This window comes from Eulemur rufifrons, chromosome 19 (assembly GCF_041146395.1).
Source record: "Eulemur rufifrons isolate Redbay chromosome 19, OSU_ERuf_1, whole genome shotgun sequence".
Classification (NCBI taxonomy): domain Eukaryota; kingdom Metazoa; phylum Chordata; class Mammalia; order Primates; family Lemuridae; genus Eulemur; species Eulemur rufifrons.
In genome coordinates, this window is record NC_091001.1 from 30,060,214 (window position 1) to 30,182,109 (window position 121,896).

The 121,896-nt window shown below is 39.7% G+C and overlaps 1 protein-coding gene and 1 pseudogene across 2 annotated transcripts; one reads left to right on the forward strand and one right to left on the reverse strand.

Annotated features, from left to right (window-relative positions):
* Positions 1 to 915: 915 nt before the first annotated feature.
* LOC138399694 (histone-lysine N-methyltransferase SETMAR-like) lies at positions 916 to 1,939 on the reverse strand (annotated as a pseudogene).
* A 52,718-nt stretch (positions 1,940 to 54,657) lies between these two features.
* BOD1L1 (biorientation of chromosomes in cell division 1 like 1) lies at positions 54,658 to 108,164 on the forward strand. 2 transcript variants are annotated; one of them, XM_069493899.1, is made up of 27 exons: positions 54,658 to 54,894; positions 61,219 to 61,343; positions 65,404 to 65,594; positions 66,095 to 66,706; positions 67,246 to 67,395; positions 69,873 to 70,039; positions 71,584 to 71,695; positions 72,331 to 72,469; positions 73,767 to 73,839; positions 75,725 to 81,839; positions 83,774 to 83,838; positions 84,976 to 85,060; positions 88,860 to 88,903; positions 90,099 to 90,159; positions 91,764 to 91,834; positions 92,493 to 92,565; positions 93,825 to 93,904; positions 97,100 to 97,184; positions 97,530 to 97,603; positions 98,664 to 98,739; positions 98,819 to 98,856; positions 99,897 to 99,942; positions 101,807 to 101,856; positions 101,958 to 102,042; positions 102,451 to 102,604; positions 105,077 to 105,217; positions 107,906 to 108,164. In XM_069493899.1, the coding sequence occupies exons 1-27, from the start codon at positions 54,658 to 54,660 to the stop codon at positions 108,021 to 108,023; spliced, it is 9,267 nt and encodes a 3,088-aa protein (XP_069350000.1). In that variant the 3' UTR covers positions 108,024 to 108,164. The 2 variants fall into 2 exon arrangements, with proteins under 2 accessions (XP_069350000.1, XP_069350001.1); XM_069493900.1 differs by lacking the exon at positions 105,077 to 105,217.
* The last annotated feature ends 13,732 nt before the right edge of the window (positions 108,165 to 121,896 follow it).

Sequence of the window (121,896 nt, forward strand, 5' to 3'; positions counted from 1 at the left end):
TAGGGAGTTTTTTGAGTTACAAAAGACAGAAAACCAATGTAAACTAGCTTAACCCATAAAGGAAGTTCTTGTCCCAAGGAACTAACAGTCAGACCAAAGGCAAAGTTGACTTTAAGCATGGCCTAGATATAAAGGTTGAAATATTCCATGAGAAATCTCTCTTTCTAGTGTTCTTTTGTTCTGCTTTCCATCATGGAGGCTTCATCCTCAGGACACTCTTTCTACAAAGCATCAAAGACAGCCATGAGCAGCCCAGGCTCACCCTTGCTCACAGCTAGGAATCTCAGAAGAGGGTTGCTCTTTATCCACCAGTGACCACAGCAAACTTAAACAAAGACTGTGATTGGATACTCTAGTGTCACATGTCCACTCTGGACCAATCACAACAAGAAAGGCAGAGCCACATCATTGTCAACCCCACCAGAAATACATAGAGAGAGGGAGGAGAGTTCCCAGAAGGAAGGGACACAGAGTATACAAAAAGGAACAACTAGATGACATGCTATTAAAGCTTGATGTGAGGAAATAACTTTGAAAACTTGTTTTTAAAAAAAACTATTATGTTTATAGATCCTGCGTTCTTGAAGAGTATAAACCACTTCAAAAAATGGGTTTTTTGCCCCAGAATATTTTAATAGGAATCCAGACATTAACTCAAAAGAGAGGTGAGAAGATAGACGAGCTTCTTACCCATGACTGTAGAAAAGACCCAGGTACTGGGTGTGGTATTTTACAGACATCATCTCATTGAAGGCTTAGAAACACTATTAGGCAAGATGAGTAAACTGGAGCCCAAGAAGATAAAGCACTTGCCCAAGAACTCAGAACTGGCAAATATTTAGGTTGATGCAAAAGTAATTGTGGTTTCAGACCGTGAACTTTAAATCATTATAACTAAGCTCAAACACATCTTTATTAATCAAAATAGGAACCATAACAATCAACACATTTTTGCCAATGAGAAATGTTTGTTTATTCTTGTAGTGTCAAAATCCATGCTTTGGGATTCGACGAAGTCTTGGAAAGCATTTTCTGCATCCTGCTGGTTGTGGAAGCATTTTCCCTGCAAAAGGTTGTCGAGATGCTTGAAGAAGTGGTAGCCAGTTGGAGAAAGGTCAGGTGAATATGGAGGATGAGGCAAAACTTCATTGCCTAATTTGTTCAACTTTTGAAGTGTTGGTTGTGAGATATGTGGTCGGGCTTTGCCATGAAGAAGAATTGGGCCCTTTCTGTTGACCGATGCTGGCTGCAGGTATTGCAGTTTTCAGTGCATCTCATTGATTTGCTGAGCATACTTCTCAGCTGTAATGGTTTTGCCAGGATTCAGAAAGCTGTAGTAGATCAGACGAGCCACAGACCACCAAACAATGACCATGACATTTTTCTGGTGTAAGTTTGGCTTTGGGAAGTGCTTTGGAGCTTCTTCTCAATCCAACCACTGAGCTGGTCATCTGTTGTATAAGATCCACTTTTCATCACACGTCACAATACAATCAAGAAATGGTTCGTTGTTGTTGCATAAAGGAAAAGAAGACAACACTTCAAAATGATGATTTTTTTGATTTTCAATCAGCTCATGAGGCACCCACTTATTGAGCTTTTTCATCTTTCCAATTTGCTGCAAATGCTAAACTACTGTAGAATGGTCGACCTTGACTTCTTCGGCAACTTCTTGTGCAGTTGTAAGAGGATCAGCTTCAATGATTGCTCTCACTTGGTTGTTGTCAACTTCCAATGGCCAGCCACTGTGCTCCTCATCTTCAAGGCTCTATTCTCCTTTGCAAAACTTCTTGAACCACCATTGCACTGTGCGTTCATTAGCAGTTCCTGGGCCAAATGCGTTGTTGATGTTGCAAGTTGTCTCTGCAGCTTTATGACCCATTTTGAACTCAAATAAGAAAATGGCCTGAATTTTCTTTTTGTCTAATGTAATTTCCATAGTCTAAAATAAACATAAAATAAACAGCAAGTAACAAGTCATTAGCAAAAAAAATAAAGTAAGAAATACGCATTAAAATGATGTATGAAATAACCACATTTAAGAATGTATTCCAATATCAAATGGTAAATCTTAACAATGCTAAAACCTCAATTACTTTTGAACCAACCTAATAGCAGAACAGCTCTTGCACCCAAAGCCCATTCTCTCATGAAAACAAGATTATTTTTTTTATTTTGATAGATTTCAGGGTACAAATGGTTTTCAGTTACATGGATGAATTGAATAGTGGTGATGTCTGGGGTTTTAGTGAACCCATCACCAAAGAGTGTACATTGTATTCAATAAGTTCTTTTTCTTCCCTTACCCTCTTCTACCCTCCCCTAGATGTTTTCTTATTATGACCAGTTGGCTGTATATGCACAACATAATCAGATATGTTATCTCATTTCATCCTCACAGCAGCCAATGAGGAAAATAAGACAGGCATATTATAGCTATTTGATACTTCTTCAAGGTCAGTCCCTAGAGATATCATTATAGGCCCAGCCACCAAGAGAGAAAGACTTCAGAGCATCGAAAATTCCTGGCACCTCTGCACATTCAGGAGAGAGGGTAGTGACAGTCCTGGCTCCTCCCATTTTCTAATGGTGTCTCTTAGAGAGAAACAACATGTTCCCTACACAGCTTCCCTTACTCTCCACTCCTCCCATGGAATCTCCCTGGAGGACACTAGGAGACAAATCCCAACCAGGGCTGTTTGCATCCCTAAGCACACTAGCTCATCACAATTGAGAGTATTCAGGTTGCCTATAAAACCAAACTAATTAGATCTACTTTATGTAATGTCACTCAGTGCTTGCATTTTGCAACCAGCCATCAAGGAGGAAATAACTGGGCAACGGAAAAAAATTGATCTTTGGAATCAAATGCATGGTAATTTGAATTCTGTCTAGTACTTTTTCTAGCACATAGTAGGTATATATGTCAAGTTCTTTTCTTTCCCATTTGGAAAGTTCAATTCAAGTATAATGTAGTGAAAGGAAATTTGAACTAGAAGTCCAGAAAAGTTATATTCCATTTCTTCCTCTGCCACAAATTTACTCTGTGACCTTGTTAAGGTGATGTAGCCTCAATGTTCCTCGGCTTCCTCATTCTTCAAATGAGAATAATAATGCCAGTCTAGCTTACCTCCAGACTATCAGAGGGATTAAATAAATGAATGCTCATGAATTCCTTGTGAAAAGTATAAAAAGCTACACAAATATTTGGAATCACGTTGGGCCATACCCCTCATCAATAATCTCTGGGACAGCCTTCAGAGAACATGCATACTGGCAGAAAGAAATGCAAAGTGGTTATTTCACTTTGCAAGATCACTCCTGTGCTACAGATATTGACAAGCCTGAAGAACATGGAGGTCGAATATCAGGGAAATCCTTCATGCAACAGGAGATTTTGTCAGCAGAATTGAGCAGAATGCCAAGTCATAGATGATCTCCTAAAAGCATGGTTAACTCTCTGATCAACATTTCAAAGCAATTTAGAAAAGTCATGGCAAACCATAGACTCCTAGAAATTTAGACTTGGAAGAAAACCTCATAAATCCTAAGTCTAAATGCCTCATTTTCCAGTTGAGGAAATTGAGGCCCATATTCACTCAGCTAATTTCAAATCCACATTTTTCTACTACCCCAAGTATTTTTTTTGAAATATAAATGAAGAATGAAAAATTCTCAAAATCCAAAACATCTTGTTTAAGCACAGTTATTACTGCACAGTGCCCTTCAATCTGGACTGTAGAGGTGGCTGTACCTGCACGGAATTTGGAAAGAAAAGTGAACAGGATATAGGAGCCCCGTGGATAGTATAATTTATAAAATTAGTGTAGCATTTGAGGCTCTTCAGATGAAAGTCACCATAGAAATAAATGCTCATCTTTTCATGAAATAACTAAAAGGAATAGAGTGTTTCACATTATAGTACATCTTGAAATGTTTCCATTAAATTCCAAAGCTACCCTGTTTAGTTAAGAGCTCCGCCTTTTCTGAAATGACTAACTCCGGGATTTTAACTTTCCTGTGATACTTTTAATATGACCATGTATATTTTTTCCTCCAGGCTGGAAAAAGAATTTTGTCACAGAACAGGTACCTCAAGAATGAGGGGGCCCCTAGAATATGGGCTTGACTCACTAAGGAAATGGGAGTCTTTTTTTTCTTTATTTATTGGAATACTGTGATCTTATCAGTATACTCAAAGGGTTGTGTTCACCAAACAAACAAATGTAGCTCACAGAAGGCATTCTCATAAAACACATGTGTGCATCCAACTAGTGTCAGCTCGGAGCTGAGCCACCCTTTTCCTACCTACAAAGTAAGCACTTAACGCAGCTCTTAACCAGTCCCAGACCTGGTAAAAAATTAAGAATAATGCCCTAAGCTTTCATAAATGAGGTACATTTGGATATTGTTAGGCAGGGACCAAATCCGCAGGTGGCAGATACAGGCCAGGAGGCTGGTTCCTAGGGATAAAGAAGCCAGCAGGGTGGGCTTGGGGGGAGGATGCAAGAAAACATAGCTAACAACTGCAAAAAGCAGGAACTTGAAGTTTTGAGGTATACTCACCCGTGGAACTGCAACTTTGTTATAAGAACACCTGTCAACCATGTATATCAATCATCTGGTGACATCCCACACCTCCCATAAGCCCTCCCCCAGACCAGGCCAATAAAAAGAATCCACCTGGGAATCCTCACTGTCTTTCTGCACTCATGGTGACTGACCCGTTCCTCTCTGGAATGTACTCTCGCTTTGCATAGCTCCCTTCTTTTCTGAAATAAAAGTTGTTTGTGTGGAATTGTGTGGAATTGCTTCCTGCCTGTGGTCACTCTGTCACACCAGCATTGCTTGTGACTTTTCCAAGCAAAGAGCCAAAGAACCAGGACAACAATCCACCAAGATGCTAGACCTGACAGATATATTCTGTTATGATTTGAATTGTGTCCCCAAAAAAGACATGTAGAAATACTAACCCCCAGTGCCTTATAATGTGACCTTGCTTAGAAATAGGGTCATTGCAGGTATAATTAGTTAAGATGAGATCTTACTGGAGTAGAGTGATCCAACATGACTGATGTTCTTGTAAGAAGAGGAGAAGAGACACAGAGACAGACACACACAGGGAGAACAACAAGTCTCAACGCCCTGTGATGTCAGAGGCAGAGACTGGAACGAAGCCGCTGCAAGCCAAGGAAGGCATCCTGAGAAATGCTGGCAACACCGGGAGCTAAGAGAAAAGCATGGAACAGAATCTCCCCTAGAGCCTTCAGAGAGAGCACGACCCTGCCAACACCTTGATTTCAGGCTTCTAGCTTCCAGACTATAAAAGAAAGCATTTCCGTTGTTTTAAATCACCTCGCTTGTGGTACTTTGTTATGGCAGCCCTGGGAAAATAATACACCTTTCAACTCCAAGGACAAAAAACCAGAACCAGGACAAGGACACGCAAAGGGAGAGGGATGCAAGGCCACTCAGCCAGAGCGTCCAGTGCCTTCGTCGCCTGGCGGGCAGGGCACTCAAGCTCAGGCTTGAAAAATGGTCTCTTCTGTCACATGGCTCTGGACAAAGAGTGAAGCAAGAAGGCCACCTTTACTGCTGACCTGGCATCATAAAAATAATTAGCAAATCGCCGCAAGGTGCTTCCGGAAGGTGATTCAGACACTGCTGCCGTTCAGCCTGAAAGAACAGCACGAAGCAGCCAGCCAGGCTGCTAATGCGCTACTTTCTGAGGAAACGACTGTGTTTATGAGCAGATATTACGACAAATTGTTCTCCACAGCAAAGAACATCTATTCTGCACCAGGTACATCCATATTTGGCTCACAAAACACAGCCTCAGGTGTGGAATGAAGGTCACTGTGGTCTGAGTAAGTGGACATGAAAGCTCCAATCCAGTTCCAAAGCCCAAGGGCAGCCAGTCTGCCCACCTGGAACCAGGAAGCTTGATTTCGCAGCTTCCCAGAAACAGACCACGGTCCAGGAAGTTCAGTGTGTAGGATCCAGACTGTCAAAGCTGGTAACTGGAGAGCTTCCCAACCCTATAAGCATGGAGAAAGTGAAAGTAATACCTTACCCTAAATATGTCTATTAAGATGCTCTCAAACTCGATCTCTAGCTCCTCAGCAAGTCCTAATAATCAAAGGCTATCATTCCTTAATTTAAACCCCATATATATGTAAGGGATCATTCCATGGCTATCATTTTATTTTCATTTTGCCTTATTCATTGAAAAGATTAACACTGACCTTACATGTAGGAACAACAGGGCAAGACAAACAGGATAAATTATGGTACTTGCTACAGACACCATGCTAAACTCTTCAGATGTATGATGTCTTTCAATCCTTGCCCAAGCCTCTGAGTTAGGGCCTATTATAATTCCTGGATTACAGGCCAATATTGAGACTCAGATGATTTACATGAATTATCTATCCAAAGTCCCACCACAAGTCAAGGTAAAATTGAGATTCAAGCAGAAGTCTGTTTGCCATCAAAGTCTGCCCTCCTATCCACTGCACTACCTATACTGCCTCATCTTTAAAATGGAAGAAAAATGCAAAACTGGGTCCAATTTGTGATTCCAGCACTGTAAGTGAATCTCCATGGACCTCAGGGACATCTCTATCTACCTTTTCCAGGGCAGGTAAGGATTTATAAACTGTAAAGTGCCAAGCTCCAACAATGAACAAGTGTTTCTTTTGCCTTCTCTTGCTAGGTTTGGAATGTGCCCAGCAGGGACTTTTTCTGCTTCAAGAGGATGTTGATACAGCACAGTGACTACAGTTAGTAAGAATGTATTGTATGCGTGAAATTGCTAAGAGCATAGATGGTAAATGTTCTTAATACCAGAAAGAAATAATAACTATGTGAGAGGATGGATATGTTAATTAGCTTGATTGCAGTAAACATTTCACTCTATGTAATACATATGTCAAAACATCACATGTACACTGTAAATATGTACAATTTTCATTTGTCAATTATACCTCAATAAAGCTAGAGAGAGAGAGAGAGAGAGAAGAAAGGAAGAAAGGGAGTAGAGGAGGGGAAGAGAAAGTTATAATTAACAAAAACTGAAAAAAAAAGGAGAATTTTTGAGGAAAGCCAGCGGGGTGGGCAATCAGATCAACATCAGGCAGGCAGACAGGACGAGCAGCCATAGGTTTTCAAGATCAGAGTGGTCACAAGGGGAGGAGGCACAGAATGAAGTGGTTTCTGTACCCAGTGTGAGAACAGAAGAGCAAAGGAAGTCACGAGACAATGATGGTAATTAAGTCAACACAGAGTACAGAACCATCCTTTTTCTCTTTTGTGAGGGTCTGCAACCCACAGAGAGAAAAATCAATTGAGAGCTTTGAACAAAAAGCGACTCATTTAGGATTGTTGGAGATCTCTCTCCTCCCCTTTGGGACATACAAAATGTCTCACTCACCTGCTTTTAAATAAAAAATGGGGAACTTTATTCAGCAAGTGCCACAAATGGTTAAACAAATTACCGTACAGCCATAGATGGGAATAGTATGCCTCCCTTAAAAGTCATACTTGCAAGAATATTTAATGCCCTGAGACAATGCTAACAAGAGAAGATTAAGCATAAAACACAGGATTCAAATGTTCCCCTACAATACTATCCTATTTCTTTAAAATACATGTAATTTCTGTTCATTCAAATAGAAAAGAGATTAGAAGGAAATATATCCAAATTGTTAATAGTGGTTATCTCTAGATGAAGAGATAGTAGGCACTTTTTATTTTTTCCTTACAGTTGCTGTATTTGAAACAACTTTTACAAGGGCCATGTAATATTTTATAATATGAACAAATTATTCAATATTTCTAAATACTTTTGGCAAATACTGAATTAAAATACTGGGCTTTGAATCCCAAGAGCTAAGTTTTTGTTCCAGCTCCACTTCAAACCCGCTCCCCAGCCTATGCCTCAGTTTCCTCATCTGTAAAACCCAAGGGTTGCTCTTAATATCTAGAGTTTGGTGCTTCCACTGTACATTGTGGCCAATTATTGAATGTAAGTGAAAGGAAGAAACTGAGGGAGAAGAAGATAAGAAGAAGTCAGATAGAGAAGAAAAAAGAAAAAGAAAAGAAAGAGAGAGCTATGAAAAGAGGGATACAGACAAAGCAGGTGTGAACTCGGCAGATTTTTGAGATGAATGTTGGTTGTAAGCGACCGCCTGCTGTTCACCAGGGCCCAGCATTTAAAAGTAACAGACCTTTGAGCCTTCACAGATCTTCATCTGCTTTAATTATTAAACCTTTAAACATCATGTGGAATGGCTTCTTCTCCACACAAGTCCACCAATATAGAAGCTAATCTCTATGCTAAAGCAGCAGTGACTGTAGGAATTTGATGAAATCAAACTGAAATCTGGATCTGTGTGCCCCAGGCCAGAAATGACTCAGTGTTGAACTAAAGCAATTATTTATGTTATCTGCCTACTTCACCTTCAGCCTTTGGTTTATGTGGAAAACAAGTCAGTTAAAGATGGTACTGATTAACCCCATTCCACCAAAACACTCATAGGTCCTTTCTCTCCAGAACCCCCAGGCACTACATAGTGACTTGTGGACAAAACGTCTCCCCTCTAAGCTGCTCATTTCCAGTGCCTTAATATTCCCAGAGGCACAAATTGGGAAACAGTAATTTTCACTCTGCTAACAAAATTGCTATCTCCATTTTCTCTCTCTCTCTTACGTGCCTCACAGCATTCAGTCTTTTGAAACACAGAACACACTCAATAAATACCTTAAGTCTGGGATGATAATAATGTTTCAAGCTTAGAGAACCTCATGGAACATCAGAAAGCCATCAGAATCAGGGAACAAGGAGTGGCAGATCTTTAGATAAAGGCCATAGGATGACTGAACCATTGTACTATCAGAAAAACAGTTTCAATTCCTTACTTGTACAGACCACTTTAGAATTTACAATCCTATATAATGTTGGAGTAGACAGGATGGACTTGATTTTCCATATTTACAGGGGCCACACAGATTGCAATGGTATATTCAGGGAGTCTGAAGATTGAATGCCCTCCTAATGAGATTTTGCTTATGTCTGTGACAGGCAGTGAGTGAAGTGTTAAGAAATCAGCCTCTGAGGCCATATCACCCCAGTTAAAACTCTGGCCCTGGAGTATGCTAGTTACTCAACTTCTCTGTGTCTCAATTTTTCTCATCTGTTAAATGGGAGATGATGGTACTAGGGTCATGATGAAAATCAAATAATTAAGCCTTTTACCTAGGCCCTGAGACAGTCTCTGAAATTGTCTTAAGGAAATGGAATAATCACCACCTATTTGATTACAGACATGTGCTATGGTCTAAATGTTTGTGTCCCCCCTCCAAATTCATATGTTGAAATCCTAATTGCTCCGGTGATGGTATTAGGAGTTGAGGCCTTTGGGGAGATGATTAGGTCATGGTGCAAGAGCTGTCATGAATGGGATTAGTGCCCTTATAAAATAGGTCCAAGGGAGCTCATTCACCCCTTCCACCATGAGAGGACATAGCAAGAAGTTGGGAGTCTGCAAGCCAGAAGAGGCACCCTCCCCCCAGAATCTGACTATACTAACACATTGATCTTGACTTCCCAGCCTCCAAAACTGCAAGAAATAAATTTCTCTTTTTTCTAAGCTATTCATTTTTTACAGTATTTTGTTATAGCAGCCCAAACGGACTTAGACAATGTACTTATAATTTACCCCTCCTGGCTGGGTGTGGTGGCTCATGCCTGTAATCCTAGCACTCTGGGAGGCCGAGGTGGGTGGATTGTTTGAGCTCAGGAGTTCGAGACCAGCCTGAGCAAGAACGAGACCCCATCTCTACTAAAATAGAAAGAAATTAGCTGGACAACTAAAAATATATATATAGAAAAAAAAAATTAGCCGGGCATGGTGGTGCATGCCTGTAGTCCCAGCTACTTGGGAGGCTGAGGCAGGAGGATTATTTGAGCCCAAGAGTTTGAGGTTGCTGTGAGCTAGGCTGACGCCACGGCACTCTAGCCCTGGGCAACAGAGTAAGACTCTGTATCAAAATAATAATAATAATAATAATAATAATTTACCCCTCCTCCTAGGTCCAAAGAATTTGAGAAGACTTGCAATAAAGACAGGTGTATTTTGTATGCCAGTCATCATGTTTATTATTCACATCAGAAGGCAGATGATTGGTTGTCACACTTAGAGAAAAAAAATTTAAAAAGATTTTGAAAAATTTTAAAAGAAGGTAGCTGAGCCCAAATGTCTTTCAGTGGGACAATGGACAAATGGAAGCACATTCATATGATGGAATACTATTAAGCAATTTAAAAAACTACTACTACATGCAGCAATAGGGCTGAACTCACATAGATGTGGTGTTACATGACAGAAGCCAGTTGCGAAAGAGTACATAGTGTCTGAATCCATTAAATGAAGTTCAAACCCAGGCAAAATTAATCAATGATGACTACAGGGAGAATTGTGGGGACTAAGGTGACCAATTGTCCTGTTCTGCCCAGGACTCTGCCAGTTTTAGCACTGAAAGACCCATATTCCAGTAAACCCCTCAGTTACAGGTAACCCTTGTCTGAAGTAAATCATGACAATTGGTCACCCTAGTGATTACCCCAGAAGAGGAGGTTAGTGTCTGGGAAGGGTCACAGGGGAAATATCCTCGGGGGCTTGTAACCACCCCTTCCTGTGGGAGGTGGTTGCAGCTACATATGTATATGAATTTCATTGCTCATAAAGTGTTCATCAAAGACTAGAGCACTGTGTGTGCTTTACAGTGTGCCTAAAAGCTTCTGGAAAAAATGAAATCTGATCTCCAGATTCAGTACATCTGAACATTCCCAGAACCACCATAGTCACCGTTCCCACTACAAGAGAAATTTCCTGGTGGTCTTGAGAGCCCAACCTCCATCCTCCTTCTTCCTACAAAAAAATTGGACCGGGAGTGGCTAGTAAATATTTGGCATATATGCCTCCAATCCACCCTGCCACCCTCAGCAGACATCACCAATCAATGTTGACTCACCTCTTTGAGCATGGATGAAGTCTTTATCCTCATGTACTGAGTGCTCCCCGTTGATTCATGGATAAGAGAAGATAAAACCTATTTGTTGTCACCACACTGGGTTCCACAGAGGGATTTTCTTGGTTCTGTGCCTGGCCAGAGAAGCCAAAGGCATAGATGGTGCCTCTACTCTTGCCAGTCTATCTGCTACTCAAGGATGATCTGGACCAACCCCCCGCCCCCCCCCCCAGCTGCATTAAATGAATCTGGCCACTCTTCAAATAGGTCTAGTCCTGACAACTCCAGATCTGATCTGCCCCACTACCTAGTAGATGTTAATTTGCCATCGGAACAGTAAAAAATAGATAAATAATATTTTATCTTCTCCTTCTTTGTTATTTATATTATTTTTATTGAGGCACTGATGTCAGTAAAATGCACTGTTCTTAGGTGTTCATTTTGATAAGTTTTGACAATTATATCTACTCATATAACTACTACCCAAATCAAGACAGTAGTTTTACAGCCCCTCAGAAGTTCCTTTGCTGATGGAACATTTCTCATGGTAAAAAGCCAACAAAAACTTTTCCTGCCATTTCCTTTATGCGGATGGGTTCAGACTTCTAGCTGATTGTTAAATCGCATTCCTACAAGGGACTACTCCAACTCCAGCTATAAACTCAAATAGTGCCTTGTAATTTTCTATCTAAAACAAAGAAAACTCCATTCCATTTCTGTCCCTGAACTATTGAGTTTTATCTCCCTAGGCTTTGTTGACCTTCTAAAAGTTTTTATATGTTTTCTTATATCCTGGTTCCTCTGCTTATCTTATTTATTGAAGTACCAGTTTTTCAGAATAGACTGTGTAAGTCCTTTTATAGCATGGCACAGCAATCTTATATCTTACGTATCTGGTGAGAGGGCTGTAAACTCAAGAGATTGTGGTAGGTATAGTCTTGGCACTGCTGTAATATTTTTTGTGTCTCATACATTATTAGAGTCTGTGACTTAAAATCCATGGTTCTCTACCTATGGGATATTTGATATGCTCCACATAATCTTTCCATTCTACTTCAAATTTTTTGTCAAATTCATCAACCCAAAGAAAGAAGTCATGTTTGTTGGAAATATTTTAAAAATTAAGGTATAATCTACATATGACAAAGTGCATGGATTTTAAATGTATAGTTAAATGAACTTTAACAAATGTATATACCCATGTTACCACCATTCCAATCAAGGCATAGAACATTATTTCATCATTCCATAAAGTTCCATCTTTCACATTCCAGTCAGTTGCATCCCAAAGAGGCAACCACTGTTCTAATCTCTACTACCATAGTTCTGTTTAGTCCATTCTAGAACTACGGGTAAATGAAGTCATACAACATGTTTTCTTTTGTGTCTAGAATCTTTCTTTCAACATAATGTTTTTGAGATTCATCTATGTTGTTTTGTGCATTAGTATCTTGTTCCTTTATATTTCTGAGTAGCATCCCATTGTATTAATATACAGCAACAACTTGTTTATTCTTTTGTGGATAGATATTTAAGCTATTTTCAGGTTTTGGCTATTATTAATAAAGCTACTATAAATATTCTTGTAAAAATTCGCATTATAGTATTATTTGAAATAGCTAAAACCCAGAAACGACTTAAATATTTAGCAATACTGGATTGGTTAAAACAGTGCTTATATGATAATATAAAAGAAACTATGCAATTCAAAATTACATTTACTAAGAATATTTTGTCAAATGGAAAATATCTATAATAGAAAATTAAGGGGGAAAGTAGAATGCAAAATTATTTTTGCAGTATATTCTCAACTTTATTAAACATATGCATGTGCATATATAAATACACTAAAATATTCATGGGAAAAAAGAAATGTGGCAAAGAGTTATGAACTGACTCCCACTATTAATAAGACAGAGTCATTTTGCCAGATGATGAAGAATGTGCCAGGTTCTGTTTTTCTACATATTTGTCAATCTCTATGCCTAAGCAAGTTAAAAATGAATCATTTGCAGGTATTTCCACGTGCTAGCCAGGAGTGACCTCGACAGCATAAACGTGAAAGACATCCAACCTGATTCATCTGGAAGGGGACAGACATAGGCAAGACTATGACAGAAATAGCTGTGAACATTTGTGCATGCCACTTCTCCATCCTCGATACAGTGGCTTCTGTCAGAGCCTCATTAATTCTTGCCTAGATTATTCCAATAGCCTCTTACCTAGCCCCTGCCACCAGTCTTACCCCACCTCTAACCTACATACTGCTGACAATGAGATCTCTCTAAATATTCTCTGATCAAGGAACTTCCTATGTCATTCTGCAGCAGCTTCCCCATGCCTGCAGAATGATGCCCACACTCCAACAATGCTGTCCAAGGCTCTCTGTGGAGCAGCACCTACCTCTTGGCCACTCCTACTTCTATGCCCTGTTCCCTCCCATCAGTCTACAGGCCATGCCCAGGACAACTCATGTTTTCCAATAACCCTTCCATTTGTATCTGGTCTTTCATCCACCTGAAATTTGCTTCATTATCTCTCCTCCTAGTTAATTCCACACCAGGATGAATTAGCTTAAATGTCACCACTTCTGAAACCCTTCCCAATCACTTTGAATAGCTCAGGTCTTCTCCTCTGCACCCTGAAACTCTCTATGATAGCCTCTTCAGTGTTGCTTTGTCCCCCAATTCCAAGGGACACCATGATTTACATTGAACACAATAAGAGTGGAACTCCCTGGAGTTGTACCTCATGGTGGCATGGTGACACTGGGCCTGTGCAACTGAGTCATTTGTTTACCCGTCTGTCACCACACTTAAGTTCCCTAAGTTCACTTATGGCCATAACCACAACCGTTCTACAGGCCCCTCCTTTGCTTGTGTGTCCTCAGAGTCTCTTCTGGATCTGCCCTTTGAACCAATTTACTTCATCAAACTAACTCCTTTTGTAAAACCTATGCTTTGGGATTTAAAAGTTTTTGTTTTTCTAGTAGTTCTCAAGTTAAACTTTGTCTGGACCGGTATTATTGATTTCACTGAACTTACATTGACAAGAACAGTGAGCACCGTTCTTCTGGGCAGCCAGAGTCCCAGGACTCACCTTGCCCATGAGAAGAATTCAGCCATATAGTAGGCACTTAAAAAAATGTTTGAGATCCCTTGTCCTCAGCATTATCACCCCGCAGATAGGGCTCACTACTTCTATTTCTTCAAAACTTTTCTCTCTACCAAAATTGGCTAAATCATATGGTATGCATTATAGTCATTTTTTTGTTTATGAGTTGAATGCATTTATAAATTAATAGATTATATGGAGCTAAGAAACATTATTTATCTTTAGTTGAGAGACATGCATTCTTAAAATCATAAACACAAATTAAAGCAAAGATTTGTTATATTTGCTTAAGATTGCTTTGGCTATTTAGACTGTTTTTTGGTTCCAGATGAAGTGTAGAATTATTTTCTCAAGATCTGTGAAATATGACATTGATATTTTGATGGGGATTGTGTTGAATCTGTAAATAACTTTGGGCACTATGGACATTTTAACAATGTTGACTCTACCAATTCGTGAGCATGATAGGTTTTTCCATTTGTGTGTGTCGTCTGTGATTTCTTTCATCAGTGCTTTGTAGTTCTCCTTGTAGAGATTGCTCACCTCCTTAGTTGAGTATATTCCTAAGTATTTTATTTTCTTTGTAGCTAATGTGCATTGTCTTCAGTCTTTGATTTGACACTCTGCTTGACAGCTACTTGTACATAGAAATATTACTGCTTTGTGTACACTGATGGGTTGAGGAGAAGATGGTTCTCTGTGCTGATTCTTGTGCTTACCAGAGGCTTTCTTTGGGGGAGTTGGCAACTAAGAAGTTCTAATATGGGAGTATGGGCTATAGAGGAATGAGACAGAAGGGAAACAACATGATAAGAAATACCACTTTCGTTATGAAATGTGTGTTATATAATATCTTTTGAGAGGAAGAAAGTAAAAAAAAGGAATTTTTAAAATGCTTCTTGTATACTGTACCATTAGACACAATGACCACAGCTTCTGTAGCGTTAAAACAGGCCAAAAGGAATGAGTCACAACACAGGAGACAGCTGCTATTTGCACATTTGTTGATTTGGTGCAAAGTCTTCACTGGAGAACAAAGGCCAGTGAATTGGGTCCCTATGGCCAAACTGAGCCTGCTGCTTGTTTTTTAAAATAAAGTTTTATTGGAACATAGCCAAATCCATTTGTTCTCCTTTTGTCTGTGGCTGCTGTTGCACTGAAGTGTCAGAGGTGAGTAATTGCAGGGGAGACTGTAAGGCTGGCAAAGCTGAAAATATTTTATGTCTGGGTCTTCATAGAACGTTTGCTGACCCCAATCTAGAAGAAAGAGAGCTGAACTGACAGACTGAATATACGAACAAACAATGGCCAGACTGTCTATAAAAATGAGTCACATGGGCCCATATGAACTCTGGCCCACAATCTGCAGCAATCAGCCCAGGAAACAAACCCATTATCTACAGTAACCAGCCCAGGAAGCCAGCCTGCTATCTATGAGTCATATTTAGACAGACAAGTATCTCCAGCAAGTGGTCAAGGAGGCCAAACAATAACCCCTCTAACAATTGGCCCAAAGCAGCCAGGACTTCACTAATAAATGACAGCTTCCTGAATGTTTGTCCCTGCTTCCAACTTAGGACCAACCAGAGAAAGTCAAATACACACCCCTAATCAGTCACACAGGATGCCCACTTCTGGTTAGCCACCTCCCGCTTCTCCATGCCAATAGCCTTCCCTTTTGTCCACCATGAAGCCTTCTCACTCCTCTTCCTGCCTTTGAGTCTCTGCCAAAATGCAAGTGACAGTGGTTGACTTGCTTACTTTGACAAGCTCTGAACAAATAGCTTTTGCTTGCTCTCATTTGATTAGTCTTCATTTATTTCCACAGAACTTGGAGTCAAAGGATATGAGTTCTAATCCTGGGTCTGCCACACATTCCATATGTGCCATGAAAAATTCACCTTGCCTGTTAAAAAAAAAAAATTGAAAGAGACAGTGTCCCTGCTTGTAAATAACTCATGGAACATATGTACTTTAAGGGTAAAATTACTGCTACATCTAAAGCACATGCAAAGGACAGAGGCAGCTCTGAGGAAAGAGTGACAGATTGTATCTGGGTCATATATCTAGTAAATGCCTGGCATTGAATAACTAATCAATTATTATCTTTGACCACCATTATATAGTCATTAATAAACTATCTTTCTTCTAAATCCACAAATTTCTTCCTTTCCAAGCAAAACCATAATCCACTTATTTCAAAATATGAACTAGCCATTTGTTGGAAAATCTAATTTCACAAATGTCTCATCTGTTAAAGTAACATTTTAATGGATCTTGATTCAAACAGAACTCTTGACTCAAATCATCTTTTCTAAGATTTCCATTAGTGAAATAATTTGAATTTTTCCAAAGCACTGTCTTCTGTGGTTCATGGATGCTTAGAAATTTCCGCAAATGAAATGTTGGAATGTTTTTAATGCCCTTAATCTTTTATAGAAGACTTGCTTGATTTATGGTGTGCTAAACAAAACACTAATTGTACAGAACTTTCACTTGTGGTCTCATCAAGTGCCATTAAATAGTACTGTCAGAGTTTTATTGTCCATGAGATTTCTATAAATGTCCTTACATAAGGCCTAAAAAATGTTCATTATTAAAATAACCTTTTAAAACTATGGTTTCTGTTTGCTAACAAAGCAATGTATCAATATTTATTTGGATTTTTGAGCTTTAATTCAAATGTTATGTGACATATTCGTAAGTGCCATCTTGTAACATTCCTAACAGTCCAGGTATTCCTTCTATTTTCAGGTTGGAAAGGATATGTACAGTGCTGGAAGTCCTGGTTTCCTGTCTGAAATCTACCTCTGACTGGCTGGATAAACTCTAGAAAGTAACCTCACATCTTTGGATCCCTATTTCTTCTCTTGTAGGCTATCACTAAGATTCATTTCAAGACTAAAAATATGTGATCCATGAATTTTAAGCATAAGTGGAAAATTACACTTTCCCATTGCCCAGCTGGACAGTTTACATTCTGGAGATGGCCTAAACTCCTAGAATTTCAACAAGCTTCACTTCAAGTAAGAAGCATTGGATTCGAAGTAGAATCTAGGAACACTACCCAGGTGTTGTGCCCAGACAGAACTATGCTTAGTTAGCTTCATCAGCAAATGCTACAATGATTGAAAAGGCCAATGAGGGTATGGGCTTGATTCAGCGCTTCATTGAGCAAGGGCTGAGCTAAGTGCTGAAAACTGGGATAAGACACAGTCTCTCCAGATGCCTGCAGAAGCAGGGAGAGAAATGGTTTCCAAATGAATAGAGACCATTCACTTGGCCTTGATCTCATTGTATGACCACTTTGGAGAGGAAATTGGTGTATTCTTGCTATTGTCAGAGGCAATAGAGTAGTTACCAGCAAGAAGTCTACAACCCAGGTTTCCTGGGTTCAAATAATCAACAGAGTAAATAGACAACCTACAGAATGGTAGAAAATATTTGCAAACTATCCATCTGACAAAGGACTAATACCTAGAATCTACAAAGAAGTCAAACAAATCATCAAGGGAAAAAAAAAAAAAAACAACCCCATCAAAAAGTGGGCAAAAACATAAACAGAAGCTTTTCAAAAGAAAATAGACAAATTGCCAACAAACATGAAAAAATGTTCAACATCACTAATCATCAAGGAAATGCTAATTAAAACCACAATGAGATACTACCTTACCCCTGTCAGAATGGACATTATTAAAAAGTCAAAAAATAATAGATGCTGGCATGGATGCAGAGAAAAAGGAACACTGACACATTGTTGGTGGGACAGCAAATTAGTACAACCTCTATCAAAAACAGTATGGAGATCCCTCAAATAAATACATACAGACAGACTTACCATTTGATCCAGCAATCTCACTACTGGGTATCAACCCAAAGGAAAAGATGTCATTTTATCACAAAGACACCTGCACTCGAATATTTATTACAGCACAATTCACAATTGCAAAGATATCAAATCAATCTAAGTGCCCATCAGTTCATGAGTAGATTAATAAATGTGGTAAATGTATATACCATGGAGTACCACTCAGCCATAAAAAGGAATGAAATAATGTCTTTTGCAGCAACTTAACTAGAGACCATTATCTTAAGTGAAGTATCTCAGGAATGAAAAAACAAACACCACATGTTCTCACTAATAAGTGGGAACTAAACAATGAGTACACACGGGTACAAAGAGATGTAAAGGACATTGGAAACCAAGAAGAGGGAGGTTTAGAGGAGGTTGAGAAATAAAAACTTACCTGTTGAGTCTAATGAACACTATTTGGGTGACAGATACACTAAAAGCCCTGACTTCAGCTTTATACAATCTATCCATGTAACAAAAACACTTGTACCCCCTTAATAGTTTGAAATAAAAATCCCCCTTCTGCCACTTACTAACTGTGATGTTGAGAGTTATCTAAATGTCCTGTGCCTCACGTTGTTCTTATTTGTAAAACAGGAACAATAGTAGTACTACCTCATGAGGTTTTCTGAGGATTAATTTCGTCAATAGATGCAAAGCACTTCATATAGTGCCTAGCAAATTATAAGCACTCTTTAAGTAATTAGTAATTATTAACTATTGAGCATTGTCTAAACAGTGCACATGCATGATATCATTTAATCCTCACTAAGGTAGGTCCTACCGTTCCCATTTTACAGGTAAAGAAAGGGAGACTAAATATCTTAGGTGGGACCATAATTCACACTGGCCAGTCTGCCTCTACTGTTAGCACTAAAATGTGTACTGTACAATATTTGGGGGTGAGGAAGATGATGTATACCATTGCTTTAACCATAGCAGGATGCCATTTCACATTATAATCCATGGTAAAACATATCTTAAGTTATAGTTGTTGGAGAATTGTAGTTTCAACATATAAGTGATGCAAATATTTCCCACAGTAGAGCTAACAAAACATTGTAAGATTTATTTAACAATGTACAACAACCTGAATTAACAATGATGAAACAAAACAAGCTGCCATTGATATCCAACAAGTATGAATAACAGTACATGAAAAGCACGACCAACAGTCTGCCCTGATGATATATGGCAACTAAGAGTTCTTCCAGAAAATAATGGGAATGCCACCACCTGGATGCAGCCATGCACAAGAGCTTCATGGGGCTGCCTGACTTCTGTCTGAGCAGCCATTCCAGTTTTCCACAAATACCAGTCCTGGTGAATTTCAATTTTTAAATGCTAAAATTTAATATTCCCCTATTGATTCACTTAAAAGGTAGAAGTACATGACAGGGAGGGAGGGAAAGAAGGAAAACCTATGGAATTTTGCATTATCCACCAATAAGAACTAAAGATAAGAATGCTTTCTGAACACTTTTTAAATATTTCCTCCCAAAGTCTGGGGTACAATCCTAAATTTGCCTTTTCACTGATGCTCACAAATTCTGTAAGACCATGTCACCCCAAAAGGAGAAATCTCATCTGGCTTTCTCTTAAGATTCCTGTCATTCTACTTTATTAAACAATTAGCAGCTCATAATTAGGCCCAGAGTGGAAATGTCTTAGTCATGCCCCTGCAACATGAAATTGTCAGGAAAGTAAGACAAAAACCCGTCAAGCTTTCCCATTTTCAGCCAGATGAAGCTTGCAGTAGATATTAGAGAGTTTATGTGAGCCCGATTACTAAAATCTCTTACCTCTGAGCCAATCTGTGATTTGGGCAAGAAAGACATCAGGTCATTCCAAGGTTTACATGGCTCTTTATTACACGCCTAAGAATGTCACTTCCATGCATCTTTATATCTATACACTAAGCTCTGCTGGCCTTTCCCTCTCAGGACTTCTGATTTCCATGAGTCTCTATCTGTCTTTTGTGGTGTATTTTTTTTTTTTTAGTACAAATTACCTCCCCATGTAATAGATATATTCTTTTTGTTTCAGCTTATACCAAATATTGACTTCCAGCCCACTTCTTAGTGACTCTAAACTGTCACATTTACCACCTTTCTTTTATTTCTTTCATTTTACTTTCTTTTATTTCTTAGCTCTGCCCATTTGTATGGAGATTCTGAGACCATTGTCCCATCCTCCTTTACATTCCTTCTTTCCTATAAGTCCCCAGGCACATTCTGCACCTCCATTCTTCTCTCTGAGTTATACTTATTACCATCCAAAGCAATTCTTTTCATGCATGTTTCTCTCTTCTCATCTGTATTCGTTTCCTGGGGCTTTTGTAACAAAGTTCCACAAACCTGGTAACTTAAAATGACAAAAATTTACTGCCTCTCAGTTCTGGAAGCTAAAAGTATGAGATGGAGTAAGCTTGGTTCCTTCTGCAGGCTCTGATGGACAACATGTTCCATGCCTCTCTCCTAGCTTCTGGTGGTTGCTGGCCATTCTGGGTGTTCCTTGGCGTGGAGAGGCATCACTCCAATTTTGTCTCCATCTTCACATGGTTCTCCTGTATGTCTCTTCCACACCAACCCTGACTCTGCCCATTAACTGAAACCTGTGACATAACTTCTCTGAGCCTTCTGGCTTCTCTGTAAAATGGGAATAATCAACACTGCCTCAAAGGCAATGACACACATAAAGTGATTGGCATGGCCTGTGGCACAGAGTAGCACACTATTAAACTGAATATTTGTGTCCTCCCCAAATTCATAAGTTGAAATCCTAACCCCAATGTGATGACATTTGGAGGTGGGACGTTTGGAAGGTGATTAGGTTAGGAGGGCTGTGTCTTCATGAATGAAGTTAGTGCCCTTACAAAAGACCTGGAGAGTGGCCGGGCGCGGTGGCTCACGCCTGTAATCCTAGCACTCTGGGAGGCCGAGGTGGGCGGATCGTTTGAGCTCAGGAGTTCGAGACCAGCCTGAGCAAGAGCGAGACCCCATCTCTACTAAAAAATAGAAAGAAATTATATGGACAGCTAAAAATATATATAGAAAAAATTAGCCGGGCATGGTGGTGCATGCCTGTAGTCCCAACTACTCGGGAGGCTGAGACAGCAGGATCCCTTGAGCTCAGGAGTTTGAGGTTGCTGTGAGCTAGGCTGACGCCACGGCACTCACTCTAGCCTGGGCAACAAAGTGAGACTCTGTCTCAAAAAAAAAAAAAAAAAAAAAAAAAAAGACCTGGAGAGCTCCTTCTATTAATACCACATGAGGTTACAGTAAGAAGGAGCCATCTATGAACCAGGAATTGGGCCCTCCTCGAATACTAAATCTTCTGGCAGCTTGATCTTGGAATTCTCAGCTCCACACTGTGGGAAATAAATTTCTGTTGTGTATAAGCTACACAGCCTGTGGTATTTTTGTTACAGCAGCATGACCAGGCTAAGACAGTGAACGATAAAGGTTGGCTCCTATTGTTAACTTCATGAGATGCAAAGAGTCCCTTAATCTTCTGTGGGGTTGTGAGAGGTGAAGGCTTCCCATGGTGAGGTCAAGTGGAAAGAAGAGGGCCCCAAGCTGGAGCACCCTATTGTGAGAGAAGAGTATCCAAAAATATAAAGAGCCACCCTTTCCTCTGCTGCAAACACAGGTCTCAAAGCTTGTCTGAGATGTTCTCTGGCTCCTTTACTTCACCTTTACTTTTCCCACCTCCCTGCCTCGGCTCAGGTGGTTCTGCCTTTTTGAGCTGCACCTCCTTCTCCCATCAAATTCAAACATCTTTCAAGGCTCAGATGAAATTCTACCTCCTGGATGAAACCTTCCACTGGGAATCATCTGCACTTTCTCTGCCACCTGCCAAAGACCTGGAAACAGCATCTGCATTTTCCTCAGATTGCTTTCTCTGTGTTACTCAGCACAGCGCCTGACAGATAAAATCACCGTGGGTGAAGCAAAGTGAACACAAAGCTGCAGCCAGGAGTAGAGATGGGGGAGTGCCAGGACATTGTCTACTTAGGAAATGGCTTTATGTTTGAATATTGGGCAAAATGCAAAAGAGGAAACCCTTATAACTTGAACTTTAAATCCAATTGTGTTCCTGGGGATGGAATTCCACCAACATTTCGAAGAAACATGCATCCCACAGACAGGGTGGGTGGTGGAGGGAAGCTCCTCCTCTAGAACTCCGGCCCCTCCGCCCCTGCTGAGTCAGGAGGAAATGAGCCAGCTCTAGATAGGAATCCCAGAGTGGGGCCCAGCCCAAGTAGTCTTTGCCGACCTGGAGAGTCTACACTGAAATGACTTCAAACAGCAATTTCAATTTTAAAAAAAAAAAAATTAAGAAACTCTAGGTGTTGATAGAAACAAGTTGCAAGAGTCCAAAATTCTGCATGCATTGCCCACAAACATACATTGAGACACTGGGGACCCATTGCATGCAGGCAGGCAATGTGCATCGTGGATGAAAGCTGGACCCTGTCACCACGTGGCCTGCATTTTGAGTCTCAGCCCCATCATTTACTGACTATGCAACTTTGGATGGGTTACTTGACCTTCCTGGGCCTCAGGTTCTCCTTATCCAAAAATAGAGTCATATAAGTTAACATTAATTATAATCATGTGCTCGACACTGTGCCAAATGCTTCCCATGCAGGATCCAACAGGATTAAATGAGTTAAGGCAATATAAAGCTCTTGGTTCAGAGTCAGGTTGCGATGGTCTGAATGTTTGTGTCCCCCCAAAATTCATATATTGAAATCTTAGACCCCAAGGTGATAGTATTAGGAGGGGGGAAATCTTTGGGGTGATTAAATCATGCGGGTAACACCCTCATAAATGGGATTAGTGCCCTTATTTTTAAAAAGACCTGAGAGAGACCCTGGTGCCCCTTCCACCATGTGGAGATATAGCAAAAAGTCACCATCTATGAAAAAGAGAGCAGGCCCTGGCCACACACCGAATGTGTCAGTGCCTTGACCTTGGATTTCCAAGCTTCCTGAACCATAAGAAATAAATTAAGTTACTTAATTTGCAGTAGTTTGTTAAAACAGCTCAAACAGACTGAGACAGAAAATTGGTACCAAGAATTAGGGATGCTGGTCTAACAAATATCTAAAAATATGAAGCAACTTGGGAACCAAAAAATCAGTAGAGGCTGGAAGAATTTTGAGGTACATGCTAAAAAAAGAAGAAAAAGAAGCCTGTGTTACTAAGACTGCACTGTTAAGGGTGATTCTCATGAGGGCCCAGGCAGAGAAAAACAAATCTGTAGGAAAAGCCTCAATCTTTTCAAAGAATAGTTAAGTGGTCACGAATGGAATGTTGGTATAATTATGGATGACAAAGTCCATTCGATGAAGTTTCAGATGGAAATGGGAACAATGTCATTGGAAACTGCAGGAAAGTCTATCCTTGTCATAAAATGGTATAGAACTTGGCTGAATTCTGTTCATATTCTAGCGTTTTGTAGAAGGTAGAGCTTGTAAGGAAAAAAACCCGATATTTGGCTGAAGGAACTTCTAAGCAAAGTGTTGAAGGTGCAGCTTGGCTTCTGTTGAATGCTTATAGTAAAATGTGAAAAGAGAAAAATGACTTAAAGACAGAATTTTTAATCAAAAGGTAAGCAGAACTTAAAGATTTGGAAAATTCACAGCCTAATCATATTGAAAGGAATGAGAAAGTATGTTCAGGAGAGAACAGAGATGGGACCAAGCAACCTTTTGGTAAGGAGATTAGTATGGATTGCCCAGGACCTATTGTCTAAGACAAGGGAAGAGTGCCACCAAAGGCACGTCAGAGATCATCAGGGCCTCCCTCCCTTCTCAGGCCCAGAGTTCCAGAGCCTAGAGAACAGAACAATTTCAAAGAAAGGGCCTCAGGCACCCCTGGGACCTCGGCACTGGCTGCCTGGTGCCACCTCAAGGCTTGCTTTCCAGTGCAGCACTCCTCAGCCAACCCAGGTGTGATGCCAGTGGGCCCAGGTGTGGCATAAGCTGCTGTGGCTGCCCCTCTGGAAGGCACGGATGATAAACCCTGGCTGTACCCATGAGGTACCATTTCTGCCAGTACTCTGGGGGCCAGGGAGCAGAAGCAGGCCACCACAAAGAGCCCCCACTAGGACGATGCTCAGTAGATCCATGTTGGCAGAGCTTCCCAAAGCCATGAGGGCAGGGCCACCATCCCAGGGGGCCTTGAGGACAGAGCCTTGAGTCAAAGAATATTATTCTCAAGCCTTAAGGCTTGGACCTGTCACTCCTTTTTTGTTTCCTGTTTCTCCCTGTTGAAATGGTAATGTCTGTCCTGTGCCTGCTCTACCATTGTATTTTGGAAGCACATAACTTGTTTGATTTCACAGGCTCACAGCTAGAGGGAAATTTGTCTCAGAATGAATCATATCTTAAGTCTCACCCATATCTGATATCTAAATATCACCACATTTAGATGAGACTTTGGACTTAGACTTTAAAGTTGGTGCTGGAATAAGTGAAGACTTCGGGATGAAATGAATATATTTTGCATGTGAGAAGGACATGAATTTTAGGGGGCCAGAGCAGAATGCTATGGTCTGAATATTTGTATCCCCCCAAAATTCATATGTTGAAATCCTAGTACCCCAAGGTGATGGTATTAGGAGGTGTGGCCTTTGAGAGGTGATTATGTCATGTGACAGAGCCCTCATGAATGGGATTAGTGCCCTTAAAGAAGAGCCTCCAGAGCGACCACTCACTGCTTCGCCAGGTGAGGACATAGTGAAAAGGCACCATCTATGAACCAGAGAACAGGCCTTCACCAGACACCAAATCTGCCAGCACCTTGATCTTGGACTTCTCAGCCTCCATAATAGTGAGAAATAAATTTCTGTTGTTTATATACCACTAGTCTCTAATATTGTGTTGTAATAGCAAGAACTAAGACACTGGCCCAGGGTAAACATTTATAACAATAAGTGGTTGTTGTAGTGGTGGTTGTTTTTATTGTTAAGAAAGATGTTATCCCTATAGCCTGTGGTCAGAAGGATGAACAGAATTTTCATTTATGAAAAAGCTCAAGCACTAGCTTTGCCCCTCACCAGTTCTATGACCTTAGCTAAACTTCTGAATCATCCCAGCCTTCATGTCTCTGATCTCCCACACATGCATAACAATCTCTGTTTTACAAAGTTGTTGGGGAGACCTAGGTGGGATATCAGAGGTGAAAGGCTGTGAAACTTACTGTGCTGTGTGCAGGGATGAGATTATTCTCATTTCTGCCTCCATCATAGGTTCATTTTCTGCCCCATTCCTACAGTAAACAGCACGAATTAATGTTAAAAGGAAGAGAAAAAAGTATACCAGCCTCTCCATGGGTAAATGCATAGTGATGAGTCATGACCCCATGTCATGTTATCCTAGAGGCCTGTATCCTTCAAATTCAGGGAACACTAATAAGCCATGTTCTAGAAAGGTCAGCAGGGAAGTAAGGGGGCCAGAAGAATTCAGCCAACCTGTCTGTCACCTCTGGTGACTGGCATTTGGCTCCAGCTACAAGGACGGCATCCGGTTAGAAGTTAGTTGCAATGACAATGAGCAATGTGGTGGCCTTCACCAAACAACGGTGGTACAGGATGGGGTGAGCCAAAAGGGGAGCAGGGATTTTAAAGATAAACAAGAAATGTACACTCTGGCCCCTGCTAAAATGTCACCTCCCATAGAATGCTTTCTTGGCCATGCTGTCTAAAATAGCCCACTCCTCCCCACTACTTTCTAATTTTGTGCCTCAGTTTCTCTTTACAAAAGAAAGATAATAATGTTTCCTATCTTTTAGGGTGATGGTAAGGATTAAATGCATAATATAGCTAAATATTTAAAATAGTATGTGGTACATAGTAAATATTTAATAAGTTAGCATTAGGTTTTATAAATGTTATTACTAATAGTACCTAATTGCTATTTCATTCTAGCATGTATAATATCCTGAAAGTATTATCTTGGTTATCTATTAATTTACATAGCTGCTATCTGACTTCCCCACTAGATCTTAGCCTCTATAAGGAGGTGTCTAAGTTACACCCCCACTAAGTACTTAATGAATATCAATTGATTGAATGAATGAATGATTTAATGGGTGAATGAAGAAACAGGCAACTATCACACTCCCTAGACTCATGATGTCCCACATCCCAAGAACCTATTTGTAGGACATAGTTTTTATCTGAATTTTTGGCATGAAGAAATAGTGACACTAAAAAAAATTGAGTGACTTGTCCATACAGGAATGGGTATAAGCAGGAGATAAACACTTATCAAATGCCAGCTCTACACCAAGCACCATGCAAGGTCCCTTGATTTCATTCCACAAATATGTATTAAGTTCCTGCTCTAGGCCACACATTGGGCTCCCCAGCCCCATCCACAAAGAGAAGCTCTCTTTAGTCCTGTATTACATCCTACTTATATAACCACAATAGGAAAGCAAGACTCAGAGCAGACATCACAGTGAGGAGGAGCCAGGTGGCCATGGTCCCCAAAGAGCAGAAGAGCAAGCCCTGAAGCACAATTAGATCCTTTCTTCCTTTGTTGTCTGATTGCCTCATAGATGACTGTCATAGACAGAATTAACTTGTCCCCAGGACCAGGACATCTGGGTCCAGTTTTGTCAGCACAAGGACAGCTTGCAGCTTTGTTTGTTCCGGTTGGTGGAGGGGTGGGTGGTTGATAACCATCACCACAATCAGGATTTGCCGTCCACCACTTACCATTCATTTCCTAATCAGTCATCACTTTTTGTTCAAGCTTAATGCTGATCTATTGTATTTAACGCCACATTCCGCAGCAAAAAGCCACTGCCGTGCTTACTGGGGGAAACCAGCCAGCGCTTGCCCTTGCTGCTGCAGCAAGCACAGGAAACTCCGATTTCAAGGATATTTCCCCCTTGTTATCTGAGAGTTTTCATTTTGTTCAAAGATTGTGTCTCCCCTTCTCTTCCCTCCTTCCCTCCACAGTGCTGAGATTACCCCAGTTACTTAAAGGCCTAAGCAGCTCTACATCTAGGCTGTTATCTTGCTCAGCTCCCTTCTCTGGCTCCCAGAAGCACATGTGCACACTGTACACAAACACACCCACACACATACACACAGAATATGAGCCAATGGAAAACCTTGTGACTTGGGCCAGTCGTGTCTTTCTAAGCCTCCATTCCACCAACTATGAAGTGAGGAAGGTGGACCCAATTATCCCTTTCATTTCTAATATACAATTCCAACTTTGTCTGGATTCCCAGATGATGGAATTAGAATTATAAAATATCTGAAATGGAAGACATGCTTAGAAATAGTCCACTACAATATCCCCATATTTCAATTATTTTAATGCCACTTTTATCATTTTTGCCACATCTACACACCACTATTCTATTAGTCCCTCAACTATTTTTTCTTTAAATTGACTTTCTTTTTACTTAAATACAAATAGTTAAAAGGGACACTTTGTCACTACCATAAATTGAAAACCGTAATCCTTCACCATAAATATGAACATAACTAAAGAAAAATAAAAGAACCTAAGAAAATCCTGGGTACTATTGCCTTCTGGAAGACCCCCACTTGCTGCTTGTCTCTTTTTATTGAAATGGCAGCACAGAAAGTGAGGTGCTAAAGTCTCACTAGCACCCAAGGAGATTTCCTCCTTGCCCTACTCAGAATTGAAAAGAGCCACACTCTGTTCCCAGGGCTGTCAGTGCTATTTAATACAGAGGCTGGGTGCTGCCCAAGATCACCCCCAAGAACTTCACTTCAGGTAAAATGTCCTCACCACTGTTCTTTAGGTTCAAGGTTGTAATAAATTAGTCCATCTGGTGCTCCAAATTGGCCAATTTCTACATCTTTACCAGCACCTTCACCTGCGGGAATTGCCAGGACACTCAGATGAGAAAGCAGGAACACTCAGAAACACACACACTCATATGCACAAAATGCTCCAAAACAATTTTTGAAACAGCACAATGCCCTGCTTGGCACTTCCCCAAGTCCATAGGTCTAGAAATTTCTGATCTTGGTCAGGTCTATGTCACTGCGTTTTCTAAAGGAATCGCTGCCCACATACAACAAGGAGCCATCTGCATTGAGCATAGCTGTTGAAGTGACTTCCCTTTCTTCTTTTCCTCTCTATGTAGACACAAGGTGGAGTAGGGAGCAGGTGGTACATCCTTGTGAGAAAGCAGGTATGGAGACTACTGGGGGAGGGAGAGATGCTAGGGAAACACTGCTTTCTGTTTATTTAGGGTGGGGGGCATTATTTAAACGTTTCCCCTTTGAATACAGTCTGGCTTCCAATTCCAGTTCTACCATTTTCCAGCAACATAAAGTTGGGCAAGTTACTCAGCCCCTCTGAGCTTTAATCTCCCCCTTAGCAAAGTGGCTCTAGTGACACACACTTTGCTGTGTTGTAAGGATGTAAGTTGTCACTGAAAGTATAGTGTCAGACACAAAGACAAACACTTACCTAACACTCAGACTCTTCCTCTTCTTAATTTTTTTCACATTAGCACCATTCACCGAAGTCCAAACTCCACCCTCTTTTTGTTCGTTTGTTTGTTTTGCCTTCCAAATTCTGAGTCTGCAAAATGAAAAAAAGTCTGTGAATTTCCATAATGTAAGCTTTGTTTTCTATGACTTCATGATGGCAAGTGAAGTATGGAAGCTGAGTGGGGTGACACAGAGGGACAGAGAGAAGAGGGATGACAAACTACACCAGCAAACTCATTGATCAGTCTCTTTTGAATAATCATTAGCAGCCTGCTGGAAGCTCCAAGTCCCCTAAAAATTTGGGGGATGAGAAGGTAGCAACATGAATCTAGAAAACGTGGTGCATTTTGTGCATAGATTTGAATTACACAATTCTTGGTCAGTTTTGCACACAAAGTTGGAGAGATGGCAGAAGGTGCAAAGAAAAACAGAGAAACATCTCCCCCTGCTGTCTAGATGGTGAATAGCAGCATAGATGTAAAAAAAAAAAAAAAAAAAAAAAAATTCTATGACCACATAAGAACACTCACTCTTTAAATGTTGGCAAAGGATTCACTATGTGCTGGTATTTGAATTTTGTGCAATGCATTTTCCCAACTGAAGCTACCTGAAAAGGTTGTAAAAATTACCTTAAGAAATTAGTATAGCTATTTTCTTCACTGGGCATTTTATTATTTGCTTCTTTGAATAGGAAATATATTGACATAATTTTAAAATCAAAATGATATAAAAGTTATAAATTGAAAAATCTTGTCTGGGCATGGTGGTTCATGCCTGTAATCCCAGCACTTTGGGAGATCAAGGTGGGAAGATCATTTGAGCCCGGGAGTTTGAGATTATAGTGAGCTATTTTTATTAGATTTTTATGTAAATACAAACAAATGTGACTATGTAACATTCTTTTTCCTTCTTATATGATACTTAGCTACTCAATAGTGCTCTACATATTGCTTTTGTCACTTAACATGTTTCTGAGATCTTTCCATTCTAGGACAAAGTAAGCTCTCTTGTGCTTTCTTCACTGAGCAAGTTTTATGTGGAAAGAACACATGTCCAATTGGGAAAACAGATAAATTGTTTAAATTATTGCAAAATATGAGTGATTCTAATGTAGAAATGACCTCCTTTGGTCCACATTACCCACAGACAAATACTGTCCATGACCCTTTGTAATAAACTTGTTCCTGCCTACATATATTTATTTTTTCTGATGCTCCCAGTGATTAGAACCTCCTGCCTTGGTATCCACTGTGTTCAATAGCATAACAGAGCTTTGAACTTTAGAAGCTGGTCCTTAGAATTAAAAGTGCTTTATGCCACCAAGATCCTATTAAAAAAACCCAGGGTGAAGGAAAAAGCCTTTTGCTTCAGCTGAAATGTTCTTGTAAAGGGCAAAACGGAAAATACAAACACCACTAACATTTGCTGGTTGGATACCAGAGCCATGGGCACTTTCTGAAAATGGCAGTCCTGCCAGCTCCTGATGGAAGCCAGGTTTGGCTTATTGTATCCAAGAGAGAGTTAGAAACAATGTCGTCCAGTGCGGACAGGGAGCCAGCAAGACAGTCAAGGTCAAAGAAAAATCCAATTATCCATAGCAAACACTGACCATACAATTAAATTACACCAGGCAGGGAAACATTTGATCTTCTGCAACTGACTCTTCCAGAAAATTCACTGTCGAATCAGTCTGGGCCATTCATAGACATCCAGCTGACCAGTTTCCTCCTGTCGTCCAGCATCCTGCAATGTGTCTGAACAAACCCACATCCCTGCCCTCCCACATCCCCTTGGCCCACCCCGGAGGTCAGGGGCAGCTTCAGTGGGCTGTTCCCATGCACACAGATACCTTACCATCAAGAATCTGCTTTTCTCTGCCTGAGGGCTTTTTCTGACCACAGAAGTATGCTCTGCACAGTTCAGGCACGCAGGACAGTACAGAAGTGCCAGGGAGTTACTGTCCCCAAGAGCAACCCCCAAGCAATGAGTGAGTGGATACATACCCAGCTCCCTTGCTTGGCCCTTGCTGGGACAGTGCCTAAGTGTGTGGCTCCCAGACCAGCAGAGAGACGCCAATGGGAGGGAGCCCCTGGTGCTCTGAATAGGGACCCACTCCTTAACGTACTACGTATTGGCTTTTCTCTCTTCTGCACTTTCTCATCATCTTCCTGGGATCGCCTTCTATGAGAGTCTTGATCCAATTAAGAAACAGAAACCACACAGTAAGTTCAACAGAGGACGTTTACTACAAAGAGTCATTGACCATGATGAAGAGTAACCTTTAGATATAAGGAATCTCTGCCAAGCACCCTAGGGCTGAGTGGGAGAACCCAGGAAAGGACAAACTTGAGAGGGATTCCGACCTCTTGCGAAAAGGTGTAGTTCAGCCCACTGGACAGCAGAGAGGTTGGCTGCTTTCGCCAGGCTAGAGCTGGCCGGGAACTGCAGGGAACAGCAAGAGTGCAGGCCAGCCTCCAGAGCGGCGTGTCGGGGAGCAATCAGCAACCGAGGGTGCGGGCGTGGGGTCCGGGAACCGGAGGGTAGGAGCGACAACTTCACGCGTGACCCTCCAAGCCAAGATCAGCCGCGCACAGGCGGTGCAGAAGCTTGCAGAGGACGCTGGCCACCACCCGAGTGCAGGCGGGGGAGCAGGCGTGCAGCAGCCCGGGGAAAGACGCTCAGGGAGTCCGGACACCGGTAAGGCCAGGAGCCCTCCGGAGCGGGCACGCTGTACTGGGGGCTCTGCTTCCCATGGCGAGGGGGCTTCACAAAGGTCATCCCCGGGCAGAGGCTGCAAAGTCACAGGAGCACGTTCTGGACGGTGGCCGGAGCAGGCTCCACCAGCGGTCCTCACACCCACCCGCACCACTGAGCCTGGATCCGCGCGGACACGACGGCGCCCCTTCTCCCCTGCAGTGTTCCCCGGCGCCCTCTGCTGAGCAAGCCGAGCATCGCGCTCACTCTAAGCACAAACACTTAAAAGAATGCCTTTGTTTATCGCAGAGCAGGTATTGAAGGGTACGTTTGGAGCTGGGGAGCGTGGGGAAAGATAACAAATACACCTCCCAAATATACTACCTGCACTTAAATCCTTGTCTCGGGTTCTGCTTTGGAAAGAACCCAAATCAAGACAATGTCTATCAGACGTGATTTCAATCTTGGTTCTGTGTGACCTCCAGAAAGGGCCTTAACAGCTCAGAATCCCCACTTTCTCATCTGTAAAATGGGGGTAATAATAAACAATATCCACCTTGAGGAGTGTTGACAGAATGAAAAAATAAAATAGACCATCTGCAATGCATCTGCAATGCAATGCAACATAAGTGCACAAAAAATTTCTCCCTTCCTCCTTTTCTAACCAAATCGCAGCCCCAACGTTCCTTCTTCCTTTCTTTAAGAGCCAAAGTATACAGTGCTCTGAGCTACTTTGTGCAAGAGATTTTATACTTGAAGGTGGTTCAGGACAGCTTGTGGGGGGAGAGGGAGAGATTAAATGGAGGCTTTGCCCTGGATAGGAACCGTTTGAAACATTGGAAACAAAGGGTAAACAAGTGTTTCTCTGCAGAGAGAAGTTCAAATGGAGTTCTCCAGGAATAGGATATGACAATTTCTGTTGACCCTTAAATGAATGATCTTTAAAGGAGACTAAATGGTGAGATAATTGAGAGCTCACTATGTGCCAGGAATTCATGGTCATAATCTCTCTTAACCCTCACAATTCTTTAAGACAAATGCTATTTTTAATCTCAATTTCACAAATGATGAAACAGGTTTGGAAAGATGAAGCAATTTTCCCAAGGTCAGAGCCAGGATTTGAACTCAAGTCCACTTTACTCTAAGCCTCAGCTTCCGTTGCTGTGGTGGACAGAATCAGATTTAGCCTAAGGAGTTGGAAGGCTGTAGTCCTGGCCCAGGTTTTACCTCTATATTTCTATATGTTCCAAGGAGTAAGTCTTCCCTTCCCAAGGGAATGATTCCCTCATCTGCAAAATGAGAGAGTTGAGTGAGAGCAGTGGTCTTGTGGGGGTGGCAGCCTTCCCAAGGATACTTTGGAAATATGTGGGGATGGTTGGCACTGTGATGAGGGGGTACGCACTGGCATTTCATGGTTGAGGACCAAGGTGAGTAGACAACCTACGATATGATGCCTGGGACAATCCCACCCAATAAAGAATAGGCTTCCTGCCCCAAATACCCCACAGAATATTTGTGTAGTTAAAAAATTGTGTGAACGTAGACCCCCCCCCCCCGCACCAGCTCCATTTCACATCTAAAAACAAAGCATTCGTATACAGTTTTAATAGACCATGAATTTTCCAGAGTCAATTGAAGGAAGATTGCATTTTATGAGAAATTTTTACCAAGAGTTGATCATCATTTGGAAAATCATATCACTGACAACAATTCGACACATGATATGAGTTAGCAGAACATCGCACCTCTCTCCTTCTGCATTTGTATTGATTATGGGTATAGTTGCAAATATTATATATGTGTATTTCATGGGATCTTTGAGTGTAGTAGTCTTCAAGCATTCATATATTGATATGCTCATTACCTTACTATAAATTACTTTCTTTCTATTTTTTGTTTTTAAAATGGTTAGGACATCATATTGATTAAAAAGAAAATACAGTGTAGACAGGTTGTACTGTCTGTGAGCTTTATTTTAAGATACTTAAGGAGGCATTATAAAATATTTGTTTTAAAAGGAAGACTCTAGGCATAGGAAGAGAGGTTCTGACCTCTGTGTTCACTGAAACATGATAGCCCCAATACAAAGCCAAGAACCAAGATGCACAGTATGCAAATATATTCCTTTACTCAAAAATGACTTATTAACTCTGACTCTGAGCCAGACACTGCTGTCAATTCTGGAGACACAGCAGAGAAAGAGAGAACCTGAGCCTCTGACTTGGTGGAGCTTTCCCTGGAAAAAGCAAAGGTTCATGTCTTAGTCCATTCCTGCTGCTATAACAAAATACTATAGATTTGGTAGTTTATAAACAACAGAAACAGGCCAGGCGCTGTGGCTCACGCCTGTAATCCTGGCACTCTGGGAGGCCGAGACAGGTGGATGGCTTGAGGTCAGGAGTTCGAGACCAGCCTGAGCAAGAGTGAGACCCCGTCTCTACTAAAAATAGAAAGAAATTATCTGGCCAACTAAAAATATACATAGAAAAAATTAGCCAGGCATGGTGGCACATGCCTGTAGTCCCAGATATTCAGGAGGCTGAGGCAGTAGGATTGCTTAAGCCCAGGAGTTTGAGGTTGCTGTGAGCTAGGCTGACGTCACGGCACTCTAGTCTGGGCAACAGAGTGTGAGACTTTGTCTCAAAAAAAAAAAAAAAAAAAGGAGAAAAACAAGGAACAACAGAAGCCTGGGATGCATGGCAAGCTGTTCCCCTGTGGCTCAGGAAAGCTGCCTGGAGTGGATGGAGTCTCACCTGTATGTGCTGCACCTGCACTGCAGCTCAGGGACTCCAGAAAGCAGCCCCTCTGGGTTTTATTCCCCATGGTCACATGACATGCCAGACTAAAGCATTGAAGGACATACTGTTTCTTGGGATGAGGGTGCTGGGACAGAGCTCAGGATGTTCCAGCCATCTCTTCTTTAACTCAAGGTGCTGCATTCCCAGCACATTCTACAGTTATTCCTGAGAACAAGAGGAGAACTGGGTTGGTGCAATGCCACCTGGAGCATTGTCCTGCAAATAGTAATCATTCCTCTCCAGTTTGGTGAGAGGATGCAAGACATAACACATGTAAAAGTGCCTACTGCTATCCTTATGCTCAATAGCTATCTGTTTCTTCTAGACGGATTTCACACTCTAATAGTTCTGACTTCCCCAAAGCAGAGCTTGTGCCAGTGATGGCAAATGTGTGACATTTGTGTTCCCCACTGCCCCCTCCTGAGCTTTGGCAGACATAGCTAATCAACTGTGACACTCTTTCCTGCTGACCCTTAAAATCCATCTCAACGCAGCACTCCCTGAGGCTACACCACTCCATGAGAGTTGGCACATGAAAGAAAACTTATTTGCCATCCTGACCTATGTCATATTCACCTTTGCTTTGTCTGTAGTATCTAGAGCAAGCACTTGTCAAGCTTGCAAAAAATGAAAAAAAGAACTGGTATTTATTTAGCAGCTAAAACTCAATACACTCAGGCTCAGGATTTTTTTTTTTTTTTTTTTTTATGCTGCCTCTTAGATTCTCACCAAAAAATCCTGGGGGAAAAAAGCACAATTCTTGTTGAGCTATCAAAGACTAAAGCTTACTTAAGAAACACCTGTCCACAGATCACAGGTGGCTAAGCTAAGTTGAAATCCAGGTCTGTCTGCCCCAACATCCCAGGTCTGTCCACCATGGCATGCCATACTTCATCCATTATGGACACTGAATGCAAATCTAACATTAGATAATATTAATAGATACACAATACCTGTTGTCCTCCCCCAACAATCATGGACAAATCAACCAGAACAAGGACAATAGACATGTGTTGTCCTATTAGGAGTGAGTTAAAAAGAAAATACAGGAAATGGTTTTGTGCCAAGAAGTAAATAAAAATAAGTGAAGTCTGATGGTTAAAAAGGAGCAAGACAGGCCGGGCGCAGTGGCTCACGCCTGTAATCCTAGCACTCTGGGAGGCCGAGACAGGTGGATCGCTTGAGGTCAGGAGTTCGAGACCAGCCTGAGCAAGAGTGAGACCCCATCTCTACTAAAAATAGAAAGAAATTATCTGGCCAACTAAAAATATATATAGAAATAAATTAGCCAGGCATGGTGGCGCATGCCTGTAGTCCCAGGTACTCGGGAGGCTGAGGCAGGAGGATCGCTTAAGCCCAGGAGTTTGAGGTTGCTGTGAGCTAGGCTGACGCCACGGTACTCACTCTAGCCCAGGCAACAAAGTGAGACTCTGTGTCAAAAAAAAAAGGAGCAAGACAATCAACAGTCTGCAAGACTAACAATTTATTAGCTGCTAATTCTGCTGATTTGCTTTTTCAAACAGGAGCACATTAGGTATTCTGGTAATGGTGCCAAAAGCACCTTCTCTAATCCCAAGCGAAGTGCAGATATACACTCTGCAGAGCCTTGTTTTTCTTGCTTTTGCTTTGGTTTGCTTCCTGCTGGTTCCATGTACCTCATCAGAAACTGGAGGTAGAAAAACAGAGTGTCACCCTGACAAAATAGAGCTCTCTTGTGGGGAGGAGCGAAAGAACACCCCGTGTGCAGATTCTGTGCTTGTCAAGCCCACTGTTTTGAATCTGAAAGTACACATAGTCGTAGTAATAATGCCCTCTTTCCTGAGAAGGACACGACCACAGAGATGAAACAGGAGGAGGGGGAGGAGGAAGAGGAGAGGGAGGAATGCTGGAATATCAGAGCCAGGAGGGCCTGTGAAGGTCACTTTGCCCATTTTCCCAAATGTCAATCATGTTGGCCATATTCCTATACCATCTGCACTATTATTTACTTATTCTCGTCCTTCAAATAAGCCCATTTATTTAATTAAATTTAGCCTCATCCTAGGCAATATATCAATGAAATAATATTGATGTGCTAGTTATACTTTTCCCTGGTAGACATTAAAATAAATATGGTACCTATGAAAATTAAAAATGCCTCATTCACATATCACGTATCAGCTCGTCTCTCTAGCGAGGCATGTGTTGCACATTGAAAAAGACTGATAAAGTTCAATGGATTTTAGGCTTCTTTTTTAGCAGTGGGAATATAGTGGTAATAGGGGTTTTAAAGGAACCCCAATCTATCTAACAGATAAACTGCTCTGATGAAAGCTGGACAGGGTGGTTTGGCAATCCAGCCTCTTAGCATCTGCGTTGCCGCCCACCCTGCCCACTGCCCCCAGAGGTTCCTTGGCTAGAGGTTCAACGAGGAGCATTTGGAATTGTTTCTGAGCTCCAGCTCTTGTTTTATAGAGAAAAAAAACTAAGGCACAAAGAAGGGAAATGATGACAAGAGGTTACACGGGAAGTTATTGTAGAAGTAGACCTTGAACCCAGTGCCTTTGATGTACATCTGGAGATCTTTGCACTATGCTGTGCCCTGGCAAACCTTTGACTTGGACTAAAAAGATGGCTTGTAGCTGCCCTCCTCCTCTCTCTCTCCACACTTATTGGTTTGGAGCAATGTTTGAGGCGAGAGAAGAGAAAAATCTGTGGCTAAGAAGGAAGGCAATGAGGTGGAATCTGGGCAATTATGGCTAGGGTGCTACTTGGCATGAAAGATCTTTGGACTGAGAATATAAGACCCTTGCAAGGGAACCTCAGTGGGATAGACATTCAAATGCACCTGGACCATTTGGGCCCCTTTGTTTTCCCTTGAAGGAAATTTCAACAGGTCAAAGCATCTAGAAGCATATCCACATATCCACATCTTACCCCAGAAGCACTGGAGAATAATTTGAGACAACTGCCACACTGCTGGCCCCATCCTCACCTGCAGCTCCTCTCTCACACCACCCTGTCCAGTCATGCCCCACTGGCACCCTTTCTTGGGATCTTTCTCTCTAGGGGCACCGAGTGTGTGTTTCCGCATACCTCACACTGATCCACACACCACAGGCAGCATGGCCCACCCTGCTGGCAATGAAGGCTGAAGAAGGAGTCATAAATAATAAAACTTCAGTGGTTTTTCTTGTCCATCATATTCTACCTGAATGTAAGGAATCATTTTCCAATAGCTAGAACATCCCACAAAAAGATGCATTGGCCACTTCAGCCAATGGGGTGCCTCCACCACTAGGGGGTTATTTGAGGAGGTATCATGGGGATATTCTAGCCTCAGATCAGGAATTGCACTGGCTGCCCACGATACTCACTTCCCACCCTGATGTTCTCCGATTCTACAGGGGCCTTGTGGCCTTTGTACCACAGTGAGGAGGATAATGAAAGTTGGGGCAGTTTTGGGAAGCATATTTGACTCAAGAGCAGGAATCAGGAAACTTTTCCTGTAAAGAGCCAGATAGTACAAATATGTTCTCCACTGCAATTATTCAATTCTGTCACTGTAGTGTGAAAGCAGCCATAGACAATATGTAAACAAATAAGTGCAGTTATGCTCCAATAAAATGTCATTTACAAAACAAGTGGCAGTTAAGTCAAATTATTTCAAAATAAAAGTTAAAACAATTACTGGCGGCAGGCTAATTTTGACCTGCTGTCTGTAGTTGGCCAACCCTTGCTCTGGAGGAACCATGTCTCCCTGGGTACCACCCTCTCCGTCCCTGCTTCACCCAGCCAACCACTGAGCCTAGTCAGTGCCATCTCCTGAGTATTTCTCGTGACCACCCATAAGAGAGACAAACCAGTCCCCTTAGGTAATCAAACCTACATCATCCATGTTTAGCAACTGAGAGGAGATCTCAAAACTGACCTTCCCTTTGAGCGACATGCACAAATTTCTTAAAATGTCAATGCTCACTTAAACCCCAGGGTGCAAGTGCTTTAGCCTTTCAATCAAAAGAACTGCTGTAGGTTCAGGGGTACTAAGCATAAGCCTCCTCCCTTCCAGATTCCTGATTAATGGCCAGACCCAAGGAACCACATGGGAATCAAGACACAGCACTGCACTTTCCCAAGGGGAGGCAAGTACCAAATAATTCCAATATTTAGTGCTTTGGCTTTACTGTGTTAGAGAACATGGATTAATATATACCTTTCCCATTTTTTCCTAAACCCTTGAAGACCTTTATGTCTGTCTGGAGGAAAACCAGAGCTCAAGAACCAATCTGAAGTCCACCTAACCAAGAGCTGCTCTCTTGAATTGCTCTCATAGCCAGAGCAGGAGAGAGAAATAGAGCAGATAACTCCACAGCCCTGCATTTCAATGCAGACGCCTCATTACCCTAGTTAATGCGACTTATCTTATTGGTGACATGGTGAGAACCTGATCGACTGGATTGCATTGACTATATTCAGTGTAGGACCACTACACTGTATGCAGTGCTGGTGCAGGAGAAGAAGGATGCTCCCTGCCCAAAGGGACAACTCTAATTAGATGCTGATTAGCATAACTAATTAGTAACAGTGACAATAAGATATTACAAAATGATCTTTCCACATCTTATCTCATTTATTATTTTCAACAGCCCTGTGAGATTGGCATTCATATCACCCCCATTCACATGTAATGAACTGACCAGTGGAGATTGAATCCTAAAATCTGTTGAAACTAAGAAAACTTGAGTGTTTTATGTGTTCATAGTGAAAACGTAAACGTACCTTTGGAGCAAGTTGTCCCATTGTTCTGGAAATAATCTCTTCAGTAGTCCCTTTGGGTTACACCTATGCAAAGTAAGTTTGTTCCTACCCATTGGTTTTGTAACAGGGACTTTTTATTGGCAACAGAGCTTGGAAAGATCCTGGATTCAGGAGAGGCTGATAGGTAAACTGATGATAGATCCTCCCTCATATATCTTTTTTTAACATATATGAATCTACACATCTATGTAGAAGGAACCAAGGAGTCTTCTGAGAGAAGAAGGTTCAGTATTTATCTATTTATTACATTTAACATATCTGACGGATGGGGTGAACCCACATGAAGACAGGTGGTGAGAAGAAGTAGAAGAATGTCCAAGAAGAAAATTCAAAAGGAAGGAATGTGGACTGGGTAACCCAGGCTTAGGTTGTTAGAGCAGGGCACTGGTTCTGGGTGGTAAGAGGATGGTGCTATAAGTCATTGAGGTGCTGCTCCCTGGGTTCCAGGCTGTGCTTTGGGAAGCATAGTTGCACTTGTATGAAGTGAAAGAATTGACGCTCTTATGGGCTGCGGCCTTGGCAACCCAGGACCACTGTGGAGCAGAGTATCCTTAACCAAGTTTCACCCAAGAGAAAGACAAGTGTCTACTGTTCTCTGAGAAACTGCTGCAAGGGCTGCATTTCTGCAGACCACTAGGGCTGCCCAGCTTCAGCAGGGGGACAAGGACCCCAGGAATTGTTCTCATCTGCAGAGAACCAATAGGGGTTCTTGGACATTTCATGAAAGGGCTCCTGAAGACAAAGGATAAGGGGTAGTTGCACTACCTGCTAATCTGAGCAGGTGGAGGATTGGAGTTGCAAAGTGGCATTAGCAAAGGAGACTCATTTTGTATCTATGTGAGCTGTTAAGGTCCAGGGACTTCCAGCAAATGAGCATGTGGGCCAACTGAGGGTCAGACAGGCTTAGTAAGAGGAGCTCAGCAGTTCTTAACTTTCACTATACAGAGAATTACAACAGGATCTTCTAAAACAGACTAATGTTTGGGCTAAAACCCAGTCCAATTGGATCAGTCTTTTGGAGTGGAGCCCAGGAATTAACTATTTTTGAAAAGCTCCCCCAAGTGAACACAATGTGTAGCCAGGTTGTGAAGTACAGGACTAGCTTGTAATAGATCGATTAGAATTGGGGTGGGAGAGGTGGATTTTGTGGATTGGGAAGCTGAGGATTGGAAATTCAAATGACTATTTCAAGATCCAATCAGCTGATAAGTAGCAGAATCAAATGTCAAATCCAGGTCTGTTTGATTGCTGATCTCCTATTGATTTTGCTCTATGATGTCTTCAGGATTCTAGAGAATGAGGAAAAGGAATCAAGATGGACAAAAGAGAACAGAAAGACAACCCCACTTCCAAAGACCTCAGCTTTCTGCCTGTTAAAAACATCCTTGCAGTGACTAAAAGGGGAATCTTGCACAAAGACACAAAATACTCTTTCTGCATGTCAATTAAAAGCCATCCAGGCCAAATCAACATATTTCAAGAAAGTTTTCTTCCCTTCTTACCACTTCTTTCTAGCTGCAAAAGTTGTCAAGCTCTAGCGGGGTGGTGGGAGAGGCTGTGGGGCATGGGGTGGAGAATGGTGTCTCAGCCTATAATCCCAATACTTTGATGAGGCCAAGGTAGGAGAATTGCTTGAGGCCAGGAGTTCAAGACTATCCAAGGCAATGTAGCAAGAACCTGTATCTAAAAATGCAGTAAGCTATGATGATGTCACTGAATGAGCCTGGGCAACAGAGTAAGACCCTGTCTCAAAAAAAAAAGTTGTCAAGCTTGATACTCTTGGGGTATCACTGGAAGGTAGGCAGTGGGTGAAAAGGAGAAAGTATGTGGCTGTGTGGCTGGAGTGGCTTAGACTATACTGAAATCACCCCTGTGGCAGGGCTCCCAGCCCACCTGATGGAGAGAGAGAGTCTATGAGCACTTAATAATAATTACAGGTATTGTTTATGAGTGTTTGTACACGAAGTCCTAAGCAAAGGCTTTAATGGGAATCATATCGTTTACACACAACGAGGCTGGCAGTATTATCCTCATTGCAGTGACGAGGAAACTGGGGTCTAGAGACATGGATGATTGACCAGCCCAAGTCCCAAAGCGGGAATGATGGCTCTGGGATTCAACCCTGGGGGAAAACGATAGTGAACCTCATTTCCTACTAGGAACATGGGGTATGTTTGACTACAGAACTCTTGGCAGTTTGTGACAGGATCGGCCAGGTGGGGCGGTGGGGAGTTGATGCAGGTGGGAAACTGATACCAGCCAAAAGCCTGTCCTGTAGCCTCCTCTGTCTTTCCATGTCCACTCTTTGCTCTGTAACTGGGAGGAAAACAGGGAGAATCTGAGGGGCACTTGCAGGGGTGCACTGCTAAGTGTCTAAAAACTGATTCTATGGGAAAAGAAAACCCTGATTTGTGTGACATTTGCTAGTTTCTGGGATGTAAATATGCCCATGGTGGCCAATTTGAAGCTAACAGGTTGGCATCAACTACTTCACAAATTTCCTGAAACTATAACATGAGTTGATTGAACTGGCTCCTGTACATCTACAGAACTGACTCCATTGCCAGAAAATAATGCTTGTTAGAAGTAGGGACTCCTCCCATCCTTCCGTCCAAAAGAATCCAGATTGTTCTGGCATCCCTCAGTGATCTCATCCAGGTTGTGTCTCTCAAAGGCTAATGAGTAATTTAGTTCCACGCAGCAGACTCAGGCAGTTTGGTTGAGTTGATTGGCATGAGTCACAGACACTAAGGAATTAAAGCTCTGGGCCTGATGGACTAAAGTTCCAAGTAAGCGACATCCTAGACCATAAGAATAGATTTAATAGATCTTGATAAACTGGAGAAGAGGTCCACTTAAATCAGGATTGGGTTCAATTAGTGAAAAGAGAAAATTAGGACTTTTAAAAATCAAAAAGCATTGAGATTGGAGACAAACTACATATAGATATCCTGGGTAGAAAACAGGGAAGTAGTAATGGATCACAGAATACTAGTCCTCACAGATCAATATAAAATAAAACAGATAACAATGGGATTGGAGTAAAAGAAGAGCATGATTGCTGGAGATAAAGACCTCTTGGTTTCAGTTTTGCTCCATTGCTTCTTAGAGTGTTGGGTTAAGTTTGGTGTGGGGGAGGGGGAAGTACAGTGGAGTGCTGACATGCAACAGCTTTGGGTGGAAATCTGTGTCATGAATCAACTTACTTAACATTTCTGAGCCTTAGTTTCCTTGTCTGTATAATGGTGGTAATGATACTGTCAAAGCAGTTTCTCAGATAAATTGCATGGGAACATTTATCCACATTTTATTTCAAGCTTGTTGTAAGAGAAAAGACTTCAAAAAAACATAGTTCAAAGATTTTTCTTTTGGGAGAAAAAAGTGACTTAATGAATACTACTCAACTAGAGTTTAAAAAGAGGAATGTCTGGTTTAAAGATTGTTAGGATAGCCTAAGGCTTAAAGAGTATTGTACCTTTGAATGTCTGGTTAAAGGTTATTGGACACATCTAAAGAATAACAGCAGAGTGGAACCAATCTAACTTCCCAGAAGGATTCAAAATCTCATTAAAGTCTATCAGAAAAATACTCCAGTGCTTTATCAGGAATGCAAGATCTTCCCCAAAGGGGCTGCAAATCATGTCAGCCCCAAAAGTTCTGCTCCAGCTAAGGTTTGGGATGATTTCCTTTCATAGTAACCATCACATAGGGCTGGTGTGAGGATTAAATGAAATGGCAACAATAGCTAACATACACTGAGTGTTTTATCTTGTGCCAGGACAGGTGGTGAGAGCTTTACATCTGTTATAAAGTCATGTCATTCACCAGTTTAAAATTGTCTAGTGGCTTTGTATTGTACGTAGAAAAAAACACATTTCCTATTCTTGTTTTGAAAGCACTACATCTAATTTCATCTGCTACCACTCTATCCCTTGCTCAATATCCCCCAGCAATGACCTTATTTCTGTTCCTCAAACATATGAAGCTGATTCCTGCCCCAGGACCTTAGCACTCGCTGTTCTTCCTGCCAGGGCTGTTCCCCAGACTTCACCTCTTCATCTTCATGCCTGTTAAAAGAAACTTCACTCACCCTTCCTGCTTTATGTATTTCACATCTTGTCTGAGAAATGAAAATAATTCTAACTTTGCTTTAGAATTCATTTAAATTAATTCTTCTGCCATTCATTAATCAAAGAGCTATCTAATGTGTTCTGCAAATCAAAATTAAGAAAACAGCCCATTTAAGGAATAAATATATCTATGAATGTATGAATATATCTTTTCTATGGCTGATCTTGAAAATTAAGCTGCTTACAACTTGTTTATGCCTTCCATCCCCTCTGCACATCCCGTGTCCATCAACTCTTTCAAAAGCAGATTAAAGGCCACCTTCCTGCAGAGGGCATCACAGCTTAATTTGGTCCATGTCAGCCACCCTTCCATATATGTATGCACACATCATTTTCTACCACTTTGCCCTCATTTCTGCTTATCCAACTACTGTGTTATTTCATTTATGTATTGTGTGTGTGACAAACATGTTTTATCCTTATAATTAGCATGCTGGCTCCCTGAGACTGGGGTCCATGCCCATTGGGCTTTCTATCCTAGGGAAATCTACATGGGGCCAACAAGATGGTATAGAATTTCTGTACAGTTGCCTGTTAACGGAAAATCTGAGAGCAGGCACGGTGGCTCATGCCTGTAACGCTAGCACTTTGGGAGGCCGAGGAGGGAGAACTGGTCCAGGTCAGGAGTTTGTGAGACCAGCCCGAGCAACAGCGAGACCCTGTCTCTACAAAAAAATAGAAAAATTAGCTGGGCATAGTGGTGCATGCCTGTAGTTCCAGCTACTCAGGAAGCTGAGGCAGAAGAATTGCTTGAGCCCAGGAACCAGAGGTTGCAGTGAATGATGCTGCCACTGCACTCTAGTCCAGGTGACAGGGCAAGACCCTGTCTCAAAAAAAAAAAAAAGAAAGAAAAAAAGAAAGAGAGAGAGAAAGAAAATGTGAATATGTAAATAAAAGTGCATTTTCTTCTCTCTTCCTTCCCTGTTGAAATGCTTTTTTTAATGCAGAACTATTTAATCACCATTGTAATTTGTTCAACATACTTACCATAAATTCAAATTATGTTCAATCAAGAAGAATCTTGGCTGGTAGCCTTTTGTTTACTTTTTTTCAACATTTTTGGTTTTTTATTTCAATAGACTTAGGAAAACCAGTGTTTTTTGTTACATGGATGAATTGTATAATGCTAAAGTCAGGGCTTTTAGTGTTCCCATCACGAGAATAGTGTACATAGTATCTGATAGGCAATTTTTTATACCTCACCCCCTCCCCTCCTTCTTAGTTTCCAATGTCCACTACACCACTTTATGACCATGTATACCCATCATTTAGCTCCCACTTATAAGTGAGAACATGTGGTGTTTGTTTTTCTAATCCTGAGTTACTTCACTTAGAATAATGGTCTCTAGTTCCATCCAATTTGCTGCAAAAGACATTACTCATTCCTTTATATGGCTGTATAGTACTCCACTGTATGTGTGTGTACACATTTTCTTTACCCACTCATCAGTTGATAGGCACTTAAGCTGATTCCATATATCTGCAATTGTAAATTGTGCTGTGATAAACATTTGGGTGCAGGTGTTTTTGACATAATTACTTCTTTTTCTTTGGGTAGATATACAATAGTGGGATTGCTGGATCAACTGGTAGGTCTACTTTTAGTTCTTTGTGAAATCTCCATACTGTTTTCCATAAAGGCTATACTAATTTACATTCCCACCAATCGTATATAAGCATTCCCTTTTCACTGCATCCAAACCAACATTTTTATTTTTTGACTTATTAATAACGGCCATTCTGACAGGGGTAAGGTGATATCTCACTGTGGTTTTAATTTGTACTTCCCTAATAATTAGTGATGCTGAGCTCTATTTTCATGTTTCTTGGCCATTTGTATATCTTCTTTCAAAAAAAAAAAAAACCTGTTCATGTCAGCCTTTTTAATGGTTATCTGAATCTTTTAATCATAGTCTTTTACTCTTGTCCCAGAAAGAGTGGTGAAAAACATTTAAACACAATCTCCTTGCTTAAATCCAGAAAAGTACAATTGTCAATTTAGTGCTTATTGTCTAAAATAATTACTTTACTGATGAGTATTTTTATTCAGTTTTCCTTCAAGAAATAGGCATACCTTCTCTTTTTTCCAACTAACTCTATTACCTTTGAAGGCATACAACTCCATGGAAATCATTCTTGAATCAAATCTTCCTAGCAAGAAAGTTCTTGTTTTTAAAGAGTTGTCCGTCTCTATTCCATGGCCTCTCTGGAGTAACTGAGGTACAGATATGAAAAGAGAAACCCATCTGCCTTGAAGAATATCAGATTTGTATTGACGTTCTGACGCATGCCAGTATCAATTAGTAGGAAGTGTCAAGCCAATGTTCAATTTGTTTACAAAGGGGTAAATGTTGGTATTCATTAGACTCCTGTGCATGCTGTACAATTTCTCACAATCCCTTCCCATTTGAGTTTCTTCCAGTTACCATAAAAATACACACTCCAAATTAAACAATAGGACTTTTATTAGTTTTGGAATTTGTTTCACATACGCAAATGATGGGCTGGACGCGGTGGCTCACGCCTGTATGCTAGCACACTGGGAGGCTGAGGCAGGAGGATTGCTTGAACTCAGGAGTTTGAGGCCAGCCTGAGCAAGAGCAAGACCCCTCTACTAAAATAGAAAAAATTAGCCAGCTGTGGTGGCGAGCACCTGTAGTCCCAGCTACTCAGGAGACTGAGGCAGGAGGATCACTTGAGCCCAAGAGTTTGAGGTTGCTGTGAGCTAGGCTGATGCCACGGCACTCTAGCCAGGGTGACAGAGCGAGACTTTATCTCAAAAAAAAAAAAAAAAGAAAGAAAGAAAGAAAAACAAGCCAATGATGGGCAGGGATGAGTATAACTGGGCCTCAGGAACATGTGGAGTGCAGGCAGGGTATTTGCTGTCCACCTCTCATCTGTGCTTCACTCTGTTAGATTTATTTTTCTTACGCAGACCGCTCTATCCAGAGGACCTGGTTTTTAACCACTGCAGACTTCTGCTTGCAGTGTGGCCACCAGAGAGGGATACCAATTACCTTCAAAAATCCCAAAGAAGGGGTCTAATTGGTCCAGCTTGAATCAGGTGCTCATCACCAGACAATTCACTGTTGACAATAAACTTCTGTCTTTTTCTAGTTTTCCACAAGAAATTTATATTACCAATGTGATCACTACAACTTAGACTAAAATATGGCCAATAAAATTAGATACTACCTAAGATAGGCAATCTGGGCACCCACACTGCAGCCCTCAGCAATACTTCAATTTCTTGATCACAGTGTGGGGCCCAGCCTCCAGTCTTACAAGGTCAGAGGTGAATATCAATACACAGGGAATGGTTCTGAATCCTAGGTGGTTTCACAGTTCTCCAATCTCTTAGAGTTTTATGCATAAAATCATTCATGGGGAGAGATATAACCACCAAGTAGATAGCTTCGTATATTTACTGACCAGCACTCTTTCTTCCTATAGGCAAATCCAAATATGAATCCAAAAGTGACACAAAAGTTACTTAACAATCACAGAATCAAAAGAGGAATGAGATAATCTTAATGTCTGGCACCCAATAGTAAATGCATGTTCTCCGTGGAGATGTTGCCAATTCTAGGCACTTTGGATCCCTCCCTTTCATAGATGCCACGCCAGCATTTCCCCTTCTGGAAAGATTCTTTCTTCAAATGTAAAATACTATCTTTACTTAGGTATACAAAGTATTGGTTATAATCACTATTTGGCCATACCTCCCAGAATTTCTACCCAGATGAATGACCTTGAATGGATTTGGTGTACTCAGATAATAACACATCATTACTACAGATCTCCTTTCAGTTTCTCCTTTTCCTAATGTCATTCCTGGAGGTATGACTTAGTTTTCAGAGGATCGTGTACCAATATTCAGGAAATACACAGACATTGAGGCTTTTTAAAATAAAAACAGTTTTCATGAAGAGTAAATGTAAAATTCTAAATGCAAAGCTTCTTTCCATCTTTATAAGCATATAAAAGTATATATTCTATTTCATGTCATCTGCAATATTGCCATCCCAATTTTCAAAACAGCCAGAAACTCAATAGATACGGGCTACCTAACTTCATAATAAACCTTACTTTCATTAAGCTGACTATCATTACTAAGAGTTTAACTTTTATAAGCAAAGAAATATGAAAAAAGGAGTATCACTTGCACAAAAGGAGTGTGTTACTGAAAGCTCAGCACTTGTCCTCGAGGCTGCACCAGAAGAACAAGAACAAATGGTTTGTGGAGAAGGAAAGAGAAGTTTTTTTACTTCACTGGCAAAGGAAAAGGATGGCAACCCCTGTCTGAAATGCCGTCATTGCAGAAATAGAGAGCTTTCAAAGGGTGGGTTCTCAGTTTCAGGCAATTGCTGTTCAACTACAGTTGATGATTCTGATTGTCCCATCTCTGCTGAAGACAATCTCTTGATCTCCACCCAGAACCTCCCTCTGCCAGGTCCTGGCTGAGCCATCAGCTGTAGCACAATTAACAAAAGACTTAACCTGTTCCTCCCAACCACTGGCCTGAGGCAGGGATGCAGGTTTTAGTTCTCAAAAAGGAGTGGAGGATGTTTTAAAGAGATAAAAAAAACATTTTTGCCATGTTTTCAGGCCATTCCCTCTGTTACAAGTATCTGTAACAGAGTAGAATGTAAAATTGAGAGTGGGACATAGTAACAGAGGGAACGGCCTGGGGAAAAAAATGGCAAAAGATGTTTTCGGTCTCTTTAAAACTTCCCCCATTCTTGAAGGACACACTTGCAGCCCTGGCTTGGGTGAGGCAAATGCATTGCATGTAACCAAAATGTTTATACCCCCATAATATCCTGAATTTTAAAAAAAGTTATAATTCTTATACACCAATAAGACTCTACTGGGATCAATGGTGACAGAGAGGCACAACTTTGTGTATAAGAAAATGAAATGTGTTTTTGTTAATGGAAAAAAGAAAATAGTTTTATCCTAAAGTAAAATAGATGGTTGTTCCAGAATCAGAAATAGGATAGTAAAGGATAAAACCTGAATGAATACAGAAAGTTGTAGATTAATGGAAAAAGAATGTTACTTGCCTTGGTCAAAGGTGGCTCACTTTTGATAAGTTCATTCATATGGATTTCAAAAAAGAATTTATGGTCCTGTTATTATCAAGTATTAGCTTGGTAACACTGGAATTTGTTTTTTTCTCTCTTAAAATGATAACTTTTTCATGGAGTATTGGTTTGCTCTTACTGAGAGGCTGTAAAACTTATTCTTTACGTTCTATGTAATCTGCCCAAATAGCAGATTCTGTATCTCACCAGAATAATTTTCTATACTTTGTTCTGACTTTCTCATACATTAGGTTATTTTCTTCAAAATAAAACAAACAGACTGGGCATGGTGGCACGTGCCTGTAATTCCAGTTACCTGGGAGGCTGAGGCTAGAGGATTGCTTGTGTTAAAAATGAAAATAATTTTTAAAAATAAAATAAAACAAACAAACAAACTTCACTCCACTCTTTTTGAGAATGGAGGCCCACATCCCTGCCTTGGGCCAGTGGTCAGGAGGGACAGGGGAATGTCTTTTGTTCTTTGTGTTATAGGACATAACTCAGCTAAACTGTGACTCCACCCCCTGGCTGGTGGAGGTCTGGGTGGGCCTCCCAGGTGGGTGGAGGTAACAGGCTTTGTCTTCAGCAGAGATGGGATGATTAGAATCATTAACTATGGTTTAACGACAATAGCCTAGAACTGAGGGCCCTCCCTTTAAAAGCTCTGTATTTTTGCTTATAGGGAGGAATCTGGATTTTTGAGACAACAGTCTCCAATTTTTCCTCCTTTCCCAGCAAAGTAATAAACTTCTTTTCCTTTTCCTCAACCGCTTGTCCTCATTCTTCTGATGTGGCCTCATGGACTCAGTGCCGAGCTTTCGGTAACATATCCTCTTACTAAAAAAAGTTCAAACTAGAAAACATGGAATAAAAATATGACAAAAAGATAATCACTTAAGGGGACCATAAATAGCCATCAGGGTTCCCCAAATATTGATGAGAAAATTCATATTTTAGAATTCTATCTCAGCATACCCATTACCCCCTCCAAAGCCAGAAGCAATTTTTTTACAAAGTAGCAATTCCCCATGTGTGTTAATGGATAATTTCATATTAATTAATGGGATACATCACAGAATATTTCTCACAGAAGTGAAACAGACTAACTGAATTCTTAGTGAACACAACACGTGCACCCAGCACATACTAGAGACCTTGATTACATTCTCATTCGTGGCACCCCTAGAGACTATAACAAATGCAAACTCTGTCCTTTTTCCTTTAATCTTACTCTTTCCACAACATGAAAAGCTTTCATTTCCCAAATTCCACCCATGTTTAGTAATTCATTTCATCTAGGTGGTATATTACAAACCATTATCATTTAGAGGACCTGGCTTAGTCCTTCCAAAAGCCACGTAAATTAAGCATTATCTGCACTGTTCAGAGAAGCAAATTGTTATCTAGGAAAAGGCAGAAGTTCCTGATTACAGGTTTCCCAACTCTATAGTCACCCCTATCACAACCACACCCTCCTGCCTCCTTCGAGTCCAGGAGTTGGCAAATTCTTTCTATAAAAGGCCGGATGGTAAACTTTCTTGTCTAGTCCAATGTTTCTCAAATGCTGCATTTGTAAAAATGGAAAGTCTCAGGCCCTGCCCCAGACATACCAAATCAGAGATTTGGGACGGAGCCTAGCACTGTGTTTTAACAGGCCCTTGAGGAGATTCTGATGCATGCTAAAAATTTAAGAATGGTGAACTAAAATAAAATCTTAAGCCCCCCAGCTTATAGAACGGACCCCCTATTGGCCAAGGGGACCCCAGAAATACCTTAAAGTCCAGTTGTCAGTTTTAAGAAGGGAGGTCAGACATGCCTCCTCATATCTGTCCCCCCTTTTGGAGATATTCTTTGTAACAATAAGATACTAAATCATTAACAGGCCTAAGACCCTGCAAAGCAAAGCTTAAACCATACCTGTAAGCTGTCATTTTACTTAATAGATCACTTGAGTTTTCTGTCTCTGATTAAGGGACATCCTTAAGTTAAATCATTCCAAACCTTTAGACAAAGCTTCATTTCTTTAACCAATTACAAATCAAAAAATCTTTGAACCTACCTCTAATCTGTAAGCCCTGCCCCCTCCACTTTGAGATGTCCCACCTTTTTGAGCCAAACCAATGTATGCCCTCCAGGTATTGACTTAGGATCTCATGTGCAGTTCCTGTTTCCTACTGTAACCCAGCTGTGGTGGGCACATTTTCTCAGGACCTCTTGAAGTCCGTCCTGTGCTTGGGGCCACCAGTCATATGCATTCTGCTCAGAACAAAACTCTTTAAATCATTTTACAGTTTAGGTTTTTTTTCATTAACAGAAGCACTGTTAATTTCCCTGATTATTCTAGCCACACAGGATTCTCCTATCACATATACATGAGTATTAATAACTAAGGTTATTGATACGTCTGACTTCACTAAAAATCCTCTCTTCTCTTCTGAAGTTCCTGCCCCAATATCCCAGGGGCTTATGCAACCCAATCCTACTCTCTAATTACTGCTACTTGCTTCCCAGAGCTGTCTTTCTTGTTCACACCAACTAGGACTTAGCCATCCTCTGGAATTCTGCAGATGCTCAAGGTCATACATCCTCACACAGCCACCATTTCTGAAACACCCCTACTCTCAGGCACTCCCAGACTGGCAGGGAGTGAGGAGGTTTCTAGTCTCTGCCTAGAACCCCAGAATCACTCTTGTCCCTCTCTACCTTACCACCCCTCTCTACCAACCCCACTTCCATGTCCTGATTCCAGAGCAAGTTCTTTCAATTTCTTTCAGGGAGAAAAAATCCCCCCTCTCACATTAACATTGTATATTGACCTTGGCTGTTTTATACAATAGTCTCACCTTTGGCCACAGGTTTACTTTCTGTGGCTTCAGTTACCCTGGGTCAACCATGGTTTGAAAATATTAAATGGAAAGCTCCAGAAGCAAGCAATTCATAAGTTTTAAATTGTACATCATTCTGAGTAACATGATGAAATCTTTCACCATCCTGTTCCATTACTCCCAGGACATGAACCATCCCTTTGTCTAGCTTATCCATGCTGTATATGCTACCCACACATTAGTCACTTAGCAGCCATCCTGGTGATCACATAGAAAAAACTCAGGCATCTACTAGTGATCTTAGAATGTATCCCCCATAGATAAGGGGGGGACTATTGTACTACAACAAAAATGAAATAGCTGCGACCCTGGAGTTTGCATTTGAAAGTCAAATAATACATCTTCTCCTCTCCTTCTCCTCTTATAGAAACTATTAATGGGGTGCTTTAAGCTCTGCCTAAGACTGTGTTCTGTTATCATTGAGAAAAATGAACTTTCAAAGTTTCTACTAAGCTCTGGGCTGATGGAGAGTCATTTAGGAAATATGCGTTAGCCCTTTCATTATGAAAGGGCTGGTCAGAAATGGACTGACTAGCCCTGCCAAGGGGGGGGGGAGGGGGGAAGGGGATGCCATGGGGATACAAGGGAAAAGAAACAAACAACTCTGCCTAATAATCAGATGAGCTCCCTGGGGATAGATAACCAATGTTTTACTTTCACTGGATAAGCCCCCGGAAACAGAGTTTGGAGGATTGGGTAGGGTAGGGGGCAGGCCAGACTGTAGAAAAGAGAGGAAATCTCACGGGCCAGCCACTTGGCAGGAATCTAGTGCCCAGGGATACAAATGGCTACCAGTAATGGCTGCCATGATAACCGACCATTGCTCCTCTCAATCCCAAAGTGGTTGTAAGATTTGTTTAACTATCACCTTAACATCAGACTTGGGGAACAAAATGAGAGTCAATCATGTTGAGGGAGAAAGTATTTGACCCTTGTTGGGATGTTCTGAATTCAGATATACATACAGTGGGGTAGGAGAGTGACGGTAATTTTTTCTTGAAGACCACACCTCTTCCATCCCCTAACTATTGTCAGCAACTATTACATACACTCTTTCTAGAGAGACAATCAGGAGGAGAACACAAAGCAAAGAGGTCATTGGTAAGAAATGTTGACTGCTTAAAACAGCTTTTTAAAAAGACTTAAACATATGCTTTTTGTTGTTGTTGTTCGGGTATTTGCAATACTCATCCCTAGGACCTGTCTTCAAATGTTAAGAAAATCACTTTTGCACAGCCAAAGCAGTAAAGATCAGTGACCCAGATTCTTTTCAATGTATCTAGAATGTTTTTCAAGGCTACAAAATTGTTCAAGTTACACTGTATCCAATACAATGTGTCTACTTAGTGTAACTTGAACTGAGGTATGCAAATATTATGTTATTTCTTTTAGATCAGATTCAATAAGGCAATTAGCACATATTTTAGAAAATTGTGAATTATCTATTTAAATTATAGTCAATCTCCCCTTATTACATTAAAAAAACTATTTAGGATTTTCTAAATGCTTTTAACAAAACAAAATTATTTATTAGCCACTGATCCAATTTCTTTTTAGCAGCAAATAACTTGTTTCATTAATTTATTTTTTTGCAGTGCAATCATTAAGTCTAATTAAATTTGTGGAGTTTTTCAGAGTTTTTGTGGATGATTCTTAGTTATTTCCAAAAAGCTGAATACATTTGATAAACACATCTATATGTGCCAAAGAAATACCAAGCCTTTTACCATACTACCCACTTAATAACATAAATTTAGCAACACATTGTATTGCATTGTTAATAATTAACGGAAACATGTCATATTCTAATTTAGTTTTCATAACATTTTGAAAATGGATAAAACAATTATATTTTACTCCATTTTAAATTTTGACTGCTTTTAGTAATAAATCTTTTAAGAGTCATTCCACGACTTTTTTCTTTCTGCAGTCTTCATTATATGCCTCAAAACACAGGATACTTGATTTAAGTTGAAATAATGAAGTCAAACTGTTTCTAATGGAAAGTAAATCTGATTTGGATAGTTTGACAATGAAAGTAGTGCTGTCAATTAGGTTATATGATAAACATTTTCCATACTTGACAAACATTTTCAACTTGAATGATCTACATCTGCAGTTGCAAAGTTTTTACAAAAATATAATTCAACCACCTGTTAACACTGAATTAAAAAAAAATCCAAAATTATTTATGAAGATGAACAATGTTTAGATATTGCCCAACCTTTTTGTATATCCAGTTTAAACTACATAGCATTTAAAAAAAATCTAATTCATAGTTGCTTGATATCTTGATATTAAGCCTACCTGGTATATTTCCCAGAAACCAAAAAAGTAAACAAATAAGGACTAGGCAAACAAATTCTTTTGGCAAACCAGGTGGGTTTTGGTTCTTCGTTTTCAATAAAATTAAAGGAGAGCCTAATTGAAGTCAGTTCATAGATCATCAAATCTAACTTTTTAAGGTCAAGAACCAAATGACATTTGCTACAACAAAACTCCTCCATTCTCAGGCACAGTACTTTATACAAAGTTTCTCGGGGCATACAGCTATAAAAAGAAATAGGAATACAATTGATGCTCAACCTTTCTCCTTCTAATATTAAGACATTCACCCACAGATACACGAATTTTAGAAAGCAACACTATCCATTTCACCCAGATGCATTTTCCAATAAAATTACATTAGATCTAATAATTATGAAAATTTGTAATACTTATGTTGCTTTATGTACTAATAATAATCTTAAAGATAACACAGTCCAAAGTCAGGCGATTTGCTGGCTGCATAACTTCACACAATTTAATCTCTCTGGGCCTTAGTTCCCTGATTTGCAAATTGGGGCCAGTAGTCAGCCCCAGCTCTAGTGTTCTTCAAAAGATGGAATGTAAATACATGTAAATGTAATACATGTAAAATCGCCGTACCTGATACATCATGCACGATGCTATATAAGCTTTACCTGCTATTATCACAGTACTCAATAGCAAAGCCCTTAATACTAAAAGCCTGTTTGTCTTCACAGACAGGAAAAAGGGGTTGGAGGGATCGGGGTCTAGTCAGTAGGCACACTGAGAGTAACAGGGGATGCTCAAGGGAGAATGGGACGGGTGGGCAGAAGAGAGACAGGAGGACCCTGGAGCTACCTGCGGGGAAGCAAATTGGACAGGATCATAGGCTGAGAACGAAGAGGGCTGGGAGAGTTTAGAATAAGCTGTTCCACGTACGGTTCACATTATAAATGTCTATGGATCGCGACTGCTTCGTGAAACAGGAGCAAGAAGAGCAGGCCTAAAATGCCCTCCCGAATGGAAACGGGCCAGCACCTCACTCGCCCGCTTGGGCCTGCTCCGAACAGGCGCCCAGTCGGCCCTAGGGCCCCGGGTGTCGCGCGGGTTGCATCCCCCCACCGCCTGGACTCCAGATCCGGGCATATGGCCCCAAACCCGCAGCCCCCCATGGCCCGCTCAGCCTTCTCGTCTCCTCCCCGGCCACCGCTTCCGGCGAAGCCCGGCCTTGCGAGGGCGCCCGCGCCCGGCGGCGGCCGGAACTGGCCCCTCCCGGCCCCCGTCGCCGTACTTTCGTTGCTATTGTCACCGCCTTTTCCTCCCTTCCCCGGGTTCCCTTTCACTTCCGGGGTTGCTTTGGATCCGCTGGTTCCGTAACAACATCCCGTTGGCTTCCCTCAGGCGGCGGGACTAGTGCAGCCGCCGCCTCCCAGGAGCGCCCGCCCGCGTGGGCCCGCGCCCTCCACGGCCCAGGCCACCATGGCCACCAACCCGCAGCCGCAGCCGCCTCCTCCGGCGCCGCCGCCTCCCCCGCCTCAGCCGCAGCCTCCACCGCCGCCGCCGGGCCCCGGGGCTGGCCCTGGCGCGGGCGGGGTGGGCGGCGCGGGGGCTGGCGCCGGGGACCCGCAGCTCGTGGCCATGATCGTGAACCACCTTAAGAGCCAGGGGCTCTTCGACCAGTTCCGCAGGGACTGCCTGGCAGACGTGGACACCAAGGTTCGGGGCGCGCGGGATCGGGGGGGGGGTGCGTCTTCGGGAGAACGGAAGGACCTCAAGGGCGCTTCTCTCACCGGGTTTCTTTTGCAGCCGCTTCCTGTTTGAGCTGCAGCTATGTGCCATGCACTGTGCAAGGCACGGTGAGTTCATTCATTAGCCTGTCCTTTCGTTCGTTTAACCGATTTGTGCTTAAGTACCTACTACGTACCAGGTGCGGCTTACGCGCTGGGATTCCACCGGTCTGGGAAACAAGGCTAAGTCATTGTTCTTAGGGAGACGGATTTGGAAACAGTAACGCTACCAGTGCCCAGTTTTGTGTTCATTCACATTTCTAGTAATTTTTTCCCCCTGGTTTACTTTGTATCCAGGTTATTTTTGCTTTCTCTCTTCAAGGTTCCTGGGCGATAAGGGCAATGTCTTTGTCATTTGGAGAAATCATTAAATGATAATTGAATCAAATCATTTGCAATGTGTTTTGCTGGACATTGCGGGGGTGGGGGGTGTGCAAAGATAAGGAGGCAAACCTGGGCAGTGGAAAGACGAGTTAGGAGATTGGGACTTGAGTTTGGTTTCTAGCAGTGAGTGCCCGACTTAGGTAGCTTAGGCCAAGTCACTTTTCTAAGGTGAGAAGGGAGAGGGTGATGTGGGTAGAAGGAACAGCCATTCAGCGGGAAAGGATGGAGGAGAGGTGACTGCAGATACTGAAGTAGAGGAAGGGCAGGAAAGTAGAGCTAGTTCAGGAGAGTGATGAGGAGAGGAGTAAGGTCAGCAGCGAGATTCCCTGTCTAAGAAGAGTTAGAGGCCAAAAAGCCAAAGGGGCTTTAGCGGGAACAGGTAAAATTAGGTGGATTGGCAAAGAATGAGAAAAGGAAACTCGGAAGGAGCCATGAGATGGATGGAAAACCAGTTGAGTCTGGAATTTTGGAAGCAGGTGGAGCAGGAAGCATGTTAGAAAATTAATTGGTTTTTTGTTTGTTCTGTTTTTGGTTTTGGCTTAGATCTGGGTGGGTCTATTGGATTGGAGTTTTGATGGAGTGAGGGTCTGTTTTCTACATGTGGCTGTTCTCAGGAGCCTTATTTCTTTAAGAAAAGGGTGTTTGCAGCATCCGCAGATTCTTCCCAGGCTTTGAGGTGAACTGCATACAGTTCCCATGTCTGACACCCTCCTGAAAATCTGGGGACATCTGATACTGGGCCCGCTATGTAGAATTTCCTTTTTCAGGTACTGGATTTTTTGCACCACAGAGAATTCAATTTACTTGGGAGTGTTCCTCTATTTAGGAAGGATTAATATTAATTTTCTTACTTTGTATTAGGCAATATGCACAGCCACCTTTTTTAAAAATAATGACTTATTAACCTTTTTATATTGTTATTTAATGGGAAAAGATTTGACATGGCTAGGTAAATGTTACTCAAGTAAAACTGGTTATTTGTATCCAATAAGTAGAGATTTCACTTTGCCATTCTCAGAAACCCATGAATCTGTGTGTTGTTATTGTGTTTGCAAATTGAACATTTTAATATACTGATTGGGGGAGTCCAATATCTAAGGCTCAACTTTTTCCTTATCTCATCCCCACTAAATGTTATTATTGTGTGTTGTAATATTCCTGCTAGATCCTCTCAAAGTGGAGTATCAAAACCTTTTTGGGGTGGACGCGGTGGCTCATGCCTGTAATCCTAGCACTCTGGGAGGCTGAGGTGGGAGGATTGCTCAAGGTCAGGAGTTTGAGACCAGCCTGAGCAAGAGCGAGACCCTGTCTTTACTAAAAATAGAAAGAAATTATCTAGACAACTAAAAATATATAGAAGAAATTAACCTGGCATGGTGGCGCATGCCTGTAGTCCCAGCTATTCAGGAGGCTAAGGCAGTAGGATTGCTTGAGCTTGCTGTGAGCTAGGCTGATGCCACCGCACTCTAGCCCGGGCAACAGAGTAAGACTCTGTCTCAAAAAAAAAAAAACTTTTTGGGGAAGAATGAGGGAAGCACAGTTGCTTTGACAATCTAATGAAGGCTAGGATCTTCTCCCAAGAAAAATGCATATATACACGTTAAGCTGCTGTTTGTATTAGTTCAAAATGGTTAACTATAGACAATTTCTTGTGGCTCTACCTAATACTATATATAATTTCAGGGAGTTCAGGGACCACAGAATAAGATTCCCTGTTTTAATGCCTGAGGCTAGAGAAAAGGAGAACTGAAATGACATCCTCTTCCTAGAAAGAAGAGAACACCTGGGTATGGTTGCTCACTCAAACTCTCCCATGATATCTATCTCTATCCCTCCCTACCTCCACCATCTCTGTACCTTCTTCTGGTTATGTTACAGGTTATGTTCTAGCCTCTCCCTTAACTAGCAATTATGTAGATTTTAATGTAATTTAAAATATTTGTTCTTATTGTGTAGCATTTTACACTCCATTTTCTTATTTAAAAAAAAAAAAACAGTGTAAGCCTAAGTCTCCAAAAAAAAGCCAAAATTTTCTTCATAGGAGCCTAATATTCATATCAATGTGATAAGTGGGCCAAGTAGAAATAAGATTCCCTGTTCATGCAAAGGAGCATCACTTTAATGTCCCTGGGTTTCATCTGCCACTTATGGTTTGGGTACTTTGATACTTGAACCTCAAAGACTGACCTGCTTCCTGTTAAAAAGTCTTACCTGTAGCGTACAGGGCAGTAGTAGTGACTGGGTTATGTCAGTCACATACATATTTAAGAATCAAGACATTTGATACCTCCCCAAGAGCAAAACTGTCATCCAGCTTAGTGTGTTTGAACCAGGATGAGAACTACCAAACTCTGCTGCTACTCCTGAAGACCATAGAATCCTCAAACTATCCTGGAGTTATTGATAGTCCTCAGCTAAGAGAAAGGTATGACTATAGCAGACCAAATCAGCCTTTCCCCCCCAAAGGAGTAGAACCTGCAGCAGCCCACAGATCCACCTATTATCAAGCCTCCTCCATTGTAGACTACCAGTTCCTAGATCTCTGGAGCAAGCCCCCTAGTCACAAAGCCATTCTGACTCCTTTGCACTGATTAGCCACTGGGGAGTATGAGGAGGGAATATGAAGAGGCCCATCATTCTATCCCAAGCAGGGAGCTCACCAACTTAACAAATATGGTACCTCTCTTCCCAAGTAATAAAAGGTGATTTGGGGACACTTACTTGCTCAGTTATAAATGGCTCCTGATCAGTTTAATCACTCAACAGACATTCACTGAGCAACTCTTATGTATCAGGCAGTTTTTTTAGGTGCCAGGGATATAGCAGTGAAGCCAAGTCCCACTGTTATGGAGCTTACATCCTAGCAGGCGAAGACAACAGATACTGTTTCATAGGTTTTATGGAAAAAAAATAAAGCAACATGAGAGGTGGAAAGGCTTACTGTTTTGTTTCAAGTAAGTTGTTCAGGGATGATTTCAAAAAGATGATACTTGAGCCATCCATGATGGCACAGAACTGAAGGAGCTGTGCAGCCAGCTGCAGCTATTTGGAGCCTGAGCATTCCAAGAGGAGAGCATAGCAAGTGCAGAAGACCTGAGGCAGAACCTGCTGAAGGGAACATGACAGGAGGTACTATCAGAGTGCCCCTCTTTGCCTTCCCAGATGTGGCAGGCCTTGGGAGCCATTGGAAGAGTTTGGCTTTTACTCAAGCTCAGAAGCCATTGGCAGGTTTTGAGCAAAAAAAAAAAAAAAAAAAAAAAAAAAACACAAAACAAAGGACATAATCTGATTTCCATTTTAGATGGATTGACCATGTATAATTATTATTTTCTTTACCATGCATAATTATTAACAGTGTCCCCTTTCATGCTCAGTCGTGATCTGATTTGGACAATAAATTATATGGGTGATCTGATTTTAAAAGATTTACTCTAACTGCTCTGTTGGAAAATAGACTTTGGGTGGGCAAGGATAGAAGCAGGGAGGTCGGTTGCTATAATCTGGACAGGAAATGAGAATGCCTTGAAGCAGAGTAAGGGCAATAAAGGTAGCGAGAAGTGGTCAGATTTGGGGTGTATTTTGATGCTAGTGCAGACAGATGTGGGATAGAAAAGAAAGGGATGGATCAAAGATGACTCCAAGGCATTTGACCAAACCACTGGAAAATGAAGAAAATATGTGTGATATATATATTCCTAAAAGAATATTTCACAATGAATTTTCAATGTTTCTCTAGTCACTTGACTTTTTACTGAAAGAAGAATTTGGAAATAAGGAAAATTGCCGGTTGCATAGTTCCAATTTGAATTTGTTGTGGGACGACTAGACTAGAATACTAAATGCATTGTGATGTTTGAGCCTAATAAATGTTTGTTAGATTTGGGAATACTGGAAAGAAAGATTATGCTTTGGAATCATTGGGGAGGAAGAATTAGTTCACATTGATTTTAGATAAATGGAGAGGAACATGAGAAATGTTCATGAGACTTCTTTGTAGGATAGAAAATAGATATCAGCAAAAGTCTGAAAATTGGAAATGAAGAAAGGTCGTTGCACAGGGAGAAAGCTTTTACCATTCTGTATTGGAGACAGTTACCCAGTCATCTGACAACTATTCTTTAATTGCTTATCTGCCAATGCCAAGCAGTATGATAGACTTTGTAAAAACAAAGGCTGAGGGAGATACAGGCTTACACTTCTGTGGGGAGATAAATATCCCCTCTTCCCAAAATACAGTGCAGTGCCAGAATTGCTTGAATGGTAGGTAGTATGTGTAGAAAACAGTAGGAACATGGAGGAAGGGCCTCATAAGCCTACCTTAGGTGTCAGGATGACTTCACAGATTAGCTCTGAGGGTGAGAAGTTTGCCAGAGGGACAAGTAGAGAGAAAGGTAGGTGCAGAATATTAAAGGCACGAGAGTTTATTACTGGAGTATAAACTTGGAAGGTAAAGAGGGACTAATAGCAGAAGGCGAGGCTGTACAGTTTTGCTTAAAATCTTTCAGGGACACTCAAATTCATCTGCATTGAAAACTGTATAAAAGGGGGGTAGAAAGATCATGAGGGGTAGGGGACAGCCTCTAGGAATAGAGTGCAGTCCTGAGTAAATGGATGTACAGTACATTCCTTCCAGGCAGTGTCCTTTTACGTAACCCTCACATAGTATGTGTCCCTTTTGCCTGTTCCCCTGTCAGGAGTTCTGAGCCTCAGCACTGTCCATAGCTAGGGCTGAATAGTTCTTTGCTGCGGTGGTGGGGTGATGCGGAGAAGCTGTCCTATGCCCTGTGGGATGTTCAGCAGCATCTGTTCCTCTGTACTCTCTACCCACTAGATGGGTAGTGCCAGTAGCACTTCTCTCAGTTATAACAACCAAAAATGTCTCCAGACATTGCCAGGTATCTGGGGGGACGGGGGGGGGGGGTCTGTTGGTTGAGAACCACTGCCCTGGGTCAGTTTTAATGCTTAGTTCAAGTGGTGGTCCACCAATAATTTCTCTTGGGTCAATGCCTTTCAACTCATTGCTGCCACCCCAGTATACACCTTCACTTTAGTTATTGCTTGCTTTCCTAAGTGTATTTTGTGTCTGTTTACTCTTTCACTGCAGGATGATTAATCATCAGAAAGTTCAGTTGTCATGTCACTCTGCTCACATGTGCAGTGGTTTCCCATTCTCGAACTCCTGGCCTCAAACGATCCTCCCGCCTTGGCTTTCCAAAGTGAGGGATTATAGGCGTGAGCCACCATGTCTGCCAGGTTCCCATTCTCTACCCCATCATTCTAAACTTCTTGTACAGGTGCCCAAAGCCTTCCTGCACCTGTCTTCTGCTTCATTTGTCTGCTTTTTTATATTTTCTTCTCCAACCAAATTGGACTACCAACGTGGGGATTCTCCAAATACTCCTGACCTCAAGTTTTCTCATCCACTTGCTCTTTGCTTATGTTGTTGACTGTATCTACAAAGTTGGCCATTCCCATTCCCAGATACATTTTGAAACTTTGAAATAGATTTTTCCAGCTCAAATGCAACATTCTCAATGTCAGATTCTCTCCTTTTCTTTATTCTGAATCATCTAACAATAGCATTTATTTGTGTTTTATTTTCTAGTCCTTTGTCTATAAATAAAAGGTGTGTCTTTGTATTCCTCATACTTCCATACACCTGGTCGTGGACAAAATAAGCAGTATTTGAATGAGTATAAGTTATCCTAAAGCAGATTGTCATAAACTATGAAACTTTGTTGCCACATTAATACATTGATACTGTAGTCTAAGAAATGGTAACACAAAGATACATTCCTGTGACTGTCAATATAGATATTGTATAGCATTGAAGCTTTTTAACATTTATGTTTGTTTTTTTTCTCTCTAGCCTGCCTATCAGAACCTGAGGCAGCGTGTTGACAACTTTGTTGCAAACCACTTGGCAACTCACACTTGGAGTCCACATCTCAATAAAAACCAGCTAAGAAATAATATTAGACAACAAGTTCTCAAGTAAGTCTTAGCAAAGGTGTTCCTAAGCAGGTTTGAAAATGTCACAACCTATTTTGCCTGAAAGCAGAGACATTACATGGAAATTTGTTCACGTAATGGTGTTGGCAGTTTTATCAGGTTTGGTGTGGCTACTCTTACGTGATATGGTATAATTTTGTAACATGATCTAATCACTTCGCATTCCCCTCCAAATTTTACTGGTCTGATTTTTCCCGTAGACCTTTGGAAATATTTGAAGGAAGGAAATAACAACATGACTCAAAAAAAAAAAAAGAGAAAAGAAAAGAAAGAAAGAAAAAAAAAAAACTAGATATAATATTAATAGATGATAAATTCCATAATATCTCCTATACAGTTGCATTTACAACTGTTTTCTTGACCCTAAAAGAACAGGCTTTATTATTCTTATTTTACAAATAAGGACATTAAAGATCGCTGAAATGAAAATATTTTCCCATAATTTGAGACCATGTCTTCTACCTTCTAATATGTTTTTCCTCCCCTTTTATTTGTATTTTACTATGACTTTTATTTAACTCTGCTATTTAATGATGCTATACCAAAAAAATAAATAAAAAAGTGTTTGGACCTATCAGAGCCATTTTGAGTAAACATAAGATAAAAAGAATGAGAAGAGTTGGAATGTTTAGAGATGTCTAAAAAAATCATATTTACTAAAAAAAAAAAAAAAAAAGCAAGTCTTCTACTTGTTGTTGAATGTAAATATTTGCCAAGACAAGAAGACCTTCTGGCCCTGCTTCACGCTCCATCCCAAAAGAGTGATTAAATTATTTAAAGAGCACCTGGTTTCCCTCACTTGACAAATATTTATGGTCAAGTACATCTTTGAGATGAAATGTGGCATTTAAACAGTTAAATTTATTTTATACCTGCCACCTTAATTTCCTTTTGTCGCATAGGAACCTTGCTGCCTATCTACTGTGACAGTTTCAACCAACAGGAAATCCCACAAATAAAAATTGACACCCTGACTAAAAGACAGACCCATTTAGCCACTGGTAATCCCAGAAACCAGGAGCCTGAGGGCCCTGACAAGTTCTCCTTGTGCAAAAGACAAGAGGGAAATTAACAATAGCTTTGTTGCCTACATTTTAAAGGTTGTGTGAGGAACCTAAACAAGAGTCCAGTTGAGATCAAAAGATACCATTAGAGGGCAGCATAATAATACCTGTTGAGGAAAGGTCTAAGCTGTTTTCAGAAAAGGTAGAGACAGAAGAGGTCTGTTGGGTGACAGGCCTGGAGGGCTGCTCAATTCTAGGAGGGCCATCAGGAGAACAATAACTAGAATAATATAGTACTGGAGGGTGGGGGAGTGGAGGCAGGCCTACTGCCAGTGCCACACTCCCCCCCCCCACCACACCAACATATTTATACTGTGTTCTACCAATCACATAGTGCGTTCATTCTACAATTTGCATAGCCACCCCCTCTCTGTTTACAAATGATTGCATTGCTTTAAAAGCATGTTTTGGGGAGTCTTACATTCTTTTTCTTTATATGTTGAGAGTCTCAAATGGAAGGCAAACTTCCTGGAATTCCATTTAGTTTGTTAGCATACAAAATCTGTAAGGTAGGGAAGCAGTTATTTATTCTGTTCTTTTATTTAAAGGAACTAAATTCAGTCTTGCACATGAGAAAATTAGGCACTTTAAATTCTTGTTGTACCGATATAATACATTGTTATCACAGAACCACAAAATTGTGTTGGTTAGTTGTAAGAGGTTTTTGTGACTGTGTCAGTAACTAAATACTGGAGCAATCTACCTATGAGTAATGAATAATCCCTTATTCTAGAGATATTTTAAAAGAGGGAAAACAACTATCTTGCCTTGGACAATTAAGTACCATTAGTAGTTCTGTGTTACTGATAACAACACTTAAAGCTTCCTTAAAGAAAGGGATTATTTAGTTGTATTGAAACTGATGGTATAGGGTTGGACTAACCCCTATAAATAAATATAATTTCAAGCAGTTTTTCATAGATAGACTTTGAGAAATAGTTGACTCAGTTAGGTTGAGCTATCTGCTAATATCAACAATTTCAGATGATTCAACTTACTAGCTAATCTGCTGACTCAATAGGAGGGAAAATTTTATTCTACTTAAGCATTCATTTGTACAACAGAATCTGAAAATCCTAGATAGCTCTGAATAATGAGCTTAACTAAACAGAATTTAAAAGGAAGGCAAGGAAGTAATTTTAATCAGAAAAATGCCAGCTGCTGGCATTTTGGCTTTGCCCTTGATCCTTGGGCTATGGCTCCTTCCAACTTGGGTGAGGCACCTATGGCCACTAAGTGCAGTGTGACCATTGACATTGGACTCCATTTTTACTTAAGACCAGATCTAACCTCCCTGTGAGAGAAGACTAAAGTAGAAGTGTTTTGTTTTGCAAGACAAGGCTAGAGCATTGGCAAACAGAGAAAGGGACTGAAGCAATAATTTTGGGGTTAGGTTTTATTTTTTTATTTTATACCTTTGTACTTATGCCTTAAATCAAGACATTTTTAAGATTGCTTCTCCTTATTTCATTTCTACCTACTACATTTTAAAGACATCTCTAGGATGCAAGAATGTTTTTAGGATTTGCGTATTTTTAATCTTAGAACTTTGAAAAGCAGGTAACCTACTTTGGGCTGAGTTGGCTCATTTTTCTCTATGGCCCACATAAGTAGAATTATGGTTTCACAAGGTGACAAGGTGGCTTAGAAATGAAAATCTAATCCATCCTCCACTCAAGACAGAGTTACACTCAAAAATAGTCCTTGGAAAGTATAAGGAGATATGCCTCCTCACTCATTCGATAGAAACTGATGCCTAGAAACTGGAAATGAATAGCCCATCAGTCTTCTCGCACTTTCCTGGGAACTTTAGCTCCTCCAGTTCTTTTATAAGAGAAAAGAAAGCTCAAGTGTATTTCTTAAAATACATTCATGTTCTCATATTTTACTCAGACACTTTTGTGCAGAAGCACATTTCAGATACTGTCCTCATCACTCCTCTGTCTCTCACATGTGATATTTCTTTACCCTGGACTAGCTTTCTGCCCCTTACCTTCTGCAGACATCAAGACTCAGCTCAAATGTCTTCTCCTTTATGAAGCATTCCTAAATTATGTTGTATATATCTAATAATTTCTTAATCCTCTCCTTTCCTACAGTTCATGGCGTATTCTAGTGCTTGTCATCTCATATTTTAGTTGTTTGTGTCAGACTGGACACCATGGCTCATGCCTATAATCCCAGCACTTTGGGAGGCTGAGAAGGGAGGATCACTTGAGGCCAGGAGTCTGAGACCAGCCTGGGCAACATAATGAGACTGCATCTCTGAAAAAAATTAGCCAGATGTTAGTGTTTGCCTATAGTCCCAGCTACTCAGGAGGCAGGAGGATCACTTGAGCCCAGGGGCTGGATCAATTATGAAGATACTCATAATTGTTGAATGAATAAATCATCAGTTTTTATAGTGGGAAGATAATAAAAAGAAAGCCAGAAGTCTTGTTTTATTTTTGTTTTACTAAAGTTTTCTTTCTTTTGTTTTTAATTTGATGAAATTATACTTTGTGTGTGTTCTTCAATTTTCCTGGAGACTCTAATGCTTACAAAAGGCTTACATTTTTCTGTATAAAAAAAAGAAAGGTTGAGAGTCCATAGATCTATTTTATACTCAGAACTCAGTTTTAGTGATCATATTCTTACATGCCATGGGCTGAGTAGGGATGAGATAAGCATCACCTATACACCTGGAGTTTAGATAGTGTACTGTGTCTAGTTCTAAGGGTGTTTTGGTTTGTCTGTTTTGGTATTTCCACCAGTGACACAGTGGTGGAAAAGTTTACAGTCTTTTTTTGTAGTATGGTATATCTAGATGCCACTATAGCATGAAACTTATTGCCTATTCTTTCTGTATATCCAGATGAATGGACGGGACAGTTTAAGGTTGAACACATATATAGCAGATGTAGTTTTATTTAAAAGTAATTAATGTAAATAATATAAAATTATTTTTTCACTTTTCTGTAAATTATCTTGTGTTTCAGATCAGGAATGTTGGAGTCTGGTATTGACCGAATTATTTCTCAGGTTGTGGATCCAAAGATCAACCACACATTTAGACCTCAGGTGGAGAAGGCTGTGCATGAGTTTTTGGCTACACTAAATCACAAAGAGGAAGCAAGTGGCAGCACAGCTCCTGATGATGAGAAACCAGACTCTTCCATCGTTATACAAGGTGCTTTGCTTTTATTCTTGGTTAGTTCCGTTGCTTTTCTTCTTGAACTGAGTATCAAGTTAGGGATATTTGGTTCTTTAAAACATTTCTCTACTTGGCTACTCTAATGAAACAGTATTTATTTTAAATATCACCCAAATTCCTCAACTGGCATAACATTTCTTTTTCTAGATTAGTAAAAATAATACACATTTTAGTAATGGGGTGTATGTGTGTGTCATAATAGTGGGAGTAACTATAATAATTAGAGAACATAGTCTTTTTCTGGGAATTAGACTTTTCGCAGATTTTCATGATGCCCTTCCTAAGAGAGTGTATTAGAGAGACAGAGAATTCAGAATATGGTATGTACTAGCACTGGTACCCGAAAGTCTAAAAGAATACAAATGGTATGCACAGCATATGCATCATAAAATGATGACAATGCCGTGTAGTATTGATTCAGCAGAGGTGTTTGCCTTCTACATAAGATTATTCTAAAACTTACCTTTCTCTCTAAGGTGTTCCTGCTCCTGGGCCCAGTGCTAATGTAGCCAATGATGCCATGTCAATCTTGGAAACCATCACTTCTCTTAACCAAGAAGCTAATGCTGCTAGGGCTTCAACAGAAACATCAAGTGCCAAGACCAGTGAAAGAACATCAAAAAAACTCCCATCTCAGCCAAGTACTGACACTAGTACTGACAAAGAAAGAACTTCAGAGGATGTGGGTGATAAAGAAAAATCCACAGCTGACTCTGGAGGGGAAGGACTGGAAGTAGCCCCAAAGTCTGAAGAATTTAGTGATCTCCCTTGTCCAGTTGAAGAAATTAAAAATCACACAAAAGAGACTAATAATTTAATTCTGCTAAATAAGGATGTTCAACAGGAAAGCAGTGACCAAAAAATTAAATCAGCAGACAAAGGTGAAAAGAAGCCAGACAGCAATGAAAAAGGAGAAAGAAAGAAGGAGAAGAAGGAAAAGACTGAAAAGAAGTTTGATCACTCAAAACGGAGTGAAGATATACAAAAAGTTTTTGAAAAGCAAGCAAAGGAAAAAGAAGCTGAGAGTTCAAAACTTCCTTCAGAAAAGAATAGTAACAAAGCTAAAACTGTCGAAGGTACAAAAGAAGGTATATAAAAACTTGCTAAAATCTACAATAGTTTAAAGAACAAAAAGTGTCTATTTAGGACGGGTATCAAATTTGCTTTCAAATTTTAGTAAATTTATTTGATACTCGTATTTCGAAACACTGAAAACTTAAATTTGTATGTTTATTTTCCATATAATGTATCTATTCACAGAGTAAATTAACAGAAAAACTGTGAAATTTATAATTTGTCTAATAATTTATTCACATATATTATTCTAAGCACCTTAATTCACAGTTGTATATCATAACCTTGAATATATTAGGTAATAAATATTTCATTTACTTAAAATTTATTTTTGGTTATAACATTTACATTGTAAATTAATAGTTCACTTATTTTTACAGGATACTAATTTGCCTTTGTATTTTCTGGAGACACCTTTGCCTTATTTGATAGTTAATTTTCTTTGACATGTGTTTAAAGCAGAAAATTTTAAATGTAATTTAGTAATTGAGCTCTGAGTATGTTCTTGTAATAAGATAATTTATTTTCTATGTTTTATTTTCTTCTTGAAAAGATTTCTCTTTGATAGATTCTGATGTGGATGGACTTACAGACATCACGGTTAGTTCTGTCCATACCAGTGACCTTTCATCTTTTGAAGAAGATACCGAGGAGGAAGTTGTAATGTCTGATAGCATGGAAGAAGGAGAGATTACATCAGATGGTAAAGCGTTTTACTTAATAATGCCTCTGTGAAGCTTCCCATTGAGCATTATTAGTATATTCTGATGGTTATATCCTGAAAGACAGTTGTGGTACAGTAGCAAGAGCATGGGACTTTGTCGTTGGAAGATTTGTTTCTGAGTCCCAGCTCCAAGGTTGTCTGAGCAAGTCTTGGTAAGTTACTTAATTTTAACAACCCTTGGTTCTTCATCTCTTAACTTCGTCACCTAGGATTATTATAAGATTTAGATGAGATAATGTATATGAAGATGTTTTTTGTTTGTGTGTGTGTGATATTTGGGGGAAGCATAGTCCATGACACTGCCCTCACAGCACCAATTGCAAGTTCAGGGGTCCCCAAGACCACCAGAAGGACTCACAGAACTCACTGAATGCTGGTATACTCACAGTTATGGCAGTTACAGTTTATTATAGTTAAGGAACTCATGTTAAAATCAGCCAAGGGAAGAGGACCACAGGGCAGAGTCCAGGAATGTTCCAAACAGGGAGCTTCCAATTTTTCTTCCACCTGAATTTACGGACAGCATTACTTCCCCAGTATTGATGTCTGACAACACACACAGAGTGTTGCCAGCCAGGGAACTTAACCAGAGCTTTTGTGTCCAGAGTTCTTATTGGGGCTCTAGCATGTAGTCAGAGTTGACCAACCGTGTGGCTGATCTCAGCCTCTAGCCTTTGAAGAGCTGATACTACATGACCCAAAGCCCCTACTCTAAATCACATTGTTAGACTATTTAGCTTGACTCAAGACCCCTAGGCAAACAAAAATACTCCAGTCAGGCATGGCGTTCTAAAGGCTTAGAGATGACCTCCAGGAAGTTAAGGGCAAAGGCCAGACCTTTTCTGGGTAAGGCCAAATTCTTTATGAAATAGTTTCTTTTCAGCTAACCCTTCCTAAGCACTTGACGGTGTTCCAGGCAATATGCTAAGGACTTTCTATGTAATAACTCCTGTAGCCCTCAGAACAACCCCGGGAGGTACGTGCAGGTGAGGAAACAAAGTCACAGAGAGATGTGTCTTGTGCAAAGTCATGTAGCTAGTGAACATCAATGCAGATTTCAAACCTGAGTCTGTGCTTCTAACCAATATCTTATGCTGCTCTTTACCACATGACTAAATTCTATTTATGACTTTTAAAATAAAATTAAAAATATTGAATTTTATTTGCTGTGGCCTGAAGATAACATCTTGTAAATTTGCCACTGGCCTTTGAATAGGATACCTAGGTAGAAAACCATAGAGGAGAAAAAGTAGAAGCTTTTAACCCCTTTAGATGTACTTCTCAGTCACTCACATCTTTTATTCTTTTCTTCATTTTCATGAAAAACTAAATTACCTACCCAAAAAAGCAATAGCAACACTTCCTAGTTGTCATATCTGTCCTCGTGAGGTCAGTTCTGTATTACCTATGTAGGAAGAATGCTCCTTATCCTGTGAACACTCCACTTTCTCTACCCTAACTAATTCTAATTCTTGATGCTTTTTAGGTCTTCTAAAGTTTTTTCCTAGACAGGAATATATTTTATAAAGTAAGAAGATGCTATTTTAAGAGTACTAAGTGGTAGGAAGTAAAAACTTTGTTTACTTCTTGCTGTGTCAAAGGGAAACAAATTACCTTCCTAATGTAGAGGAGTTTTAGTGTATACTTGATGTACACCAGTTATTGATTCCTGCCTCTTCCCTAAATGATAAACTTAGTGGTAGTAATTAAAATCTCAAGTTTATTTGAAAGTACAGCATCAAGTGAATTTGTTCAACTTAACAGTGGTAGAGCATTCATATCAAGTCCATTGGCAAACAAATAAGAATTAGCTGTTTGTCAGGAGAACATGGGGTGAGGTGGGGAGCAATTTGAGGCCTTGGGCTGAGATAGCTCCAGTGCCTAGGGTTCTTACATAATCAAATTGAAGTGAGTGTAAATAGTAAAACAAAATTTAAGCTATAGCCAGTCAGAAACCACCTATTAACCTCTAACTAGAGACTTTCCATCAGATCATACCCAAATAAGACAAACACCTAGCTATAGCCAATCTAATAATTTATTTACTTTGCTTTCGTGTTCAGCTTATAAAAGACTGCTATTAACGCTGCTAAATCAGAGCTCTCTGAACCTCTCCTGGTTCTGAGTAGTGCCTGATTCATGAATTATTTTGCTCAAGTAAACTCTGTTAAATATAATTTGTCTGAAGTTTTTCTTTTAACAACATAAATAACTATAATATCTTATTTTTCTTTGCGTTCGTCCTTTATGTATGAGATACTGATCATTAAATAAATTAAGATATGGATCGTAGCTTTTAAAAATGTCAATTTCTGTAATTTCACATATTGATATTTCCCCTTTTGGGCCTACAAATAAACATCATTATCGATACAGCTTTTGCTACTTGCACAGAATAATACTGATTTTATTGCTAATTCACAGGAGCACTCCTCTTTCTATTAACTTTCTTCCAGATGAAGAGAAGAACAAACAGAATAAAACAAAAACTCAAACTAGTGATTCTAGTGAAGGAAAAGCAAAAAGTGTACGACATGCTTATGTTCACAAACCATATCTTTACTCAAAGTACTACAGTGATTCTGATGATGAACTTACTGTAGAACAACGGCGACAGTCTATTGTAAGTCCAATTTGATCTGTTATTTTTAGCCTACTTCATCAGATTGACAAACTTGGATAGTCTATGTGCAAGGTATTGGTATGCATATGAAACAGAGAGAGACAGGCTCTGCCTTTAGGAATCCTGTCATTTAAAGTAGGTAGAATAGATAAAAACATGTGACAGAGGTATTTGTGTCATCATTACTAATACAGGAGTATCTCTTATCTGAAATGCTTGGGACCAGAAGTGTTTTGTATTTTGGAATGTTTGCATATATATAATGAGATATCTTGAGAATGGGACCCAAATCTAAGCCTGAAATTCATTTATGTTTCATGTACACCCTTATACATGTAGCCTGAAGATTATTTTATACAATGTTTTTAATAATTTTGTGCATGAAACAAAGTTTTGACTGCATTTTGACTGCCACCTGTCACATGAGGCCAAGTGTGGAATTTTCCACTTGTGGTGCTCAAAAAGTTTTAGATTTTGGAGCATTTTGAATTTTCAGATTAGGAATGCTCAACCTGTAGTAGTGAAAAACTGGTAGCAACCTAAATGTTTCACAGTATAAAAATGTTTGAATCAAGTGTAGGTCCAATCATACAAAGATATAGTATGCAACTATTAATATCATACGGAGAGAGAAGCAGTTCACATATTGCCTGGATTTGAAAATGCTTCCAATTATAACATGTGCCATTGAATTAATAACAGCTTTTTAGAGAAAATCACTACCTCGTTACATGTATACGCCAGTTTTAAGATGGCTTACAATTTCAGAAACATTAAAATCTGAAAAGTTGTATATATTCCAGAATCAGGAAATATTATTACATAGAAAAATGATTTGAAGGAACTATACCAAAATGCTAATACTGGTCAGCTCTCCTTCCAGGCTTGTCTCTTGAAAAGGTTACTTGGTTAGGGGTTATGCATCTGCTTAGGATTTTTTTGGCGCTTAGAATTTGAGCTCTAGCTGGGCCAGAACAGGGTACTAGAAGTAGCATAACCATTGTGCATTCTCCCTGGTTTAATCCAACAGCAAAAAGTCCCAAGTCCAAAGCCTGCGTTCCAAGAATATAACCAGCAACTCAAATTTGTGTAGGGTTAGCGTATCACTTGAATCTGCATTTTAACTTTTTCGTTTAAGAATAATTGAGAAGTTATGGAGACCTAACTATGTATACCTGATGTTCATAGATATTTTCATGGCTGTCTTTTTAATTGAAACAACCAGTTTGTTTAACCACTTTTTCCCAAAATAATATTTCTCCCATCCTTTAAACTAATGGCATTCTGAAAAAGTAATGGAAATTTTTCACATCTGTCTCTTTTATTCTGGTAGCTTCGAAATTGAAACACACGCATATATATACATAAATACATGCATACAGATATGTGTGTGTAATATATATATAGTGTATATACACTTTTGCAGGGCCCATTAATTTGTAAGAATATCTGAAGGGCAAACCACGAGTTTGTTTTATATATTATTTTTCAGAGTGTTTTTGCTTTTGACTGATAATCTGACAGAGTATATTTTGTGGTTTTAGGCTAAAGAAAAAGAAGAGAGGCTTTTAAGAAGGCAAATTAATAGAGAGAAACTTGAAGAAAAACGAAAACAGAAAGCGGAAAAGACAAAGTCTTCAAAAGCCAAGAGTCAGGGTATAGGAGATGTTAACTTTTAATATTTAAATTATCCTACATATTCCATTATTTTCTAGATACTCTTATATTACCTATGAGATATGAATGTAAAATAAAATGATCTATTCTTAAATACGGAAGATTTCCTTACTTGTTAATCTTATTTGTTTAGTAATTTTTCTTTTTTATTTTATTGATATATCTAAATGAAACATTTTGTCAGGTACCAGCTTACGCAGCTCATTTGTTAACAGTTTATTTTCCAGTAATGGTTGAATGAATTATCACTGGAAAATGGATTTTTAACACATAAGTAATCAAGCCTTGCTGGTAATATGACATGGAATTAATCTATGCTATGTTAACTAAAATGTCAAGCACTTTTATAGAATATTACATTGAACAAAATTGCATTCCCTGTGGGTGGTAATCCTGTGTAAGATGTGAGTTCACGCACACACACACTTTTATGAGTATTTGAAATAGAAAAGGTAAGACTTCCCCATCTAAAATAATTATGTTTATTCTAGCACAACTTAATTATATTAAAGCCATTTTGCCTTTTCACAATGATTAGAAAAATCTTTAAAAAATAAGTATTATACTATTTATAAAACTCTTTTCTGAAATACATTTTATTGTTTCTTTCCTAGGCAAAAGTAGTGTGGACTTAGAAGAATCATCAGCAAAGAGTTTGGAACCTAAAACCCCAAGAATTAAAGAAGTCCTTAAAGAACGGAAAGTTTTAGAGAAAAAAGTAGCCTTGAGCAAAAAAAGAAAAAAAGATTCAAGGTACATATTTTATCTGGTCATGTTCTCATGATAACATTCTCCTGGGTTACTTTCAGAAAGAAGCATGGCAGTGAAGGTTTATACCTTGAACATGTATGTTACTACATGTTTATGAAGAACCTTAGGGGTTCTTTCTTTTGGTGGGGGGGGGACAGATTCTTGCTCTGTCGCCCTGGGTAGAGTCCAGTGTCATCATCATAGCTCACAGCAACCTCAAACTCCTGGGTTCAAGCAATTGTCCTGCCTTAGCCTCCCGAGTAGCTGGGACTACAGGCATGTGCCACCATGCTCAGCTAATTTTTTCTATTTTTAGTAAACATTGAGTCTCACTCTTGCTCAGGCTGTTCTCAAACTCCTGAGCTCAAGCGATCCTCCCACTTTGGCCTCCCAGAGTGCTAGAATGACAGACGTGACCCGCTGTGCCCAGTGGGTTTCATTTTTAGTATCATAATTCATTATGTTAATATGTAACGTTTCTAAGTAATGTATGATCTTTTTGGGGGTCCCAGATCTTTTTGATAATCTGATGGCATATTTGGACCCTCTTCCCAGAAAAAGTACATGCATATATACACAATAATCTCTAGAGTTTCAGAGAGTGTATGGACCCTGTAGGAGTACTCTGGAAGTATTCTTGTTCTAGGCATTCAATAAACTCTTATTTACAATGATTGTGTCCATTCTCTAGTCTTTCCATGCAGTCTTTTTACTGGTATTCCATGCTTCTCTCCTCAACCCAGAATCTGAGCCAGATTCCTTGTTAATACTGCATTATCATTGTTAATTCCTAAAGAATTAGAAAGCCTTAGAGAGTGGCTGTGAAGTCATGTGGGCCGTAGTCTATAATTTTGCTGTTATATCAAGTTGCAATTATGTGAATTTTTCACAGACTTCAAAATAACTGAATCAATAATTTGTAGAACTCAGAGAAGTCAGCTCTCACATTTCTTATTAGGTCTTATTCCTATTGATCTGAATAAATAAGAGTACTCTCTTTACTCAAAAGATAGTAATTTCAAAATGTAATTGTAGCCCATAAAATACTCATCTTCAAGCAACAAATCAGGAATTTTGTTTCAGCTACTTTCTTTTAGCACCAAGAGTAGTTCATGCCACATTTGGGATTGTGTTCTCCTCTGTTGACTAAAATAGTATTAGAATCGAAGTGTAACAACTCTCCATTTATGGATCAAGTGTCTATAGTAAAGGAAAGCTTTTTTTTTTTTTTTTTTTTTCCACCTTCCTGAAAAAGTCTTACATTTGTTTCAAAGTTTATGCTTGACTCTTTTCCCCTTAGGAATGTTGAAGAGAATTCCAAAAAGAAACAGCAATCTGAAGAAGATTCCAAAGAAACGCTCAAAACAAGTGAGGTGTGTCCTACTCAGTAAAACCTCATTTCAAATGCTCTTTTGGTAGATATAGGCCATTTAGTACTTTGGAGTAAAACTTAGAATGCAATTTAATTTTTTTCAAGTTAAATTAAAAAAATCTTTCACATTCATCATTTTTGAACTCCCATTCTATTATGATCTGAAATCCTCATTTTGGTGAGTTGATTTATATGATCTTTTATCTAAGTAATAACTACTTTTCTTCTCTTCCTTCCTCTTCTTCCCCCATTTCTTATATTTATGATAACAAAATTCCCAGTAATAAAGAAAAAGGAAAAGGGAGAAAAACTAAAATCCCTCCACCATAACAAATTATCCCTTTTTATTCTCTTTCATTCCATGTCCACATGTGTACATAATTTTTTAGAGTGGAAGTAACCTGGAAAAATGTTAAAAACATTTTACTCATTTCATGTTACCTTGTAAGCTCCTCATTTAATGATTGCATCGTGTTCTATTGAATGGATATACCATAATTTATTTAAACATTTTTTTATATTTAAGCACTTAGGTCATTTCTAAGATTTGATCATTTTAAATGGTAAAAATATATGCAATGAATACATTTGTTCTCGTTTTAGGATTATTTTCATGGGACAAATTTTTGCTTTCACCGGCTTCTTCAATTCTTATTTACAAAACCACATCTCTAATTCTATAGCTGAAGTATCTTAATATTTTCAGAGGAAAAAACTTAAAATTTAGAGATTATTTGTTCATAGTCAGCAAATATCTTTAATATTCTTATTCAGAAATTAAGGGCATATTTAGAAGTATATCCTGATGTTTTAATGGCATATTTTAAAATATTTAACTTTATTTTGTAATAAATTTCTATGAGAAATGATCTCATAAAATTTTATTCACGTTAACTATTTAGATTAAGTTTTTATTATAAAATCAAGTTGATACCAACTCCTGCTAGTTCTTTCTTTCAGGAATTTAATTTTAAAGTATTTATTAAAGTCATGTTATGTTCTGATCTCTGTATTTGTAGAAGTACATTAATCTTTGTGTTGAAATTTAAGGATATTCAGTATTGAGCTGACCCAAAGGCACAAGGGTCTTTCTGAGGACTTCTGCCCATTATTTGAATAAGAATAATTACAGCTAGTAGTTAGCAAGTCTTTACTGAAGTGTATTTAGTCAACATCAGCTCATTAATATTAATAACATTCTTAGTGCCAAACCATGGGGTGGGGAGGAAGGTTTAGATACTGTGTCTCTCAGCATCTTCCTTTTAATGCGTAAGTATATGCGATATCGTTACTGTGAGTTATTGTGTGCATCTGAAACTTCATATGTAAAATATTGTATAAGTGGCCTAAATTCACGAGATTTCCATAAATAATTTCATGGAAATAAAGACTTCCTAAGTTAAAATATGGGAAGTCTTTATTTCAGTATGAAAATTTTAAATTGTCTTCATCATCAGATATTATGTTTTTAGACTAAAAAGAACATTGGACTGTCATTCATTCAGCTTATTTATTAATTACTACTGGACATTAGTGGGCTCTAATGATTCAGAGTTGAGGAATGCATAGGTGAATTTCAGGAGAAATAGCTTGTCTCTACAGAGTGCTTGCGATATGGTGGGAGGAGTACTAGACTTAGAATGAGATCATCTAAACTCAGTCTCACACACCTACTTGTTGCCTGGGTGTCAAGTTATTGAATCACACCCAGGTTCAATTTCCTGATGCATCAAATTAGCTTAATCATACCTACCACCGGCTGCTTATAAGAATTAAGTGAGATGTAACATACGTGACAGCACTCAACATATTAGAGGTACCCAAATGTTAAATTTGATCCTAAAAATTGTAGTGTTTCTCATATTTTAACCTTTATTTTCTTACAGCATTGTGAAAAGGAAAAAGTGTCTTCTTCAAAGGAACTGAAACATATTCATGCAAAAAGTGAACCAAGTAAACCTGCCCGGAGACTTTCAGAGTCCTTACATTCAGTTGATGAAAACAAAAATGAATCCAAAATAGAAAGAGAACACAAAAGACGGACATCCACCCCTGTTGTGGTAGAAGGGGCACTGGAAGAGACTGACTCAAGAGATGGAAAAAGGCAAGTAGAACGCTCAGAAATTGGCACTGATGAACCCCAGAAACAGAAAGGCACACTTAAAAATGAAAAGCATCTAAAGAAAGATGATTCTGAAGCATCACATTTGAAAAGCCTACCTAAGAAAGAGGTGAAATCCTCCAAGGAGAAGCCTGAAAAAGAGAAAACTCTGTCAGAAGAAAAATTGTCTGTGAAACATAAATATAAAGGTGACAGTATGCATAAAGTGGGTGATGATACTGAACTTCACTCTTCTGAAAAAGGCTTAAAAGTAGAGGAAAATATTCAAAAGCAAAGTCAACAAACAAAGCTTTCTTCAGATGATAAAGCTGAACGAAAAAGCAAACATAGAAATGAAAGGAAATTATCAGTTTTAGGCAAAGATGGAAAGCCAGTTTCTGAATATATTATAAAAACAGATGAGAATGTTCGTAAAGAAAACAACAAAAAAGAGAGACATTTGTCAACCGAAAAACCTAAGGCAGAGCACAAATCAAGAAGATCAAGTGATTCTAAAATTCAGAAAGATTCTCTAAGTTCTAAGCAACATGGTATCACACCACAGAGAAGAAGTGAAAGTTATTCAGAAGATAAATGTGATATGGACTCGAGTAATTTCGATAGTAATTTAAAACCAGAAGAGGTTGTTCACAAGGAGAAACGAAGAACAAAGAGCTTGTTAGAAGAGAAATTTGTGTTGAAGTCTAAATCAAAAAGTCAAGGCAAACAATTAAAAAGTGTAGAAACGGAATTACAAGAAAGTATCACAAAACAGGCAACCACTCCAAAACAAGATAAGGAGAAGAACACAGAAGAAAATGACTCAGAAAAACAGCGAAAGTCTAAAGTTGAAGACAAACCTTTCGAAGAAACTGGTGTTGAAACTGTATTAGAGACTTCTGCTTCTTCAGCACATAGTACACAGAAAGATTCTAGTCATAGAACTAAGTTACCATTAGCAAAGGAGAAATCTAAGGGTGATAAAGATTCAAGCTCCAGGCTTGAGAGAAAGTTATCAGATGGACATAAAAGCAGGAGCTTGAAGCACAGTAGTAAAGATGTAAAAAAGAAGGAGGAAAACAAGTCAGATGACAAGGATGGTAAAGAAATTGATAGTAATCATGAAAAGGCCAGAGGAAATAGTTCAGTCATGGAAAAAAAATTAAATAGAAGATTGTGTGAAAATCGAAGAGGAACCTTATCACAAGAGATGACTAAAGGAGAAGAAAAATTAGCAACAAATACTTTGGGCACTCCCAGTAGCTCCTCCCTTCAAAGACCAAAAAAAAGTGATACCACATTGATCCCTGAACAAGAGCCAATGGAAATTGATTCTGAGCCAGGTATTGAAAATGTATTTGAAGTTTCTAAAATTCAAGACAGCAACAATAGTAGTTCTCAGCAAGATATTGACTCTGAAAATGTTATGAAACAAAAAACTACTGCCACAGTTCTAAAGGATGAAATACGAACTTATACAGATTTAAAAACAATAGCTCCAGCCTGTAAATCAGGGCGTGGGACAGGAGTTATTAGTAATTCTGAAAAGCACGCTGACCATAGAAGCATGCTGACCAAGAAAGTGCACATCCAAAGTGTTGTGTCCAAACTGAATCCTGGGGAAAAAGAACCTATTCAACAAGGAACTCATGAAGTAGATGTAGACTCTGAGTCTGTTCATAGAATGTTACCTAGTGCCCTGTCAGAAAATGATAGGGTACAAAAGAACTTCAAAAGCACAACCAAACCCACTGAAGAACATGTTGCTCAAGGAGATAGTGCTCTTGGACATTCCACAAGTATAGACCCCTCTCCATCCTTAAGTTCAGTGACTGCTGTGGCTCAGAAAGAATCTCATGATTCAGATGTAACTCCTCTAGCTGACAAAAGAACTGTTTTAGAAGGTGGCACAGCCAGCACCTCCCCTGTGGGTCACTGTGCTATCCCTAACCAAAGTTTGACTGTTAGGGAAACAGAAGTCCCTAGGACAAGTGACAACAAAGAAGGTGGTGAAGGTTCCACAGTAGATACACCGGCAAAAGCCAGCATGACTAGCAAAAGACACATTCCAGAAGGTTACCAGGCCACTTCATTGGACGGTAAGCAAGGAAAAGTAATCATGCCTCTCGGGAGCAAGTTCACGGGCATGACTGTGGAAAATGAGAATGTTAACAAAGAAGGTGGCTTGGTGGACATGGCCCAGAAAGAAAGTGACCTAAGTGCAGAGCCCAGTTTAAAGCAGACAACTAGAGTAACGGTAGAAAACGGCAAGAAGGATAGCATTGCTGTTGATCATATGGTAGGCATGAGTACAGGGAAAGATGCTGAAACTGTCAAACTTAAGCATGATCGAGGCCCAGGTGAAATAAAAGACCCATCGATTGATGCTGAAGGAAGGAATGAAAACGAAGTAGACACCAGTGCCGGACGTGGCTCTGCATCCTCCCTTTTGCACCAAAAGAATAGAAAAACTGAGGACGTGGCAGCTAGACCTGGTAGAGCAGAAAAGACTTCTGTTGCCACTAGTACTGAAGGGAGCAACAAAAGTGTTACCGTAAGCCCAGTGAAGGCTGGGGCTGCCACAACCACATCCTCAGAAACAAGAGAGAGTGAGGTGGCTTTGCCTTGCACCAGCATTGAGGCAGATGAAGGCTTCATAATAGGTACAAACTCCAGAAACAGCCCTCGGCATGCTGGCACAGAAGCCAGTGAGTGCACTGTTTTTGCTGCAGCTGAGGAAGGTGGAGCTGTTGTCACAGAAGGATTTGCTGAAAGTGAAACTTTCCTCACAAGCACCAAGGAAGGAGAAAGTGGGGAGTGTGCCGTGGCTGAATCAGAGGACAGAGCAGCAGACCTAGTGGCTTCTCGTGCAGTTAAAATCGAAGCCAACGCCAACAGTGTTGTGACTGAGGAAAAGGATGATGCCGTGACCAGTGCAGGCTCTGAAGAAAAGTGTGACGGTTCTTCCTGTGGAGACTCAGAAATAGTCGAAGGAACTGTTACTTTTATTAGTGAAGTTGAAAGCGACGGAGCAGTTACAAGTGCTGGGACAGAAATAAGAGCAGGATCCCTAAGCAGCGAAGAGGTCGATGGGTTCCAGGGAAATATGACAAGATTAGGCCCCAAAAAAGAAACAGAGGGCACTGTGACGTGTACAGGAGCAGAAGGCAGGAGTGATAACTTTGTGATCTGCTCAGTAACCAGGGCAGGGCCCCGAGAGGAGCGCATGGTTACAGGTGCAGAGGTGGCCCTGGTAGATAATGACACACCACCAGGAACAAGTGCCAGCCAGGAAGGAGACGGTTCTGTGATTGATGGTATAGAAGGTGAGAGTGCAGTCACCAGCACAGGGATAACAGAAGAAGATGGGGAGGGGCCAGCAAGTTGTACAGGTTCGGAAGATAGCAGTGAAGGCTTTGCTATAAGTTCTGAATCAGAGGAAAATGGAGAGAATGCCATGGACAGCACAGTAGCCAAAGAAGTCAGTAATATACCATTAGTTGCTGCTGGTCCATGTGATGACGAAGGCATCGTGACCAGCACAGGTGCGAAAGAGGAGGACGAGGAAGGGGAGGGCGTTGTGACTAGTACTGGAAGAGGAAATGAAATTGGGCATGCTTCCACTTGCACAGGAATGGGAGAAGAAGGTGAAGGGGTATTGATTTGTGAAAGTGCAGAAGGGGACAGTCAGATTGGTACTGCGGTGGAGCACGTGGAGGCTGAGGCTGGAGCGGCCATCATGAATGCAAACGAGAGTAATGTTGATAGCATGAGTGGTGCAGAGAAGGAAATCAAAGACACAGAAATCTGCTCTAGTGCAAAAGGGATAGTAGAAAGCAGCGTGACCAGTGCAGCTTCAGGAAAGGAAGAAGTAGCACCAGTTCCAGAAGGTTGCGAGGGTCCCATGACTAGTGCTGCTTCTGATCAAAGCGACAGTCAGCTCACCAGGAAAGAAAAAGTTGAAGACACCACTATTTCCACTGGCCTGGTGGGGGGCAGTTTTGATGTTCTTGTATCCGGTGCAGTCCCACAATGTGAAGTTGCCCACACGTCACCAAGTGAAAAAGAAGATGAGGGCATCATTACCTCTGTGGAAAATGAAGACTGTCATGGCATTATGGCCACTACAGCCAATGGTGAGATCAACCAAAATAGCCTAGCTGGGGACACAAGTCAAGGCAAAGGCTTGATGATTTCCACCAGCACAACGAATGATGATGCCCCTCAGGTAAGCATGATGATCACCACAGGAGAAGGTCATTCAAGTGCTCTGAGAACTGAAGAGAACGTGGAAGGCACCAGAGTAAACATGGAAGAATTTGAGGCCCCCATGCCCAGTGCAGTCTCAGATGAGAGCCAACTCACTCCTGGCAGAAATGAGGAGAAAGATGAATGTGCCATGATTTCTACAAGCATAGGGGAAGAGTTTGAAATGCCCATTTCCAGTGCAACAACCACGAAATGTGCTGAAAGTCAGCAGCCGGTTGCAACCGTGGAAGAAAGAGCTAAAGGTCCAATCTCAGTAAGCACTGCCGACTTTGAGGTGCCTATGCCCAGTGCACCCCCAGGAGCCGAGAGTCCTCTTGCCTCAACCAGCAAGGAGGAAAAGGATGAATGTGCTCTCATTTCTACCAGCATAACAGAGGAGTGTGAGGCCTCTGTTTCTGGAGCAGTTGTTGGAAGTGGAAATGAGCAAGCAGAGACAGTCATGGAAGAAAAAGATGGGAGCGCTATCATCTCCACAAGCTCAGTGGAAGACTGTGAGGGCCCAGTGTCTAGTGCTGCCCCTCAGGAGGGAGTCCATCCCTCAGTCACACCAGTGGAAGAGATGAGTGACAGTGCCATGATTTCCACAAGCACCTCTGAAGGGTGTGAAGCAGTCATGATTGGTGCTGTCACCCAGGATGAAGATCAGCCCACCACTGCAAGAGTGGAAGACTTGAGTGATGCCGCCATCATCTCCACCAGCACGGCAGAATGTGTGCCAGTTGTTGCCAGCATCGACAGGCACGAAGAGAATCAGCTGACTGCAAACAACCCAGAAGGAAATGGAGACCTGTCAGCCGCAAAGGTGAACAAGTGTGAGGTGCCCGTGCCCAGCCTAATTGCTGAGAATAACTGTCAGTGTCCTAGGCCATTCACAGGAGGCAAAGAGGTGATGGCAGTGAGCACCGAGGAAGGGCACGACAGGCTGTCAGTCCAAGAGCCCTCTGCAGGACAAGGCCATCCAAGTGCTGTGTGTGCACAAGAGGAACAGGGACATGGCAAAGAGTGCCCTGGCAAAGGGCCATTTGCAGGAAGAGGACAGAAAGAGAGTGCTTTGCACCTCATAAATGCAGAAGAGGAGGATATGTTGTTGAGCTCTGTACAAAGAGAAGAGAAAAGCCCAGAGGCAGGGTTGACAGGGGCCAGTAGCACAGCCAGTTGTTCAGCAGGAAGGGGCTTGGAGAGTAGTGCTAGCTCACCTGTCCTGAGAAGACCAAGACAGATTACAGAAGATCTCTCTGTCAGTATTTGCTATTTGGCAGCAGTAAATACCGGTGCTAAAAAAGCTGGCGACACGCCACCTGTCAAAGGCACTGCGGAGGAGCATTCCTCTGTCCCTCCTGACCAGCAGGGGCCTGAAAACAACCTGAAAACCACTACCACCAAATGTATTACTGGCCAAGAATCAAAAGTTGTTCCTTCCCACACAACGATCCTTCCAGCTGCCCACCACGTAGCTCAGTCGGCTCCTAAACGTGAGCAGGACTTGACTACGAAGAGTGATCATAGTGGCAAACGGACGGATCAGGCATCCACTGAGGAAACAGGAGACGGTAACGGCATGAGGAAATCATTCCACGAGGAAGGAGACTTCTCAGTCACTGTTTCTTCTGAAGTAAATTTGTGTGACATAGGTGAGAATCTGTTCCTAATTGCAAATACTAGCGTTTTACAAAGATGATTACAACAGAGTATACATTTAGGACAATCCACTAAAAGATGGTTTTGGTTCCTGAGTGATAAATACATAAATTTTTTTCTTGTATCATAGTGTTGCAGAATGACTCTTTATCAAACTTGAAGGTCAAGCTTCTCTAAAAGATACCTGTATTGAAAGGTTTAAAACCTTGGACCCCTTTTTGTGTGTGTGAGAAGAGGCAGGAGGCTGAGGCATGTCAAGTCCGCTAGCCGCCTGGTACCTGTATGGCTGTTGCAGCTCACTAACCCTTTTTGACCTTCAGGTTTCTTGTCAATCAAAATGAAGAATATGTTAACACAACCCTGTGAAATGAGTATTTTTTTCTCACCTTCATTTTACAAATGAAAAAATAGGGTCAGAGAATTTAACTAACTTGCATGGTCCTTGGGTGTATCTTAGGGGGGGAAAAAAAAAAGACTTCTGATCCTGAGTTTCCTGTTGTATAAAATGAGGCCAATGGGGGATAATAGAATGAAAGCAAGTATCATTCCAACCCTCATCTGATTTATTATAGGTTTGCAATATGTATCAATTCAGTCTGCTGGCTACTTCTAATCAAGGGAGCACATTATTATTCTTTTTAACTGAGTTTATTGTCCTGGTAAAACAAGTTTCTGGCTAGAGTATGAAAGAAAGGAAACGTGTTCCCTCTTGACAGATTACACAGAGTGCCAGTCTTTTAGAAATAAATGATAATTTTCAAAGATATAATCTCATTCATTATACCATACAACTTCAGATTTATACCAGGCACTAGGGATGCAAAGATAAATAGTCAAGATGGGAAGACAGCTGTGAATCCAGCCATGTATGACAAGTGGGCAGTGACACTTTGGTGTGACAAGTGCTTAGGATGGGGTTAAGCACAGGAGGCTGTGAGAGCTCAAAGGGAGCACATGGGCTGGGCTTGAAGGGATCAGAGGATGTTGACTTCTTTTCCAGTCTGGCTATATAAATTGTGATGTCCTAGACTTTTAAACTGGAACAGACCTTAGCCATCATCTACCCCAGCCTCAGGAAGCTGAGGCCAGTAATTCAGTCCCGTTCATTATAAGGGCTTAGATAGGAGACATTAGGAAATGTCCCAAGGGTTGAAATAAGTAACTTTAAAAATTTTCCATTGAATTTAGCCTGGAGTAAATTGAATGCTCCAGAAGTTTTTATGACTCAGTCATTGCTACAGTCTATTACTCCTCCCTCCTTCTTTTCCCCTGGAGAAGCAAAAATAGAAGGGCTTTTAGCAAGGAAAAGCCTGCAGACTCTTAGAGAAAGGAAGGTTTTTCTTTGGAGGCTGATGTGTGGGCAAGTGAGGGAAACTGGAGAAGCCACAAGCCGCAGAAGGATAGGGAAAAGAAAGAAAGAGGCAAGACCCACGTAGAATTGAGTCTTCATCTGAGAAAACTCCATTTTCTTTCTGTCTGCCTCACAGTTTTTTAACTTTATGTTCCATTTTGCTGTCAGTGTGAAGCAAGTAAAATGAATCTATTCATAAATCATACTCTTTATTAAGAATATACCTCAGTGACCTAGAATATTTTCTTTTAAGGACAAACTTAATGAAGATCACTGCAGAAAAACATTTGTCAATGAGATGTCTCCACAAATAATGCTTTATTGTTCTTTGTGCATAGCCATCTTACTATGCAAACAAGAAACAATTTCACTCCTCCAAAATGAGTAAATGATCCCTGCCTTTCATCTAGATCCTTTTCACACAACATACTCCTTTTGATTGTTTTCTAGTGATAGCAAAATAAACCAGCAAAGGAAAGTAGCATGGTGTTCCAGATAACATTCCATTACTTTTTGATCGTGCATGTATTGTGCAAGCAAATTCTTAGAATGTATTAATGGGTTGAATTTCATTAGGCAATGAAGAGTCTCCATCGAATGCTTTGGGAGGACTGGAACAGAAAACCAACTTGAAAACTGAGGTATGGCTTATAATTCAGCTACGTTGAACTGTAAGTGGTTAAATACCATTTCACCATTATGTATACCTGCATGTACTTTGGATGTAGCTCCTGTTCTCATTATACTTATGACACTTGTTGTTATTGTCATACCCTGTGCTGGGGGTGGGGTGGGGGCTGAGAACCTCAATAATCCTAGTAAATAGTGCCTTTGTCTATTCCATTGTCTGCCTGTCACCTTACATTTAATCCATTGCCAGTTCTTACAGGTTTTATTTCCAAAAATATAACAGGAATCCATCTATTTTGGCTTCTACAGCCACCAGCCTAGTCTGAGCCCCTGCTTCAGTAGCTCCCCCATTAGAGTTCTTCGCTCCAGCCCTCTGGGCTGTGATTCACACAGCTATGCAGGTAGTCTCTGAAAATATAAATTAGGTCCTGCCGTTGTTCTGCTGAAAATTTCCAGCAGCTTCCTATCACACTTAGAATAAAATCTACTTTTTTTTTTAAATCATGGCCTGTGTGCCTTACACAATTTAGTCTCTGTACCTCCTTTCCAGCCTCATTTCACAGCACCCTCTGAGTACCAATGACAAGACAGCAGTGAACTTGGGCTTATAAACAGTGCGGAAAAAGCACAACTTACCCAACAAGAGCAATGACCAGGCAGATGGGAGGGCTTGCAGGGAGAACGCTGGAGTGAAATTTTGAAAATTAAGTGGAAGTTTACCAGAAAAGGAAGGAAAAAGGCTTCTATGCAAAGGGAATGGTGTGTTCTAGACCCAGAGAGCAGAGGGCTCATGGTGTGCCTCAGGCACTACAGTGGTTCACAGTGAGCTGTGGTGAGACCTAAGCCTGGCAAAGCAATGGATCCCCATCAGGAAGGGCCATGTACATTGTGCCAAGTTGGAGTTTTACTTTTAAAGCAGTAAGAGAGCCATTGATGGATAAAATACAAAATTAAATTGATTTTTTTCTTGTGTTTTATTTTGTTTTTAAAGGCTGATGTATTCATTTTTAAATTTTGTATGGACTTAAAAGTAGACTTTTATGTTGTTTTAAGATGCTGGGGTTTTTCATTTAGTTCACTTGAGGTTAGCCTTTCCTTCTTGTAAAAACTTCAGATCGCTTATTTTCATGGTGCTTTGGATTTTTTAGACAAACGTGCCTTCAGAGAAGGAGAAAAATCATGAAATTCTAGCACCACCAGAAAGCCTGAGCGAGGAAAAGCCAAGTGGAATAGGTAAGCTCCTTCTAGCAGTTGTTCACATTGTTTTTTCCTTGCATGTGGGTCTACCTTTCATTGCAGATTAAAATCAATAGCTGATTCATAATAAAACACTGACAGGCAATATGAATTTGCCTCTCACTTTTAAAAATAGATTAGAGATAATTCTTTACTATTTTATTTTTAACATATACTTTTTCTCATTAAATTCAATCAGCTTTATGTAAGGTAATTGCTTACATTTGATATCTTCAAATAATAGTGATGAAAAGAAAGTTGTTTGAAAGCAAACACTTGCTCTATCCTAAAAATGCTTCTCTCTGCCTCTTCCTGCCCGTCCAGATGCTATTGCAGCTCGTTTCCAAAAGGCCGGTCTGAGCCATGTGCCCACTTTAAACAATTTGCTCTTGGCCTTTGCTCCAGTGACTATACTGAAACTGCTCTCGGCTTGAATAGCCTCTTCTCAGTCTCTCTGTGCAGTATTCTTCATTGTCACCCACAGATTTTTAGAGGAGAGACTCAATAGCAGAAAGCATAAAGCCTGCAGCTCTCAAAACATTTTGGTCCTGGGGACCATTTTACAGTCTGAATTATTGAGGACCCCAAAGAGCTATTGTCATAGGGTTATACCTGTTGACAGTTACCAAATGAGAAATGAAAACTGAGGGAGTTATAATTCAATATCATTAACTCACTACAAGTTAACATAAATAACTTTTTTCATGAACAATAGCTAAATTTTTCAAAACAAAAAAATTTAGTGAGAAGTGACATTGTTTTACAGTTTTGCAAATCTCTTTAAGTCTGGCTTAATAGAAAACAGATGATTTCTCGTTTCTGTTTCCACGTTCAGTCTGTTGCTGTTTGTTGTTTTGGTTGAAGTGTATGAAGAAAATCCAACATTATAGATATATGATTGGATTTTTAATAGCCTTTTCAGATAGTGGTGGATACATCATGTGGCCTCTAAGAAAACTCCCTTGTGCAATCATGAGTCTATAAGGCAAATAACATCTTAGTAAGTAACAGGAACTATAGAGTATGTGACCAAATTTAAGCCAGTTCTCTTTTTTTTTTAAACAATGTTGAAGTGTTCATGCAAGTCATGATTCAGCATGATTTTGGCTGCAAATACTTAGAACAGAAAATCTTACAAGTGTTTACTTAAAGGGACTTTATTAGCTCACAAAACTGAAAAATTCAGGCAAAACATAATCCAAGAGCGTGCTGATATCCCCAAAGACATATCCAGTAGAAACCCAACTTCTTATCTTCTCCCTCATCCCCCCCTACAAAAGTCTTTGCTGTCTCATTTTTGGCCTCCAGGAAAATAGCTTTATCCTATCATTCCTGGCCAACATCCTGAGATATTCTCATTAGTTTAGGTATGTGTGTCTACCCTAAACTAATTACTGTGACCAGAAGAATATATTAAATAGCTTGTTAGTTGACTTAAATTAAGTGTTTTGTTCCTGGAACCACATGGTGTTTTAGACCACAGTCTGGGCTCTTGGAAAGGGTACCAGGAGGGTAGCTGTAATGTCTACTGTAGTCAGCTCACTCTTTAAATTATTCCCCTGACAAACATCATTAAGCCAGGTACTTATGAGTACTAGGGAAATCAAGATGGAAATGACTAATGGAAAGAAATCATTCATTCAAAGAGATGGATATGCAAATGGGTGAGGTGCTTTAATAAAGACAGATACATACATGTCTATGGGAGTTAGCTTTCCTGGGTAGGGCCTTGGGGAAGACTTGTGTTGGCTGAACCAATCTCTCTCTCTCTGTTTCTCTGGCTAAACCCATCTCTCTCTATATATATATTCCTCTTTTAATTGTAGAAAGTAAGATATATAAAAATACATAATAAAGTTTCCCATTCCCCATGAGTAACCACCTTCAATACAATTATGTATTTTAACACATTGACTGCCACACTAGGAAAAAAAAAAATTTTTTTCCTTGGGGCCATGATATTTTATTATAAAAATGGAATAAAAACTTTGAAAACAAAACAAAATGATTTTTTCTTTTTCTTTCTTTCTTTTTTTTTTTTTTTGAAAGGGGTAAACAACGAGGCATTATTTGAGCACTCCCAGGCGAGGGTAATGGGTCCCAAGAGAGGGGCCTGAGAAATCGCCGATCCTTTCTAATTTAATCAAAAATTTGTTATTTTTTGTTGTATTCTGTGCGTGAGCTATATGCAACTTGAAAAATAGTTCACGCAGCTCCCAAGGTGAGGAGATGTGTATGTTGCATACACTTCATGAGGACTCAGGCTCAAAACTAGCATGACTTAAGTGCAGCTCACATGGCAGTTAATGTGTTAAATAAAAATAAAATCATATTTATATTGTTCTATAGTTTTTTTTCCCTTTGCCATACATTGTGGGCCTCCTTCATTACTGTGTCAGCATATACAAACCCACTTCCCTTGTTTTAATAGCTAAATAGTAGTCCGTAACACCAATTTTAGATCTTTTACTGGTTGCCGATTTTTACTATTATAAATAGAGCTTCAGTGAACTTCTGCATGCACATCACTAACTGTTTCCCCAAGTATTTCCATAAAAGGGAATTGAGGGGGTCAAAGAGTATACAGGTCAAATATCCCTTATCCAAAATGCTTGGGACCAGAAATGTTTCAAACTTTGGATTTTTTTTTTTAGATTTTGGAATATTTGCATTATGCCTCGTTGAGGATCTCAAATCCAAAAATTCAAAATCCAGACTATTCCAGTGAGCATTTCCTTTGTGTCATATCAGCACTCAGAAATTTTCAAATTTTGGATTTTTGGATTTGAGATACTCAACCTTTATAAATTTTGAATTTTCATAAGTACTTGTCACTCCCTTTCTTTGGGGCTGAATATTGAAGGATAAGTAGGTGTGTATTAGGTGGACAAGGCTAAAAGAAGGGCAGTGGAGGTGGAGTCGTTCAAATTCAGGGAAGAACTTGTATAAATCCTTACCCATGATCTTAATAGCTGGAGGTTTGAGGGGTGGGGCAGTTGAGAATCTTCTTAGACAAAATCCTCAAAAGTCTTGTAAGTAAAATATCAGCCAGTCCTGGGAGACCACACCAAGACTTGTTAAGTCGTTATTGCTGACATGTTAAAACCCTGAAGATAACTAATCTATCCTAAACTTTGGAACAGATACATTAGTTAATATGTGTATGGCTGTTTCGTAGTACAAGTAATTAACATCTCATTCGTTAATTGCCAAGAAGGTAACGTGCTGGAATTGTGAAGTCCTTTGTTCCCACAGTTGTATTTCAGTTTGTTTTATTGTGTTTAGGTCCAGTTCAATAAGAGATCTACTTACGTAAAAGGAAGTTGTTTAAAAGAAAAATGTGTGTTCTGTCATTGTTGAGGAGAAACAGTAGACCTTGTACTTCAAGTTTCCAAAGAAAATAAACAGACCCTTGCTGTTTGAGGGGATAGGCTTTAGCTTTTCATTTGATGGCATTATTTTAAATGAGCCAGTGTTACGCTGCAGCCTAACAGTTACATTAAGGTCTTCCACCTTTTTTCTAAGTTTCGGATCACCAATATAGTTAAATCACTGTAGTGATTTAATGTACCACTGCTGTTACTATAAAAATGCGGGCAACATTAATTTCTATTGTTTTTCTGGTAGTACAACATGGATAACAAAAAATAATTGGTCAGAATTTTATAATTCACGAAGTTAAGGAGACCACTTAGCCTAGGATAATCCTATTTAACTATCCAGAAAATCTTTAAATTTGTCTCTCTGTAATTCAGAAACAGTCTTTAGTTTGTGTTTCATTTTTGTTTTTGAACAGCTGAGCTACAGAGGCAGCCTTTGCTGGCGAATGAGTCACTAAATGTAAGTCACTGTAATGGTTTTAATTTTGTTGTTCTTGGGTTTTTTGTTCTATTTTACCTTTTGGAAAACGACTGGGGAGGAAACATCTAGTGGGGGGGTTGTCTGTACCTTTCTTTAGGAGCCAGGAGGCACTTAGCCTTCTCTCCACTGAGTTCAGCATGCTGACAGCAGCTTTTGCTTGCTCTTTTCCATGTTCACCTATATCCACTGATGAAGAAATCTGAACTCTCTATTTTTTATTCCTCTAATGGGATTGCAAATTGGATTTTGATGTCTTAAATTATTGTGCTGCTGTAGACAAACTAGATTTTAGTTTGAGAATTAAAGTTCACTTTATGTTTTTAGAAAGCTTTGCTGAAGATACTAAACTGTAATTGCCATGTATATGTATTTCTTCCCAGATGTGGCTCTCGTAATCCCATTTGTTCTTGAAAGAGTTTTTTGGTTTTTTGTCTTAATGTATTTATAGGATACTTAATATCAACCAGGAGTGAACATTTTGTAAATTGCTTACAAATTTGCAGACAGCCGCATTCTTTCCAGTGCCCCTAGAGGAATTGGGATGCTGTCAGACACCTGTGGGATTAGAGTGCTTTACCTCACCAAAAACACCCTTTTTTGTAGCTAGAAACTCATACACAGTCGGCTGAATAAGAAAGAAGAGAAAAGCCCTTTGGTGTGATTCAGGTTTGCCCTCCAAGAGTTAAAAATATTGTAACTGGGTGTGGGGGCACTGCCTGGAGTCCCACCTACTCGAGAGGCTGGAGCGAGAGGATTGCTTGAGCCCAGGAGTTCGAGTCTAGCCCAGGCAACATAACAAGACCTCCATCTCTAAAAAAGAATAAAAAAATTAAATGAAATAAAAAAGAGTTAAAAAGATTCTAAATGGGGCTGAAGCCACAGAACCAGCTGGTGTGTGCTCCATCCTAACACCTGTCTCATTCCCCCAAGTCCCCAGCAGCTGCCTTTTCCCCAACTGAGCATAAACGTCCTTTCCAGATGTGCGCAAAAGTTGTAGCTAGAGCTTAGAATATTGTAGGGTATACTTTCCCGTCAAGAACATGTACTCCGGTTCCCTTTGGCATTTGTACAAATAGCCAGGTTATGTAAATTATCTTCTTTTTTTCCTTTTTTTTTTTTTCTTTAAGCTTTTTATGAGACTATCCACAGATAACCATTTATATTGTATATTTAGGTCGAAAATTCAGGCTCCGAAACAAATGAAGAAATTCATAGCAAATCTTATAACAAAGGAGGTAAGTTAATGAATTTTATAGTAGTAATTTTAATATTAATTGTAATTACCATCTGTTGAGTGCCTTCTGTGTGCCAGGCCTTGTGCCAATTACTTTACAAATTTTCTCTCATTTAATTCATTTAATCCAGTAAAGTGAATGTTAATAGCATCACATCTGTGGTTGAAAGTGATTCTTCAAGAGGTTGGGTGATTCTTTCTGGGCCATACAGCTTATAAGAGGTCCCATCCCTTAAATAGCTACTAGAATTGTGCCATTAACCTCACAGTGGACTCAGTCCAATGTGAGTACAAAATACATAGTCCCCTGTGGTTTTTATACTCATCTGTAACATGTGTTAACTTCTGATAGGCAGTGTCAGGATGGTAGCAGATCAGGGATGTCTCATTATATGAGTCTTACCCCAGGGGTCAGTTCTGGTGGCCGTGCAACCTGTGCAGGCTGCCAACTCCAGGCGGATAATTCTCTTCTCAAACAGAAGGTAGAATTCTGTTGCTGCTTACTAATTTTTTTGATTCTCTATTCCAAGAATGAGGAAAGATATTCTGTTCCTGCATATAGTTATTTTTATAGCATGTTACACCATATTTCAAACAGAAGTAAAGCAATGATAATTATAAACACCCATGTACCCATCACCTAGTTTTGTCATATCTTAAAATTTAGTATATTTGCTTCGTGTGTTTTTTTAAAAAAAGTTACAGATATAGTTGAATCTCCATTTGCCCCTACCCAATCCCAGTCTTTTTAGCTTTTATCCCACTCCAAAAGGAATCACTATTCTGCTTGATATATAAAGTTCCATAAACAATATGTAGCATATATTGCATGCTTTAGTTAAATGGTCTCACATTATATAAACCATCTTCACCTTATTTGCTCATTCAGCAATATATTCTGAGATTTGGTCCTATTGATTAGTGTAACTCTATTTATAACTCTGTTTTAATTGCTATTCTATAATGTGACTATACCACAGTTATTATTTTTTGTTTCTTTTATTGGTGCATATTTAGGTTTTTTGCAACTTTTCCCAATTACAAAGAGTGCTACTATGTATGCTCTTGTAGCTGTTTCCCAGTGCGTATTTAGTGTAGCTGTATGTCTAGGTGTGGAATTGCTCAATGATAGGCAGTTCTTTAACTTTACTGAATGTGCCACATTGACCCCATGTAGTATACCAGTTGTCACTCCATACCACCTCTAGTATTTGGTATTGTTACACTGGTGAATGTTTGCTAATCTGATTACTATGAAAATTGTTTTCATTGACACTTCTTAATACGATATTGCTACATGAACTGGGTAGAAAGGGCCTTGAAGTCTACTGTGTGAAGTCCAGTGTTGTGACCCTAGACATGTTACTTCCCTCCTTGAACCCCATTTATTCACATCTAAAAATGGAAAAAGTAGAACTTAACTGACAGTGTTGTTGGAAGAATCCCATCATAAATCATTTGCAAACTATCTACTGCAGTGCTTTATGCATAACTGGTACTAAATAAAATTGCTAATCCAGTTTTCTTTCCCCCTCTACACACACCTAAAATAAGCTTTGGAATAGAAAAATATTTAAGATTTTTTTCCTTGTTGTTACTACTCAGAGATATCCAGTGGTCAAAAAGACGACACAGAAACTATAAGAGGTCACCATATTGAAGCAAATCCTAAAGAGGTACGTTTTTATGAAGAACTCAAGCATTTCATGTTTTACATATAGTATTTTCACCTGTGCACAAAGAAAGACTTTAGAAAGATTTTACTTCTCTGTATATATTATATTAAATAATTAAATGGATATACTAAGAGTTCTGCATGTCATTTTTACCTGTTTATGCCCTTGTAATGTTTACGTAATTTGGCATGTCCCAGGATTATTTGAAAGTTTCTGTTGTATAGTCAGAATTTTGTTTTATGTACTACTTTTGATCAACCATAAGAAGCCCATTTTTAATGGGCCACTAAAAGAGCAGAAAAACACTACCAATTAAATTACAGCATGCCATTAGTTATAAGATATAACTTGACTTCAGGGATTATAAAATGAGAAATAATTGTTTAAAAACATGTGTTTTTAAATTGTTGAAATACAGTATATAACCAGAAACAGATTTAAATGTTTTGTATGGATTTACATTCACATCCAAAAAAAAGACTCAAGCTTACAAAATTAGTCTAATCTAAAATTAGATGCCAAAAGTATTCGTCTAGATTTTTTTTTTAATTTATATATCAATTTTTTCCAAAGGCTAGAAGCTACTACAGGGTGCCCCCATTTTAGTTGGTTTGGGTTCAGATTCTATTTCCTTTAATGTAGTCATTTTTAATTCCAGGTTGAAGAGGAAGAAAGGCATATGCCTAAACGAAAAAGAAAGAAGCATTATCCGTCTTCAGAAGATGAACTGGGTATTTAGAATATATATGTTTCTGTTTTAGACATCTTTGAAAATCATGTTTTTTATGTCCCAAAGTGTAGGCCAATAACATGGAGAATTCTTGAGGGTAGTAACTATGTACTTCACAACTCTTGAGGCTAGTTGGTTTCTAAACTGGCATGACACCTCCACCTCCAGGGTCTTTTCTGGACCTTGATCTAGAAACTAGATTGTTTCCTATTGAAGACCCAACCTCTGGAACTCACACAAACCCAAGCTTCCTCTGTAACATGGGCCTGAGGCCAAGCCAGGTGCCCCACTGAATTCTGTACTTTCTATCGGAAGCAAATGCCCAGCAGAGGTAGTGAAGCACTTTGGTCAAGGTGCATCTAATACCCCTTCTGTGCTTCATGCTGTTGATTTTCTCACGGTCCATAACAGTGCCATCTAGTAGAACATTCTGTAGTGATGGGAATGTTCTACATTTATTTTGTCTAGTAGAGTAGCTACCAACCAACTGTGGCTGTTGAGCACTTGACTGTCAGTATGAATGAAAGATTGAATTTTTAATTGTATTTCATTTTAATTATTTTAAGTTTCAATAGCCACATGGGACTAGTGACTACCATAGTAGACATTGCAGGAACCTTTAATACCTGACACAAAGTAGAAATTCAATAAACACTTAATGAATGAATATATGAGACAGAATGGAAAGTTAAATACTTTCCTTTTTTGGTTAGAAGCATGTGATTATTTTATAATATTTTATTGAGTTCATACTATATTCAGAGACTATCCATGGCACATTATGCATGCATTCCCATTTAATCTTCACAATAACCCTCTGAGTTAGGTATTGTCACCATTTTATGCATAAAAAAATTAAGGTTCTGAGAAATTATGGCTTTCCCTTACCAAGTAAATCTGATTCCTAAGGCCATCGCTGAGCTGTACCCCTTAGGTAACTTACTCAGGAAGTTGAAGGTGAATTACATCTGGGAACTCTGAATACACTAAGACTTCTCCATAGAACCTGCTACTTTATTGATAACCATGTGAGCATTTGAGGATTTTTTATTCTGTTTTATATTTTTGACTTTGCCAGGGCCAAAAGCTAGTGTTCAGTACTTAAATCACATGACATTATAAATACATTTAGAAAAACTTTTGGCTTCACTGTATCACAGACCTCAGAGAGAAGGCTCAAACTGTCTTAAAATAGAACTATGCATTTCATTTTTCATTTAGCTTTTATTTTTTTGTGATTCTGTCCAAACTGATTTACAGATGATAATCCAGATGTCCTGGATTCCAGAATAGAAACAGCACAGAGGCAGTGTTCTGAAAGTGAGCCGCATGACACAAAGGTATTTTTTCCACATATTAATTTTAAGTTTTGGGGGTAACCTAATTATATCATTTTGAATACTTATTATAATATTTATTTTCCATTTTAGTATCCCTCTTGATGTATTCTAATAATAATCACTTTGTTATAAAAGGTGTATATTTTCTAGTCTCCCTCCCATAAAATGAAGTGTTATACTTTATAATTCTTAAACTGCAAGATTATATTAATATCACAGTTTAGATATAATCATTGCTTAGATTTTTATACAGTGGTATTATTAAGTTCTTAAGGTTTCTACATGCTGTCTTCCAAAGTGTAACGTGCTTTATCCTAGATATACTTGCACCAAAATATTGAAATACAGTGATAAATATTACTTTAAAATTTTAATACTCTACCTTCTCCCTAGCTTTCCTCCTACCCCTCAAATCTAGGTAGTCCAAAGATTGGCCTCCCTCCTTGGCTTTTTTCCTATGGTCTTATTTTTGTCATCTGACTCAGGGAAACAGCTCACAAATTTTTATTTCTGCCCTGTGCTCTCTTTTGTTGTGGGCCCAGATTTCCCTGTTTTCTACTAGATAACCTACTCTTGAATGTTCTTCCATTTCTGAGACTCAATACTATAAAACTTCGCATTGTCTATCCAGACTAGCCCTATCTCCTCCTTCTTTCTCTTTCCCTAATTAATTTTTTTCTACCTTGTTCCAAAAGTATTTAAGTCAGTTTACAAAAATATTTGAACTGACTTCCAGCTCACTGAAACCAGTTGAGTCACTTTTCCCTCAATAACTAATGGGCTAAATAAAAAGTGGAGAAAGACTTAACAACCAAAGAGGGAGAGTGGCATGTCATCAGGAATTTCAGTTGGTTGTGGCCAAGGAAAGAAACAGGCTTTTAACCCATCGCTCACTCTGCCCTGTCCAGAACAAGAATCCTAAGACAATACTCGTAAAATTGAAGAGAAACCATTTGAGGAGTTTACTTTTTATTTTCCCCTCAATTTCTTGTTTTTAACATTAAATAAAATCTAACTTAACTATTTTCATTAAGAAATTTTATACACAAGTAATATTTTCAGTATTATAAAAAAATCTTTTCTTGCATGGAAACCTGTCTGCAACAGCATTTATTTAATATCACATTTTATGTTAATGGTAGTTTTTAGACAGGTAGGGAGTGAGTTTATCATTCCTACTGTAGTTTTCTGTATAATAAGCATGTATCACTTTTTAAAAGCAATAAAGGCATTATTTTAAAATGTGTATGGCAAGACTAAAAGACCAAAATTGAATAAGTGGAATAATCCAGGCACTGGAAAAATAAAAGCAGGGAGTAAAAAGCGAGTTGTGTGTATGTCATGAGGATCTGATTAAGTGCATGTGGGACTAAAGTTGGCTCTGAAAGAATCAGCTCAAAAACATAAATGCAGTTCATCCAGTGGTTTGAAAACATTTGGGCAGTTCATCTTTTAGTCTATGATGTGAAACAGATAAAAGTGTAGATGTTCTGGCTAAAATGAGGGAGGGGGACCCCAAAATTCCTGTCTGCTTTCAAACCTGATCCACCCCCCAAAACACACACACACATCCCCTCCTACATTTAGCACTTCAAGAGGTTCCAAGCTGAAAAATCACAGCCCAGGCATGAGTCTCAGTGTTAAGGTCAGAGCAAATAAATGCTCTTTGGCACTCCAAATGGATCGACCTTACAACCTCTAAAGAAGTAACCTCCCAAATCAGGTACAGGGCAAGCCATTGAGGTGTGAGAAGAAGTGGTAGAACCACTGTTTATATCTACCTTTTATCTAAAAATTTAAAAAATTAAGCTCTACTAATGTTCAGTATGTAGATCGGCCCTGGTGCCCTCTCTGAAAGTGAGCTCACCTCCGACATCATGTCTCATAATTGCATATCTCAGTCCTGGTCACGTAGTATTTTCAGGGTACCTTAAGTAAAGCTGGGAGTCCCACAGCACAGAGGACTTGAGAACGACTCCCTCACTCATTTGTTCACTTTCAGCATTTTCTGATATAATAGTTTACAGATGCTTAATTAAATGATTTTGCAGAGTCTCTTAACTTAGTTTTAATTGACCCTTTGAAAACAGATACTGGCTTAAGATTCCTGCAAAAAAAAAAAAATCATAAGACAAAGATAATATTTATAATGCAGGTACAAACAAATATTAATAATAAAAGAAACGACTGAGCTGGGACTAGGAAGTTACAGAAGCTCTTTGTCATCCTCAGTACTTACTTAGTAAAAAGAAAGAAGATCTAATCCTATCTAAATGAAGCAGTTGAAAAACTTCAAATTTTAAGGCTGTGTGAAATGTTGATATTATGTGGATATATTTGCTTTTATATCCACCCCCTTCAAATCCCTGAAAGGCAACATCAGAAACCCAGCGACATTGAATGCCTCCGAGAAGGGAAGTCGGGGAGTGAGGGGTGGCCACATTTCATTTTAGACCGTTTTGAATTTTGAACTAAGAGAATATATATCTATTCAAAAATAATTAAATGAAAAATAATAGAAATGAGGATTATAATTTTTTATCATGGGCCATCAAAGATATAATTTAAGTAAAATTTAAAAATAAGAGGATTTATAATTATGATAGGCCATTAAAAAGTAAAATTAAAACTTTATTTTGTCTTGTTCTCATCCTTCTTTATGTGTTTTTGTTTATATACTATATTAGTATTTCACACTCAAAAGTTTTGTGACTAAGGGTGAATAATTTAATAGTTGAGAGATTCACTGTTTCACATCAGCCCATCTGGATACCCAGAAATTCTGTCACAATTTACCCCTTCTCCCCAGTCCCTCCCCTCCATGACTCCACAAAGAAAAAACTCTGTTGTCAATATCTGTCAATTCTTTCTTTGGAATTTCTCTCAAAAAGACAAAATCTAGGTGGAGGGAAAAGAATAATTTCCATTTTGCAGGAAAATAAAATGGCCTTGCTGTTTTTATAGTTAAACCTTACCTCATGATTTTCTACCATGAGAATTTTTATTTTTTTTAATAGTCTCACTAGCAGCAATAATAGTTACTTTTTAAAAAAAACATTTCCCAACAAATTATTCTATAATAAAAGACAGCTAGGAAATTGTTTTTGAAATAGAAAGGAAAGCTTTAGGGGAGGTAAGTGGAGGCAGGGTTGAGTTTGAAAAGGAAGCTTCTTGTCTTGTTTAACTTCTCTATAGGAAAAGAACTCTGGAGATTTAGAAGAATTATCTAAAACAAGTTCAAAGACAAACAGCACTGTTTCAAGGGCCATGGAAGAAAAAGGTGAGTAAAACATCTACTGAGCCTTCAAAGCAGTCAGCATTTCTCACTGTGCTTCACCAGCTGAAACTTCTATATTGCTCCTTTGCTTTCCCTGTGTGATATAGTTCCTCATGCTTAAGATGAATAGGACTTGGGAATCATTTTTACTTAGGATCCTACTCTACCCAAAGTGTACTGCTTATCAGTTAACCAAACTCGGGCTTGTTAATTTTGATGGTGGAAGCATGAAGATAGAGTATGTGTACATGTGTGGCTGTGGCTGTGCAGGTCACCTGGGTACCGTGTCTTAGCGGTGAAGGCTGACCATGGTCACCAGCAGTGAACTGAGCCCTGCCTTTTCTGCAGATGAATACAGCAGCAGCGAAGCTACTGGAGAAAAGGCAGAGCAGAATGACGATGACAACATAAAATGTCAGGAGGTGAGAAATGTTTTTCATATTTATTTGTTCAGAATTATTTAAGTACTAAAACCAAATTAAATGTGTTAAATACTGTTGCCTAAAGTTTTTCTTAAATACTTCTGAAAGAATTTTTGCTTTTTGGGGTTTTTTTAGTGCACTGGGACACAATTTCATACAGTGCATTTTATCAGTGTCATTATGATTAATTTGGTTCTTTTCATCTTTGTTTCATAAAATCATTTGTATGGGACCTACTTATGTCACGGCCAGATAGGAGCAGCCCAGCACTCTACATCAGTAGCAATGTCGGGTTCCTGGCCTTGCAGCTCAGCACCACGAGGCCAGGCACCAAGACAGGGAAGCAAACAGGAGGCTGCCCGAGCCATGGAGTCCAGCCAGGATGAAATGGGAGCAGCAAGCAGGTGTGCAGGAAGCGTGCAGGAGTACCTGAGGGGACCCAGTTTCATGAGACAAGGTCATAGATTCCGATGAGACTGCAGGAGCAGACAGACCATCTCAGCTCTGCCTGCTCTAGGTCCATTTGGATTTGCAGAGAGCCCAAGGCTGAGTCCTACAAACCAAGCATTTACATTATGCACTAGTCAGAACTTCTAGATAACCATTGCTAAGTTTGCCAATATTTTTGTTTGTTTGTTTGTTTGTTTGTTTTCTCATACTTCTGTATGAGAAATTCAGTGGACTCCTTTATTATTTGTAAGGGATAACATTTGGTTGCAAGTAACTTGGACTAAATCCCAATATAAGTGTACATTCGTATTTATTAAAGGAGTTAAAGGTAGCACTGAGCACTTAGCTTTCATCACCTCACAACTCATGATCTCATAATCCTCACAACTCCAGAAATGCAGATGACAGTTACCGGTATTTATCAGGCAAAGGAACTGCAGTGAGAGAAATAAACACTAAGCCCAAGGTCACATATTTTTTAAGTGACAAAGCTGGGATTTGAGCCCTCTTAGGAAGGAACTCTAAATCTCATTTTGAGAAAACAATCTATTTGTATAATAGAGGATGAAATTATTTTTTATTTTATTTTTTTTTTTCATTTTCCCCTTAGGAAGATCAGCCGATAATTATTAAAAGGAAAAGAGGAAGACCTCGTAAATACCCTGCAGAAACAGCATTAAAAATAAGTAGGTATTTGGTGTGTTTTCAGTTCACACACAAGAAATTTTCAAACCGATTTTCTAAGTGAGATTTTTTTTTTTTTAGAAGAAGACGACTCCAAAACAGATACTGGCATTGTCACTGTAAGTAGTTGCAAAAGATGACAGCTTCACATATTTGCTCTTGATCTGGAAAGGGCATACTGCACTATCTAGCATTGTGAACTACATTATTTTTTTAAGTATTTGAAAAGCTTTAAAAGACTTTCTTAAGTAAGTAAAACATTGAGTAACCATTCAAATATTTTGATTAATAGTATCCTCATATAAGCAGAATTATATTAGTTCAGTCTCATTCTATCCTCACTTATGAGTTTGATTATTTAAAAATTATCTAGGGACTTACCTTCTTGTGGTCACCCTTGGTTAAAATATAGAAATTAGCTGTTCTATGTGATTTTGAGACAGCAGCTTCTTTATGGAGACCTCTGAGGTGTCTTGTCATCTTAATACTTTTTCTATGGAATTCTTTTTGTACTAAAAGGTACACTGATTTCAATGCAGGAAAATCCTCAGTGATCTTTGACCCTGAATTACATGCCCAGTGAAATCATTGTATCAAGATTTCATTGCATGCATTTCAGTGACAGCATTATAAGGAGGACAAACTTACGTCCACTGACCTTACAAAAGCACATGGGATTCAAGCCTCAGCTTTGCCACTTCCTAGCCAGACCTGTGACTCGGGGCCAGTCATGTGACCCTGGAGAAACTCAGTTTCCTTGGTATAATGATACCTTTATACTTATTTCATAGTACTATCATAAGACAACAAAACTAGAGAACTACATGTGAACTACATGTGAATGCATTTCCCAGCATGTAAAGTGGTTTGCGTTAAGGAGTATTAATAACAACATGGCCACACTGCATTGCCTCTGGTGCTTACCCTCCAGTGTCCCAGGAGGGTGGCTGGGCAAGAGGCCTGTTGGAAAGACTATATTCAGAAACATAAGCATCCACATTTGCTAGGTACAGTTAATAAACTACAGAAAATAGGTCCCAAATAATTCTGCCTCCCTAAATAGAGATCCCAAAACTTTTTTGTATTATTGATTGCATTTCTATGTGATGATGATAATAAACTGCCAACTTCAATTTTTTATTTGTTTGTTTAAACTTAGGTAGAACAATCTCCACCAATTTGCAAACTGAAAGTAATGCAAACAGGTATGTCCCTACAGCATTCTTCTGTGTATGAGCTCAGGAAGGGGCTGGGGAAGCTGGCTGTTGGAGAAGGTTTTGGATGTTGTTCTGTTTCTCATTGAAATGGGTGGCCTCCTCTGTAAAAACTGTTGTCCTTACAACCGTGCGAGACTATACCTTTTGGCTCACAGAGCCCAGGACTCAAGAGGTGAAATTGTTTTGAGTATTTTTATCTTCATTCCCAGGGGAAAAAAAAATTCCAAAATGTTGATAATAATTAGCTCTGGGTGGTAGAATAATGGGAGCATTCCAAATTATTTATTACTGTTGTATACATTTTCCAGATTACAATGTATATATATTTCACAATTTAAAATGTTTTACGTAAAAGCAATAAGAGCCACCGGTGAGCTTTAAAGGATTGATATAAGCCAAAAAGATGAATGGAACACCTGTTTTGTATTAAATAAATAGCATGGTTAGATTAGGAAAGTACATATTCTGATCAGCAAGATAAAGCAAATATATGAGTTTTTCTACACTACCTGAATGTAGTATTGTGATCATATATCATTAATTTTTCTTGTCTCTTGGTAAATTAAGGTTTGTTTAATTTTAAAAAGTGAGAGGAGATTCTGCATGTTGGGTTTTTAGATTTTATTAATAATTATATGATTTTCAAAATCCATACAACAAGAAATCTTTATAACTTCAGTGCCCTCTAAAGTCTCCAATTTAATCTGTGTGATTATCATTTGGGGTTAGTATTTGACAATAATTTTCTAAATCTGAATAATGATGACCAGACTTCTTTTTGGCCTATTAGGTTAACTTTTCCCATCTTCATTAGTATATTGAACTTGCAGAAAAAAGCAACTACTGCAGTCTTCATCACTAATAAGAAGTACCTTTGAATTTTTTAGTGTTTTCTCATAATTTTAGCTTCAAATAGTACATTGAACTAATCTTCATTTTTCTTACCAAGATACATTTTCAGAAAGTTGTAACATCTACAGAAAGCAAATACATAAAGAATAGGATACACAGTCTACAAACAGGCTTATAGTATGTACTTTGTAGTAGCCATGATTTAAGTGTTTGGAGTCAAAAGAATTCTGACTATCACTGTACTTGTTAGTAATGTGACTCTGAACAAATTATGTAAATCAAGTTAATCCTGAGTTTTCCAAACTATGAACTGAGATTGTAATACTTAATACAGCTACAATGAGCTTTAAAAGTACAGGTTGAGTGTCCCTTATCCAAAATGCTTGAGACCAGAAGTATTACAGATTTCAGGTTTTTTCAGATTTTGGAATATTTGCATTTACCAGTTGAGCATTCCCTAATCCAAAAATCGGATGAGCATTTCCTTTGAGCATTAAATCAGCATTCAAAAAGCTTTGGATTTTAGAGCATTTTGGATTTTGGATTTTTGGATTAGGGATGCTCAACCCATGTGTCTTCCTGACTTGCAGTTACTGGTGTGTCTCATGGGATCCCTACACCACCTTTCCCCTTCCCTTCCTGGGATCGGAGCATTTGAACTGAAAGGGACCATAAAGGTGGTCTAACCCAACTCCTTATCTTACAAATGAAAAACTCCTTATCTTACAAATGAAAAAACTCAGGGAGTTTAAATAAGTTGCGCAGAACACAAACCTTATTTGTTGCAAATCTGAAATGAAAACTTCAATTTCTGACTTATATTCTGATGTGCTCTCTGCTAGGTTTTCTGATTCCATCTTTGCTTAACTGATAGAAAATAATGGTAAATTGTATAACAAAGCATTAATTAGCACTGGTATGTTGACAGACAAGCCAGACTGTTAAAATTTAATTTTATAGTAATAAAGTATTAATGTAGAGATTTCCCTTTTTCTTAAAGATGAGTCCAATAAAGAGACAGCTAACCTGCAAGAAAGAAGTATAAGCAATGTAAGTGTTACTTTTTTTTTTTATCAAGATTTGTCCTTTAGAAATAAACTTAATAAATGCTCAATTGTCTACCCTTTCAACTTTAATTTTATTGTTTCTAGGATGATGGTGAAGAAAAAATAGTAGCAAGTGTACGTCGGAGAGGGAGAAAGCCCAAACGTTCACTCACTTTATCAGATGATGCTGGTATGTTTCTAGCCGATTCTTAATTACAGTCTTATTATTTCAAAATCACCTTTTCAAGAGTTTTTCTTTGGATGAAGGAAAAATCCAGTGGAATATGCTAGTATTAATATTACATAAATATGTGTGAAATAGCTCTAATCCTGTGTCAGAAATGGTACATCCCAGATGCTTTTCTGAGTACATGTGAATTTTTCATGAATGCTGGCTGTGAACTGCCTAAGTAAACTATCCCAAATGTGTTTGAGATTAAGTTAAACAGTTGTGAATTGCAAGTGCTGAAACAAAAAGGAAGTGGAAAACCACTTCTCTGCCTCCAAGTCCCTAATATCCTAAGTTCCAAACTCCATGACTCCTTTCGAGTGTCTTTGGGAATTGTATAATCCAGGTGTTACCCTTCTATTTGAACAGAATCCTCAGAACCAGAAAGAAAACACCAGAAATCAGTATCTGAAGCAACTGAGGACAAGAAAGACCAGGAGTCCGATGAGGAAGAGGAAGAAGAGGAAGAGGATGAGCCCTCTGGAGCCACCACAAGATCCACCACCAGATCAGAGGCTCAGAGGTAATGGGGCCACACAGGCCACTGAAGACCTTCGCCAGCTTCTCCATCGGAAAAGTGGCTTTGGGCTTCATGGGATTCTCTTTGAACTGAATTGCTCATGCCACACTGGAAGTTCTTCCCTTTGGTTTTCAGTAGAGGCCATGTGCTCTCAGCCCTCTGCCATTCTGATTCTTCTTGGAGAACCCATTTTCTGTCTTAAATCATTTTGGGGGATCAATTCAGAGTCTTTACCAGGTTTTAAATGACTGTTTGGTGGAACCCATTCAATTCTTTTACACATATTTTTTGAGCATCTGTTATGTCTCAGACATTGTGTTGAGCGCTGTGAGTGAATACAGAGCGACATAAAACCGTCCCTGCTCTCAGCACGCTTAACTCCATTGAGCGGGAGAAACCAGGCCCACACACCACTGTTGTCACACGCATCTCACCAGTGATATGCAATAGGTTGATCAGAGGAAATTGCCCAGATTTGACCATTTTGATTTACATAATTTCTTACATTTTCCCAAGCATATTCTCTCAAACCCTAGTAGAGCCAGAAGCCTCTGGGGAAAAGAGTACCACGTCCGATGAGTTTGGGAATGCCAGTGAATCCCCCTTCTTGTCTGTCACAATGTTCATTAAAATTATTAAGGGTTTGGCAAAGTCCAAAAGGAAAGAAAGCTGTTTAACTCTATTTAAGCAAGCAGTATCTGCTTGTCATACCGCCTTTCCTGGCATCGGCCTGTGTCATTACACCTGTTAACATACCCAGTGTTCTTTCCCGATAGCACATTTTGAGAAATGCTACATAAATATGTAGTGTCATCCTAATGGTTAATAACTTTTTCCAAAGCAAGAATATTTTCTGTTTTAATGTGATCTACAAGCTGTTAATCTTGGAATCACCTTATATAATTTCATTATCAAAGATTAATCAAAAAAGTTCAGGAACATTTCAAAAGTACCACTTATTAACCCTGTAACATAAAAATGATGTCTTATATTTACATAAAGACTTAAAGTCAACAAATTTCTAATTCCTCCAGACTTGCACATTATTAGGCATTCATGCCATGGTTTGATTTCTCAAAGACTCCAGGAGATCACAGGCTAAAGGTAAGGTAGTTTCATATTTGTTTTTTAGGTGGGGCAACTCAGATAAATAGAAGTTACAGAATTAAGATAGGGGTGCTGAGGCCCAGCACCCCTGCATTTGGTACAGCACGTCCCACCAGCACCACCACCTCCCTCTTAAACAGTTGTGGGAAGATTGTCCAGTACAGTAGGGCTCGACTCAGAAAGGGCTTAACTCATAGGCCTTCTAGCTGTCTTCAAGTGAGTGTCTAGAAATAGCTCTCAGATTTGCCTTTTAAAAATTCTTTAAAAATAAATCCTATTTGATTTATATGGTGCTATAATCACCTGGATTATTGATACTCTTCCTTAATGTACTTTGGGAACATTTGATTTACAAATATATCCTCTTCTCTTTAGTTTAGACTCCTTGGCATTGGTTAATTGGTCCCAGGGTTCTGGCATCTTCATAATTTTGCAGATTCTCTGTGTTGGATGGGCTCTAAGTGGTCATCTAGTGCTACTAGCCAGCCCATCAATGCCCAAATCACTGTACCAGCAGCTCCTCTGAAATGGTCTTCTTGTTTTTGCTTGTAGCTCCATGGAAAGCAAGAAAGTTTTTCCTCCAGGGAAAAACCACCTCTACCTTGGCATTCTCTTCCTTATGTTCAGTAGAAGCTGGCCTCCCTGTAGCTTCTACTCTTGGTTCTAATTCTACTTTTGGAGCCTTCTATATTCTTTTCCCTTAAATGTCTGGGAGCAGCTTCTAGGTCTTCTCTTCTTGCTTTGAGCCCCCTCATCATTCCTGTTTGTTCTCCTCAGTTTATCTATATCCTCTTTAAGAAGCGGGTGTTCTATACCCAGTGTGGGCTGTTGATTCCAGAAGAGGGTTGTCCTACCTTATTTTCTGGATACTGTTCTTACATCACTGAGTTGCCTCAAACTGAGCCATCCACCAGCTAAATCAGTCCTTTTTTAAAAGACATTTTACTGGTAAGTCAGATCTTTCCTTATCTTGCTCTTGTGCAGTGGACTGTTTGGGCCTTAACATTTAGCTCGGTGTTGTAAGTTGTACTTTCATTACTCTTGGCCCCTTATTCTACTTTGCAGAGCTTTTTTAGGATCTTTATTTTATTAGCCAATATATGTTCTATTTTTCACAGATTCATCTTCTTCTAAATCACGATAAAATACCATGCAAAGTAAGAGCAAGGATAGAGTCATGCAAGCAGAGTTAGTCATGGGTGACATTAAGATCTACTTACTAGCAATGGTCAAGAAAGAAAACCATTTTCCTGCTTTTAGTCCCCATTGTTCTGACTTCCCCATGAGGAGTCTCATTCTTTCTAAATAGTCCCAGGGACTGGAGGATTCAGTGCTACCATTGTCCAGTGTTTCTATAATCTGTTTCAGAAAGCATCATAGCAAGCCACCTGCACGTGCAACTTCCAAACTTGGCAGCCCAGAAACAGTTTCTCCTAGAAATCGCCAAAAATTAGCAAAAGAGAAGTTACCTACCAGCGAAAAAGTTAGTAAATCTCCCCCATTAGGAAGGTAAGTCCCTGCTTACACTTCAAGTCATTTTTAACTCCCTCAGACTAATTTTGGTACAGTAATGCTTTCTTCCTAATTTCCTTTAAGATTTCTCTCTCACCAAATAACTGTCTTTGGGGGTCATCAGTTTCCAAGAGGAACAGGAAGGGCTACAGAAGGTGTCTCTGTGGCCTCGCCAGTCTGGCCTTGCCACATGGACCTGCCACACAGGCTTGTCCTTGGCACCTGTGGGCCTGATCTGCTGACTCCCATCTACCGAGACCAAAGGCAAGGCAGTGTGGTAAAGCCTTGGACAGCCCAGGGTCCTTTGTTTCAGCCAGGGCTTTGCAGAGGTGATGAGGTAGCAAAGGAAGGCAACGCCCCCACCAGCTCGCATCTCCCACTGCAGCCTGACTCTTCTTCCTGCTTGCCACTGGTGGCGCCAAGTCTTCCGTCCTTGCCTTTGCTTGTGCTAGTGAGGAGTGCCCTTGCCACCAGCCGCCCGGTACGCCGGGCCCTTCCCATCCTTCAAGCCCCCCTTCTTCAGGACGCCTTCCCCACCTGCTTCAGCCCATTCTCATCTTTCCTTCCTGCTGCACTTTCAGCAGTCAAGATGCCGTGTTCTGTTGGTTTCAGTGTATTAGTTTTGTCTTTCCCTCTGAGCTGAAAGCTTCTTCCTTGAGATTAGGAACTTGTCTTACTTTCTGCACACTGGAGCATTCAAAAATAAAAGACTCTTCACTATATACATAAACTGTTCTGACATCTCTTATCACATTTTGATCTTCACAGCATATTTTTAATGTATATATGTGCTATTATCCCCATGTTATAGAAAGGAAAGCAAAACTATCCTCACTAAGTGCCATGTAGCATTTATCCTTATTTTATATGTGAGGGGAAGAATCTCAGGAAGGTCTGGGTGCATACTTCTCAAAATTGAATGTGCAGACCAATCACTTGAGACTCTTGTTAAAATGCAGATTTTGAGTCTGTGGGTCTAGGGTGGGGCCTGAGAGTCTGCATTTCTAACAGGCTCTCAGGTGACCAGCACCGCTGGTCACAGATCACACCCTGGGTGAAATGCAAGGGCCTGGACAACCTACCAAGCTCACACAGCCAGGAAGAAGCAGCCTGACTCAAAGCTTCTGCTCCTGCCACATGGCTCCCAGCACGGTGCTGCACACAGCAACTCGTCAGTGAAAAGGTGTTCACTGAGTGGCTGATGGCTTTCTGTGGACACAGTTTGAGATGGATTATTAACAAACACTGCCTTTAAGCCATTGTCAACACATGCAACACGGCAACATGACAAAACCACATCATCTGCAGCAATTTTTGACTCAATTTGAGTTTATTTACTTATGCTGTCAAAGGAACAATAAGCAAAAGATGTCAGGATATCAGTAAAGTCCCATTTCTCCATCTCCTGTAATTTCAGTTTTGTAAGTCTTTTCATTCATTGATATGACATTTACATTTACTGCTTGCTTGCTATGTGTTGGGCATTTTACTAAGCACTGGAGTTAGAAAAATGAATAAACCTCAGCAGCTGTCCTAGAAACATCTTGTCTAATGGGAGAGATACGTGTATAAGACTTACGAACTTGTTCAACAGCAACTCAAGTAAGAATATATTTTGCAATACAGCGAGTACTACTCACATTCCTGCTGCTGTAACTGAAACAAAAATTTCATCAGTGAAACTTAATAGATGAGGTACCAGCAACATTTTCTATTGTGTTCTGTTAATATGATCTTTTAAAATAACTACCTATAATCTGCAGTTTGAAAAAGAAACAGTGGGTAAATTACATTGGTAAGTGTTGTAAAGATCCAAAGTGCCGTGGGGTTTCCAAAGAAGGAGGAGCTTCCTCTTTGATGTGGAAAGCTTCCCAGAGAAGTGACTTGTGAATTGGGGGGTGTTTCTTATTTTTAGAAATAAGGAAGTTGATCAGATGGGTGGTGTAGGATAATTAAAAAAAAAAAAAAAAAATCACATGCCAAAGCATGAAGATGTAAAAAGACATTATATATTTGGGAATGGAAAGACTGGCAGGACTGTAGTTATGCGCTATGCTCTGGATGGCTTTATCCTGAAAGCATCAGAGACCCAAGAGGGACTTTGTATATCTCCAGAACAAATAACAAGGTTAGACTTTCCAACAAATAATTCTAATTGCAGACTGAGAACAGGGATAGGCTGGTGACAGGAAGATTGGTTAGAATGCTCTTCTGAAATTTCTGTGCCTTTTCTAACATTGTCAGCTATTTTCTGTAATGTTGTAATGTGAAACATGGCTTTGGACTTGATCAGACCTAGGTTGCAATCCTGCTTGTTTGAACTTGGAACAGTTTCTGTATTGGTAGGACTAGCAGTTCACTTCTTTGTTTTGTAGGTTGAAAGACTAGGGCCTAGAGAAGGAGGCTGACTTGATCAAGGTCAAGACCTAGAGTGTGATAGAGCTGGGACCAGAACACAGGCTTCCCACATGATTGTGCAGCACCCTGTGTTTGTGTGTGAGGTTGCCAGCAAATAGTCAGTTAGCTCGAGCTCTTTGGTAGCTCCTTTTCCTGTATAAATGTTACTGAGGCTTTCTCTTCTTAGCTGAAAAGTTTAAAACTCTTCTGTTTTTTAAGGAATTCCCAAATTATTTGAAGCAGCTGCTTTTTTAACTCTCACCCTTGCCTTGACTTTGTTTAATGCAGATCAAAGACACAGCTCTCCCCTTCTACCAAGCGCAAGAGAGAAGTCAGCCCACCTGGGGCCCGGACAAGAGGCCAGCAGAGGGTGGAGGAAGCCCCTGTGAAAAAGGCGAAGCGATAATCCTTATCCCGGTGCCCCTGGCTGGTCGAGGAACACAGTGGAGAGAAAAGGGACGAGCTTCTGTGGCCATAGGCCTCTTCTTTTTTTTTAACGAGAAAAAGGATATGCATGTGCTGTAAGTTCCTAGGTGCAAGCTTTTTCTTGTTACGTTTTAAACAGCTTTATAAACTATTGTTCATAGAAGATATTATGTACATTTATTTCAGATAAAGGAAAATAAGTTTACTTTGTATCTGAACTCAAAACAAAGTAGTTGTATATTTTAACATTTGAAATTGGGATTTCCCAATGTGACACATCATTAATGCAAATCCTTCCAACCCATCAGACACCAGGCTGCCTGCTGGTAATCTGTGTATAGTATATAAACATGTAAAAATAGGTTGTATTTTACTCTATGTATGATGCTAATCAATGAACACTTTATTTATTTTACAGAGAAAACTTATCTGTGAACTTTACTATATATCTGTTTATTTTATTTTATTATTTTTTTTAATTAAAAAAAAAGGGTTTTAAATGCTATGCAGTCATTAGTAGAAAGTTTTTTAGGACTCTGCCTGCCCTGTAACTATCTGAATATGATCTGGCAGAAACTCGCATGTATTCAAGTAAAGTAGTTTAGCTAAAGAAAGGTTCTCCATTGCTTCTCTGTTCACAGTTGTGACTGTTTTTAAGAATGTAACCTGTTTTTAGATTACACTTGCATATGTAACTTTACTACCAGCCCCGCCGACGTGAGAGGTTCTGGTTCAGGTAAAGATACATCCGGTCACCTGCAGCAGAAACCCCTCTGTGGATGTTCATTCCTCTCCTCTGTGCTATTCTGAAGCTTCTACCGATATTCTTTCCATATTGTCTTTTTCAGTGAAGAGAAATGCATTGAAGATTAGCTCACTCCTGTCTATCCAGTTTCAGGATTTTATGTTGTTTTTATACACGGTTATTTCAGGATAGAAACTGGCTTTATTGCCAGGTGTTTTTTTAAACATGTTTTAACTCCCATATGAGCAAACTGTCCAACTTAAGTTTTTCATAGGATTAAACTTTTCTTAAGATCAAATTTGTCTCTTGCAATGATGTGATAAGTTGCCAAATAATTGAGATTATTTTAAAATGTTTTGTTCATATTCTTGTTTTATAATTAAAATTTACATTCAATGTGTGTGGGATTTTTTTTTTTTTGACTCTTTAATGTAAGGTGGATATTTCTGTCATTTTACATGGTTTCTTACTGAGATTTTATATATAAATTATAAAATGTTTCCCAAAACTTGAGTGGTAAGAATTTTTTTTTCCGTGTTTTAAAATTTCTTTACATGAAAATCATTTCTTCTCTCTGTATAATTGGTCTTAGATATGTTGTTCCATTTTCACATTCAAATACAAGTCAGTGATGGCCTCTCTCGGCACAACTGAACTTTGGATCTAAAAAGGACCTTAGAGATTATCATTTTTATTTATATGGATGAGTTTTAACCAAAGCTCAAAAATCTAAAGTGATTTAAAGTCAGTCAAAGGTAGAAGCTGGACTAGGTTCCAGGGCTCCCAGTTGCTTGAGTAGCAGTCTTTGCACTGGTCAGTCTTAGATTGGTTCACCAGAAGTGCAAACCTGAAAACACACTCTGAGTGTGAAACCAGTGTTACTCAGTTTAGTAGCAGCTACTGTGGGCATGACCCTATAGGGACTGAGTAGTTCAGGTGTGAAGAAATACTGCCTCTTAATAAAATTGGAACTAAATAGTGGAACTACATAAAGAATTTTCTGGTGGGGAAACCAGCTGGACCCCTTAGTAACTTCCAGTGGTTCTGGAACTTAGGCAGAAAGGAGATACCACCCCGGAGGTGGTGTTGGAAATATGTGGGAGCAATTCTTGTCCATCACAGTGAGTTGGTACTATTAGTATTTAGTAGAAGGAAGGAGATCAGGAATGTGAAATGTCCTACTATTCACAGGACAGTCCACATCTCCAAAAAAAATGTCCAGCCAAAATGCCAGTGGCTTCCACTAACCCACTGAGAAGCACTTGCAGACCATCTCCAAATTTGACATTTCCCTACCACTGCCGTGGCCTCTGCTTCTCCATGAGCTGCCTGAACAAAAGCCCATCTGCTTTCCCCATCCCGGAGCTGAGACGGGGCTGGGACAATCAAATAAGATTTAGCGAAGGTAGCAAAGCATCCCTTGGCTGGGGCAATGTGGCCCACAACGATGGCTAACTCATCAGTTGAAGTCAGAAGTCCGCACCAACAGTCCTTCCCTCTCTACTCCAGGCTCCTCAGGGTTATACCTGAGGAGACCCCTACCCCCCTTGCCTTAAATATGAATACCAAAACCTTTTAAGGCTTGCCATCAACAGACCAATTAAGAATGGCCAGCTGATAACACTCCTCTTCCCAATGAGCTCTCATGGCAAATTGGTGGCAAAGTTGAGATTGAGCTATTGTCTTCTGACCCCCAGGCCAGGGTTCTTTCTACTAAAACCCATGGAAAGGAACTACTTTAACAGCAAGCTCACTGCCCTTATGACCATAATAGAGTGGAACTTTGCTCCGAATATTTCTGCGACTGATAAAACCAAACTAATTGGAGGTTGAGGATGATGGGTCTAATTGGAAGAAATGCTGGAAAAGACTTCCTTTCTTATTTTTGTTTTGTTTCGATTTTTGTTTATTGTTCATCCTATGTGCAAGAGCACTTTACATTTCCTAAAATTACTGCTTAACCATCTTTGTATGATTAAATCTAGAACAAGATTCTTCATAATACTCTGACATTTTTCTCAGGAGAAGAAAATAGTTTTATAGCCAGTATTTTTCCCACTGAATCTGCTACACTGAGAAAATAACACATTTGTTGAGCTACTACCTGTGCCCAACACTGGAGACAAAAATGTGCACCCAAGGCTCAGGGGGACAACCACATGAAGCAAACAGCTGAGCTGCACTGAGATTGGTGTCTGGTGGCAGAAGACAGCAAAGGGGAGAAATGACTTTCCTGAGAGAAGCAGGACAGAGGACTAACTCCTGGCAGACAAGGGGAGGAGTTTAATTTTAAAAGTATAAGATGGAGCTTCAAGCAAGGTTGGAACCTACAGCCCATTTTAGAAACCAAGCTGCAGGGATGACTGGAGACGCTCACGGGCCATTTTTACCACCCAGGCAATCTTTCAGAAACTTCCTGGAAGAGGCCCATACAGACATTAGTAACTTACCGATACAACTCTGTGTTGCACAAAACGCTAAGCTAGTTCCAACAGGTCCTTCCTCACACTATAGCCCTTCTTGGAAATTAACAAATTGTGAGAGGAATCTGGTTAACTTAGTTTAACCCAGGATTTTCCACGGTTATTAAATCTTAGAATACCTGCTTCCTCCCCCTAACACACACACAAACACACACGCTTAACATCCATGGAAACGTGATGTTGCTCAGGAGTTTTGTAGGAGCTCTGCAAAAGAGTATCATACCCCCCATTTTATAGTTGGGAGAACTAAAGCTCAGGTGGTTAATAGAACTTGCTCAAAATTAAACACATCTATTAAGCATGAGTAGGACTGGTACCAAGAGTCTCGTTGAGCCTTCTCTCCACTTTGCCTTGCCACTGCCCACGGTAGATGTAAGAGTGCTACAGTTTTAGTTGTAGAAAATTAAAAATTAGCAGTAAACAAAGAGGAAAAAAATCACTTGTAGTCCCATAAGTTAGATATTATCACTGTTAACAACTGGATATGTAATTCTTCCAAGTTTTTTTCTATTTACATATACACAAAACCCATGTACTAAAATTCATCAGATCTAAGATGCTATTGGCTATAAAATGCACTTTTTGGCACATATAAAATGCACTTATTGGCTATAAAATGTTACTTTATATACTATTAGGAAAGAAAAAATCGTAACACAAAAATTAAGGATAGTCTCAGTAATATGCATGAATCGGTCATGTCAGCTTGTTGCTTTGAAATGTGTTTCCTTAATTACAAGGGATTTGGTGATTTCTCCACTGTTAGCTGTGTGACTTGTCATGCATTAGGCGATCCTTTGCACATATCTCAGGAACAAAATGTAACAGCATCACCTACATGTGGATATCTTCCCTTCTTAAGTCTCAGAAAGCACTTGTTGCTGTGTGAGAAAATAAAGAATCAAGATTATTTCTCCAACACTGAGTATTTGCCTTGCTGATACAGAATGTGTTTCTTGCTCCCTGGTTTCTGTGCCTTTCTGAGAACACAGTAACTATTTCGATGTCAAATCTTGGCATTTAAAATCAAAGTGTATAGAACCAATGATGCACATAATTCAATTGAAGTGATAATATGAATAGTTATGAACAAGTTCACGCATGACAATGAACTGTATCATAACTGCCAGTTGTTCAATAGCAAGTTTAAAATGCATCTTAATTTCAGAGCTCTTAAAATGTAGCGGGGGGAGGGGGTGCCTTTGAATTAATAAAATATGTAGGTTTTTTTACAAAAATGAGATTTTACATATCTACCTTTTAGTCTCCTTTAAAAAATATGCCCATCCCGTCCCAATCGTACCGCGCTCTATTTCCCCCTAGGGTACCACCATTCTAAAGACATGTTTATCATTTTCTTGCTGTTTGTCAGTTTTACTACGTATGTCTGTATCTCTAATAAACAACATTTTAAGTGTTGACCTTTTTTTGCTTTATATAAATAGAATCATTTTATGGATCATTTGAGATTTGCTTTTTTCTGCATTATGCTTTGAAATTCATGTATGTTAATATGTGTAGCTCTAGTTAGATTCATTTTCACTCCTGTGTAGTATTCTACTGAAGGAATATATCACAATATACTAAGCCATTCACCTGTTACTGGTCTTTGGTTTATTCGCAGGTGAAACAATGCTATGAATATTTTTGTGAAGTTTCTCTAGGGCAGAGCTTTTCACACTTACCTAATTTCACTGTACATATACAGGCATATCGAGGGGAGTGGAAGGGCAAGGCTGGTTTCCGCCTGAGGAGCCCACCAGCCTGTGAGCCAGAGGAGCAGGCCACCCAGCCACTGTGAAGAGAAGGAATTAATATATCTTCACACCTGCACTAAGCCATTCCCCATACTAAGATATACCCAGCTTTATTCTCCAGGGTGCAACTGCTAACTCCTAGGGTGAGCATATTTTCAGCTTTGCAAGATAATGCCGAGTTGTTTCCCAGATGTTTGCACCATATTATACTCCTACCAGCAGTGTTTAAGAATTATCTTCCTTGGCATTGACTTGATTTTTGCCTATCTAGTAGGTGTAAAATAGCTCATTCCTGGTCTTTATTTGCATTGGTTACAAGAAGGTTGAGCATCCTTTCCCGTGTTTATTTTCCATCCTTATTTCCACCTCTGTGAAATCCTTGTTCGTGTCTTTTGCTCATTTTTCCATTTGGTTCTTTGTGTTTTTCTGACTGACTGGTAGGAGTTCTCTATATATCTGTATAGAAGATAGAAATGTATATCTTTATATATTCAGGACAATAATCCTTTGTATGTATGTGTTGAAAATACACCCCTCCCCCAAACACACATACACAAAATGTGCAGCTTATGTTTTCACTTTCTTTGTGGTCGTTTTTGGTGAACAGTTCTTAATGTTACTGTAATTAATATAAATTTGGTCTTGTGGCTGGATCTTTTTATGTCTTAAGACTCAAGACCCAATAGAGATTCTCCTAAAAGTTTTAATGTTTTGTCTCACATTTAGACATGGAGAGGAAAGCAAGAACTGTATTAGCACGTGATTCTGGCAAGCCAAATACACGAAAGAATCTAGGTCAAACTCTCCCAGAGACCTCTAGATTTTAAAAAATGGTCCAAGGCCAGAAGGCATCTTCCTAAAACAACCCTCAACCTGTTGTTTCTTGAGTCTAACTGCGCTGGTCTGGAGTGGCCACCATCTCATCCTGGGGGCTCCTCTAACCATTGTCCTAGGGATGCCCTTCACTTCTCTCCTCTTTCAGATCTCCTAATGCCTGCATCCTACATCTTCCTCTTGCTTGTTTACCCCTGTGTTTCGATAAAGCACCAGTAGCATTCTGAGAAAAGGTCTGTGCACTAATGTAAAGAATCAGCTGTCAAATCAGACTCATGAATCAGAGACATTACCCAGCATCAAGCTCTACTAATAACTTCAAGGATATAAGCAGTTGCTAGGCACAGGTGAAGCATACACGTCCAGGACAGCCAATCTACTTCCCAGGCCCTTTCTTGTCAGGACACACATGTGCCCAGGTTAACACATGAAGTCTCTAAAAAAATCTGCAGCTCTGTTACTTAGACACAAGAAAGTCATTTCAGTCATGGAACATCTCTGCTTGAATGGGCACATAGGTTGTGTGACATTGTCCGGGGATCCATCAAAAGATTTCGGGAGTGGGGGTGTTGTTTGTTTTTTATTGCTATAATCAATCCTGAACAGACCAGGTACATTCTGCTAAAAGCATTTCATGAGTACCGACTCTCCCACTAACAAACACCATTTGCTGGAGGCCTAGAAGTAGCAAATTTCTAAGAGTTTGTAACTATAGGTCACCATTCTTTCCCAGGGGCATCCTTTGGAAAGGATCTGTATTATTCATACCATATTACAGGAAATAAATTTTATACCTTATTTTATTCATGGTTCAGGCAGCTATTAGAAACTGCACCAGTTATTGCAATAAGTACTTGCTATGGTTTCAATGTGTCCCCAAAAGTTCATGTGTCAGAAAGTTAATCCCCAATGCAACAGTGTCGAGAGGTGGGGTCTTTAAGAGATGATTAGCTCTGAGCCCTCATGAATGAATTACCGTCGTTATCACGGGAGTAGGTTCCTTATGGTTGGTTTGTTATAGAAGAGAGCTTAGCCGCCTTTTGCTTGCTCAAGCTCTCTTGCTCTTCCACCTTCCACCGTCTGCCATGATGTGACTCAGCAAAAAGGCTCCTGCAATATGACAGCCCCTTAGATCTTGGACTTTCCACCCTCCAGAACTATAAGAAATAAATCTCTGTTCTTTATAAATTACCCAGTCTGTGATATTCTATTGTATCAGCCCAAAATGGAACTAAGATATTAACTTATTGAGGAATTAGCTTAAACAGCTATTAACACATTGACTGGTACACTAGAAAAATATTTTTTTCCCCCCTGGGGCCATGCTGTTTTATTAAAACAAAACAATTCTTTCTAATTTGTTATTTTTTATTGTTTCCTGTGCATGAGTTATATGCAACACAATCCACGTTTTTAGAATTAAATTGTTGATACTGATTGTAACAATAAGAACATCAGCAAGTAAGATTTTCACGGACCAACTGCAGTGTTTTTGCTTCATGGGGCGGGGGGCGTGCTCAAAACTGGCCTGAGTTACATAAAACCCACATGGAAGTCAACATGTTAAAGAACTAAAAAACAAAATGCTAACACTGATGTAACACAGAGTAATTTCAAAAAGCAGCCACCTCTGGGCTTGGGGAACAGAAAGAAAAGATTGAGGTTATTAGAAATTCAAAGGAGAAGCCCCGCAGAGCTGGACTCAGACCTCTGAGAAGGGACACTGCCTAGTCGGTGCTGGTGTCTCTGAGACAGGACAGTGTGGCTTGTTCCAGGAAAGTGGGGATGGGGGGGTTGGAAACTGGAAGCAACTACAACTGCAATCAGCTGCCACTGATCAGCTGCCACTGCTGGAGTGAAGAATCTTTACTGGGTGATGCTAACAAAGCAGTGACCAAACACGAAGAAGCAAGACCCCTTTCAACCTCAGCCTTCTGAACTCACTTTAGTGTCCGCTACTGACAGAACTTAACAGGGGCCCACTGGCTAAGTAGAAACCTGGTTTACGCAGTCCTAGTCCTAGCACCACAAAGCACCTGCCATTTTGGGTTCCTCCGGCTCTTCCAAAAATTCTCTCCCAGTAAATACTGTCAGAATTTAAAAGGATATAATTGGCTGGGCATGGTGGCCCACACCTGTAAACCCAGCACTTTGGGGGGACGAGGAAAGAGGATTGTTGAGACCAGCCTGGGCAACCATAGCGAGACCCCATTTCTATAATTTTTTTTTTTTAATTAGCTAGGTGGGGTGGCACATGCCTGTAGTCCCAGCTACTCAGGAGTCTGGGGCAGGAGGATTGCTTGAGCCCAGGAGTTTGAGGTCACAGGCATTATAGTTTACTGTCTCTAAAAATATATAGCTAATATATAACTGATCATTTCAGATTCTTAGATGAAAAAAGAAAAATAACCTTTCCGTGAAAGCCATGTCTCCACAAATTTGCCCGCCCTCTGACCCCTGGGCCCTGACTTCCTTTGGACCTGAATGTGGGGTGATTCTAGAGAGATGACTTGGACAGAAGGTGCCTTTGCTTGTCCTTTTGATACTTCACTAACAACTCGTTCTGAATTTACAGGAAACACATGTCCCCGTCCCCAGCTCACCTGCATTTGTGCAGGGATTCCTCTGAAGCCTCCTCAAACTTCTTCTTTTGACAGTTCCCAGGACAGCTTGGTTCCATCTGTTCATCTGACATCCCACTAAGCCCTTGCGCTGCCACAATATCCTGTTTTTCTCTTCCTGTTTCTAGCCACACTTACTCAGACGGAATGACAGAGTTTGCTGCAATTCCTTGAAATAAATCTCTCCAGTGAGCTTTCTCCCCCTACCTTAAGCCCCTTTCTCTGAAAACACAGCCCTCTGGCCCTTTCCCCTTCAAATCCCAGTCCAAAATATCTCACAATGGAAATAAACATCTCCAAGTTAGGTCCCAGAATATGATTTAACAACAACAAAGAAACTAAAATATGTTTTTTGTGCTAAAAGGCTGAGGGAACAGCTATGTAACTGAGAGTGATGGTGAGCACACGTCTTAACAGAACTGCCTGTTTTAGCAGGGATCCTAACGTCCCATCCTGTTCTAAGTGACCAGGAACACCTCACTTGGCCTCTCTATATCTCAGATTCCTCATCTGTACATAGAAATTCTGATTCCTGCTCTGCTGAGCTCACAGGCTTGTGCTGAGGACAAAATGAGACCATCCATTCAATAAATACATGCTAAGAGCTTTACCATGCACCAGGCCTGTACTAGGCCTAGGGCAGGGGTGGGGAACATTTTCGTGTTAGGAGGCCTCAGTAATTTAGCTGCATTCAAGAAACTTCCATTAGATATACTTTAAAATGTACAATATTTTGTAAAAATCTAACTACTATCTATGTACTTAGTAATTTCAAAAACCGAAAACTATTTGTGAATTTTAAAGTTAACTAACCTTTTAATGACTTTGTTGTGTCTGCTTTTTGTTGGAAAGCACTTGAATATCTGGTTGCATCATGGAGGTTCGCAGTTTCAGTTGATCCTCTAGATGGGTATCAAGTCATTTATGACCTTAAGGGTGTCTTGATTTGGGTTAGGTAAGAGAATGCAGATTTGCAGCAATAAATGGTTGAAAAGCAAGAAAGCATTTTTCAGGCATGTTGCCAACGGTGTGGGTATTCGACTGTCTTTTTCCATATTTCAACTGGGTCTTTCTTAGCATCAAATAATGACTTTAAAATGTCACCTACTGAGAGCTCAATCAATTTCATCTGTTGTTCTTTAGGTGACTTGGTGACATCAACCAGATGAAGCTGAAATGCTCATTTGAGTGTAATGTCATGATTCTCAGAGTCAGTGAACCTTTCACTGTATTCTACAATTAATAAGTCTGTAACACTGCATATTCTTCAAATGATTTACATATATCATCCTGCTTATCACTGATCTTTGCTAACTGGGGAAAATGTTTATCTGAAATTTCCTTTTGAAGAAGGAAATTTCTTGGATTTTTTGACATATATTATATATAGACTTAGTTTTACCTTGCAAAGAAATATTCAAGTCATTTTGACTTGACATGATCTCACACAGAAATGCTGCATTTCTATAGAAATCTTCTTTCAATAATTCACATTGCTGAGCCTGTTTTTCATAAATTTAGCTATCTATTCTTGCAGAGATTAAATTTTGGCTAACACTTGTCCCTGTGATAGCCAACTCACTTTAGAATGATATGGCAAATCCACGCTGAACACCTCATCATTCAACTTTACCATGTTATGAAACTGACCTTTCCATGTTGCATTTGCATTAATATAGTTAAAAATACTTACAACTGTTGCAAAGTGTCACTAAAACTAGTCGTTTTAGCACAGAGATTTTGCTGATGCAAGATACAAGGAAAAGAAATGAGAGCATCTGGATCTGTTAATACTTTTTTTTATCTGTACAATAAACCCTTCATGTTTTCCCATCATGGAAAGTGCACCGTCTGTACCTATGCTCACTAAATTTACCAAATTCAGTTCAACTTCACTACATTTATCTTGAAAGTTGTTGAAGATATCTATTTCCCATGTTCTGTTTGCAAAAGTGCCTAAAGCTAGTAACCCTTCATAGCAAAGAAAATCTGTTATGAACCAAATGAAGTATAAAACCTGCGCTGAGTGAGTAGTATCAATTGATTCATACAAAGCAATTGAATAATATATATTTTCTTTTTGAAGTATTGCATGAAGTTGTTCTGTTAAGTTGGAAGCTAATTCATACTGCTGATCACTTATGGTTCTCCTTGAAAGAGGCAATTGTTTGTACTTTGAAACGTTATTGGGGTCTAAGCATCCTACAACTTCAACGATGCATTCTTTCACAATTTCTACATCACTGAATGGCTCCCTTTTTCCCCCTAGTATATAAGCTACTTTATAGGTTGCTTTAGAGGCATTATTTCCAGGTCTTATTGCTGCTTGAAAGAATTGTCTTTGCTTTTGTTTTTCATCTTTTAATTTATGCAGTACAACCTTTCGTGCCTCTCCCTCTAATTTAAAATATTTGTGGTCCTTATGAGGTTATAATGCTGATGAGCACTGAATTTCTTTAATGTTGATATTGCAGTATCACAAAACAAGCAAATCATTTTATCTTTAGCAGAAACAAGATAATATTGCAATTCCCAATCCTCATTAAAAAATGTTTTCTTCCTACAGCATTTTCTTGGTCTTCTTTGACATGATGGGCTGTTAAACAGACAGAATTAAAAAATACTGCCAAGCTGTACAGCTATTCACAAATTCCACTTCAAACAGAAACATAGTACATTGTTGTCAAAAGCTGATAACAGACTGGCGTACTCAACCCCCATAAACTCTCACCAACAAGCTTTGTGCGGTAGTGGCACCAGTCAGGCCAGGGAAGTTAGAAGTAAATCATGAGCGTAGCAGCCGTCAATTTATCCCTTATGGCCTATTAATGTTCTAACTGTGCCAGTCAATCTAGGAGGATTGACATTTATTTTATTATTTGGTATTTTAAATATGTTCATTTAAAAAAATAAAATAAAAATGTAAAATATGAACACAAATGTATTAATAAAAATAAAAGGATTTGTTCTGTAACAGGATTCGATCAAAAGATCACACTTAAGGATCTAGAAGGCCACAGGTGCCCAGCTCTGGCCTATGGACATGACAGTGAGTCAATTAAAACATTGTGTTTATGGACTTCATCCATATAGTTGCTGTAGCTGTAGACCCATTGTTCCCATTGCTGTATGGTATCCTATTCTGTGAATATACTGTACTTGATTTAGTCATTCTACTGTTGAGCATTTGCACAGTTTCCAGGTTGTTGGCTATTACGAAAAAATGATGCTATGAGCATTCTGACATATGTCTTTTGGTGTACTTATGTATGTATTTCTGTTGGGTCAATTCCCTGTTAGTCTTCCTAACTATGTCAGAGAGGAAGTCTCAGGTTGGTGCTAGCATGCTGTAACATCTCTGTAGCCCTTGTCAATGTCTTCTTATAACAAAGAGCCAACCTCTGGCCGAGAGCCTTCAGAATCTAGCTTGAGTCTATAAATATTGTTCTATCTGCATTATATAGATTTTAAGATTATCTAAGGCAAAGGGTTAACGGTGTTCCATTTATTTATATATTTATGAATATATTTATATTATTTATATGTTATTTATATAAAGGTTCTTTTGAAAATAAGTTTTTTTTAAGTCTTAAAATGTAAGTCATTTGAATTAAGGTATTAAGTAAACAATGGTTAGAGGTGGATTCTCACAGGTGGAAAAATGTGAAAGGGGTATGCAAATGACTGTAATTTGCTCTTTAAAAAGCTGCATTTTTGATTAAATATCTTTATTTATTATCACTGGGTGGCAACTTGCCTACATTAACTCAATTTAATTAAGGACAAAGTGCTGAAGTTGGAACACTAGCACATCATTCTACAGCACTGGGTTTCGTCATTTCCAAAGGTTACAACAGGTGGGGTCAAGGAAGTCCCAGAAGGAGTCAGAGTTTGCCAGGCTCAGGTCACATATTACCATAGTTCTATTTTTTTCAAATACCACATGTTTCTGTTTCCATGTTCTTTGCCAGACCTTGTGGGTCTGTGGGATCTCCGTGGTGAGGAACAGGGTAGACAGCATGTAGGTGGAACATACAGGAGTCGAGGCTTTGAGGAGTTCCACAGGAACACAGAAAGTCACTTGGATATGTTAGGAATTGGGGAAAACAAGGCCAGGAGAGCACCTCCAGGACTCAATTCCACTCATCCCCTCACCCTCGACCTCAGTGTCACTGACAACCTGAGCACCTCCCAACTCTTGAATAAGTGCCAACTCTGTGAGTACTCTCCTTCCACCTCAGCCTGAATATTTATACTCAAGCAATTGTTTTCCAGGACTTCTAATTCATCAACGCTGCATCTATCAATTGCCTCTTCCAGCTTTGATTTCATGATTATACACCCTCCTTTGTAAACAACCTTAAGTCCCTGGCTGTTCTTGTTCTCCATAGTGGCATGGCAATACCCCAACCTTGGGTAACCCAACTATCCACCCACCCTATGCCTGGCACTGAGCAGGTGAATGTCGCTGAGGAAAAAAGCACACACCTGTTCTAACTGGTCACACTTTCAATTCATGGATGTGACTCTCCAAAACACCCTCAATACTGCTCAGCTGTTCTACCATGCTTCCCCAATATCTTGTCCAAATACTAATTTTTCACTTTCTCATGCTGCCCCCCCTCTGCCCGCTAATCCTCCTTGTCCTGCTGTCCATGCTCAGCTGGCTTCATTCTTGTTCAGAGAATTAAATGAAAGGAGTTTAATATGCCTGAAGCACTTGACCAGTGCTTGGCTGATAGTCAGTGCTCAGGAAATGCCAGCCATCCTTATTATGACCTCATCCGCAATCACCTGGATAACTCACCTCCAGGCATCCATATCATACTCCTTTCCAGAGACCAACCCCTCTCACCTTGTCAAGGACTTTGCAGTTTTCTCTTTTGTTCTGCATTATCAATTGTCCCTCTCTATTGGATTACTTATATGAGCATATAAACATGTTCTAGTATCTTCTATCTAAAAATGAATCTCTGGACACAGGACCCCTTCCATCTTTCACTTTATTGCTTTGCTCCCCTTCATGCCAAACTTCTTTAAAGAGTTACCTATATTCACTAGCTCTGCTTCTTCCTCTACCACGTTCTCCTCAATGCATTCCAACCTGGAAGATGGTTCCTATCAAGGTGACCAGTGATGTCCATGTTGCCCAATCCAAAGGCCATATCTCTGTCTCACATTGCTTGACCGCAGCACATGGTACAGCTGATCATTTCTTCCTGTGGTGACACTCTCTTCTCTTGGTTTCCTCTGATACCAACTTCTCCTGATTCTTCCTACTGAACCAGCAACTCCTCAGTTTCTTTTGGTGAATCTCCCTCCATGATTGAGTCTGTAAATATCAAAGGCCCCCAGTTTCTACACCTGGAGTTCTCCCTGGCAAGTCTACAATCATTTCCTAGGGGACATCATC

Coding starts and splice junctions, on each gene's coding strand:
- BOD1L1 (XM_069493899.1), top strand. CDS start 54,658: ATGGCCACCAACCCGCAGCCGCAGCCGCCTCCTCCGGCGCCGCCGCCT. Junction 102,043..102,450: donor CACTTTATCAGATGATGCTG/GTATGTTTCTAG, acceptor CTATTTGAACAG/AATCCTCAGAACCAGAAAGA. Junction 105,218..107,905: donor AAATCTCCCCCATTAGGAAG/GTAAGTCCCTGC, acceptor TGTTTAATGCAG/ATCAAAGACACAGCTCTCCC.